The following is a 144179-nucleotide window of genomic DNA, read 5'->3' as shown; positions in this document are numbered from 1 at the left end:
CTCTACAAGTGAAGAGGGTATCAGTCTACCTGGGAATACACATTATTATGATGGGGGTTAGGAAGCTAAAATCCACACTGCTTTGTGCACATCAGATTTGCCATGAACTCCATCTCATTTAATTCTGCCTTGAGCAAGCCTTAGTTCACCCCGAGGGGCGGGGCCTTCCTCTGACACCGGAAGAAACCAAGGTTCAGAAGCAGAAGTTACTTTCTAAGGCACAGCTAAGGCCCGGCAGGCACCAGTTTGTAACCCCATGTGGTTGGACTCCAAGTCCAGGTTATGTCCCATTTCAGGTTCCCAGATGTCATTTATTGGCTTCCAGACACCAACACTCTAACCTGCAGACTCTATGCTGGGCAGACACAAGGAGTTGTGCTTGTTTGTTAGGAACAACATAGTAAAGTGCCACAGCATGGGTGGCTTAGGTGGCAACCATTTGTTTTCTCCCTGTTGTGGCCTATAAGGGGCCCAAGCTTAAGGTGTCAGTAGGAGTGGCCCCCTTGAGTCCTTACCTTGTGGGTGAGTGTCATCTCCTAAGTCATTACATGGTTTCCTTTGTGGGTCTTTTCTAGTCCTTTAAGTAGAATCTGGTCCTATTGGGTTAGCAGAATTTCCCATGATGTCATCTGACATTAGTTACTTCTGTAAAGACTCCATCTCTAATGAAAGTCCCTTCAGAGGTACCAAAGGATGTGACTTGATTATATGAGTGTGTGGGAGCCATAACTCAGTCCAGAATCATAGCTGAATAATTCCCTACTCTGTCAATCTATGCCAATAAAATCCTGTAAACGGATGGCCTGGAATAGAGACTTTGTATGATCACGTACGACATTGGCTTTATGGTGGATTTGTAGATCTGAGGCATCTTGCCATTTTAAACCTCATTTAACAATGTGGTGAGGCAGAGGGGAGCTATGTCATAAAGCTTAGGGAGAAGTGAGGCCTGACAGCTTTAAATGACTCATTGACAGACAGATTATCTTGGGTGTCATTGCTGCTGTCCTTCCAATAAGGACTAAGTCCCAGGGTTTGCATAGATTGGCAAGAAATATTGACCCATTAGCACAATGCTGCCCTAATACTGCAGGCAGGTTGAATACAAAGAGATGATATCAGTTTTACATTTTATAAAAATTAAGTCTGTGGAGTCAATTCCAGATAGAGATGCATCCCTTTGTGCTTTTTGCTTGCAGTTTTGCATAGTTCTAGTTGTTAGCTTGAGTTTTTGTATTAAGTGTGTCTGTTGTGGGGTTTTTTTTTTATATTACTTCTCATTTTGCTATAGTTTTAGATTCATGTACAATTGTAAGATACAAAGACATACCACTGTCCATGTATAAAACGGTTCTACAGTTCAACAACCAGGATATGGTCTTAATATAGTCAGGGCACGGGACATTTCCAGTCCTACAAGAGTTGGTCTGTCTGTCTGTATACACACACACACACACACACACACACCACTTGATACATTTGATTGGATTATATGTAATTTTACATTTTTTAAGGATTTATTTCTATGTCTCTCTGTGTGTTTGTGAGTGTGTGTGGTGTGTGTGAGTTTGTGCATGCATATGTGTGTGTGTTCATGTGTGTGTGTGCATGTGTGTGCGTGTGTGTGTGTGCCTGCATAAGCCTATGCCACATAACTACTGGGAGCTAAACTCAAGAACTCTGAAAGAGCAGCAAGCACTCTTGACCACTGAGCTATCTCTCCAGCCCAGCATTTCACTTTTGAGTGACTGTAAGTAGCACTGCATCTTTAAGTGCAATGTGTGTATTTCTGTTGTGTAATGGTGTGACCTACCTTTATATGTTTATGGTGTGACCTACAACCTGACCAAACTCACTAACTGCTTCTCCATTTCTCTCTTAAAACATATCCTTTGTGGTTTACCGAGTAGACAGTCATGCCATCTGATTTCTCCTCTTCCTTTCTGATCCGTGCAACTTATCTCCCTTTCTTAGCTCGATGCCTTGGCAGGAGTTTCTAGAACATTCTGAATAAGAGTGAAGAGAGTAGGCATCGTGGCTCTTCACCAGATCCCAGGTTAGTAACATTTACCATCAAGTTTAAAGCAATGCTTTCATCATGGAGGATAATGTTTGCTGTGGGGTTTTCTCTTCTGTAGATCTTTATGCAATCAGGGAAACTCCCTCATTCCTGTTTTTCTCAGTATTTCCAAAGTTGGGAGTAGGTACTGCACTTTGCCAAATGCCTTTTCTAAATGGACTTGACCTCATAGATTTTCTTTATCAGTTAATTAAGATGACTTATGACTCAGTTTAGAATAGTGAGCCAGGGTCACATGGGCCCTGGAACAAACCACAATGTCACAGTGCCTAATTTTCTTTTATATTGATAAATGCTATTTCTTCTTCTTTTCCTTCCTTCTTTTCTTTTTTTTTCTTTTTGTGGGGCAGGAGGCAGAGTTCTTTTGGGTAGTCCAGGCTAACCTTGAGCTAACTATGTAGCCTCTGCTAATCTCAAACACACGGGCTACTTGTCTTAGTCTTCCAAATGCTGGAATTATGTCATAACAAGCTCCATTTCTAATACTTTGGTAGAAACTTTTGAACCCACAATTGAGCAATATGGATACTGGTTTGTCATTTTCCTCTTTTTGTACTATCTTAATTAGAAATGACAACTTAAAACAACATAAGAAAATCAAATTTCTATTTATTGGGAGGATTTGTAGAAAATTGGTAAATTTAAAAAACATGTTTTAGACTTTTTATCTCCACAGAACACTTGGGCCTGGAGATTTCCTTGCTAGAAGGTTTTAGGCCACAGATTCATTTTTCATTAGTGGTTCTAGAACTATTCAAAGACTTGCTTCCCACGGGACCAATTGTGGTCATTTTCTATTGTCTCCTAATGATACCACCTTGTGGAATTGAAATGCCAGTGGACCCTGTGGGATGCTCAAATTAGGTAATGAAATGATTTCCAACCACAGTACTTCCCATCTTCTGACTTCCTTCTCCCTCCCAAGAGAGGGGACCCACACCCTTTCTCTCTCTATGTCCCTGTGATTTGGGGAGAAAGGTACAATCCTGTAGGACACAGACAAGTTTGGGTTCCTATCTAGGCTTCATGATTTATTATGACTCCAAGTCACTTGGTCTCTTAGAAACCCATGTGGCCCATCCATAAATGGGGACAATGACACTTGACCCTCAGGACAGTTTCTGGGGTAAATAACATTGTTAAATGCTTCCACTTATGCACATCCCAGCTTTTGCCGTAAGTAATTTGCCCATCACTTGGGAGATTTCTCTAAGGCTTTCAAAATCTATTCTTCATTCATTTCCTTATTCCCATCTCTCCTTGTCCCCCAGACATCCAGGAGAGAAGATGCTCCTACAACCCCCCTGAGAAGAGCCTGAGCATCCACAGATAAGGCTGAAGCTTCCTGCATGCTCCCAGAGGAGACAGAAGACAGCAGGCTCCACACACAATGTGACTGTCACAATGCTATATTGTGACACAAACTCTCCCCCTCTCAGAGAGAGGACAATGTCTCCCGACTCTCTAAGTGTTCCCTTCCTATTCTGAGCCCCGCCTTCCAGGTTATCAACACTTTCACAGCAGAGCAGAAATGGAGAAAAAAGTCTGATTTGCCCACTCTGGTGAGAACGAGGTGCAATGTCAAGGAATAATAGACAGTTCTTGTTTTATTTTTATTGTTACAGTGTTAGTGAGATCCATTCTTTGAATCCAAGACTGTGGGGTTTAAAGTCGTTTGACCGTGAACAGAGCTCTGTTTGAAGCAGGCTTCAGATGCACTCCCGTTCTCCAGGGTAATTCACACCCACAGATGGATCAATACCCCCTGGTGTCAGCTATGACAACGTTCACGTGGGAGACATGGCCTCTGTTCTTGGAGCCTGCTGGTCCCATGTCCTTGGCCAGTTGAGGCAGATGAGGCTATGCACCCAACAAATAATAATCTTTTAAATTTAAACATTTTATGTGTTTTTTTTTTTTTTTTTTTTTTTTTTTGATTTTCAGATGGGGTCTTATTATATAATCCTGCCTGGCCTAGAACACAATACAAAGAAGAGGCTGGCCTTCAACTCATCTGCCTCTACCTCCCAAGTGCTGGATCATCTTTTCCTAATGAAGGCAGGAGGATGGGTAAGTGTCCTGGGTGTGCTATAGCTAAATACCACTCAGCGCACGTGCGCGCGCGCACACACACACACACACACACACACACTTTTTTCTGAAAACTGTCCTGTTCTGCTCTTTACTGGCTCGTGGTGGCTGTGCCACAACCTAGGCTTTGGCGAACCACTTCTGCCCTGACTTCTCCTCTGTGTCTGTCTTCTTCTTTCCTGCCTCACATCCCCCTCCTTCTGCCTCTGTCTTACAAGGACACTTGCCCTTGGATTCAGGGCCCACCTGGATAATCCTCCTCTCACATCTTAATCACATCTGCAAAGGTCTGTTTCTAAATAAATACAGTCACAGTTCCAGAGAGAGGGTGTAAATATGTCTGGGCAGGGACACTCTGTCCTAGCAGGGGGATGCTGGCAGATTCTGGGTGGTAACTTGTGGATGTTTCTCTGTAGCCTTATAACTGGATGTTAGGTAGTTTCTGGGAAAATGCAGAAATGGCTGCAGGGCTTTGTATGTGCTTTAACTCTTGGACACTGCTGTTGGCCTAGGAGTCTGAATGATTCTAAGTATTTTCTAATGGGGATGACTTATAACATTCAAATACTCAGAGAATACTCCCCTCTCAGTTGTCACCCTATACTGTCTGTCTCAAGCTTCATTTATCTAATAGCAAGCCCCAAGCCAAATTTGTTGTTGTTGCTTTTGCTTTGCTTTTTGTTTTTTAAGGCTCACATTATTCATTGTCTTCCCAGTCCATTGGGATTCGAAGTTAGTTGAGGGTTCCCTCTACCACTCACCTTTCCCTTGTGCTGGTTTTAATTTTCAGCATTGATAAACAGTATTCTCAAACCTAGACACACATGAGAAGGAGTCTTAGTTTGGGAATTGCTTCCATCAGATTGACCCGTGGGCATACCTGTGGGACATTGTCTTTACTGCTAACTAATATAGGAAGGCCCAGAACACTGTGGGTGGTACCTTCTCTAGGCTGGTACTCTAATAACTGGGTAAGCCAGAGTGAGCAACACAGTAAGTAGCATCTTTCAGTGGTGTGTTTCAGTTCCTGCCTCTGGGTTCCTTCCTTGAGTTTCTACCTTGGCTTCTCCTGATGACAGACTATAGCCTATAAGCTGAAATAAAATGTCCTCTCCCCAAGAGGGTTTTGGTCAGTGTTTATCAAAGCAACAGAAAAGAGAAAGTAGAACACAAACTGGTACCAGAGAGCGAGAGACTGTGTGATAGGCTGACTGTGTTACTTTTGGGAAGACTTGTAGAAGGATTTTGGAACTTTGGCCTGGAAAATCTGCTGAATGCTCAGAATACAATGGGATGTTCTGTGGTATCTTAGAAAAAAGAATATGGAAAGCCATGCAGACAGTCGAGGCCTGGCTTGGAAGCTTCAGCGGGAAGCTAAGGCTCTACTGGAACAGTATAGTTTTTTTTTTTTTTTTTTTTTTCCATTAAAAAGCTGTTCTGTACTGGGACAATGGATGTCAGCTGGGGGTTGAAGAATCAGTTGTCATTAATAAGAGACCAGCATCATTGAGGCAAATCTTTGAGAAGTATTTCCTCAGGGTCAGCAGACACAGAGGGCCAAGACTGCATCTCAGGTTTACAGCTGAACTTGATGTGTGAAGATCTCCCATATGGTACTGGCTTTGAAGGCGCAAAGGGATCATGGGGAGCGGTAGATGGGAGGAGGCTTGGCATTGTTCAGAAGTGTTGGAGTCCCAGAAGACAGGCTGGGAGACACCGCTGGTGAACGAGGTACAGCTTCAGTTATTGCCCTCAGAATTGAAGGGGTCATGGAGAGAATCTGAGGTTCAGCATCATGCAGCAGGATCAGAGTCCCTAAAGAACCAGAGGAGGATGTTGGTGAAGGTGGAACTTCAGTAGCAGTGAGGACCCCTGAATATTAGAGCTGCCAAAAGATGGTTGACAGTCTTGGGCAGCAGTAGGTGTGGGCTGGGGCTGGGCTGCCGCTGACCTGAGCCTCTGAGGTAGGTGGGTGCTGCGATGGCAGAGCCGACAGAGTGGAGCTGCCTCAGCCCTTTGGAGCCTAGAAGATCATGAGTGAGTCTCAGATGCCAAACATTGAGTTATGTTTTGATTTGTACAGCTGAATGTTGCTTTTGCTATGATCTGAATAAAATGGTACCCTGGTTCTTCCCTTTTGAAATAAGAAAGCATATAACTTGTTTTTGACTTTACAAGAGCCTATAATTTGTTTTTTTAAAGAGATCTTGGACTGTTGTGTTGAAAAATTTAAAGACTTTGGGACTCTTAAAAGTTAGACAGTCCTTTATTCTGTGATCTTAGAAACAAGAAAGGGAAAGGATATAGCTTAAAGCGATGTTTTTGTGTCAAAGTTGACAAGGTGTGGAATGGCATAGTAGAATTGAAGTGTTCAACTAAACTTGAGCCTGGAGATCCCTGTTTCCCATCATGCCCTGTACCAGCCACTTAAGGTGTACTACCCTGGTTTCCATTTCTCACAGCCTTTCAGTGCCCAATACAGTTAGTGCACGAGGTTCATATTTGTGTGTTTATTGTAGTCTAGACTGTCTAGCCAACCAGTCCTAGGGACCCAGACATTTCCCCCTTCTCAGTGCTAGGATTGTGTGCTATCACTCCTAGACTCAGGTCTTTGTGTTTGCTGTACCTGACAAACACTTTACTGACTGGGTCACCTCCTTAGGTCTTGTCCAGTTTTTTTTTTTTTTTTTTTTTTTTTTCTTATAGTCTTAGGATAAAGAGTAAATCTTGGAATGAGAATTTGACTCAGGTTTTTCTAAACGTCAGAGAGAACTTTCTTCTCCAGAATCCCTTTTCAATGCCAACCAGGGGGATTTCTTCGCCTGAAAAGTAAACTCTGAAAAGGTCAGCAGGGATATTACTCAAATCTAATATTACTTTACACCTCCCTTGTCTGCCCAGCATGCTACACACACAGTGCCTCATCTTAAGCAGGTTTATTGTATTCACCAAGGCAGAGATACAGAAGGTTGTGTCAGGGTCAAATTTGTTTATATTTACTTTATTTGGTGGGGGAAGTTGTACACACATACACACACACACACAAGTTCTCTGAGAACCACTCAATTTCAACAACTTTAAAAACATCCCAGGAGGACCTGTCACTCTAGTGGCTCTTTTCTCTCCAGAAACAGATTTACCTTGCTGGGTTCCATTCTGCCTGGGTTTTGGGGTCTCTGCAGCCAGACATACATCTCTGTAGTGCTGAAGAAAGATGCTCAGACCGGCTTCCCATAAATCCTGTGGCTCCTTGGGTAAAAGGCATTCATGTTCCTTCTTCTGTTTGAACTGCTTTGGGGTGTCACTCTTATTTAGAGGTAAAAATCTCAGCTTCCTTCAGTTATTACTGTCTTCTTGGTGCTTTGGTGCTGTGGACCTCATCGAGGTCTGCTGAATGCCCATGCTGCTGCTTGAAGTGCTAGAAATCCCACATTCTATCCAAGTTGAAGCCAAAGCCAGTCAGCAGCATTGTGTGTGTGTGTGTGTGTGTGTGTGTGTGTGTGTGTGTGTGTGTGTGTGTTTTGTTTGAGATAGGCTCTCAAGTAGCCTAGGTTAACTTCAGATTCCCTAGGTAGTCAACAATGGCCTTGAATTTCGGATCCCCCCCCAAGCTCTGAAATGCTGAAATTATAGGCATGCTCCATCACGCCTGCTTTATGCAGTTCTAGGATCGAACTTTGTGTAGGCGGGGTAAGCTCTCCTCGGCCCACTGAACAATACCCTCAGCCCCCACTGCTATCATTAAAAGAGTTTATGGGTTATAAGAACATTATATTGAATATTTATGTTTTTGGCTTTTACAAATGGCAGTAAACAGGTATTATTATGTTTGCCTCCAGTGTGGCCATATAAAAATGCTGGGCGCCTTCTTTAAACTTGCATATACTTCCTACCTAGTTACAATTGTGTAAAACGTGATTTAGTTTTGGAGAATGCATTTAAAAAATTCAATAAGTACTTCACTTATGAATCAGCTTGCAGTGGGTCTATCAGGGTCTGATTTAGGCCTCCTACTTCAGAGTCTAAACCATAAATGAGTAATTCAGCCCACAGTGAAAGATGCCCATAATTTAGCTTTTGCATTATAGTAACTCGAACCCTGCCGTGTGTGTGTGTGTGTGTGTGTGTGTGTGTGTGTGTGTGTGAAACTTAAAAGTGAACCCACTCTAGCACCTAAGCGACCACATTCTGTGCTGTAATAGAGTATTCCAATGGGATAAACGCGAATTATCATGTTTAATTGGCTCTTTTTCTTAACTGTTTTAACGAAGTGGAGTGTTAGATTGTAAACAATACACCCAGACTTGTGAAATCCTTCCTAGTAGTAACAGATATAGTGACAGATGCAGGCCATAGGTCCTCAGCGAGGACAACTGTGGCCAAGTTTCCCGTGCCTGAGGTTGGATCTGGTGAGACAGACCGGCCGCTGGCCGCTAGGTGTGTGCCTTAAGACCACCGAGGTTGTGCCAGCACGGTTTCTGATCATCATAGGTCTTAGATGAGTAATTTGAAAATTCCACTTCATCAGCTTTTTAAGGCTTCAGAGTGGAATTCCTTTGGTGGCATTTACTCCAATTTAATGCCCCTCGTCTACACCCCAAGGTCTCAAACTTGCAGTTTCCTACCTCAGCCCTCTTAAGAGTTAGGATAGTACGCTTGCTCTACCATGTCCCCCCGCCCCCCACCTCCTTGCAGACACCTCTTCCTTTTCCCAGAAGGCCATGCTACATCAGTCATCACAGCACATACGCAGTGCTCTTAGCTAGAATGGCCGTGGGAAGTGTTACAGTTTGCTCTCGAAGCGTCCCTCGCTGGCTGCTGTTTAAACAGCTGATTTTGACCGACTGGCGTCGTTTTGAGAGTGTACTTCTTATTTTAATTGCTGTGTTGAAACACCCTGACAAAGGCAACATAAGGGGGAGAGGGTTTATTTATTTGGGGTCATAGTTGTGGGGGAGGTCGCGGTGGCAGGAGAAGCAGAGAGTCACATGTATCTACAGTCTCAGAGAGCTGTGAGCAGCTGGAGTCAGCTCCCCGTCTCCCTGGAACTCTAGTCTGTAGCATGACCCTACACACATTTAGGGTGAGCCTTTGCACTTCAGTTAACCTACCTGCGTTGTTCATTATATCAAACTCCAAGATTAACGGCTACAGGGAGGTTGTGGACCCTTTGGGAGGCAAGCCTGGTGGATTTAGGTCACTAGCGGTGGATGGTTTCATGTGCACCTTGCTTCCAGTCCCGTCTCTTCCTGTTCCTCCAGTCCCTGATCTTCCAAGATGTAAACAAACGGCACCTCAAACGGCTGACATGGAGCTGCCCATACTTGTGGCCCCACCATGATGAACTGTTTCCTCCAACATCCTCAACTGAAATAAACTTCTCTGTCTTGCTTCTGTTGTCCGTTTGTCACAGCTTTGACAAGAATAATACACAGAGAGGCTGTCACGGTACCTGAAAGCAGTTTTCCTCATCAGGGGAAGGATTTTCTGGGAACTGTGCTTACTCTGTCTGCCCACACTGTAGGTCGGTGAATCCAGAAATCCAGAAGCTCTGAGCACGGTCAACTGGAGCTTCCAAAAGGACATGTGCTATTCAGCTGTAAAGTGTCCATAGATGAAGTAAGGATACTTTAACTACCTTAATTAAAAGTATATATATATATACATACACATATACAGTAAAAACAAATATGATATAAATATTAAAGACACACATATATAAACTACATAAGTATAAATTTATATTTTAAATATATATTTATTAAATATAAATATGTTATAAATGTATATTTGTATAAATATAAAGTATAAAACTAAAATATAAGGCTATACATTCTGGGGCTGGAGAGATGACTGAAGGGTGTTTGCTGTCAAGCCTGGTGACCTAAGTTTGACCCTAGGAATCCATGGTGGAAGGTATGAACCAACCCCCATGAATTGTCCTCTTGACCTCTGGCCTGCACTTGCTCAACTGCACATAACATTTAGTGGCCAAAGGTACTATTTGGGGAAGCCTTACACGTGGCTAGAGTCACTGAGTGATTTCTGTAATACTGAGTCCAGCGATGTTGGTTATAAACGTTTCTGGTTAATATCCTAAGTGAGATGAACCTAACTGGGTAAGGACCAGTTCGTTCCAATCCACGTCCTATTATCATCTATTTCCATCCAAGACTTGATGTCCAGGGATTTACTACAGTGTCCTGCACTGACCATTGCAGGTTGACTTTCTATGCACATTGCTTCCCCATGGGGACAGTAGTTCATGGCTTCAGGTGAGATATCCCATAGACACCTCATGAGTCCTTTAACCCAAGTAGCTATTTTCAAATTTGATGTTTAAATACAAGTTCCCTGTGGACCCTGAACAGATGACCCCAAGATGTACTTTAATCAGAGGTAGCAGTTAAAACCTTGACATTTTGTCTTCCACTTTGATGACAACCCCTATGGTGTTGAAGTGTAGGAAGTAAATAACCATCTAGATCCTGAATTTAACACAATACCATTATGTACTAAAACAGTAGCTACAAGGCTACTGATGTTCAAAACTGCACTGACACGGGCGTTCTCGCCTTGGAACTGATACACAGAAAGACATCTGCTAAGGATATGTTCCTTTGTCAGACTCCTAGGAGGAAAAATATTCAATTACTTTGTCTTTTGTTTTTCTCTCTAATAACAATTTCTATTTTTAGCAAGTTGTCAAACAAACAGAACTTCCAGTTGAGTGACTGTAGGAGAAGTTTCTTTGTGATGGGTGTTGGCTGCGGCAGTGAGTGGGTACCCATGGCACAAAGGATCTATGTACTAAGTTTATGTTTATGTTCTAGGTCTTATAGGCAATTCTATTGGATATTCTCAGATACATTTTCAATGTGGTTCTATCCCTGTGGTGGTTTGAATGAGAATGCCGGCATAAGTTTATATGTTTAAATGTTTGGTCCCTAGTTAGTGGAACTGTTCAGGAAGGACTAGGGGTGTGACCTTGTTGGATCAGGTGTGTCACTGAGTGTGGGCTTAGACTTTTGTTTTAAAAGCCCATGTTGGGCACAGTTGTTCTTTCCTTCCCTCTCTTCCCTCCCCCTTTCTGTGCTTGCTGATTAAGATATAAAGCTCTCAGTGACTTTTCTAGCACCACATCTTCCTGTTGCCATGCTGTGATGATCACAGACTGACCCTCTGAAATTATAAGCAAACCCCCAATTAAATGATTTTAAAAAAATATGAGTTGCTTTGGTCATGGTGTCTCTTCACAGCAATAGACCTGTAACAAAAACAATCTCAGAAAGAGACTTCATACAACTGCACCTTTAAATCATTATTAGGAGTGAAATGGAACACACTCCCACAGCTCTGCCCTGGATCTTTTTTTAACAATCAAATTATAGAAAATAAGTGCTGGGGATATGAGCTGCTTCCGTGGGTGCCAGATACTGAACCTGACCCATTGCACGGGCAGCAAGTCCCTTAACTGCTGAGCCATCTGTGCAGCCCCTCTCTCCTGTCTGAGTGACATGTTTATAAAACCAGAATATAAGCAGTGGTTGGGGAGCAGTAACTTTACAGTGGACAGAGCTGGCAGGTTCAGGTTGACCTCATCCAACAATAATCATGCCAATATGGCAAATCTCTCGATGGGAGATGACCAGGAGAGCATTGTGCTCTATGGTCCTCTTGTAAAGCTCATTTTGGTTTAATGACCAATGAACATCAGCTGAACATGACTTGGGGGATGCTCTCCAGGACCGATAAATCCCTTACTGCTCTTCAGAACTCTCAAAGTCACAAAGATAAGAACAGGTTGAAAAGTTGTCCTCCACAGGAGGAAACCAGGGAGAGAGATGGTGAGTGATTTCAAGGCAAAGCCTGAGACTGTAAAGCAACATTAATGGAGAAATTAGCACAATCCACAGAGGGTCTACAGTTTAATTAACTGCATTGCACCAGTGTTGATTTCTTGCTTTTGATAAATGTGACACAGTATGCTGTGCACTGTTACCATTGGGGGAGGGAGGCAGGGCGTATCCAAGAGCTCCGCAAACTCTTTCTCTACAACCCTCTTGTAAATCCAAAAATCATTGGAGAATAAAATATTTAGTGAAAAATATAAATAGTTTTCCTAATCAACCCAACGATCACCCTGATGACTCATTTTTCACTGGTGAAGGCGCTTTAATTTCAGGGTTCTGAGTTCATCAGAAAACCATTTATTTACTTGCTCTTTTACAAAACGTATTTGTTGCCGAGCTGGGGGATCCAACCTGGAGCCTCAAAAGAGATCATCTACCCCTGATCATCAAATGTTTAACGTGGGCTTTCAAAACTATCCATAAAATGATATTAAATGCTCAAAATATCTCCATCTGTGGGCAATAGGCTTAAGAACACAGAGTTGAACAGTACAGTCAAGGGGCACATTGTCCCTACCTCCTGGACCAGAAGGTGAACAGGGTCCTGTGGCTTCACTGTTGCAGAGAGGGAGTCCCCAGCAGGACTTCAGAAATGTCTGCACTGGAGAAGTAGCCAGACCACACGTTAGTTGTTGTTGGTGGTGGTGTGTTTGTTTTGTGTTTGTTTTGAGGCAGATCATTTTTGAATGTGTCTGCAGAATGTGTCCAGTGTCTTCTATGGCTCTCCACCTTACTCCTGGAGACAAGATCTCCACTAGATCTGGGGTTATAGGCACTCACAGACACACCGGAGTGACAGTCACACTTGGGTGCTGGGATCAAGCCTCGGGTGCTCATTCCTGCTGGGCTGTCCCCCTCCCCCAAGCCCATAATGTCTTATCATCTTACCATACTACCCACACTGTGCTTGATACTCCTGGACTCCAGCCATCTTTCTTCCCAAGCCTCCTGAACAGCCACAGTGTTGAGCCACCACACTTAGTTTTACTATTATAAGTTCTACGGTTGGTAACTTAGAGTGGAGATTTGGCAAACTCGGCATGCTGGTGCGGGAACAGTAGGAGCTCAGCACACAGAGCACATCCCTTTAATTTTCACATTGCTACATTACTCATTTTCCCTGTCAAGCAGCAGCTCATCGATACTTTTGACCGTATGGTCGATGGGCTAGAGAGATGGTTCAGTGGTTAGGGGCGTGAACTAGGACCTGGATTTGGCTCCCAGACTTGTGAGATGGCTCACAACCCACTTATAACTCCTACTCCACGCTATCTATGACCCGCTTTTGCACACATACTCACAATCAGACATACATAAAAATAAATCTTAAAAAGAGTTTATACTGGCTGGTTCTGTGTCAACTTGACACAAACTGGAGTTATCACAGAGAAAGAAGCTTCCCTTGAGGAAATGCTTCCATGAGAACCAGCTATAAGGCATTTTCTCAACTAGTGATCAAGGGGGGAGGGCCCAGCCCATTGTGGGTGGTGCCATCCCTGGGCTGGTAGACCTGGGTTCTACAAGAAAGCAGACTGAGTGAGCCAGGGGAAGCAAGCCAGTAAGTAACATCCCTCCATGGCCTCTGCATCAGCTCCTGCTTCCTGACCTGCTTGAGTTCCAGCCCTGACTTCCTTTGGTGATGAACAGCAATGTGGAAATGTAAGCTGAATAAATCCTTTCCTCCCCAACTTGCTTCTTGGCCATGATGCTTGTGCAGGGATAGAAACCCTGATTAAGACAGAACTTGTCACAGATATGGTATTGTACGATTTCTGAAATTTATATTACTTTTTCGAATTAAAAATTTTAGTCCAGTATGGTGATACGTGCCTTTAATCCCAGCGCTTAGGAGGCAGATGCAGGCAAGTCTTTTAGTTGAAGGCCAGCCTGGTCTACATTTAGAGTTCCAGGCCAACATGGTCTATGTGGTAAATGCCAGGCCAGCCCAAGCTACATAGTCAGACCCTGTCTCATTTTTCTTTACATCATTTATTTATGTGTGTGCCTGTCTGTGTGTTTATGAGTGGGGAGATCTCTTCTGCTCTCTGAGAGTCTCCATGAATGTTGTACACATAAACTCACAGGGTCACACACATAAAAGAACAAGAAAGGAAGGAAGGTTAGGCCCATATTATTTTCTCTAGTGGAAATTCAATTTCAAAACGTTGTCATATTAACAGAAATGATGATAGCCACTATCAAATCATCAAGGGGGTATTATACTTTCGAGCCAGGTCTCAAAGCTTTTATATTTCCCTAAGCTTTTATATTTCCCTTAATTCCCAGAGCCACGGTGCTGGTGCTTGGTCATCTGTGAACCGGGTTCTCACGGTTGGGAACACAGTTCTCCAGCCTGCCTTCTCTGCTGCTCTCACCCCTCAAGGTTTCTGCTTTTCATTTTCTGAGAGCTGCCTGGTAAACAGCATGTGCGAGGATCCACCCTCCCACCCTCCCATTCCCCCCACTCCCCCCCCACCCCTGCCCTAGTAATTAAGACTTGCTGGTGAATGTGTGAACTCTCACCCCTTCATCTTGGTGCTTCATCTGTCTCTTTGTGTTTGTTGTCAAGCCTGGCGTTTTCTGTCTTATGCTTAATTCTCCGCAACACCTGCTGAAGGCAACAAACAGGAATCGACACTCTGGCTCCTGAAACCTGTTTCAGACTGGAGTGGGCACATGGCCTTACCTTCCCAGTTACTGCAAGCGACAGTTTTACCCAATGACTTGCCAAAGGCTTGCTTGGCTTCCAGTACCTATTTTCTCATGGCTTGCCTCTCGATGGTCAAATAGCCATCACGTACTCTTGGTTTGAAGGCGCTACTTCAGACTAGCAGTATCAGGTTGAGGATAGTGCTAGTTATGAGACAGATGAGTTCCATTCCACGGCATCATACAATCAATTAGATCTTCAGTTTTTTTTTTCCTCTGTAACAATCTAGTTCATGGTGACCAGGTACTTCCTGTTTCATGGGTCTGGGGCACAGGCACACCCCACCCCCACAAACACACACCGAGTCCTTCCCAGAGCCTTTAGCTCTCCCCATTCTGTTCATTGGATGGAGATGGAGAATATGGAAGAAATAAAAGCTCATGAAAGCCTTGATCTAAGCACGAGGAGCTGAGGTTGGATTCCCAGCACCTGTGTGAAAAAGCAGTGATGGAGGTCAGAGGGAGGAGACAAGGAGGACCCCTAAGACTTGCTGCCACTTAGAAAACAAAAGGGAATTCTGGGTTCAGAAAGAGATCCTGTGTTTAAATATGAGGTGGGGAGCAAGGGGAAAAATCAGCACCAACTGCTGGACTCCACACACACCCCAGAGGGACTCAGAAGCAAACACATCCTCCCCATCATCCCTGGCCCCACACTGGTCCGAGCCCAGTCCCCCGGCCACAGGATCACGGCCAAAATGAGATGCCAGAACGAATCAGTAAGCGGGGCTGCATGTGTTCCTACCGTAGTGTTTGTAAGAGAGAGACTGGCTTTGACTTTGCTCTTATGTGTTCCTTCCCACCAGAGATAAACAAAGGTAAACATTTTCTTTTTCTCCTTTCAGGGTGTTTGGATGAGATATAATGTATCTATTTTTAAAGTGCTGGGTGGATTTTTTTAAATCGATGCTGGTTGATCGTTTCTTCTGGAAAAGGTTCTTATTCCTCTTGACTTGTCATAGGATGCTTCTGGTTTCCTTCTAATCAGTTTGGTGGACTCCACTCTCTTTAAGGAATCAGTTTGTTTCAATAAAGCTCCTCTTTCATAGAGGGTTTCTTTTATCCCTTTACCTCCCCTCCCTCCGAAGTTACTCCAAGGTATGTCCCAGCAAAATGAAAGGGTAAACCAGGAAAAGAAACGTTCGGACAACAAATTCTAAGCCTTGGTGACAGGGTGGCAGCATTCCGAGACGGCTGTGTGGCTTGGTGAGATGGTTTAGAGGGTGAGGAGGCACTCGCTGTCTAAGGCTAACGGCCTGAGTTGGATGACTGAAATCCACACGTGGAAGGAGAGAACTCCATCCTGAAAGCTGTCCCATGGTCTCTGTGCCCGTGACATGGCATACGCTGACACCTACACTTCACACACAAATTAATGATAAAAATATTAATAATAATAATGAGAACTTTAAAAAAAATGCTGACAGTTCCTGTCACAGGGGAGAAGTAGAAGTCTTCTCCAGAAAAAAAAAAAAAAAAAAAAAAAAAAAGGATGGGCGGTGTGATGGTTTGTATTTGTTCAGCCAGGGAGTGGCTTTATTAGAAGGTGTGGCCCTGTGGAGTAGGCGTGTCACTATGGGTGTGGGCTTTAAGACCCTCTTCCTAGCTTCCTGGAAGCCAGTATCCTCCTAGCAGCCTTCAGATGAAGATGTAGGACTCTCAGCTCCTCCTGCACCATGCCTGCCTGGATGCCGCCATGTTCCCTCCTTGATAATGGACTGAACCTCTGAACCTGTAAGCCAGTCCAATGGAATGTTGTCCTTAGAAGAGTTGCCTTGGTCATGGTGTCTGTTCACAGCAGTAAAACCCTAACTAAGACAGGCTGGGAGGATGGGACTACAAAATAAGTATAAAAGACTGGAAGAATAGAAAATGGAATGACGGACAGTGAAGTAAAAAAGGAATGGGAACTAGAACGGAAAACCTGGGCAGGAAATAAATAAATTACCATAAAGTGTGAAGTATTTTTAAGGACCCGTCTGTCCTTCTAGAGATGCCCTCTGTCAAGGGCCGTGGAGTAATGAACTGGGTCCAGGGAGAAATAAATGTCACTTGAACATACGAGTGGCCCAACATGGGACACGATTTGCATGAAATAGTAATAAAATTCTTTTGTTCCCTGAGTTTCAACTTGTAGAGGGATCATATGGTTTGTAAAGGCTGAAGGACAGGGACGAGGCTTCCTAAGCCTGAGAATGTGAACAAGTAGGGGTACAGCGAGTACATAGCATGCATCTTTGTCCATATGTCCCGCCTGCCTTTAGGATAAACCCCCAGTTTAGTGGGCGGCTGTCGAACTGTGTGTGCACACTTATAATCTGTGTGTGCACACTTATAATGAATAACGTGTCATATTGCCCCTTGGGAAATGATGTGTTTAAACCCTGCCGGTCTGTTTCCCTGCTCCCATCTGTTTCCACTCCCCCAGAAGTCCTTGAGCTTCTCACCCCTTACAATGTCCTTCTCCAGTGTCTGGCTCAACTGCTGATATCTCCTCAGCATTACTGATTACAGATCATTTCAAACCCTTTTTGCTCCGGAGCGAATGGCCTTGTTACTCTCTTGAGGGACGGGAAGGGATGGCTCAGTGGTTAAGAGCACATTCTTACAGAAGACCCAAATTTAGTCTAGAGTACCCACACTGGGTACTCACAACCCTAACTATTCAAGGAATTTGACACCCTCTTCTGGCCTCTTCAAACTCCTGTACTCAGATGCACACACACACACACACACACACACACACACAATTAAAATGGATGTTTTTATTTTTAATTTTATGTATATGAGTGTTTTGCCTACATGTCTGTCTGTCTGTCTGTCTGTCTGTGCATCATGCGCATGTGTGGTGCCCAAGAAGGACCCCTTTGGAATGGAGTTATAGATGGTTGAGGGCCTCCATGTTTGTGAGGGAACTGATTCTGGGTCTTCTGCAAGAGTAGCCGATGATCTTCACTGCTGAGCCATCTCTCCAGCCCCTCCTGATAGACTTAGATTATGGCTTCCTCCTTGATTGTGAGAGTGATGCCCACTCCTTGCAGAAACAGTCTGAGGCACAGACAATGTGTAATGGCTGTCAGATTTGGGGAGGGCTGAAAACACTGGCTACCTCCTTCCAGTGTCTGGTCAGCAGAACTGGGAAAGGTGAAAGGTCAAGAGTGTGTTTCTCCTTGTTACTGTTTGGGAGACAAGGATCAGGTTTGCTGCATGATTTTTCTCAAATGGAGCCACAAGGCTTTTGCCAGGGTGAGTGTGCCTTCGCTGGCATGCTTACCATCTCATTTCCTGTACCATCTTGCCCACCCCCACTTTTGCCATTCAACAGCCCAGCAGTCACCTGGAACCCACTGTGCGCTGCTTCTTCATGCAGTGAGATCACTCAGCTGTTTAATTTGAAACTGTTAATGACCTTAGGATCTGGAAAGTATGCCATACTGATGCTGGGCCCAGTGCCACTCCGTGGCCCCCAATGTGCAGGGGCAAAGGAATGCTGCCAAGCCATCTCAAGCCAGGCTTCTAAACAACAGATGTCATGGGGGTGCTCCCCTGTACCCCTTGACAATTAGCTGAGCCTAACCCAGACTCCTGTCCATAGCCAGGGCTGCTGAGCTGCCTTCCACTATCCATCTTACTTTCCTGTCTCGTCTTGGGCGTGTGCAACCACCCATATGCAGGTGTGCAGCCAAATGCTAATACACACAAAATAGAAATAGGTAAAAATCTAAAAAATGGGGGGAAAAATGAAGCCACCCTTGTCAGCTTCCGGTATACTGCCTGGCTTTGAGCCAATTCCTTGAAATAAATCTCAGCACACCCATGTATCTATATACATACAAACACATATATTAATATACCATTGATAGTGTGTGTGCATGCAGGGTGTGTGTGTGTGTGTGTGTGTGCGTGTGTGTGCATGATTGTATGTATGTGTATCTCCAGTTGATCCTGCTTTCCTGAGGAGGAAACTAGTGCATTTTAAATTTACACTTGGATCTTGTATATTTTCTAATCACACAAATAACACATAATTTAGAAAACTAAAATTTATAATTTGCAAGGGGATGGAGAGATATCTCAGCAGTTAAGAGCATTTCCAGAGGATCCAAGTTTGGTTCCCAACATCCACATCAGGTGTTTTCATGTCCTCTTCTAGTCTTTGCAGGCACCTGAATACACACACACACACACACACACACACAGAGAGAGAGAGAGAGAGAGAGAGAGAGAGGGAGGGAGACAGAGACAGAGAGACAGAGAGGGAGAAAGACAGAGAGGGAGAGAGGGACAGAGAGAGAGAGAGAGTTCAAGAAACAGCAGTGTTTATTTTAAAAAATCACAGATGAAGCAAAAGTGAAATCTTAGAGCAATCTCATTATCATTTCAGAAAGAGACACTGTAAAATTTATAGACGTTTTATCCATGTTATGAATAGATACATCAACGGGTGTAGATACGCACAGTAACTGTTGACTATTGCTTTAAGGGATATCTCACGGCTTCTTTAATTCTTCCCATTCTTTTGAAAGAGTTCATTGTTGTGGTTTTGCTTCTACAAACAACACTGTAGAGAATATCTTCACTCACACTGCCTTGTGAGTATGCCTACTGTTTACTGAAGACACATTCTCCTGCCCTCCCCCTTATAGTCTCACAGTTAGATGAGGATGCCTTTGGGGCTGGAGTGATGTCTCAGCACTTAAGAGCACTTTGCTGCTCTTGCAGAGGGACTTGGGTCCAGTTCCCATCACCCACATTAGGCAGCTTACAACCACCTGTAAGTTCAGTTCACTGCCCTCTTCTGGATCGTTCAGGTACTGCATACACATGGTGCACACACAGACAAGCAGGCACACAGATGCACATAAAATGAATAGATCTTCTTTAAAAAAAAAAAAAGAGGGTGCTTTCTACAGAATAATTAATTATGAGGCCGTCAACCTCTTTGAATGAGGTTTGTGGCTTATAATTGGCAGAAAGACCTTTCAGACCTTGTTGAATTTTCCTCTTTATAGAAAAACCGAAACCACTGGAGGGGAGCTGGTTTATTCTAACATAGCACAGTCACTTGATAGAAGGAAAGGGCTCAGAACCCAATTTTCAGGACTGTGCTTTCGGATGCATGGAACCTACCAGCTCTGTGCTGAGTTTTTTTTTTTTTTTTTTTCCTGTAAAATTCTACGTTTTTATCCAGGCCGTATCCTTCAGTGTGGCAAAGGCCAGCATTCAGCATCATGTCAATGCCCTCTCCCCCAGATTTTTGCTTTCTGAGGCTGATGCAGCCACACAGGAGAGTTCAGTGTTTTTGTGTGTGTTTGACTTGGAGAGCTATCCGACAGGTAGCAGACATGGCTGCCACTAAAGCAATGTTTAGAGAAACCAGTCATTAACAGTGATAACATGACATTTTATTTGGAGCAAAGATTTGCTAATATATACTGTGGCTATTTCCTCCATGCTGGACCTGACCATCACCATCTTAACCTCAGGAGACTGTTAGCATCCTTTCACAGAGGGAGGGGAAGGGAGGAGGAAAGAGACGTGGGGGGGGATAAAGAAGAGGGAGAAAGGGGAGGGGAAAGAGAAGGAGTGAGGGGGAAAGGGGAAGGAGGTGTAGAGGCAAAGGATCTATGATACTCATGAAGCCTTGTGGAGAGCCCCGGATTGCCTCGGGTGGGACTTCTCTGTAGTAACTTGCCCCACAGCTCACCCAGGGGACTCTTCAGTGATGCAGTCACCCAAGAGTCACTCATGGCCCGGTAAGTAGCCCCAGTGGGCTGGATGTGGGTGGAATCTTCTCTTTGGTCTGTCCTTGCTTTTTCTCTCTAGAGTAAATAGATTCTTCTTCCTTTTGTTTTTCCTCCTTCCTTCTTTCCTTCTTCCTCTTCTTCCTCCTTCCTCCTTCTCCTCCTCTTCTTTGTGTGAGTGCATGTATGCATGTGTGTTTTAGAACAAGGTTTCTGTGTAGCCCTGTCCTGGAACTTACTCGGTAGACTAGGCTGGTCTCAAACTCAGAGATCCGCCTGCCTGTGCCTCCCAGGTACTGGGATTAAAGGCGTGCACCAGCACTATTCAGCCAGAGATCTCTACACCTCTTAGGAAAAGCCATGAGCAACACAATAGGAAAATTACAAATAGCCTTTAAAGCCAAATGTTTTAAACAGTTGTGCTGGGCACTCCGGCAGTCACTGTGAATACCCTTGGGGATTTCCTTCCAGTCGTCTTTATTTCTAGTTCCTCTATGACAAAGTCTTGACTAGGGTCTCTACACAATGATTTCCTTAACACCACATAGCCAGCATCACACGTGCTACTGCAGTTTTCATACATATCATTTCGGAATATGTAAGAAGCCCATCTTGTTAACCTGACAGCTGAGAACCATCCTATTGCTGAACAGAGTTGCCTCTGCTATCAGTCTAGCCATCTCCCCTCAGCAAACCACAGTTCCTGCAAGTGAAAATTGTAGGGAAATTCTAGATGAATGTGGCTGATGCTCACTGACACTCTTTGCTCCTCTTAGACAAAGACGGGACCAGAACGATTTCCTCGGTGGGCATATGATGTGTTTGGGGAAAATGGTGTTTCAAGGCTGGTGGATATTGTTAGGGTAAGCTTCATTTTAGTAGAATAGCCAGAAATAAAATGACCAGAATAATTCTAACCTGATAGCAATCCCAAACCCCTCCAGGACTATCTGAAGGACAGAGTCCTAACACACCTGTATCTGTTTCCTCAAAGGCGTTCAAAATGGTCACTCTTTCTGTACACCGAGTCTGCCTAATCACTCATTGGTCATAAAAGCTTTCCTGCTCCATTTTGTCAAGGCGAATCACCCAGTGAGTGTCACAATCCACACGCCCAGCTCCACATGCAGGTGCGTCTGATGCAAGGAGAGCAAGGTGACCTGACCCCAGTGGGTACATGGTCTGCATAAACGGAGCACATGGGTGGGTGTGCACTTGGCAGTTCAATTCTGTTCTCCCCTGATGCCTCAGCATCCAGTAATGAATCAATCTGACCTCTCCCCACAGAAACAGACTTCACAGGAGCCCATACGTTCTATCAAAATTACCGTGCACATGACACTAAAGAATTACTAGCCACCTCTCTGGTAGGTGCAAATTTTAATTTCTTTCCTTCTTTCCTCTTTTTTCTTTTCTTTCTTTCTTTTTCTTTTCCTTTTCGATCTTTCTTTCTTTCTTTTTTTTTTTTTAACAAAGTTTGCCCTATTGAAAGGGGGAGGTTTAAGATCTTTAATTTGCAAAATTAATGTTACTATCCCTTGCATCAGAGTCTATTCATGGAGTGATTATGCATTGACTAGATCCATCCATCTCTGGCACACAGGGTGATTATTTATCTTCATGTTGTTTCCGAATGACATAAGAATGGCAGATGGCGCATGCTCACTGCGTAGTCCAAACCCGATGGGTTCATGTCACTCAGTTATGACATTGGGGATATGAAGTTTAACTCTGTGCTTGCTGGTTATATATCAACGTGACACAAGCTTAAGTCGTCTAAGAGGAGGGAATCTCGATTAAGAAAATGCCTTCATAAGATGGGGCTGTAGGCAAGGTTGTAGGACATTTTCTTAATCAGTGATTGATAGGGGAGGGCCCATTGTGAGTGGGGCCATCCCTGGGCTGGTGGTCCTGGGTTCTATAAGAAAGCAGGGTGAGCAAGCCACGGGGAACAGGCCTATAAGCAGCACTCCTCCATAGCCTCTGCATCAGTTCTTGTATCCAGCTTCCTGCCCTGTTCCTGAATTCCTCCAATGATGAGCAGCAATGTAGAGGTGTGTGCCAAATAAATCCTTTCTTCCTCCCGTTGTTTGGTTATGGTGTTTTGTCTCAGCAATAGTAACCCTAACTGACAGGTGTAAGACCATTGGGTTGAAATTTCTCACCAAGGAAAAACTAACCAAACAAACAACAAACTCCACCAAAGAAAGACCAAGAGTCTGGCTGAAAACAGGTGAAGGACTTGTACAGGTATTTCCTCAAAGAAGCATGTAAGAGATGCTCCGTATCTTCCACATTTAGGGAGATCCGGACTGAAGCTAAAGGAAGATGTGATTTTTATATCAGGAAGGTGGCTGCAGCTCTTCTACCGAAGAAGGTGAGGAATGGGTATTGGTGAGGAAGTGGAGAACGTGAATGTGCCATTGGTGAGGATGCGCAGTGATGGAAAAACAGCTTGACGATTCTTCGGAAAGCCAACTACAGAATCTCCTCGTAAGGCAGCAATTCCACTCCTAGGTGCACACCCAGAATAACTGAATACACAGATCCAAACACATACTTGTATGTCTATGTTCATGGTAACATTGTTTATAATAGCCAAATGGTGGCAAAACCCAAATGTTCATGGACGTATCCATGAATAAACAATATATGTAATGGAATTTAACCCTATGTATTGATGCATGTTCCACTGTGGATAAACCTCAGATTAAAAAGACCACCTGTTACATATTCTACACAGATAAAATGTCTTGACTAAAGCCTAAAGAGGCAGAAATTAGATCTGTGTCTGCTTAGGACTAGAGCAAATATGGGAGGTGTGTGTCAATAACTTTCCACGTTAGTTTTTATTGTTAACTCTGACAACCTAGAGTCCACATGGGAAGAGGGAACCTCAACTGAGGATTGTTTCAATCAACTTGGTCTGTATCTGTGAGTTGTCTTGACTTGTGATTTGTCGGAGAGGGCCCAGCCCACTGTGGGTGGCACCATCCTTAGGCAGGTGGGCCTGGGCTTTATATAAAGTCAGCTGAGTATGATCCAATGAGTGAGCCGGTAAGCATCCTCCTCCATGACTTCCTTTTCCTGTTTCTCTTTCCTGACACAGTTTTCACTCCACGTTACTGCCTTCAGGTGTCTGCACTGACTTCTCTTGGCAATGGATTGTAACCCGGAAATGCGAGACGAAGTAAACCCTTTCTTCCCCGAGTTGCTGTTTATCATAGCAACATAAAGCAAAGTAGGACAAGAGCTAAAGGCTATGGTGTTTCTGAAATGGATTGTGCTGAAGGCCACGCACTTGGAAGATACTAAAAGCCATTAGACTGTGCAAGTCAGTGACAGAATTGTATGGCAGTAAAGTGACAAAAGAAAATAAAAGATTAATACAGACTTAGGTTCTATTCCAGAACGTGAGTGATTCATAGGTTCAGGTTAATTAGTCACATGGCACTTGGTCTGATTTTACACGTAGCAACAAATTCTGCAAGAGAACAGAACAATAAAAACCAGTGCATCTGTGTGCACGCAACCGTCACCCAAGAAACAGCAGCTGACACTGCGCTGCAACTCTTCGCTCATAAATATTCATGTGCTGAGAACCATGCGGGCGATGTGAGATGTTCGAATTCTGTCTTAATGTACACGCCCGGGGGGGGGGGTGTCGTTTTCTGGTCTTCTGTATCCACGTATGCCCATGAGTATGTTCCTACTTGAGACTCATACCAATGTGCACAAGAGTGTGTGACCCTGTGTGTATTTTATACACACGCATGTGTCTGCTGCCAGAAGCTCCCTCTCTCCCCTGTTCTCACCTCTCACCTTGGCTGTGTGGGCCATCTCTCAGACCGTAAGGAGACACACAGCTTCCCAGGTGATTCAAACATGTGGAGGCCTTGGCCCCAGGTGTCCAAGAGGACAAGACACATGGCCTTGGAATTCGGTCCTTGCTACCTGTTGCAGAAACCAATCAACAGAGACAGGGGGGTGAATCCTAAAACTGTACTTTGGCATCGAGCCAACAGTCTGAGACGGGTTCCTTTTCTCCAGCTCTGTCTGTTATCTCTAGCCGGCCAGTGATCTAAGGAGGGGCCACAGAGCTGTCAGTCACTGCAGTCTAGTTTTGCCCCTCTGGTCAGGTGGTTGGTCTTGTCTCTGAGATTCATGGTTGTGATACTTTTTTTTTTTTTAATCACCTGTCTCTCTGTGTATGAGGGTTTGGCATACACTATAGTTACCACCTTTGAAGTCCCTGTCTAGATTACATCTAAATCAAAGGTTAACTTAGGATAGTCAAATAGTAATATATATATATATATACCAGGTATATGTGTGTGTGTGTGTATAAAATATTGGATTTTATATACATGGTTACTTAACTGTGTAAGTGTTTTTCATGAAGAGCAGTATCAATGTGATCTCATAACCCAGAACATGGAGTGGCTCCTACCTGCTTCTTGCGCACAGTTTGTTGTGACCTCTGGCCTTTATCTTCTGCTTCCACATGATTCCTTAGTCTGGCCAATGCACTTGCTAATTCAACAAAAAATCTGGTGTTGGTTGAAAGTTTATATCCTCAGACCGATAATGGGGCTCATGAGCCTGACAGAAGAGTAGGAAGAAATATAAAGAGAGGACCAGCTTTTCAGAAACAAAGATCGTGCCCCACACTAAAGGTTTGCATCAAAAGACAGGGGTAGAACACACACACACACACACACACACACACACACACACTCATGGTACCAACAGTGAGGATGCCCTATTTGCATGGTGAACAGCTGCATTGTTCTTGTCTCCAGTGCTGTGGTCACAGGCATGCACAGCTAGCTATGGCTCACTTTTTACACAGGTTCTAGGGACTTGAACTCAGATCCCCACACTTGCTCAGGAACGCCTTGAGCATTCTTAGCACCGAATCGTCCCCCTAGTTTCCTGTAGTTGCCCGTGCCTATCAGCAGTCATTGCTGTTGTCACAGGTATGTGGTAGCATCTTGCTAAAGGAAAGTTATTAGGACAGCTGGGATCTTTGTTGGAAAGACAAACAGGGCAGGTGAGGAGGCTCAGCTGGTAAAGATGCCTGCTGCAAAACGGATGATCTGAATTGAATTCCCAGGACCCACATGGTAGAATGAGAGAAGCATACTAAATTGTTCTCTGAAAATACACACATGCATGTGTACACACACACACACACACACACACACACACACACACGTGTATGTCCCCCTCATCCACACATATCCTCCTCCTCCTTCTCATCATCATCATCATCAATAACAACAGCCAGCTCCCCTTAGTCCCCCTATTCATTCTCCCCAACCCTCATGGCTGGTCACTTTAACCGTCCCCTTTGACCTATGTCTCTGTCAGTGTCAGGAGTCGGACCCCCCCCCCCATATGCAGCCTCCCCAGGTTCATGCTGTGAGGGTCTAACACAGCTCTGTACCCTCTTCATTCCCAGCCCCGAATGAGCTTCCTGTTGTTTCCCACCCCCATCAGCCACTGCCAGTGTTTTGGATTCTGGTTTGCGCTCGCAGGTATGTGGCGGTGTCCACGGCTGCTCTGATCTGCAGTTCCCAGAGGACCACAATGCTAAGCATCCTTTCGAGGGCTTATCTCCCTTCTGTGCACCCTGTCTGGTGAGGAATCTGTTCAGGACTTTGCCTGTATTTTAATGAGGTTCTTCCTTTTCTTGTTGCTTGTAGAGTTTGGTCCTAAGTCCTTTTTATCTGGTAGCTTTCTGCAAAATGTTTCCTTCCCATCTTGAATTATCATCTGGACATTATCTTAGGCAGACCAGGAGGTTTTAATTTTAGCGAAGACCGACTTATCAGTTATTTCCTGCGTGGAGCGTGTTTGCTGACGTACTTGGAAAGGCAGTGTCGCAGTGAAGGTTATCTGTATTGTCTCCTAGGGGTCTCCTCTCATGTCCTCTCTTCTGTGGTTCAGTTAGAGCTTTTTTTTTTTTTTCTTGCAAAGGGTGGAAGGTCCGGATTTCTTTATTTGCATGTGGATTGCTTAACAATTCATATCTCCCAGGAGACTTGAGCTTCTCCTGTGTGAGCCTTTTCCAAGTCACTGGGTTCAGATGTCACTCTAAACTAGTTTTAAGACTAGTTGTCTGGCATCTTGGTTGTGGGACATGAACCAGTCTCTCTCTCTCTCTCTCTCTCTCTCTCTCTCTCTCTCTCTCTCTCTCTCCTCTCCTCTCCTCTCCCTCCCCTTCTCCCTCCCCTCCCCCTCTCCTTCCCTTCCCTCTCCCTTCCTCCTTCCCTCTCTCTCTCTCTTAATTTTATGATTTAAATTTTAGTTAATCTTTTTTTTTACACTCCACATTTTATTCCCCTCCCGGTCAAACCTATGACTGTTCCACATTCCATACTCCCCCTCCCACTCCACGAGGATGTTCTCCCCACCCCCACCCTCCCCCCAACTCCACCAGACCTTCCCACTCCTTGGGGCCTCCAGTCTCTTGAAGGTTTGGTGCATCTTCTCTGACTGAACACAGACCTGAGAGTCCTCTGCTGTGTACGTGTTGGGAGCCTCATATCAGCTGGTGTGTGCTGCCTGGTTGGTGGTCCAGTGTCTGAGAGATCTCTGGAATCCAGGTTAATTGAGATTGCTGCTCCTCCTACAGGGTCGCCCTCCTCCTCAGCTTCCTCCAGCTTTTCCCTGATTCAACCACAGGGTCAGCAGCTTCTGTCTATTGGTTGGGTGTGAATATCTGTATCTGACTCTTTCAGCTGCTTTTTGGGTCTTCCAGAGGGCAGCCATGATAGGTCCCTTTTGTGAGTGTTCCATATTCTCAGTACTAGTGTCAGGCCTTGGGGCCTCCCTTCCCTTGAGCTGGATCCCACTTTAGGCCTGTCACTGGACCTCCTTTTCCTCAGGCTCATCTCCATTTTTGTCCCTACAGTTCTTTCAGACAGGAACAATTGTGAGTCAGAGTTTTGACTGTGGGATGGGAACCCCACTCTTACTTGATGTCCTATCTTTCTGCTGGAGGGGGTTCTACAAGTTCCCGCTCCCCACTATAGAGCATTTCATCTAGGGTCCCTCCCTCTGAGTCCTGAGATTCTCTTACCTCCCAGGTCTCTGGTACATTCTGGAGGGTCCTCCTACCTCCCACCTCCCAAGGTTGGCTGCTTCCATTTTTGTCTGCTGGCCCCCAGGGCTTCAGTTGTTACCCCCTACCCAATACCTGATCCTGTTTACCTCTTCCCTGCCCCCTCCCCTTTCCCACCCAGGTCTCTTCCTGCCTCCTCCCTCCTGTGATTGCTTTCTTCTTCCTCCCAAGTGGGATAGAGGTGTCCTCACTTAGGCCCTTTGGCTTGTTAGCCTTTTTGAGTTCTGTGGACTGTATCCTGTCTTTTGGGGACTAATATCCACTTATTAGTGAGTACATACCATGCCATGCGGTCTGAGTTACCTCAGGGTGATATTTTCTAGTTCCCTCCATTTGCCTACAAAACTCAGGATGTCCTCTTTCTTAACAGCTAACTAGTATTCCATTGTGAAAATGAACCACATTTTCTGATTCCAGCTTCTAGATATCACAAACAAGGCTGCTATGAACATAGTGGAACATGTTCCCCTGTGGCATGGTGGGGCATCTTTTGGGTGTATGCCAAGAGTGGTATAGCTGGGTCTTTAGGTAGACTTATTTCCAATTTTCTGAGGAATCTCCAGATTGATATGAACCGAAGCAGAGGGCACCCAGCAGCAGGAGTGGGTCTGGGTGAGTGAGTGGTATGTGATTCCCCATGAGTCATCTGCAGAGGCAATGCTCCCTGGGAGATGGAGAGGACTCAGGACGGAACTGCAAGGTCAAAATGAGCCTACTTCTGCAGAGCTAGTGACAACTAGAGCAGCTGGGCCAGGAAAGAGCCCCTTCCTTGGGCTTAGATGACTGAGCACTTAGAACAGAACATGGGGGTTGTTCCACAGTGGGCTATCCTTGGCTAGCCAGGTAGCTTGATTTATTGAACCATATTTTTCTCTGCAGGCTCCTTTCTTCATCTTTCCCTCCTTACCTCTTACATCTTGACTGAGGTTTTACCAGTCCTTCTTAGGCCAGACAATTGAATACCTATGCCGCATCTGGGACCTTAGACTAGTGTCTGGGCCCTAGGGAGAGGGAGGGGAGAGAGAGAGATAGAGATAGAGATAGATAGATAGATAGATAGATAGAGAGAGAGAGAGAGAGAGAGAGAGGGGAATCTTTGTTTTTATTTTTATTTTTCAGGGCTGGGAGGGTTACAGATGGTACATTCATTCATTCAGCCACTTTTAATCAAGATGTTGCTTGCATATGTGACTGGGGTTTTGAGGCAGCATTTGGCTATATAGCCCAGGCTGGCCTCCGACTTCAGATCTTCCAGCCTCAGCCTCCTGAGAGCTGCAATGTCAGATGTGCACCCACTTAGCTATCAGGATGAGTCTCAGTATTTATGTGTTGAGCTGCACAATGTCAGAAAACACACAACCAGCATGTTACTATGGTTTCCCATGAAGCTCTGAGAAGATGGGGAGGTGGGGCTACACAGGGCATATAGGCAAGCACAAAGGGGGCATTCCATGATAAAGTTTTTGCATCTTTGGGGTTTTGTACCACGTATGTTGGTACTAACTACTTTTTGATTTCAGAGACAAAGTACCCAACCAAAGCAGCTTAAGCAAGGAAAGGCGTATTTTGGCTTATGGTTTGAAGAAAAGCCTATCCCACTGGGGAAGGCATGGCCACTGGGAGGCAGCTGATGGTCACACTCATCGTCAGTCAGCAAGCCCACAGTCAGGGTGTGTCTTCCTACTTCAGTGACTCTCATCTAGACTGTTCCTCATAGACATGCCCAGAGCCTGGTGTCCAAGGTGACTCTAGATCTTGCCAAGTTGACAAATGACATTCGCAATCACAATGTCTAAGTAAAAAAAAAAATCACTCAAGAAATAAAAAGGCCAAGCCCTGTGGGCCATGGACCTGCTCTGTCCTGAGCCTTCACAGAAAAGGGAGGGACAGAGACGGTTCTTGGTCACTAAGAAGAAGATAAAACATAAAAAGGAATGAACACACTACACTTTGATAGGGTGCAGTCTGCCATCCTAATGTGTCAGTGCTGTGTTAGTGAAGGAAGGAAAGAGGGAGGGAGGGGGGGAGGGGGAGGGAGGGGAGGGGAAAGAGAGGAAGGCAAGCAGCATGTGCTAAAGGTTCTACAAGGCCAAATGACCGAATTTAGAGATGACGTTTATAGAGAACAACATAGACAAAAGTTATCTTGGGCCACCACCCACTTCCCATACCTGTGTCTGACGTAACATCCTCACGACTACTCAAACTCACAATGTATTCTTAGCAGAACAATGGTTACTGCCCAGTACTGACCTACAGCCGACTTTCCCCTGCCTTGCTGTAACCCGCCTACCTGTGGCCTCCACCCATGTACTGGGAAAATACTTTGATTTATGACATTTTTATTGTTCTATAACCGATGAAAATCTCATGCAGCCACTTCTAGCGTAGGACGTGTTAGTTGGGGGGATGGTTCCTTTCAAAATTACTCTCTCTTATTCCCTTTGAGGTGAAAAGTGTGTTTCTGTGTTGACAGCCATGATGAGGTCACTGTGCTTCACAGTGGCTTCACAGGGCTCCACTGACCCCCGAGGTTCTGGGCGGCTGTTGTCACTCACATATATTCAGCTGGAGAATGTGCTTCTGGGTGCTTGCTCTAAAGGAACACCCGAAGTATACCCATCTTGTCAGCTAAGAACAAAGGGGCCTGGCAAACGCATTGACAGGAATCGAACCCACTCTTTCTAAGTCGATGGCATGGAACAAGCTGAACAAGCAGGAGTCCATCCTACCCTTCTCCATAGACTTCTCCCCGACCTTGAACTTGGCTTTATGTCCAGGGGGGCTTGGTGTTTCCGGCATGCCTGCCAAGAGGGGGTAGGAAATAGAAGGCTTATTTTTCTTTAAAGATTTATTCATAACTTATGAGTACACCGTAGCTGTTTTCAAACACACCAGGAGAGGGCATGAGACCCTATTACAGATGGCTGTGAGCCACCCTGTGGTTGCTGGGATTTGAACTCAGGACCTCTGGAAGAGCAGCCAGTGCTCTTAATCTCCTGAGCCATCTCTCCAGCCCCACAGAAGGATTATTGTTAAACTGCAAGACAAAAACCAATGAGAGACAGGAGGCTGTTGTCTGTAGCTCAAGGACCAAATAAACTATGGAACCAAGTTGAGACCTCCATGTTTGACGTAGTGGCAATCCATAGCTCCAGACGGCAGTGATGCCCAACCCCCCATTTCCTTCTCTATGAGTTTCACCTGCAGAGAAGAACAGCTGTACAGTCAGGAGAGGCAGAGGTCAAGGTGAGATCAGCTGGGGCCCCAAGTAGCCTGGGTGGGGTTGATTGAGTTGTCCTTACAGAGCAGGACAGAGGACTGGGAAGAACTGGAGGGGGTTAGTGCAGACTGAGTGTGAGCCTGCGTGTAAAGATGCTAGTGGCTGTAGAGTTGCATTCACTACTCTTTCCGGAAGATGGATCTCATAGGTCCAATTAAAGACGAGAGGAAACTGGCCTCTGGTCATCGAGAAAGAGCAGAGCTAAGGGAATAAAAAGCTAAAGCAAGAAGCCACAGGGACGCTGGAGAAGACGTGAGGGCAAAGTGGGAGCAGAGCTGAGAAGTCTTGGGACTTGGGCACTGGGTGGTAGGAGGAAGCTAGAGCCATTAGCAGCAGCAATGGGAGTCATGGAGGGCAGGGAGTTTGTGGGGGTGGAGGGAGCAGAGCTTAATTTTAGATGACTTTGAGGTGGCAGTAGAAAAGTCAAGTGTGCAATTGGAAATGGGTGACGGGCATTCATGCAGAGGGGACAGAATTGTCACTGACAGATGGACGACTCATCTCAGGGTGACGTCATCCAGGTAGCAAGGCAGGCAACCTCCTGATGATGAGAAATGGAGGGGGGTAGGGTAGAAGAAATGGAGGAACAGGAAGAGGGGGAGGAGGAGACTGGAGGAGGAAGAGAGGGGAGAGGAGGGGGGACGGGAGGAGGAAGAGGAAGCCAAGGGGCAGGAGGAGAAGGGGGAGGAGGAAAAGGAAAGGTAGAAAAGGGAAGAGAGGAGGGAGACAACGAGGGGAGGTGGCAGCAGGGTGACGTCACAGAAACCATAGGGCGGCAGCAGAAGCTGGGCTACTTGGGCTCAGATGCCCCAGGAGACAGACGGGGGCTTTTAAGCATCAGGTTGCTATCGAGTTTTAAAGCACAGAAAACGTTCTTGTTTCGACATTCAAGGTGAGGACGTTAAAGGCAAGCTAACAGTGTGGAGCAGAGCGGGAGGGGCCACGGTCCACACCACACTGCTCAGCGTCTACCTCCGTGTTCGTGTATCCTACCGCAGGACACGATGTTTCCTCCAGATCCTTCCGTTCTTGCTGTTTTCCTTCAAGCTTTCTCAGAGTGCCTGATGGAATTCAGAACCAGGGGGACAGGTGAGCCCCAGGCTGAAGCAGTTGTCACAAAAGGCCTGTGGTCCGCCTTGTGTGTGCCACTCTGTGTGGCCCGCCACGGCACACTCCTGTGCTGAGGTCTAAGCAAACAAGGCTTCAAGACATTGTCCACTGCAGGGTTTCCCTCTCTTCACCTTCCCTTTGCCCATTTGCTTCCCTGTTTTGTGTCTCTTGGAGGCCCCATTTCCTCTTGTAAAGCATCTAGCCTCATGTCTTTGGGGTGTGAGAACCACCACACCGGCCCTCCTCACAGAGGTCTTCAGGTTCCCCATCGAGGGTACCACTTCCGTTCTGCACTTTCTCTTGCTGGGGTCGGTTTTGGTAATAGGTGAGTGGTGTCTGAGCCTTCATGGAGCAGGTATGTCATATGGCTTTGTCGAGGTGACTAACCCTTGCAGGTTGCCTCCCAAAGCCTGAGTGGCATAAACATCACCGGAGCCTACAGTGCTGTGGCTCCCAGACCTCCTTAGGCTTGGCATGGGTTTAAGCCTGAGTTAAGAGGCAGACCCATTTTCAATGTAGTCAACACATTTCCTTGACTGCTTCAGAGCACACTAATGGAGTCCCTTCTGTCTATGTGCATGGTTTTGTTTTCAAGAGCTTGAGATTCGTGGCTGGGCCTTTATGATGTCAGTAAGCAAACTGTTTCTCAGTATTTTTTTTTTTTTTTAAGCCTCATAAATCAATATATCGGCATTCTAAATGGGACCCCCCCGAAAAAATCTTTCTATAACACCCAGGCATTGTTTACAGATATCAAAATCTCATAGATTTTTTTTCAATGTAAAAGTCCAATTTGCATTCACTCTGATTGCACATCTTAAATTGGAATCACAGTGGATTTGTGGGACGGTGGGGCTCAGAACTCCATACCCAAAGCACAGAGTTCTGGCAGGCTGAGGAAAATCTCTGAAGTTGGCCTTCCCTGACCAGCCCTCTCTCTACTCAGAAGACACCCGTGTCGCCCTCCAAAGGCTGACCATAGGCACCAGCACCCTTCCTTCCCCAGATCAGGCCTAAAGCCTGTCTCTCCCACCACTTTTATTTTGGAGAAACCCTGGCTATTGCCAAGGAGAATCACCACTCTGAGGCCAAGAAGACTTTCCGGACAGTCTTTCTGGGGCCTACCAGCCTCCTAGCAGAATGTCACACCGCTAGCATTATTACGTATGTCTCTATGTGGCTGCTCATCTCCCACCCGATCTAAGTGTGAAAGCCTTCCTCAGTCTGTGGGCCTGCTCTTTCTACTGAGCTGACCTCCTTAGGTGAAGGAAGCACATGCCTGCCTCCCACAAATGAATATCCAAAATACCATGAACTTTATTGGTTGGTGGCAGTTGCTTGTGAACGTAGGGGTGTATTTCTGTGTGTGCACATGTGTGAGGTACGTGTGGATGCCAGAGGACATGTAGAAGCCAGAGGGCAACCTTTAGTATCTTCAGAAGTATCTTGCTTATTCAGTCAGAGTTCCACTCTGTCCTGCAGCATGTCAGGTAGGCTAGTGTCCTGGTCACCTCATGGGTCCCCCTGTGCTCTGTTTCCCACGCTGGTACTGTAGACTCACATCACCCCCGCTCCTAGCCTTTTAATGTAGGTTCTGAGGCTTGAACTTGGGTCCTTAGGCTTGCAGGACAGGCACTTACAGAGCGAGCCATATCCCCAGCCTCTGACGGACACTTTAAGTCTCTGTGATGCTGGGAGGTTTTCTTCATTTATTGCAAACTTTCTGAGGCCTAGAACCTCACCTACTGTACGATCCTAGGTGAAGGGAGATTGGGGGTTTCAGCTCTTCCAGTTCCCAGAGAAAGAAATATCAAATCCCATCTGCGGGTGAACCTGATTACAGAACATGCGTGAGTTCATATGGGGTTACACATTGTTAAAACAACAACAAAAATTCACATGACTCCGTTGATTTTCCAGTTTAAAGTAGAATCTAGTGTTATTCACACGGATGCCGTTCGCTGGGCAGGCTGAGGGGACACACACGTCACTATTTAAATTTCAGCCTGTGCTAGGTTCTTGACTCTGCTCGGTCCCTCACACGGAGACCGTCACCATGTGTGCTCTGGGAGGGAGCCAAGGGGGCCGTGTGTTCAGTTCCCGGAAGTGTCCCTCGCTGCCTGAGACGACAGCGTCAGTCAGTTCTCTGACTAGGCCACCTCCTGCTGCATTCAGCTGCCTTTCTTGGTTGCAAGTCTTTATGGAGGAGTGTTGCAAGAAACTCGTGGCACAGAGTGTGCCAAGTGGGGCTTGGGCAGGGGGTCTGGGGGCCATCCGGTAGGCCAATGTAAAGTCCAGACCAACTCCTTTCTAACCCAACTGTTAGCTCCAAGCCTTGTTACTCTCAATTCTAAAGTCATCATGGCTCACAGGGGTGGGTGTTGCCCCTGCACCCAACTCCTCAGTGACTAGTTTTGGGGTCTCAGATAACCTGCTTCCTGTTACGGATGGCAGGTTCTCCTATGTAAGGGAGACAATTCCTGCTGAGCTGCCCAACACACTCCCTTAGGCCCCTCCCCCTCCCATTCTCTCTCTCTGGGTAGACATGGGTGGGCCAGCAGTTTGCACACCAGATTGCTCTTCCAGGAGTGGGTGAGGGGGTCCAGGTGACAAAAGCCTGCATCCTGCTTGCCCTGGTGGTGGCTGCTAGTGCTGCCATGTTTCTCTGGTTCAGTTTCCAGTTGTGCAGACAACTGGGGTGGGGTGGGGTGGGGGCTTGAGACAGGAGGATGAGCGTCTCTTCAGGGCCTCAGCTGGTGTGGACTATGCTTCCATGCAGCACTTTACCTCAGGGTGGGAGAGACAAGGTGCGGTCACCTTCGACCTCAATAACAGATGTTCATGCTCCAATGCCTCCAGCAAACCGGCCGCTTGACATTTTGTATGATGAGATTGTTCACAATAGAATGTACAGCTACTGTGGAATGAAAAAGGCCAAATTCTAGACAGGTTCCCCCCCCACACCCCAGAACCTTCATAGGGGTGGCTCAAGGGTGGGAAAGTGTGGTGGCAGAGGCACTGGGGGAAAACCATTCAGCCCCATGTTTAATGTCCAATTCTAGGTATTAATGAGAGTCCAAAGGACTTAAGATGCATAGAACCTGCTTACAGAGACCATGGCAGCTTGTCCCAGTTTCTTCTGCCACGGACCCAAGGCTGGGCAGTTCACGGGCAGCAAAGATTTATGTCAGAGATTCTCAATCCATGCGTCATGACCTCTTTGAGGGGTCAAACAACTTTTTCACAGGGGTGGCCCAAGACCATCAGAAAACAGATATTTCACATTGTGACTCATACCAGCAAAATTGTAGTTATGAAGTAGCAACAAAACAATTTTACGCAGTGGTGAGAGATCACCACAACTGCATCGAAGGTCCCAGCATTAGGAAGGTTGGGAACTGCTGCTCTAACTGTGTGCTCCTTTGGGGTGGTGGTGGGGGTCTAACCCAGGGCCACACTTCTGGCTCTAGTGCTGAGTCCTATCTCCGTGCCTAGAGGAATCTAGTGCTTCTGTAGACTGGCATGTCCAAGATTAAAAGGCTTGTTCCTGACGGACCTTATTACAGGGAGTGCCTGTGAGAAAGCACCAACTAACCTGTGTTACCAGGAACCTTTTGTACGACAACCAACCCATTCTTGCCATAGAACATTAATCTGTCACAAAGACAGACCACAGCAGAGGGTCACCCCTCATAGGACCTGCATCTCGTAACATTAATGTTCTGGGGACCCTGTTTCCAAAAAAGGCCATTTGGAATGACACACATGTACATTGCTGGTGGGCAGACCTCTTCCACAGAGTGAGGACATCCATTTTTCAAAAGTGCAGAAAAGTGGGGTGGGTCCTGTCAGGGAAAGTTCACAAGCTTAGCTCAGACTTTCCAAACAAACAAATGTCCCCTCCAACGAAACTGCTGACTGGGAATGCTAACTAGGGAACAACCAGGACGACCCTGATTGCAATGGAACAAGTATGTCTTAGTTAGGGTTTTACTGCTGTGAGCAGACACCATGACCAAGGCAACTCTTCTAAGGACAACACTGAATTGGGGCTGACTTACAGGTTCAGAGGTTCAGTCCCTTATCATCAAGGCAGGAACATGGCAGCATCCAGTCAGGCATGGTGCAGGAGGAGCTGAGAGTTCTACATCTTCATTTGAAGGCTGCTAGCAGAATATTGACTTCTAGGCACTTAAGGTGAGGGTCTTCAAGCCCATACCCACAGTGACACTCCCACTCCAGCAAGGCCACACTTCCAAATATTGCCACTCCCGGGGCCAAACCTATTCAAACCACCACAAAGTATAATACTTCTTCAAAGTGGAGACCTCGGCATCCCACTGCCCCACAGTACACACAGGACTCTGGTTACTGTCCAGCCCTCTGTTCCTGCAATGTACTCAATAAAATTTGGTTTTCTTTCTATCTTAGCTTACAAGGTAAATCCATTCACAGCCAACCATCTTTTTCCCACAGCTGGAGTGGCCAGTCTCCATCTACTACATGCATGTTCTAAGCACAAGAGTTCTGTCAGACTCCTTAAGGAACTCCTCAGTGTGACACATCAGCCAGCTCCACAGGGGACAGACACATGGCTATTTTCCCAACATCCCTCAGAGTGACCATAGCATTCTCAAATGCTTTTGCTGCTCCCCTGGCCTCCTCTAGGGGATCATGTGAAAAGGAGGATGCAGCTGGGCAGCAGAGGCAGCGGCCTATGCACATGTAGAAACTACCTTTTGACACTTCCAGCAAAACATTGGAGTCTGGTGTCACGTAAGAACCTCTCTTGCTGGGGCCATGGGCCTGATGTGTTCCTTGCTAGGCATTACTAATTTTCTCCTTGTGCCTTGTGCTCATCTGAACCTTGTAAGCGCCACAGGAGGGAGGCAGGCTATTTCCACTGTGCTTTTCTTGTCCAAGGCACATGGGGCTTCATTAGTGCAGTGACTGGCCTCATGACACCTGGCTGCTATGACACACAGGACCTCATCCTATGCCCATGCCGTTCTGTGGCAACGGCTGCTTGTTTTGTTACACAGGAAAACCAAAGGTCAAAAGGCAGAAACTCTCCTCGAGCTCTGCAAGCCATTTCCAGACCCGTCCAGCTCCTCCCAGCAGCCCAGGCTGTCAAGGACAAAAATCGGTGTTTCTTATTGGGTGGTAACCTTAAAAAAAATACCCCGACCCATTTGATTAAAATTTTGCTCAGCAGGAATGAGAAACATGAAAGGGACCCACTTTTTCTCCAAATTAAAAGAAACAATGAGCAGTCCCAGGCTGGTGATAATAAGCTCCAACTTCAGCATGCTTTTGGTACAGCTTCTGGTTTGAAACGTTTGTGAGCATGTGTGTTTCACAGTGTGTGCATCCCACGCTCGTGTGTGGTCAGAGGACAACTTGGAGGAGTTGTTTCTCACCTTCTGCTTTGTTGGGATTGGGTCTCTGGTTTCGGATGGGCTGCGTGTACCAGACTGGCTGGCCCAAGCTTCTGGGTGATTCCTGCCTATTTCCCAACACAGTGGGAGTATGGACTTACAGCTGAAGGATGCCACAGCTGACTTTGCTGGTTTTTGTTTTTTACAACTCAGAGACGCCAGGTTTGCACAAGTGTTTTTACCCTCTGAGAGATCTCTAGTCCACTGATTCGAGACCTCAAAGCTGAAGTCAGGAGAGCTGTCCGGTACAGATCAAAACCAAGTCACAGATTGGGTGGGCCAGCGCTGGGGTGGCAGTGGCAAGCCAGCTCACCTTCCTCAGGAGGCAGCCTTGGCCTGAACAACAGAGATCTCTGAAAGGCTGCACAAGTCAGAGTGGCAATGTGGCCAAGTGTTACCTAGGCCGGCAACCCCAGAGGTCACAAGAGAAGTGGGTCAGGAGCTGTGATGCCTGGGGAGGCTTAGCACCTTCTGTGGACTTGTGCAGCCTTCAGAGACTTGTGCCAAGGTGGGCTGAGGGATTGTGGGGCAGAGTGTCCAGGTTGGGCACTGAGGTCCATAAAAAGGGTTGTGTAGAGTGTCACAGGGCCTGGGCAGTCTTATTTTAAATTCTTGCTCTAAGTGGCCTTTAAACACACTGCACACCCTTGCCTTTCTTTGTGTGTTTTGACTCATTTGGGTGAGATGATTCATTCTCGGGTGAGAGATGAGCAGGAGACCCAGGAACACGCGTGTTAGACATGCCTTCTGCTAGACCAGCACGCACTGACGCTGGCAACGAGTGTGAGACCTGGGTGTGTGCGTTGTTAGATTACCACTTTTATATTTTATGGAGAAATACATAACCAAGAGACAGCGAAATTCCCTGAACTCCGTCGTTGGAGAGTCGCTGGAATGGCACAGTACACCCTCCAAGAAGCTGCTGCCACTTGCTTTCAGCAGCGTAATGAGATGGGAAATGGCACTTGGGGGAGACAGCCAGTGTCACAGGCCAGGGAGTGAAACCTGTAAATTCCTGACAAATGCCATCACATTTATAGGATGAGGGAAAAAAAACACCACACAATAACTCTTCTTTTATGCCGAAGACTTTATTCTCAGACCTTTTAGAGAACAGTTTTCACTAATCACTGCTGGAAAGGACAGATGCCCAGGCGAGGCAGGCTGTCTCTCAAAGTCTGGTCTCCTCAGTGGACAAGCTGTTGGCGAAGAAGCCTCCGTGCAGGTCAGACAAGCCTGCTTTCACACACTAGCCTAACTCCTACCTTCTTCATGCAGCACCATCAGCACCACCCACATTACAGAATTAACATGCAGAGACACGACACGTCTGAGGATGAACTAGTCCCAACCAGGGCCACGAGGCTCTAGCTATGCATACCGGACATGACTGCTCAGGACAGATGAACTGGCTGGCACAAGCTAGCCCAGCACACAGGAGGCAGTTCACATGGCCCTGCAGCTGTCAGGGGTATGGACATATAGACTTTCACACATGTGAGACAAAGGAAAGGCTTCTAGGCGGGTCAGGGCAGGCTCTTGACAGGCTGGGTTGGAGACGGCTCGTGTCAGCTTATTAACATAACCACTGCCTCAGCTCTGCTTTCCCCAAACACAGCACACTGAGACGGTATGGCCACTGAGCGTCCCAGAGCAGAGCTCATCTCAATTCCCGGGTGAATGTGCATGTAGTTAAAGGGCAGAGTCACGGCTGAAGCCTGTCCGCGATGCAGTCGGCTTTTGTCTGTGAATATAGAACTAATCTTCTTCCGAGGCTGCCCCTTGGATGACAATCACAAGTGATAACGGCCGAAGGAGTTGATTTGCTCTGGTCACAGCGTCTGAGCCCAAATAGGTCACCTGCAGCCTTCATGCAGAATTCAGAAACTGGAAAAACCATTTAAGCCTCAAAACCAGAAGTGGCTCCATGGGCACATAAAGAGGTTTGGCCTCTGTCACCAGGGTCAGTTGAGTGGCAGCCGCAGGGGAGGGCAGAGAACTGTTCAGGGGTGTGCAGGCCATTTTCCTCCTCAGCCTCTGTTGGGTATTCAGGAGACCCTATGAATGTCTGTCAGAGGGGGTGCTGCACAAGGGTAGACTGCTGTGGTCATTATTTTAGCTTCTTTACCATGTATGGGCCTTGCAATCTGTAGCCAATCTTCCGGTAGTAATTTCTTGTGCCGACCCCTGCAAGGGAAACAAAGGACCACAGCTCTAGTCAGCCCAATCTCAGCCCTCAGAAGTCAGCCTCCTGTCCTTGTCTCTTACTCAGACTGCAAACCGAGTCTCACATAGGAACTTGCCCCATTTCTACTATGCTGCTGTGTGGGAGAAATGCCCTTTCCCAACCGCCGACAAAGGACCAGGGTACGTGGCACGCATGTTCACGTAGGCACAACAGATGTGCCAATGTTGTTCAGCACTGCAGTAGGGCACACAGGACAAGAGGAGGCCCGAATTCCAAACAGCTTTCTGGAGGTAAATGAGAGGGCATATGGGAAATGGATCTCCGCAGTTTGTAAAGCAAAAGCAAACACAGATAAACATGGCTTCGGTCTGAGGTGCTGGGAGTAAACAGGGATCACAGGAAAAAGCTTTCTTTTATTAGATGTCACCAGGAAATCGGGTTTGATGGAATGGGCCCTGGCTCACAGAAACACATGGTTTGTGAAGAGGAAGGTTTGGTGGGGTCTTCCCCATGAAACAACTCTCGGGGTCTCTGTGGATGCCAGCTTAACTCAGTTCTGGCACCACCGAGAGCCACTCTATGGTGCAGGGTAAGGACTCAGCCCCACAAGGCTGCCTCAGCCTCAGACATCAGTTGTGAGGATGGCATCTTCAGCCCAAACACTCAGGGACACTGCTTCTACCCACTTCAGAATCTTGTAAGCATTAGGACAGATGGACAGACGGATGGACGAGCTCACTAGGACTGACTAACCAGGACACCCACACTGTCTCGCACATTTCTAATAGTCATGCTGTTATTACAATGTCTGTCTGCCGCGGGCAAGCACAGCACAGGAAATGATAGACACGTGAAAAACAGGTATGATGACAGCGCAGAGGGACCAATCACAGGGAGGCTCAGACCTTCAAAGGGACAGTTTCCCCCGGGGTCTAGATTGTAGACATAATCCAAGAACCAGCAGTAAAAAGAGAAATGCTATGTCCAACAAGTGACACAACATTCTAACACTCCAAGATAAGAGAGAACTCACGCATCTATCTACTATAGGTGGATATGCTCACAAAGGAATATAACACAGCAGTGAAAAAAGCAACTATGGTCTATGTATCCATGTGGAGACATTTCTCTTAGAGCTTTGCAGATGGAGACAGATCCAAAACATTCTATTTACATAAAAGTCAGTCATAGGAACAACTCCAAAATGTAGTCAGATAATGGTTATGTCTGAAAGACGCTAAGTGTTCAGGGCCTGGTGCTGAGAACACTTACTGGCCTAGGCGGGCTACACTTGTTAATGGAGCCTCCACCGAGGCACCTACTTTACTACATTTATGTCAGACCTCGTTACAGAACCTCGGGCCCACAGCCATTTAATACATACAGTAAAGTGTTTCAAGAGCTCAAACTGCCTGAAGGATTCAGGGAACTAAGGCAGAGTGGATCCGGAGAGGAAGCAGCTAAGAAGCTGGGATCAGGACAACCCAGTGTGTTCCAGTTACAGATGTGGTCACCTGTGCCCAGATCCTTCTAGAACACCGTTCACCAGAAACTGAACAGCAAATTCTATGCCTGAACTCACTCTCACTAGACAAAAGGCCTTTTTATGGGTGGCAGCACTTCTGGTGAACCCCAGAGTAGGTTAGACCTATGTAGGAAGTCGGTGTTCTTCCCCGTGACCCACACGTCTGTGTGAGGACATGAAGAGATAATCCCACCTGTCAAACCATCAGAAAGAATCTGAACTCAGAGCCTAGGATCACTAATGGCGGGTAGGTCCTAAAGACTGAATTCTTTCTTGTCTGGAATGTATTACAAGGTCTTTTACACCCCAGCACTCTGGCTTTAATGCTGCCTCTATGCTCTATTAAAGGGCAGGACCGGCCGATGAGGCTTACCACTGTCCTCCATGCTGCTACCAGCCACCCCTCTGCAGCCCCAGCTCAGGCACTGGAGATCCTGGGGTTTCTTTCTTCTAGGTGGAGGCTACTCCCAGTTATGAGGATTAGTGCCTTTCTCCGCTGGCTAGAAGGACACTTTAATCACAGTGACATTGTCTCAGCACTGAATGCTCTGTGCCGCTGTCTCTGCCTCCCCTCCTGTCAGGTCTTTAAGTCAATGGCTCTGTCACTGGGGTTATTACACTGACTAGCACATAATCAGGATGCAGTAAATGTCTGGGGACCTATTATACACTCGTTATTTTCATGTTGTGTACACACAGAACAGTGTGCTCCTGTAGGACACACTGTAGAAAATGGGAACTGGGTTGGCAGTGTGAGCCAGATGATGGGAGGACTACACGCAGAGGTGGGAGGACTACACACAGGTGAGAGGACTAAATATACAAGTGAGAGGACTACACACAGAGGTGGGGGGACTTACACACAGGTGGGAGGACTACACAGAGGTGAAAGGACTACAAACAGAGGTGGGAGGACTACACACACGAGGTGGAAGGACTACACACAGAGGTGGGAGGACTACACACAGAGGTAGGAGGACTACACAGAGGTAGGAGGACTACACAGAGGTAGGAGGACTACACACAGGTGGGAGGACTACACACACAGGTGGGAGGACTACACACACAGGTGGGAAGGGCAACTCTTTGGAACCTTACAGATCCCCACTTTGCTGGCTGAGGGGAGCCATTTCCCATGAATTTATTTATGCTGTAAGGGTCTCAAGCATCCAGAAGTGAAGGCACAGGTCTACTGACCCTGCAAGCATCATGCAGCTAGCTCCCACAGTGGCTGACTTACCCTGAGGCTTGACTCTTTACTTTCTGCTTGGGGGTGTCACAAATGACCCACTAGATCTATTTACATTCAAGCCCAGATACATAATTCTGCTTGTATGCATGCTCCCCATCAAAGCAAGACAGTGGCCTAGTTTTAAGATCTGTAGCTGGGCAGAGTGTTTTCATATAACCCAGGCCTGGATAAGCCTGGATAAGCACGTAGGAAGAGCTCTGAGTTCCCAGGTGTGGTTAAGACATGGGCTTTCTTGGAGCTCACGGAGCATTTCTCAGCAATGATTCCAGGTGAGCCTCTTGCTCCTGGCGACTCTACTCCTTCAAATATGGGTTCTTGAGACCAGGCTGGGAAAGGCACTGGCTGCGCTGGGGCCATCTTTGGTCAGCTTAGCTTTGTTCTCAGGAACACACAGCAGTCCAGACAGCTCCTGGGACTCTGATAAGCTTTGAGTCCTATGGAAAACCTAGCTTCTGTCTGTTCCAAACTCCATCTTTCCCCAGCACTTTTTATGTATCCTGACTCCTGCAGTTAAATCATGACCATTTCTCCAATCTGAAGGACAAAAACTGGCACAGTATTGTGCCTGCTCTGGCCAGCTGGAAAGAGAATGTGGTGTCACCTGGCTTGTGAAGGCCCTATCTGCCTCCCTTCTGCCTATGTGGGGCTCCATCTCAGGCAAAGTCCTCCGTCACGGTAACTTTCCTTGTGTTAGTCAGCCAGGAGAAAGCAATTACCCTTTGGAACTGACGTCAGTAGCCTCCTGGACCGTGCTGACGTGCTAGCTGTCCTGGTCCCAGATCAGCCTGACTGTTGCTGCCTCTCCCCTGCAGAAGAACACAGCTGTGCGGGTAGGAGCCGTCCACTCCATTGCTCGTGAGGGCTGCGGCCAAATCCCCAGGCTGGGAATGAGCAGGATCAAGTGCTCTTGGCTGTGGTCATTGGGGTACTCACTGTGGAGACCCCAGTCATCAGGACAGTATCAAAGGTGGGGAGGGACACAGCCTGAAGTCTAGCTTTGTCTATCTTCAGAGTTACTTGGTCCACCATCAGAACTTATTCATGTCACAGAGGCCTCATTTTTATTGTAAGCAGAGTAAAAATTTTTATGCTCACATATGCCAGCTATGACAATGCCAAAATGAGGCAAGAGGAAAAGAAACACCATAAAACTGTCTATAGCGATTCCCTCAGATGTCACTCTAGGAACCAGCCCTGTGTTATCTCCCTGGCCTCCATTTCTGCCCAAATCTTATGGGAGAAGAAAAATACATTTGCATAGACTGAACTGTGTACACTACACGCAGTTATTAAAATGACTTCTGCAGTCTTCTTTCAAGGGAATGCTGACCCAGGCAAGGTGGAAATTAAAAGGAGAGAGTGTGACTTGCTCCATATGATAAGGCGCCACTCAACATGCAGTGGGGAAGACCCTGTCCCCAGCACCTGCAACCTGGAAACCAGCAGTGACTGCATCTTAAATCCCTTCTCTTTGCTGAATGTGCTTAGTCTCCAAGCCCCTGATGTAGAGAGAAGTCCCATGCTTTCTGATCCGATCCACTCTCCCTGGCTAGGTGCCCTACCACCTAACTGACTCCTTCCTAAATGCCCCAACCACTGTGTATGGGAGGTTATAGATTGCATAATGAGGTCTAGGAAATGGTGTGTGTGTGTGTGTGTGTGTGTGTAGACACAAATGGAACAAATCCACTTGTATAAGTTTTACACTATTGAAGGATAGGAGGACAGCTCAGAGGGTGAAGCACATGCAAGGGTTACTAGTTCAGATGCTCAGCAACCATGGCTGTGGTTGTGCAAGTGTGTTAGGGATAGAGTAGGGCTAGACTGGCTGGCAGCCTTTCTCTCGTTCAGTTACAGACCCTGCCTCAAAGGGATAATGTTCTCCTCTGGAGGCTGCTCTCATGTATGGGAACATCCACTGCCCACACCCACTGGAAGACTTCTCTTTGTTCCGAAGGGGATCAATTACACAGCTGAGAACACTGAAGTAACTACACTTCAAGATAAATACTATACACACACACACACACACACACACACACACACACACACTAAATATATGTACTGTACTATACTATACTATACATACTATACTCTAAATACTATACTGCAAGATAAATCAATAGCTAGAAACTCCTGTGACTTTAATTCCACCGAGAAAAGAAGAATGTGACAGTTGGGACCTGTGATGGGGTGGGGTCACATGCAGCACCCTCACCCAGATGCTCATGTCAAGATTTCATCCCCAGAGCAACAGCATAAGAGTTGGGGCAGTCAGGAGGTCATTATGGAGAAGTCCCATGAATGGACAGAGGAAGCTTGTTCGTCCTTTTCTTTTTCATCTTTTGCCTTTAGCCATGTGAAGACACAGAGGGTGCTCTCAGATGAATGACCTGCATGAGACAGCAAGCGTGCTGCTGTGTGGACCCTTGTTCATCAACAGATCTTGGTCTTGGACTTTGCACTTTCGAAACTGCAGTGAGTAAAACCTCTGCTGCCCCCCGAGTATCGCTCACAGCCGCCCGAGAGACTAAGATACTCAGGCAAGGCCAAACAACTCACGGTCACATAAGGCTAGGCTTTCCTCTCTATCTGGTACAATGACGGTCAAGCTTTTCAAAGAGAAATTTAAAGGGGACAGTTCAACTACACGAATGTTACTTCAACTGGAAAGTCAATCAATCAACCCTTCACACACATGGAAACACACACGAACCAGGCTGGGACTTCAACTGGAGAAAGACGAGGGACAGAAGTATGGCCAACTAGAGGAAGGAATAATGCTGGGATCTCAAATGAACAGGTGCTTACACGGCACAGCCTGGTATTCTTAACAGAAAGAACGCTTGGTACATGATGCAGACATTTTCATGCTGACAGAAAAGGATTAGAAACCTGGGGGTGTATTCCTGCTCACTGACATTTCCTTTCTTGGGGTACACAGCTACCCTTTATCATTAGCAATGTTAACTGGATTGAGTGAAGGTTGAGCCCACACCATCACACTCCCACAGCCAAACTTGAAAGGAGAAAGACAAAACACGTAGTCCTTCCCTTGAAGCTGAAATCAGAGTTTTGAAAAATAGATATATAAAAGTCTGAGGTGATGATTTACATCACTTAATAAAAAAAATCAGTGAAACAGACAAAAGAAACTGTATTTTAATTACTTTTGGTTCAATTAGTCAGTTCTGTATGGAAGGCTTGCTATATGCTGGTGTTAACAAGGGAAATGGAGCCATTAGTCTCAGCCATTTACTACTGCATCTCACTGACCCACAAGGATGGCAATACTTCACTCAGAGCCACACCGACATGGAAGAGGGGGAAAGGCTTTTATGCTCAAACACAGGAAAAAGAATCAGTTAACTCAATGAGCTGAAAGCCTTCAGACAATCTTTCTCGTGGTGTGGAGGATGGGGAGGAGAGGGGGAAAGGGAGGACTGAGATCCTCAAGGTTGTTAGTTATGGCAAATCGTTAATACCCTATTCTCAACTGGAAAGTGGGTACCTGCAGCCTAACTGTCCCGTGCACATTGCAAGGGCTTTTGGAAGATTACACAGTAAAAGAACAAAGAGCCAAAGCCGGCAACCTAATTAGAGATTCGATTTGGATTCCCACATCCTATCCACGAGGGTGATGTGCGCATCCTACAGCTTTTTAAAACAAATTATTATTATTTTACTCACTTTACATCCTGCTCAGTGCCTCCCTTCCCAGTCACCCCCTCTCACCACCCCTTCCCACATTCCTCTTCTCCTCTGATCGGGTAGGGGCCTCCCTGGGTATTCCCCCCACCTACCACTCAATTGTGGGGTCACATACTAAACTGCTGAAAGAAAATGACCAGGCAAGCAGGAATTCTACATCTGACAGGACAAAGAAGGGAGGGAGACATTCCCAGATAAACAAAAGCTAAGGTGTTCTTCCCAGACTTGCCTCATGAGAAGGGCTGACGGAACCTGGAGCGACAAGAACTACAGGGTGCTGGTGAAGGGCGCACAGAGCAAACACGAAAGAACTGGCTTTAGGTAAAGTCTACCAAACAGATTTAAAAAGAATTAGTATCAATGCTTCCCAAATACTTTCAAGCAACAAGGAAGGACTCTTTTCTCTTTAGTGTCAGAACCAAGGTGCTCATGTTGACAGTCCTGTCCAGGATACCCAGGCTCTGAAGTCATTTCAGCTAATGTCTGTCACAGCAGAGCAAAGAAAACCATTTCTAAGTCCTGCTGAAGTTCTTACAAAGTATCATGAAGCAAATAATTTATTTTTATTTTAAACCATTGGTTTTGAAGCAAGGGGGAGGGCTGTGTTAGTCAAATAATTCAAACCAGAGACTTGTATATGAATCACAGGAAGAAGGAACGGCCCTCACGGTACGAATCTAGGGCCGAACGTTCCTAAGGCAGTGTGCAAACTACACAACTATTTGCTTAGGGAGGAAGATGGGGTTGGGCACGAACAAACTACCCCACAGATACCACCTTAACTCCTAAAACCCACTTCTCCTTTCAAAGAGAGAACATCTGTCAGAGTCCAGAGCTCAGGCCAGGATGCCAGAAGAGTGAAAATGTGCTCTGTGATGTGTTGGGAGCAAAATTCCCCCAACTGATAGGCTCTAAGAATTCTGGGTTTGGAGGCTGCAGCAATATTTAGCACTATCTATTCAAATTAAGGGGAAGAATCTTGCATGTAAAAAATATAAAATAATAAGGCCTTATTAAATTGAGCTCAGATAATATCAAATGTTTATAAAGAAAAAACCCAACAGTCTTCCTATGAGAGTTGGTGAGGAGTTAAGATTGCAATAAAGCATCAAAAAAAGACCAAAGTAAGACAGTCTCTTAGAAGGCTTGCTTCCCCAGCCAGAAGCCCGAGAAGTGCTCACCTTTACAGCAGAGGCAGGCAGCCAGTGATCTCATAGCTCCTAGACTTTTTTAGGACCACAGACCACATGGTACCAACCCATTCTTTATGCTAAGGTGAAAATATATAACCATCACTGCCAAAATCCACAAGCCAGGAGGCACAGCACTAGGGAGAAGCCCACAGTATAGCCATGGGAGTAAGGCTCGCTTTGACTGGTGAAGTAGACATTTCTCAAACACAAGAAGGCTAAAAGGTAAATGCCAAAGTGTGGTTCTTCCACTGCTGACCTTAGAGCCAGTGCTACTGCTTCTGCTGAGGAAATGTCCCCAAGACCCCCAAATGGTAGCCTACTGAGAAATACTGCAGTCATGAGCACTAAGGACAGTCATGCGGTGCTTACTGTGGAATGGATTACTGAAAAATGCTGCAAACTGGTATCTCACTCATCTACAATAAACTGGTACCCGACTCACCTATAAGGGACACCTGTCAACCAGGAAATAAACACTCCCGAGGTGAGCTAGGCAATCATGCCTCCAACAGCTGAGTTACGTCAGACATCAATTAGCAAACATGTAGTCAACGTGTTATCTAGCTGAATAGCATTCTATGCCATCAATGCTGGCCTGATTAATAATGATGCTGAATTTAATTGAGGACTTGTAATGGTACAAGATTTTATGCTGTTATCTATTGTTTTTAAAAGCAAGATGATAGGAATTAGATCAGTTCCATTGGCGCACACATCAAAAAGGCAGCATGTACGATCACCGTTAGAGAATGTGGAAGACACATGGAAGCCAGAACACTTGCATTTAATTAGGGGATGCTGAAGAGTAACTTACTTACAAAAAAATTGTAGGAAGGGTGAAGGAGAGAGCACAGAAGAGGAAACCCTTTCTCTTCCTTTCTGCTAAGTCCTATTTTAACACAAATGGACATGTGGCACAAACTGGTTTGCATTTGGCAGGCTTCCTGACCCATTAGCAAATAGTCTGCCATAATAAAGAGAAGCTCTTCTGGGGACTCTGGTAGGATTATGTGTCCATTATCAGACATAACTGGCTTCAAATAGACCCTGCTTTTCAACTAAATTATAATACAAAGAACAAAATAACCTTCACCCAAAATGGAGGGGGCTGTGTAGGAGCCTGGAATATAGGTGAGGTTTCTCAGGTCCAGGAAGTAAATCTCAGCTGGTCAAAGCCTAAGAAACAACTGCTATTTTCTGCCTACACAGGGCATTATTAATCAGGGGTTCTGGGGTACAAGACCATTAATTTCTGTCCTAGGAAGCCATATTGGATTATATAAGGCACAGACACATTGATTTTTGACTACTGGGACATAGTCACAGCTTTAGGGCACATGGCTTTGAGTAACAGGATTAAGAATGACCTCATCCATAGTGCCTGTTTTACTCAGCCTGCATTTTAAATTTTCTCTCCCCTCACCACTGGCGTTGTAACAGATTTAAACAATGGTTATCGGGCTCTGACTTCTGACATCACCCCTCAGACCTTCTCTCGTCTCTCACCCTCACTGTGTGACCGACCAAGCTTGTACAGCTCTTGGCCAATGGCCATATTAATTTTCTACTTGAAAGACCACAAATAGAATACTGCTTATGACGAAGGTAGTCAGGGAGCTTGGGAAATAGCTGTCTATCTTACTGAATAGCAATTAGCTTGGCAAACTGAAACAGTGACATGAGTAAATCTGATACCTAGCCAAAACTGCCAAAGTGTGGGGGGGGGGCGCGTCCCTCATTCTGTTGAAGGTGTTAAGTGGCTTTTTAAACAGTGGCTATCGATATTTGCCCTTGTCGAAATCGTATGAACATTGTGACATCAGAATCCTGGTTTCCATGGTGATTATTAGTGATGGCATTTTAAGACTGTAGTTATCTTCCACAGTAGAGATCCTTGCACCTTACACCATACATGAAGGAATGAGACAAACTGCTTCTTGATGTTAGGACAGACTGCTGATCACCATGTAGGCAAATCCCACATTTTAAAAGTAAATACAAGTTCATCTTAAGTAGCTGGGCACCCACAGCAACTGCTCAGGTAAACACTCAGATAGATGGTAAAGCCCTCAAATGCGGCTGGGGACTAACTGCTTTGTAATTCAGCAAATTAGCTAATTCTTATTTATACATTATTTTATAAACTAGTTGGTTTAGAACATTGATTTGCCCATTTTTATATTCGGAAAGAAGCAATTAATCCTGGTGGAGAAGTGGCCTGGATCTAAGGAGGGAGCTAAGACTCCCTTGGGACTCATCCACCCTTGCAGTTGGGGTCAGTGGTGGGAACCCAGTTTCTTGTGCATCTGAGCATTCATTCCCGGAAGGCAGTTCAACATCACACCTCTTCCTGAGATAAGAGTCTCACTATGTAGCCTATACTGGCCTTGAACTCACAGCAATTCTCCTGGTTCAGGCTTCCAAGTATTGAGATTATATTTTTATTTTTATTTTTCCCCCAACATACCTAGTTATTTTGATGGCAATGAAACTGAATATTTAATTTTTGCTTTTAAATAATTTTCACAATTAAAGATGACAGTTAACTTTAAAACTGTTTACTAAGCCAATTATACACTTTAAAAAGTGACCAAACAAATGCCTTAGTGAGTACTTCATCTGTGACTGCTTCAAGCAGTTTTGGCTTTTCTCCTTCAGCTACAGGAGCAGGATGGTTCACCAAGTACATGTGCACATTTTTCAATAGTACATGAAGGTAACAGATGAAAGCAACGCTTTTAAATAGGGAAAATGAGAATATGCGGAAGTTACTAATACTGTCTGGAGGTAGAGCCCCAGATCATAAATCTAAGCAGCAGGAAAACCTGCTGCCAGGATGAAAACAAGTCGGGATGAATCAGAGCAGAATTTTCCAAGTTCTACATGAATCCGTTACTCTTACAGTCAGGCCAACAGAATAAGTGGTCTTGTCTCTCCTCTCCTCACGAATCATGCCGAGACAGAAAGCCATGCCACCGCTGCCTGTGACTTAGGAAAAAAGCCACGACTCATAGAGAGGACAGAGTTATGAGCTGAGAACAACATTAGAGAAAAAAGTGTCAGCTGTGACCAAACCTATGCATCCATAATCAACTACTGCGATCAGCTGCCTATGAAAACTCTAGCATCACCAATTTCATCATCAAATACTTGGCTGAGAATGAGAATGGAAGAAACTAGAGGGTCAATTATGGAATCAGAAAAGAGGCTGGTAAAGTGTAATCAGTAACCCACCACCACCACCACCACCACCACCACCACCACCGGCAGCAGCAGATTTAGAAAATCCAAAGCCAAAGTGAACAAACAGAAGGAGAAAGCAACAACACAGCACAAAGACCAACACCCCATCCCCTACATTCTGAACAACAGATTACTAGGGAGACAGGACTAAGAAAGAAAATGCACCTGCCCCACAGCAAATGTGTTTAGTGTTTCCTTGTGAAGGCAGGTCAGGCCAAAGAGGAAGTCAGGAATCCATATGCAGTTTTCCTTAGGACAGTGGTGGGGCTACCAGAGGGGCAGGAAACAATGCTCACCAACTTTGAAAGAATTCTCCTCCCAAAGAATTCACTTCAGTTCCAAGAAGCCCTTGGGGCTGTTCCTATAGAAACCCATTCTAGCTGGAGAACCCTCTGCAGGGTGCCAGGGAGGAGACCCAGCTTTCCAGCTGAGAATAAGGATCTTCTCTTGGCTGCTTCTCTAAGTAAGTCACTTCTTGTTATTTTAGGAATTCACCATGCAGATGACATGAAATTGAGCTATCATTTAGATTATGATAAAAACCTGGCAGATAGATGCTGACTCCCACTCAGAAAGACACCCTGCTCAGAAAAAAAACAGAGGCTCTTATGTGCAATTAGATTTGACCTCAGGCAAGTCAGGGGCCTTGGGTGGGTACTTCTGAGGGAAAACTGATGTCAGGAAGGCAGTGATAGAAAATGGAAACCTGATTAGGCTCCCAAAGACACTAGCAAGTCATGTGACTCAATGCCATCTGGGGACATAGGGCTATGGGCCATAGAGTTACAACCTTAATGACTAGGAAGAAAGAACAGCATCTGGAGAATACCAAAGTCTAGCCCCCAACTAGACCTAAAGAGCCAGAATGTACTAAAATAATTTTAGCAAGCTCTGTGGGTGACTCCTAGGCACAATCATCAGCCCTGCCCAGATGTACAGGCAGAAGGCATCCTGAAGCAGGACACCCTTTCCTGGTACTTCTGGCCCACTACAGGGTGAGCTGGAAGAGGAAGCACGTTCTTATTGCTCATCAGGGCTGGCACTTTGTTGAGGACTTAACATAATGGGGAAAAATAAAAGCTAGACATGCTAAGAAATACATTATCAATCTGGATAATACCAAATACCCAAGCCAGACTAAATGATTGAACTGTGTGACTATATTTCTCTAGCTGTAATCATGAAGATCTGGCCACCAGTACTGATTTATTGACTGGCAACTTCTTGTTGAATTTTTTTAAACCTCATTTCAGCTTTAATTTTCAGAAAAAAAAAATTTCTTAGGTCACAGGTAAACTTTTGGAATGTGGTAGTCAAATAGAAAAACTAAACAAATTCAAATATATCCCAAATCTTGATTCTGTGTTCCGCCATCTTAGGTTTCCTATAGTAATTAGTGAAGAATGTCAATGAAAGTGCTATCCATCATCTCTTGCTTCCCCCAAACCTCCCTCTTATGTTTCCTCCCCTAATATTTCCTTGGTCAGTGTGAGGGAAGCTCCTAGGGGATTCAGAAAATACAAGTTGGCTTAGCAAAAGCTGGAGGAATTGAGAACACAGCAGGTCCAGGAAGGGTCCAGACCTTCCCCCCTGCACTACCCTCCAAAGACTCCTCTCTGAGAGGCTACCAGCCCATGCTTGAGGGAAGACCATCCTACTTCTGATGATGGAGAGGCACCAGGATGAAGTAACAGACCTGCTAAGTCCCCAGTTGATCACTCTGGGGACTTAGCAGGTTATCCTGACATTCAGGACAACACCAGGAGCAGCAGCCGAAGGGGTGAGCACTTCATCCCGACCCAGCAGCTCGGTCTCCACCGCTCACATTTCCTCACCCAGAGAGCCGCTGACCACAGTGACCGAGGTTAGACAAGTAGAGAATGGGCACAGGTCGCTGGCCTGCTGCTCTGAGGAACAGAGTGCTTCTAGAAACACTAACCCAACTAACTGCTCTCTGACATTTCCCAACAGCTTGAACGTAAGTCCCTCTCACTTGCCAGCCTGGACCAATTTGAACATAGTAATCATGGAGAGACAAGAGATCGAATCCCAGTATGGTGTCCATTGTGAACGGATGAGTCAGAAACCCATCTCTCCAGTCACCTGATATAACCGCGATCTTCCCAGATCCGTGCTCCTGCAGAGCAATTCTTTCTGCTTCTTCCATCAGCAGCATGCCGAACCCCTAGAGGAGCACAAAGAAGTTCATGGATTAAGAAGAGAAAGGATCCATTAAGAAAGGTCTACAAAACGCCTTTTAAAATGTGATAAAAAAATCTACTGATGAGTCAAGGAGGAAGAGTGCACGGAGCCTGCCCAGAGCACACCCCTGCCTTAGTGAAGAAGCCAGTACTTCATCGGGAACCAGCACTTCATGCTGGGAGACGCGCCTGAGGTCTGGGCAGCCCAACTGACAGGAGTCTGGGATAACAGGTCTTATTTATTCAACTCACTTCCACTTTTTAAAGAGTTTGGAAGGTGGCAAAATTGTTGTAGCATCCCATTTGGTGTTTATCCTAAACCTATCATTACTGCTTTTAAAAAAAATTCCCAAAACTTAAAAATACCAATTTTTGGCTTTAGGTGTTAGAACAGAACGGTTTTATTTATACAATACATCTTACTTTCCCGTCATTTGATTCCACAGGAAGTGAACCAGTTTCGTTTGAATCTGATAAATGGGGCTATCTGTTATCCCTTGGGACCACAAGGAAGCAAACAACTGAAAAGAACCTTTTCCTGTTCGCCGCTTTCCCATCTCCTTCCCTCTTTCCCAGCTGCTTCTAACTTTTCCTATTTCAGGCAATTTCTTAAGTATAATCCAATTAAAGTAAGACGAAGGCTACCTGATGCTGAAATTTCGTGGGGTCACGGCTGCTTACGGGGACCACACTTCCATACACATGCAGTTCTCGGACTATGGAAACGCCCCCACCCAGCTCAAAGCGGAATGTTTCCTCGGAGCATTTCCGTAGCCGTAGGAGGCCAATCAGAATGTCCTGATCGGGATCTTCGTAGGACAGGAAGGTTTCCCAGCCACCATTGGCAACATAATCTCTCCGTACCAACTCAACCTGTTGGATAAGGAGCCATGAAAAATCTCATTCAGAACTAGAGAATCAAGTTCATTTTTATAATTGCAGGAATGTGCTTAGGTTAATGTTCATCTAGGAACAGATCATGAATCATCAGTAACTGGTTTTTATCTGCCTCCTCTCAAGTAGCACAGGATTAAAAAAGTTCATGGCTTGTTCACTGACTGTTCTAAACAGAGAACAATTTTACAAATATTTGAACTTAATTAACCTTTAGATTCTTACAGATATCCAGCTTAGTGAATGCTTCTCTGTAAATTTATGATGTCCCACAAACTGTCTCTAAGATAAAACTATTGATTAAATCACACTTGTGGCTTTTAGGATCTCCCCCTCCTCCACTTTGCCTTCAAACTGTCAGAGAGTTAATGGTTTCCTTGTCTAGTTCTTACTTCTTCCACTAAAATCTCGTGTGTGTGTGTGTGTGTGTGTGTGTGTGTGTGTGTGTGTGTGTGTTCCTCCTCTCTTTTCTCAGTAAGTGAAATAGGCCTTGTGAAGGTGAAGGTCAATCGCTAGAGCACGGTTTACCATAGAGGGATGGATGGGGAAATTTGGTGGTAGAAATCTAGATTCTGACTTTTCAGCCTGCTGTACAGATAATTCTATGAAGAGTATGGAGCAAGAGGCGGACATTCAGATTTCTACATATTTAGAAAGGCTGTAACAGACACTCCTTATATATGGGTATATTATACTCAAAGCAAAATAAACCACCCCTCAGCTTGATGTTTAATATATAATTAGATTAAAAATTTGACAACATGATTAACTTTTCCCTTTTACAAGAGTTGGTGCTAAGAACAGAAGCACTGATGTAGAGCCTCTCTCACATGGACTGTCAAGAATGTGCTCGCTCCACAGGAGAGGCTGCACTGAGTTAGGTGCTACAGATGTATGAAAGTGAAGCTGCTCAGAATGCCTCAGGGCACACTGTGCTGAAGACACAGGAAAGTCAGTTAGGACAGGAACTGGCGGGTTACACAGAAGAGAGCAGCAAGGCTGTCCACAGGAAGCAGCCACTAGTCCTAAGTAGCTACTTACACTTGAATGCTTTCAAATCAAATGACTGGAACTCCTGAGTCCCTACTGTGTCCTCCAGAGTGACTGCAGACAGACTAGGGACATGTGGAGCAGCTTCCCCTCAGCGCACTTCCCACACTGCAGAACCCAGGGACACTCATGGCTCACTTTCCTGACTCTGATTCTTTCTGCCCTGAGCTATTCAGTTAGGGGTGAGCAGGTGGGGTCCAGGCTTGGGCAGATTTCAAGGAGACTGACCTGGTATGGCCGCACTCTGTGATGAATTTCTTGGATTCCAACCTCCCTGGTTCTCACATCTCGGCACTGCCAAGAAATCAAAGTTGTGACTCATTCATTGTTCATTTAAAACAAATCTTGGGCTCAAAGTCAAGTCTGAACACAACTTACCCTGAAACAGAAAAATGAAAACTTTAAACATCCATCTTTATGAAATTTGATGATGGGAATTTATGAAGGGGTACAGCTTCCCTTTCAAAATGAAATTTATAATTCAAAGAGACCATATATAATCTTGGGAAATAAACAATACTAAGTTAGAAAGTTAGGAAATAGTTTTGCCCAAGAGACTTAACTGTGAAAAGCACAACTCCAAAATATGGTTGAAAGTAACAGTCCCAAAATACAATCACAGGAAGAGTAAAAGCAAATTTTTAAGTTTTTAAAATCTGTGTCTGACATTACTATTTGTCAGATTTTATATCATTTGTCAAATGTTATATCATTTAAAAATGTCAAAGGATGCATTGTAAAGATGTTTCCTCTTCAAAGAAAGGCAGTATGGAGGAAAGAAGGGTCGACATAAAAGGAACCGAGACTCCACAGGACACAGTTGAACTCAGCTCCAGATGGCTCCTGGGCACCTCTCGCCTGTGCACAGCTGCTGGAGACAGTGTCAGTGCAACGCATGGTCAGGATCTCAACAGCACCGGCTCCAGTCCTCAGCCCAGTGTCCCCCATACAGCCTGACACTCATTCAGAGTCCCTGCACTAGCCCATCATGTCCTCCGGCACAGTCCTCCTCTACAGAATAAACCATAAATGTATTTTCAGGATTCTAACACTTTCTACCAGTGAGACAGGATTATGCTAAAAAACAAAAACAAAAAAACCCAACAGTATCATGTAAGCAATTTCACTAACAATGTATCCGTAAGAGGTCATTATTCAGTTTTGCAAAAACAGTTTTTCAGGAAACCCACCCAGCAAGATTCTCTATTAACATGGCCTGACCAGCAAACAAGGGCCATGGGTTTCTACAGCTATAGCGCAGTTCTCTATGGGAGACTCTATGTGTATGTGTGTGTGGTGGGAGGAGCTATAGGTTACCTGCTCTTGGTTAACAGGGACCTGCTGCTTCCTCTTTGTTCTTTCCAGGAACATGATTAATTTTTTGAAGGCAGAGATGATATCTACTTACTTTCTAGTAAGGACACTGCCTATGGGACTTTGCTCTTTGGATTGATTCCTGGGCCACTTAGCAGAGGCTAGCAAAGGTTAGATGGGAGCAGGGTCAAAGATGACTAATAGACAGGGAGTCTGCTGGACCCCGAGAAGCGGGTCCTTAGGAGGCCAGAGATGGAGGACAGGTTGGGGCGTGAAGAGCAGAGCAGGACACAGTCCTGTGTGTGCTGCTGACCAGCCTCATGCACTTGCCTATTTCTAAACGTTGTCTATTACACTTCATTGTTACATTGTTTCTGTTGAATATTCAAATAATTCAATAATATCCAAACATTTTATTTTGGGCAATTTTCTAAAATCTTTTTCTTCATGGTAATTTGAGGACGTGTAAAGTAAGTCATGGGTCCATACTTGAAAACACAGCTAACAGATCCTCTGCCCTCTCCTGATCAGCTGCACTGGTTTCTGAAGGCAGAGTCTAATCCCTGGTGCTCTGGCCAGACACTGCTTCCAGCCTCAGAAGTTTCTAGAATGTTTTATTTCAGACTACCTCCAGTGACTGTTAAATTAATAGCTTCCTTAGTCAATTAGGGTCAAGAGAAGCTGCTTAGTAAATATAAAGCAACAAGTTATAGAAGTCAAAAGACAAAGGGACATGGGGACAGTAGCAGTGTTTGTCACCACTTATTCAGCTTCTGCAAGCTACCCAGAACACTTCTGACATACACAAGCTTCCTGACCCAGCTGGTACCAGCAATGCCTAAGAGTGACAGCCCTGAGGGAAGTGCAAGGAGAGTCCTTTGTCCTGCACAACATACCTGGCTGGGAGCCACATTTCCTCATACCTGTATTCCAAGATCTTTCATTCTTGCAAACGCCAGCTCTCGCAGGTTGCCGTGCTCTACTCCTGAGCTGACCAAGGGCATTGGAATGTCTCTGTGGGAGAAAAACGTCACCTGTGAGAAATGCAAACTACTCTCCATAGCAGTACGGCAGGAGAATTTTAAAGATGAAAAGCAATGAGAAACCACAAAGCTATGGAGCAGAAGGCAGAGGCAGAGCATGGAAAGGATTAGAGGAGGCCAGGTTGGGAGTACCCCTGTATCCCAGATTTCCCATCTGTGAAGCTCACTTCAGCACACCTCTTGGGGGACTCGTGAAGCACATATAATGGAAATCATAGTAGAGAACAAAGCACAGAATCTGCCCAAATGCTGGGAGCCATTAGAAAAAAATCTGGGGTTCAAGAGACACTGTACTAAATGAAACAAGAATTAAAAGAAATAAACCTTAACTCAATTGAGAGAAAAACACAATTGTGAATCAGAAACCACTTTGCAAACACTTTCCCTTCTACACAGTAGCTAAAAGTCACCAACAAGGAAGGTCAAAAGCCTGGTTTAACTGCTCCCAGAGACCACCCTGTTTCCCCAAAGAAGGGACTCTGCTTTAGAGGAGCAGCTTGCCTAAGGAAGAGAAAGTGAGATTTGCCTTCAGCACTGGTATAGTGCAGTGCCAGACATCACGGAGATGCCAGTGAAAAGCTGAAGTCAGGGGTGTGCTGTACCGGCTCTCGAAGGCTCATCAGTGAGCACAAAGGATATTTCACAAATCTACCCAACAGTTTCCATGGCGATACTATAAAGAGGCTTAAAGTGAGTGTGACCTAAGAAATGTGTTTTACCTGTGACTATGTTTTAACGTGTTAGCACACATGGCTTACATAGTCTTTAGTACAATGATTCCTAACTTTCAAATTTTAGTCTTTTAAAATTGATATATGCTTCAAAGTTAATAATCAGATAAAATCACACAATGGTTATTAAAGGAAAATTATTTAGCAAGGAATATACGTTGCTTAAATCTTTCTGCTTCTGTAAGTCGAATATAAGTCTTCTAAGTACCCCTTTTAAATGTTGAAATATTTTATAGTAATCTGATAGTAGTATGATATATGACTATCCTCATGAACATACTAAATATTTTAGAACTTAAAATATATTTCCAAACACTGTTATAAAAGGTCTGAAATTAACTTGTGATGATCAGTGGAAGCCATACTTAATACTAATACTTAATACCTGATAAATACATATCGTGTCTTGTTATTCATGGACGTTAAGTCCTATAAGGTTGCTATGAACAATGAACTAGACAAAGCTAGAGTAATTGCTCCTAGGAAAAGCAGGCCTAGGCTTCAACTGGTCACATCATAACCTTGCTTTGCCTTTGTTTATGTTAAAATAACTGTATGATAATTTACCAAGAGGCTACTATGTAATTGGTGGGACCTATAACAAAGTAAGAGCATATAGCCTCTTATAAAATTATTACCAATCTCAAGATGTGACCGTAGCCAGACAGCAGCTAGGCCTGTAAACCACACAAGCTGTATGTTCTCATAGATGCAGATTACTGGAGAGGCCCTGGCTACTTACAAGGCTGCCACTAGTTCATAAGCGTCCTGATTATTTCTGTCACTATAAAAATGAAACACAGCTTTAATGGTCTTTAGTAGTGACATGCCTGGAGCACAGCAGATGGAAGCTCTCGGTCATTAAGGAACAGAAAATGTGGCATCTGCAACTGTCACAGATAGTCTCCTTCACTGTGTCTGAGGGACACATTTCTGCACTGGCTAGGCATCTACCACAGAGACCTACTGCATGATGGATGTATATAACTCCCCACTCAGGGTTATAACTCTCTGGATGGTCAGAACTTGGACCAGGCCGCTAAGTGGTTGACCTTGTTGCCTCATGGAGGCAGGAGTCAAGATTCCTTTAGGTTTCTCTAAGTCATTCAGTCTAGTCTCTTTCCTGGCATGAAGAAAGATTGTACATGCAAATATTGGCTCAATGGGTAATATAGAGGTACTAATATTTACAATTTGCTCATCAAAAACCTTTCCAAGCTGTTCAGAGCTGTTTCTGTCTGAAGTTTCTCATGCGTCAGAAGCATGCTTCGGGTGCAAATTGGTATTCCTTGTCTGACGCCTAACAGTGATTTAACATCATATCGGGGCAGACAGCTGTCAAACAGCCCAAGGGCAGCAGCGCTCCAATGTGGAGCCCATCGTGTGCCTGGACAGAATTTTACATTTAATCACTGACTACACTCCTCAGGGCTACAATATAGAACCTTCCAGCAAAATGTGCCTCATAAAAACACCCAGGAAGATGCTTCTGACTCAACTGTCAGAAGGCTAAAAAGTATACAATAGTTTAGAAGCAGGGAGAGGCAGGGTGTGGGAAATAACCAATAGAAACTCATCATCTCTGAGAAAGACAGAAAAGCAGACGGAAGACCCAAATGCAGAGCTTTCACTTGCATTATCTCCTCTTAGAGAGGGACCAAAATACGGAGTCTACGTCTTTTTCACTGTGTAACGCCAGTAAGTTCACCTTCGCTAACCAACTGTGGCTGGTGGAAGACATTAAGAGGTGGGACGAAGTAGAAACAGGCAGAGTTTCTAATGGTCCAGGACAGAACACCTGACTTCCCTTGACTATGAATTCAAACAAAAACAATCTAGGTATGGCGTGAGCCAGGAGGCTTTTCTTCATCACAGGGGCTTCCTTCTATCAGCTCTATCCACTGCCTCCACATTAGAGGTGCTTAAGCTATGCCTGGGCCAGCAGTAGTCTTCTGACCTGCAGGGCTAGCCTAAAACCTTAAGACTGAAGCTAGAAGGCACTCCCTGAGTGAAATACCACTTTTCTCGGCCACCAAGTACTATTGAACACCTAGTCTTCCCTCTGTACCTTTATACATTTGGAAAAGATTTATTTTAAATTATGTAAATGTGTGAATTTCTATGTATCTCCGAGTACAGGTACCCATGGAGGCCAGAATAGGGTGTCAGGTTCCCTGGAATTGGAGTGTTGGCTCACAGCCTAATGTGGGTGCCGGTGTCAGAACTCTGGTCCTCCACAACAGCAGTGCTTTTGCTTAGTGGCCGAGCTGTCTCTTTTGCCCATCCTCTGGACCCGTAATAAGGGTTATGTTGCTCATTTACAATTTCATTTCAAGTTTTATCATTCAGCTCTTGATACAAGTTCTTGAGGTTCAGACATAACAAATTCTACCTCAATCTGAGTATAAACTTTAAGATCTCTCAAAATGTAATTTCAGGGTTTTAAACACTCGATTCCATTTCACACCAGGAATAATGCTTCCAGAATGTTCTGGGACTCAGTGTCCCACTCTGACAGGAACTCTCTGTTCCCTAGTTTTCTGTCTTCCCAGGTAAGATTCAAAATGAGTTAACATTTACGAATTCCTTTTGGGGGTTATCTCCAAAAGAAGCATCATTTTTGCAATCTGGATCCATGATTTGTAAATTTGATACAAGTCTTGTGAGACAATGTGAGTGGTAATCAGTTACAAAGCATGAGCAATCTCCACTAATGGGAGATGCGAACCACACCCTCATACTAAGAGTCAATTACAGGCATCAGTGTTATAGAAGATGTGATAAAATTAGCAATGATTTACAGGAACTGGCATCATTTCTTTAGAAAACCTTATTATTTTATCCGTATGCACTGCAAATTCTATCACATTTATAGCTCTTTCTTCAAAAAGAACTTAAAACATTAAAATAATGATAAAAGATATAGATCCATTCATTACCATAGGTGATTCTTTCCACAGAAGATAATGGTAAAAGACCACGGGTCCATTCATTACCATAGGTAATTCTTTCCAGATTGTGCTACTATGTTAGAAGTGAAAATTTCAATATAGATTTTAGCTAGAATAGAGACCAGGATAATAAAGGGGCTGGGCATGGTGGACACCCATTTAATCATAGCCCTTGAGAAGCAGAGGCAGTGGGTGTGGGGAGGGGTGGAGATCAAGAGACCTGAGTGATGGTTAATCTCAACTGTCAACTTGAGGAGCTCTAGCCTAGAACCACCAGGAGCCGAGCCTCTGGGAATGCCTGTGTGAGATGATCTTCATTAGGTAAATTGAGGTTGGAATACTCTCCCACCACAGGTGGCACCATTCCCTGGGGGAGACCCTGGACTGTAGGGGGCACAAGGGGGGGACAGAGAGAGGACAGAGAGCTGAATAAGTGTCTATCTGGCTTATTTTATGTAAACACCGTCATATTTACTAGTTCTGCAGTAAAGATGAATTCCCACCAAACAAGGACATTTTGTAAACAGTCCTTGTTAACACACACGCTGAAGGGATTTTAAGTAAATCCTGAAACACTATTGCTTTCATGTGGACAGAGCACTGTGTGGCTAGATATGAAGGGATTATGTCTTAAAAATTAAAACATACCTTGCTGTGGCTAAAGAATAGCATTACATGGTTGCAGAGCAATGAAAGAAGTAGTGACTTTGCAGCAAAAGCCACACCGTGTGAACACAAACCAACACTCACAATCTTACACAATACCTCAGTATTATATAAGTGGAGGCTAAATTTCCAGTGATTATTGAGGGCAAATGGTAACTTACTGTCTCTAAGTTTGAGTCATTTTTAAATGCAGTACATAGCATCCCTCTGTATCTGTGAGAGGCTAGTTCCAGAATTACCAGCAGATAGCACAAAGTGCCTGCTTCCATGAAGATAATGCTATATACATTATATATGTGATGTTTTAAATCATCTCCAGATGGCCATTGGCCCTGGTGTAAGGTGAGTGCTGGGGAGTCACTGCTGTACCCTGAAGTTACAGCATCACAGCAAGGAGCCCAGTGTGCTCAGCGCAGCTTCCACCCGGGAAGTTTTTATCCGGGTTGGCTGGGGCCATGAATGAAGAACTCAGAGACATAGAAGATCTGGAAAGAAAAACGGGCACAAACCAAACAGCAGGATGGTGAGATGACGCAGTGGGTAGCGTGCCTGGTGACCTGAGCTGGATTCCTGGAAAGAGAACGGACTCCTGAAAGTTCTCTGACCGCCGCACACTCACACAGAGGATATGTGTGGTGTCTACATCTCTTGAAGAAATTCAGTATTTGCCCCATATTTACCCAAACCATGGTAAGCTACACAATCCAAAACCTCTATTAATAAGAACTTATATAATTATTATAATTACACCTTAAAGCTTTTAAAATAAAAATAATTTTAAAAGAAACAATGGAAAGCATTATAGAAAACACAGTTTTTGAGTTCAACTTATCAAAAGATTATCTTCAAAGTCAGGCAAATTATCAGCTCCAAAGCATAGAAACCTGAGCCCACAGGGCACTGAGGTGACACCAGGCATGCACTCTGCTTGGACCCTTGCTCTCTTCAAACAGCTGTCCTTGGACTCACCAAGGCATAATGACTCCACAGCTTCTCAAGACCTTGCCATCCCCTGTCTTTGGGAAGCAGAGGGCAGCCTTCACAGCCTGCACACTCCACGGTCCCTCTCCCTCAGATGGGGGTTGCTGTCACCCCTCAAGTCCTTATTGTCTTATTGGTGTAGGCAGGATAATGGCCCACAACACTACTTCCGAAGGCCCCTGACATGAAGCCTGCAAGTGTTTCTCTCTGATCCCTCTGTCTCCCTGTCCAGGGAGACATAGGCTTCTTCCTCATGAGCTTCTTTACATTAGAAGCCCATGACTCCTGTGGGTGGGCCTGGCCTCTTCTGGGATTGGGTGGTCCAAGTCAGACACACAGAGCCTCTGCTAATGTTCCTGTACTTCCTTCCTTCCTCTTGTACTAATTCACATTTTGGGAAACAATATCTAAGTCACAGAATAAAGTTCAGATAACTATGGTTCTTGACGCACTGGAGGGTAAAAAGTAAGATGTGGCAGGACTTGGGACACCCTGGAAAGACACCCAAATTGGCAGATTCTATCATGACTACAGAACCGCCACCCGACAGACACTCTGATGGTGCTCTTTGAGCCCATCTGTGTTGGACCAGTGTCTTAACAAAGTCTTTACTGTCACATTTCTCTGTCTCCGTCAAAAGGAATCCCCAACCCTACACCTGGAAAGATGAGACGCAGGTTGTTTTCTGGAATGTGCATCTACTTGGGGTTGCCTAATGTCTGCGCATGATTAAACGTAGTTACAGACGTTGGGTAGAAGGCAGAGGTATCCCTGCGGTGTCAGTCCCAGCAGATCGGCTTCTGACAACGTTCACTCAGCTCGGGGCAGGACTTCTTCTGCCCCTCATGAGTTTTTCCCACATTGTCGTACGTATACTGTGGGGAAGCTTCAACCACATCTAGTCAGCTCTAGTAGTAAACTGGAGGTAACAGAGAATATATTCTTTCAGGTCACAGCTGACAATGAAGCAGTGAGCCAGAGCCACTGCTCCTACAGAACCCTCAGGGTCAGGCTCCCATAAGCCTCTCTTGGTGACTTTTTTTTTTTTTTTTTTTTTTTGGTCAACCATCAATAAGTGCCTCTGGATTCTGTTTAAAGACACCTTATTTATTATATATATAAAAACTAATTGATTTGCCCTGAACTCACGGCCAGCAGTTCTCTCTTGGGCCTTCTCAATAAAGGCTTCCTACACATGCTACTCCCTCAGGAAGCCACTTCACGGCCTTCCAGCACTTAGGAGCAATAGACAGCACTTAAGCACCTGTGTCTGGAGGTCATTTTAAAGAGCCAATTCCTAACCAGCTCACAAAAATCTGAAATAATGCAGCATTAAGTAGAGTGCACAGAGAACCTTGTTTACAGTGTGAGGACTGGAAAGAGGCGGAAAGGCACTGTTCTGACCTCAGCTAAGAGTGTGTGCACGAGGGACCCAAACTGTTCGCCATTCCGAGAACGATTTATGGCAAATGTGCTACGAGGATAGATTGTGAGTCACAGGATTTTCTAGTAGGTAAATCTGTAAATACAGAACCTGCATGTAATGAAGATGGCTGATATTCTGCTTCTGAAGCATGTAAATTATACAAAAAGCACACTGACCTAACTGAGAGTAGCAATACGGACTGAGGAAGTCCTGCTTCATTCACTTGGTTATAATTTGTTAACATACAAAAATTCAGACATACATGAACACACACATGCACGCCTACCTGTCTGTAGTGTATGTTCATACTTGTGCATGCACGTGGAGGGAACAACCTCTAATGTGGTTCCTCTTTGTGGTATCCACCTCTTTTTGAGACAGAGACCCTTGCTGGTCTGGACCTCATCAAATAGGCCAGGTCAGCTGCTCACTGAGCCCCAGGCCTTGCCTGCTTCTCTCCTCAGTGCTGGCATGACAAGCACATGTGAGCACAGGGCTTTGGGCTCACAATCAGGCCCTCACGCTTGCACGGCAAACACTGACTGCACTGACTGACCATTCCCCAACCCCTCACTATGCTTATTCTGATGTCCAAATTGTCCGAGATTTTGCCCATGGGACCCTTTGAGTTGTTCTTTCTATCCTGGCTCACGGATAAATGGACGATGAATAAATATGATACTGGCAAAGAGGCCTGGGCACATTGCCCTTAGTGTCCATTTCCTACACATGGCATTCCTGATATTCTACTGTTCATTTAAAAACAGAGTTCAAGATGCTTGATACCCAACTAGACTGCTACCCCTTTAGAGAGTTCTCTGGGGGACTGAGCGCTAGCACATACCTCTGCACCCGGTACACACGAGTCCATGGGGGCACGAGGGCTAGGATCCGAGCCACCAACTCAACCAGGTCACTAGGAGAATAGCTCCTGTATCTTCCTGATTTCCACAGCTCATACAGACCAGTTCCACGGATCACCAGGGTAGGGTAGAGCTTCAAACCATCAGGACGAAAAGCAGGGTTCTCAAAAAATTCCTACAGACAGAGAAAATTAGCACTCCATTAGTTCTGTTCCTGCAGGGACTCCTATGCCAGCTTCTCGTCACCTGCAGCAGGCCTGGAGCTGTATGTCCCTTCTGTCACAAAGTGTCTATGGGGACAAGATGCCATTGTTCAGGAACCCCAGCCTGTTTTGTGCTATACAGCTCTCCTAGACAGCCCTGTCTGTGGCTGCCAGTCTCACACTGAGCATTATTCTTTAGAAAGGCTGCCCTCCTTCCTTCTAGACTACAGCATTTAATAACAGACATGATTATTATAACTTTAAAAAAACTGTGGGTGAAAAAATACATTTAAATAAGTCCCATCAAAACTTATAATGTACACAAAGGGACAACAAACAAATGAGCCCTTTCTAGGGAAAGCTTGCCAGTCTCAGAATGCCACCATCACCCTCAGGCCAACCGGCACAACTTCTGTTACCTGGACTCCATCACCTACTGTGGCACAAACCTCTTATATCTTATACTTCCAGGGGCTGCTGCTTTATCTGGAAGGCAGCAGAGACACCAGGCTTTGTCCTTTCTTTTCATGGTGCCGACGCTAATTTTGATTGTGTACCACTGTACTGGACAAAGGTGGGTTCACAAAGTGCCGTCCTTCCCACCCCTGCACCTCAATCAGGATCTAGCCAGTCAGCAGTGCTCTAGCTCTGGAAATTTTAAATCATGCTTTAAAATCTCTGGCTACATTATCCTCACAAATGTTCTATTGTTTAACTTGCTTTTCAAACAAATGTAACTGTAGGTTTTAGATTTCATTGACTGTCACCTTCTTGAATGCTGCATTCTTGTTGCTCTATGGGTCTTAAAAATATTCTTTTGTAATTGCATGGTTTCCTTTGTAACATTTATAGAGTTATTAGGTCTTTAATAAATATTCTAGACACCCACAAAGAGCATGTAGGCAAGCCCTTCTCTGCCTAGCCTGGATCTACACTGAGTATAGAATGTCAGAAAAGTTCTGGTTGCAGGAGACACAGGGCTGACACCTTTTATAAGGATGAAGCTAGACTGAACTGGTCATGGACCCATGATTAAACAGAAAATTAAGACATGGGTTTTTCTACTTTTCCTCTAAAATCAGGAGGCAAAAAGGGACATTTTCAAAGCAGTATAAATTTAGAACATTAACAAGAAAGGAAATGTGGGGGTGTGGGACGGCAACCATGACTGGAAAACAAAACAGATGAAGACTGGACCCAGCTTCGAAAGGGAAGAAAGCTGCAAAGTAAGAGGCGGCTGAAGGCCAAACATCACGCCAGTCTCATAAAACTCACATATCCAAAGGCCCAGGAACCAGGCAGAGAGGAACAGACACGGAGTAAAAACGGACACCAGATCCAAGACTGCACGTGGAGGAACTTGTCTCTGCTCCCTGTGCTGGCCTTTTTCTAGGGACACTGGACTATATGATTTTGGCCACAAAGGTTGAGGACAAGAAAAGCCAGCATCCCAACTGAAGGGCCCCATATCTTACCTATGCCACCTGCAACCATGCAGAAATATTATCATACTCTAAGTGCTTGTTACAATATTAAGTAAAAAAGCTACATTAAGAAAAACCTAAATCATCCACATATGAATGTGAATGTGCCTGCATTACACGAGTAAAAACAGCCTCAGTTCCTCAAAGCCTAAGTGTGGTGGTTTGAATATGCTTGGGAGTGGCACTATTAGGAGGTATGTCCTTGTTGGAGTAGGTGTGGCCTTGTTCAAGGAAGTGTGTCCCTGTGTGGGTAGGCTTTAAGATCCTTCTCCTAGCTGCCTGGAAGAGATAGTCTTTCCTGGTTTGCCTCTGGAACAAGATCTAGAACTCTCAGCTTCACCAGCACCATGACTACCTGGACACTGCTGTGCTTCTTGCCATGATGATACTGGCCTGAACATCTGAACTTGGAAGCCAGCCCCAATTAAATGTTGTCCTTATAAGAGTTGCCTTGGTCATGGTGCCTCTTCACAGCAAAGGAAACCCTAACAAAGATACTAAGCACTTCATAATTTAAAATGTATTTATTTGTTTGTATGTATATAAATGTTTGCCTACATGTATGGCTGTGCACAAGTGCCTAGTGCCCAGCAAGGCCAAAAGGTGGTGGATCCCCTGGAACTAGAGTAATGGTTGGTTAGAGCCACCATGTGGGTGCTGGTAATTGAACCCAGGTCCTTGGGAAGAGTAGCTGGTGCTCTTAAACACTGAGCAACCTCTCCAGCCCCAAGCCTAGGCATTTTAAAGCCCGTGAAGAATGAATTAAAATAAAGTTTTTTGTCTGACAGTGGGGAGGTGGGTGACTACTCTTTACTGTGTTTTGAGTATTTTGGAAAAAGGCTTCATAGCTTTAAGAGTGGAAAACACAGAGTGAACACATAGGAGCAGGGAAGTGTGGGAAGTTTGCACAGGCACTTGGGTCCACAGGTTCAAGGCTGCACTTACTATAAACTGCTCAATGTCTCTCTCTAGTCCCACGTTTGGCAGGTCAGGCATCATATGCGCCACCACTTTGAAACCAGAATCCTTGGCCAGGTGGAATGATTCACATGCTGCCTTCACAGTGTGGCCCCTGAGGGAGAAAAATGCATTATCTGTTAGACCGGTAAAATGGACAATCAAGCTAACCAAATGGGAGTAGGGGAGGAGGAAGAGACAGACTATCGATGAGACCGAGAGCTGCTTGGCTGGAAACAGTAGTCACTTTCACACAGCTCTCAGGAGGCCTGGAAGTAACAAGGAGCACTGTGTACCCAGACTACAGGGCTTAGCACCATCAGTAAACTCAGCTGATCGCTGTAGAACCCGTGTAACAAGGACAATGCAGAAGTCAGGCATGCCGATATCTACTTATAATCTGTGCACTTAGGAAGTGGAGGCAGGAAGATTAAGAATTAAAGATCATCCTTGGGTCCTTACCAGGTTTGGGGTTAAACTGGACAACAACAAACCATGAAGGAGCTCTGATTTGAGTATCACATTTTCTACAACTATGGAATACCAGTAGAGAGGGAAGAAACTACAACACAAAGCAGATGTCACTAGCATGACAAAGGGTCCATCAGAGAAAGGTTTGGCTGGAACAGGGGTCTGATTAGGCTTCATAACATATGCTGTCCTGCCACATCTGAGCAGAAAACAGGCCTTGATTACTGGAGCAACTAAACAATGAAGCCTTCTGACAATTCCTTCTACCACCAAGATGCTTCCATATAGCACCGGAGGCGTTCAGAAGCCATGGGCTGGCTCCATCATATTCCCCCTAGATGCCCCACTCATTCCCAGGGTCCCACTCCTTTTTCTAATTATGCATATGCAGCTATACAAACTAAATTAAGAAGAAATATTCAATTTCTTTAGCTGTACTGTCCCATGGACTGTGCAGTTCTAGAACATTCTCCTGGCTAGCCGTGCTCTTAAGCCATACCTTCAGTTCCACAAGTATCTAACATTTAGTGTCCACAGAGTGAAGCCTCTCTCCGCTCCACGACTCCATGTCCCATTCTCTCCCACCCTGGCTTCCCAGCAGTCAACAAACGACACTCGCTGCTTTCTTGGACTCAAGGGTTTGCTGCTTAAATGACTCCAACAGCTGTAGGCTGAGGCTGACTCCTTTTAGACCCCTTTAAACCATTTCCCATATTGGAACAAAGGAGCTCTTACTTCTTATACAAAGGCATGCTCCAATCTTAGCTCCTAGCCTGCCTCTTGATTAAAGCCCAGGATCCTGTGGTTGACTTCCTGGGCCTCTCAGAACCCAACTGTCCGCCTGTTGTGTACTCCCATCCTCAAACAGCTTCCCTACAGTGCACACAAGTAACTTGGCATCTCCTTTGAGCCTCAGCTTAGCTGTTGTTTTTTTCAGGAGGTGTCCCTGAACATCCCCACAGGGATGATCTAGCACAGCCTGTGATTACTAAGCCCTCCCCCAAGCAGCCTCCTTGTCCAAGACTTTCCTACTGGAGTTCACTTTGCTCTGAGATTCCTCTTTTGTAGGTACAATACCTATTACATTTTTCCCCAGGCTTAAACCGACAAAGTCCTGGGCTTGCCATTCCTCTAGGCTGCTTTTAAAAATGGACTAATGTGTTTCCTTAGCTCCTCTTTACAATCCTGGTCATGTGAAGTGAGTGGCTTTTGCCACTCTGGGTCAGTGGTGTCTGCTGCTAATTAAGTCCTTGTTTCTTTGCTCTTCGAGGGGCAGTTATTCACAAGTTCTCTCATGTATCTCCTTTCCTGACCCAGTGACATACTTCTAGATGGAGAGACTGTGGCATGACTACAGAAAATGAAGGTCCGGGCACACGGCTGGAGAGCATGGGTGGGGAAAGGGAGTCAAAAAGCTGAGACCACACACCTTTCTCTGAGGCTGGGCTCAAGGAAGAAAGAGCCAGTGGGGACAGAGGAGGCCACCGCCACCATCTCACCTGTTGGTATCTCTGGCCACATCTTCATAGACACTCTGCACACCAATCTCCAACCTCGTGCAGCCGTAAGTCAACATGTCACTTAGGTGTCGCTTCATGCAATAATCAGGTCTGGTCTCAATCGTAATTCCAATACACTTTGTGAAGCTTCTCTCGGAATACCTGCAGAGCAGAAGTAAAATTACACACCCGGGTCATCTCTTTCCAGCCCGCCTTCTCTTAGTCTTCCCAGGTAAGAAAATTAGCTAAGTGTGTGGGCTCTGGAGCCAGAAAGCGTAAGTTCAAATCTCAGCTCTCCCACTGCTTCCCCAGGCAGACAGTAATTCTATTAACCTCTCTGGACTTGGCCGGTAACAACAGTACCCACACTTCAAAGAGCCAGCACAACCGCACCGGCGCTGCATCTCATTCCCATTATCGTTATCATTCACACAGTTGGCTGCAGCCATAATCTTCCTGAAAACAGTGATTTCAACTGTGAAAAGCTATTTCTCAATTCCTAGCAACCAATTTCACATAAGCAAAAACCATCTGCATTATTTATTTCTTTCTGCATCACAGAGACATTTTAAATACGACAACAAGGGGCGGGGGAGGAAGGGGAGCAGTGCGGGCGGCAGAGATCATTCAGGTGAAATGTAAAAGCCTAGCTTCTAGGAATGTGCAGCCAGAGAGCATTTTCTGGTCACTCACTAAGTCAAGACTCAGAATAGAGAGGACCACCTTGGATCTACGTTCTCTGAAATGTTCGCCTTACTGCTGGCCCTAGGTCATATCTGTCAGGACGCTGGTGAGGTGGGTGGCAGGAACTCAGTGATGGAAGGCATTGTGACTGACACTGGGTCACTATCATTTCATTTACCACATGAAGACATGCTGTTTAGACTCTCAGCCCGGGATGCCTGGCTTCTGCCTGCACATCTCTATCCTAACCGTAACCACTCTTCTTTGCACCTTTCCACAATGTTCTCACGGAGGGCAGGAAGTGCAGTGTCACATGATAAACACAACTCATCTGCCTCTAACAGCAATTACTGCACTTCAGAGAACTTTCTAAAATTAAAAGAAAAAAAGAAACCACCGTGGACAAAGAAATTATATAAAGATGCATGAAGGACAGCAGGTAGAAAGCTCTGAGAGTACTTAAAAAGTACCTGAAAGCATCTTAGAATCCAGATTCTAACATATACCACAAACTGTGCTATTAACTGGTAATGCTCAGAAGCAGTGGCCTTAGACAAAGAGGGCCTGGCAGAGCGACAGCTCCATCATCGGGAAAAGCAGAATCGGCAACAGCAGCAATAGGAATCTGCCCAGAGGAAAGGGAAAGCCTACAAACGGATCTGCTTGTTACAGAGCACCATGGCCATGGAGGCACGCAGGGGAGCTGCCACAAGCATGACACCAGCACCCTAGAAATCAAAACTAAGTACAGGACACACAGGCAAACCTTACTCTCCAGATGAGTTTAAAAAGCCATTGGTGGCACTCGCCTTTAATCCCAGCACTTGGGAGGCAGAGACAGTTGGATATTTGAGTTCAAGGCCAGCCTGGTTTACAGAGTAAATTCCAGGACGACAAGGCTACACAGAGAAACAAAAGAAAAGGGTCAGTATTTTCCATTTCCTTTCAGAATTGTGTTTCCGTCTGAAAATCAATGAAGTGGAAATTCTTATCAAATCTGAACATTGACAACTGAGCAATGGCTCTCTGGTGGTTTTGTTGTTGTATCTGCAGCCTTGTTTAAGAGCTGTAAAGATGTCTACATAACTAGTCCTTTTCAATGCTAATGTACATAACTAGTCCTTTGCAATGCTAATACACGTACACAAGAGGCTACTTCATCTGAGCATGGCAGGGTCTGCCACACGTCTCCCTCTATCCTTTAGACAGCCACTTAACAAGTGTGCCCCTCTCCCAGTACCACCGCTGACACCTTGCCTTCTGGGATTTCTGCTGTTTAGATTCTAAGGCAGAGAGGAGCTGCTTCAACTTTTAATAGACAGGTAGGACTTGGGCTCAGTTTTCCAGCCAGGGCTATTTATCACAGCTAGAGGACTGCCTTCGGAAGGCTTCAGGGACACTCTGAACTACACAGTTCACGTAAGGTAACTGCCATGTAAGAAGCTCATGATCTCTAAGGAACATAACTCAAGCCTGTAACATATGGGGTCAGAACTGTTCACAATGAGATGGGCAGGGAGCAGGGTGGAGGGGAGAGTCCACCTTAGAAATAAAACCCATGCCAGCCAGTCTTCAACTCTGCTCCAAGACATCTCTCCTCCCGTGATATGTTTTCAGAGCCCTTGGTATGAGCTCCATGTGCATCCACACTACAAAGTTCACCAGTTATTTGTGGATGTCTGTTCCTCCTTTTAGACAGGGAGCTCCCAGCAGGTCCAACAACGTTTAGTGTCTAATAGCTTAGGAGTTCAGCACTAACTCCTCCAATCAAACCAAAGAAATGAACATGAAGAATGAAAAAATGGACAAAGGAGGGCCTCTCTCTCTTCCAAAGCCTCTAGTGATCTTCCCGCCTACTGTCCCTCTTGGAAATAGAAAAGGTAATTTGCATTATGTCAGTGAATCTATAAGAACTAAAAATCTGGTTTTTATCTCAGAGCTGCTTCAGTCAGACTATAGAACAAGTAAAGGAGGGCACAGAAATGAGATATTAACTTCCACTAGTCACAATGTACACATGTCCCATCTCCACAGGCCCAAATGAGTCAACAGAGCCTCAGAACCACCACTGCAAAACAAATGTCCTTTTATAAACCATCACCATACCTGGATAATACTTCAATAAAATGAGATATATCTCACACTGACATTAGCGAAGCTGCACACTTCAGCCAGAGGCTTAGACGACGCACCTACCTCCTTTTCAGATTGTAATTCAGTTTACTTCTAGAGACTGGTTATGTTAATAGGATCTAAAAGCCAACAGTCTCTGCCCAATATAATTGAAAAAGCCAAAAAGAAGTTTGATTTTTAAGTACAACTAGGAGAGACTGAGCTGGTGGCACTGGAGCTTAGAGAAGAGTCAGGTGCCCCAACACATCAGTCAGAGTGTCCCCTAGGTATTCTCATTTTTCTTTATCCACAGCTGATAAAAACTCTTAACATTTGTAGTCATGATCAGACAGCTGAGGAACCAAGGGCCCCATGGTAGTAACAGAACACAGGCACTTACAGGCCCAGTGCACAGGCCTAGCACAGAAAGCTGCCCCTGGCAGAAGGAGGCGCATAAGTGAGAACAGTGTTAATACTCTTTAGATAAACGTTACTCCAATCAAAGCCTCCAGGTCACAGATGTCAGCCAGAACCAGCTGGGGGCAGTTTAGTTCCATTGCTTCATTTTATGACAGCAGGGAGACAGAAGCACAGAACAGATGCCCACCAGCCAGAGACAAGTGCACCTTCCTCCAAGTTACTGAGGAGGCCCAGGTTGGAGCTGGCCAGGAGCCAGCCCGGTATGGAAACATAATGAAGGCCATTCCTTCCCACTGCCCCCACCTTCACGCCCTTAGATGTATACTACTTCCCATCAGACACTTACTACTTCCTCTACTCTATCAAGGGACCTAGAGAAAACCAACTACACAGTACTATAAAGGAATAAAGTTCAGTGAAATTATTTTTGGTTAGTGAAAACTAATGTAGGGGGTGACTAAACTAGTAGACATAAATCCAACCAATATAAACTAATTATCACTAATTATACCAAATGTTAACAGCACTAAATACTGCAATTAAAAGACATACATTATCAAGATGGGCAACTGCATCTACTCCCTCGCCCACAAGTATTGTAGGTTTGCTCCATAAAGGCATACAAGGCTGGAAAGTAAGTGACTGGAAAGGCGTACAGGGTTGGTAGGAAGCACTGTGGCAGAACTAACATCAAACAGAGGCTAGTGGGTGCTGTTAGGTCACCAAGGGCTGCCTGTGAAGGGCTGTGTGGCCTATCTCTCTCTTTTTCTTCTGAGTCTACCATGAGGTGGCTTGTCTGCTCTGCCATATTCTTCCTATTGCATTCTAAAAGCACAGCCTGTGAGGAAGGACAGCTCACTACTGTCGCGTCTGAGGATGCTAACACAGCTAAGCTGTAGGAACATCAGACACAGCAGACTGTACTTCCTTCCCAATACACACACCGTACTCACCAAGAGGGAGCACACACCTTGATAAAACAAGTCTTTACGAATCGAACAGAGACAACAAAACCCAAACTGAGGTTGAATGGAATGGTGATCTGAACAAAATGAAATCAAATCAAAAATCACTAAGATATCAAACAAAAACTCACTGTTCTGAAATGCAGAAATTAAAAAATTTTTGTACAACCCCTGGAATTGAAAAAAAAAAATAGAAAAGGTAATAGGAAAAACTTTACACTGAGCAATTAAAATATAATATAGTAATTTAAACTATAAAACATGAAAATGTACAACATTTGCATAACAAAAAGTCTAGGAACTGGGCAAGTGGATCTCTGAGTTTGAGACCAGGCTGGCCTAAATAGTGAGACTCTATCTCAAAATAGAAAAAGAAAACAGGAGCCTAAAAAGATACTTACCACTTTGAATATTTATATTAGACAAGAAAAATGGTGGCCAAGGTTTTACAACTTAAGTTATCATAAAAGAACAACCCAGGGTCTAGAAATGTGTCAACAGTTAGTTAAAAAGTACATACTACTCTTGAAGAGGAACTGAGCTCAGTTAGCAACATCCCTCAATCCAGTTTCAGAAGACCTGACATACTGTCCTGGCTTCAGTAGGCACCTGCACACACATAAATGCAGACACACAGACATACAAATAAAATAAAAATAAAAGAATAAATCATAAAAAGTAAATAATGAATTCCTTTGCTGGAGAGGAAAGGCAGTCAAAGTAAACGATGACCGCAGTCAGCTCTCTCCCCAGAGTCTGTGTCCCACCCATCATTAATATATCCCAACTCTTTATACTTTGTAAGATAAGCTGGCCAGCAGCAACTAAGTCTCAATTTTACAAAGATGTGCAAAGGGCTCAGCCTACATGCAGCCATCTTGCAAATCTATTACAAAGTTGGAGGATGTGTATTCTTTGTCTTCAAGACACACTAAAAAGCTGCAGTGCTAAAACAAGGTGATGCTTACTGGTCTACAAACCACAGCAGACAACAGCATTGCACTGTGTGGCCCATGTACATGGCCCTTTAAATTTAACAAAGGATTGATAAAGTCCAAATGGGAAAGATGAGTTTTTAAAGAAATCATCTTAAAACAATTCAGTCTCCATAATGAAAAAAATAAGTCTTGACTCCCACCTCACAGTATACATAAAAATCCAAAGGGGATCAGAAAGCTAAATGTAAAAACTGAAATTTTAATTACAAGACAACACAGGAGACTAACCTTGTGTCCTGGGTCTATATGATGGTTTATTAGTTACAATACCGAAAGCAATGGTTAGAAAAAGATTGGTCATCTTAATTCTGCCCTAAGAGACCATCAATAGAATAAACAGCCAAGGTACAGACTGGGTTCTCCAATCAAGGACACGTAACAGCCCAACCAAAAAAAAAAAAAAAAAAAAAAAGGAAAAGATTAAACATTTCACAAAGGAAATACAATCAGACAGCACCAGCATACACTCAAGTGCTCAATGACATTAGTCATCAGGAAAATGCAAATTACAACCACAATAGATGCCATTACACACCCACCAGAATGGCTAAAATTAACAGGACTGACAGCGGTGTGCTCTGGTAGGGATGCAGAACCAGTGCTCGCCCATGAGTGCTAATGGTGCAGACAGCACACTCATCCCAGAAAAATGGCTGGCCGCTTCTCAAGAAACACTAAGAAGCCTGGCAGTTCTCCTTACTACCCAGGAGCAATACACACATTCAACCACAAAAAGACTTGTACAAAAATGGTCAGAGTTGTATTAATAACAAGCTGCAAGCAGCTCATGTCCGTAGACGGAAGAATGGACACACAAACTGTGGTCCATATACAACTGTGGCCCGTGCACCCAGCAGAACGCTGCTGAGCATTAACAACGGACCACCATAGACTCACCTAACAACACTGGTGAACCTCAAGCAACAGTCAGTGAAAGAACCTCTCCACAGACCAGATGACCAACAGCCCCATTATATGAAGTTCTACACTGGGTTCAATTCATGTATGGTGGGTGAAAAAACACAAAAACTGCCAGAAGAAATGCCAATGCTAGGAAGCGAAGGTGAGGACTTTCTGGAGGAAAGGAAGTAACTCTGGTGACAGAAATCCTCCCTTTATCTGCTTTCACAGGATCTTGCTAAGAAGCCCAGATTGGCTACAAATTTGAGATCCTTCTGCTTCTGCCTCCTAGTTGTTGGAAGTACACTATAGCTGTCCATGTTCTGAATCTTGACTGTTTTTGTTACACAGGTCTGTCAAAACGAATCAAGGGTATGTTACGTCTGTGTTTTCTGATACACATATGGCACCTCAAGGGGAAAAAACCAAGCTAAATGCTAGTTTATACAATGCATGGCAACGCATGTGGGAAAGACCGTGGAAGTGGCCAGTTCCCTTCCAGAACTCTGGAGGCTGCTTTTTGCTTCCTTCACAGCCCAGGCAAGAACATGGAATTAACTTTGGGGTTTGGTACTCAGATTACCTAGCATCCTAGCTTTACCAAGATGTGTAAGGACACGGAGGATTCAAAGCCACCGATGTGGGTATGGGGGGGGGGGGGAGGAACGGAAATGAGTTTAAAATTCCACAGGGAAAAGTGTGACTCATGCCTCCTTGATGGGTAACTACCCTTTTAAATTGTATCTTGTGAAAACAGCCAAGGAGCACTGAATATAAAACTGCTTCTGGGCAGAGCTGATTAAAAAGGAATAAAACTCCATTAAGAGCTTGCTCTGAGTTATCTGGCAACAGTGGAACTCTGGTAAATGGGTGACTCAGATCCCACTGTGGTCTTTCTCCAAAGTGATAGTTTTAATGGGATGACAGTCATCAGTACTTGGTACTCTCTGGAAACCCAAAGAGGCTCAGTCTAGGTGACGGGCTGAGTGACCAGCACTGGCTTTGAAGTGGCAGGGAATTTGTTGTCCTTGAGCAGGCTTGTGTTCCTTTACTTTCTGCCTACAATGGTTTCACGGACTTGTGCTATCAACAGGCCACAAATAATAATCAGGCTCACACTGGTTTAAAGTCTAGTCCTAAATCTTTAAGTAAAAAGAACAAAACTTTAACCACATGGGTTAGACACAGGAAGACTGAGGAGGGACAGTTAAGCTAATTAAAGTGTAGCCCTAAGGATGCTTAACCTTCAACACTGGTGGCTTGCCTGCTACCTCAAGGAGCTGTTAGTCTAGTTTAAAATGGCCCTTGAAAAACACCCAACTGTCCTGAGCCATGAGTGTCAGTGCCACAGCTGTGTGGGAGGGGCCACCTGCCAGGCCTCTGCAGTGAAACCCTTCCAAACATCTCCTCACAAAATAACAGACAGAAGGCTGCCTACACGTTTCCAAAAGAACACATCAGACCAAAACAAGTTTTCCTGGGCTGCTCTTTAATTCACAGTGATGCTAACATTTGAAAATAATTTTGTTTCTAGTTTAGTTCAGAAACTACTACTTTAAATGACACAAAATTCCACCTGTCATATGAAGAATTTGCCTCAACAAAGCTAATAAGAGCTCACAAATTGGCATTTTTCATATTGCTTCACAAAGTACAAAGACCAGGAGAGAACAACAGCAACCAAGCAGGCTGCAGAATGGAGCACCATGTTCCGGTGGCTCGAACGTTTATACTTCTAAGAGCCACTCAGGAAATCTGCTGCAATGAAGGCTCAAGTCAGAGAAACAGTTCTTAAACTAAAAGCAGAGAGTGCCCTCTTGAGGTGAAGAACAGAAACAAGTCCACACTGGCCCAGGCCAGACATCTGCAGAAGAGGCTTTCTACTCTTGGGGACTTTCTGGACAAACACATCATGATCCAAATCAAGTAAGTTCTAACAAAAATGACGACGTATGGTCAAATACCATGGCACCCAGGACTGCAGCAAGACTGTCGACGTTTGGACCGATGGAAATGTGAAAGCTGCACCACAGAAACTGTGTCTGCTCAGCTGGCCTGCTCACAGATGCCCAGGGCTCAAAGCCCACTTAGAAAAGCTCAGAGCAACCTTACAGGTGAGGTATGCTGAAGACAGCTATAGCTTAACTCCACTTATGTAAACACACACACACAGGAAACTATACATAAGCTTGGGAAGACTTATTTAAGTTTGCTATTGGTATGAACATGTATATACCATGGCACTGTGTCCTTTCAGTCCTCTTCTCACCGTGCTGAGGCAATGGCCCCTCTAATCTGTGCTGTGAGCCGCACACTCTAGGCTAGCTGGCCCTGGAGCTTCCACATGACATCTCCTGGCCCACAGCAGAAGAGCTGGGATTACAGGTACATGGTATGGATAAACCAGCCATGTTTACAATGTTTGTGTGGGTGCACGCACACACATGTGTGTATGTGTGTGTGTGCAGGTGAGCGTGCACTTATGTGAGAAAGCCAGAGGACAACCTCGAGCTCATTCACAAGTGGAATTCAATGGTATTGAAGATAATACTGCTAGGGTTTTAGAGGTGAAGGAGGTCATCTGGGAACCCTGAGTTGCTGCTGCCATTACATCTTGGAGCTGAAATGAAGGCGACTTCCTCCGATTCATACTTATCTAAGGTATAATCTGACTCATGAGTATGAAGAGGAGTGAGTTGGGTCACATCATTTCTCCTCTCGAGTTTGGAAACTTCAGGCTTTACTAAGCATGACTCATACTCATGAATGAGCGGGGTTTTGAATGAGCAGTAAAAATAGATGCCATATCCTCTGGTTACTGAGGTCCCTGTGGGAACAAGTCACACACCCTAAGTCTAGATTCAGGAATAGAAAATTTACCTGTCATTTATCAGTCAAACAAAAGTGCTTGTTCACCACACGTGTTCCAGAGGATAAATCCTTTATGCAGCTCCTCAAGCTACTCTTGACATTTATTTAAATTTAGGGAATACTTTAGTTTCACAAACCCAAAGGAAAGCATCAGGGGGAAAGGCATATAGAGGAGGTATACCAGGAGGTATCCCTACCTGGTCGCTCACCACTCAAAGTCCATTCCAGTGTTTACTCAGGCTTTAGCTACAGGTGACGAAGCTGCCCTCAGGCTCATTCCAGACCTGCCTCCTTATCAGCACACACACACCTAAGACCACAGTTCACCCACCTTGTAATCAGATGCACGGTCTCCTTCAGAAAAGAGAAGACAAAGTCTGACAGTGCTAAGGTGTTAGAAAGAGACTAGACACCTTTCAACACACACACACACACACACACACACACACACACACACACACACACACACACACACACACACAGACTTTTACACCTCGCAATTTCTAGCATTACAGCCAAGCTCAGGCTCTGACCACTGCCTGGGGTTTCGATTCCCACTCTGCCATCAACTACCTGTGTTAGGCCGGACAAGCTGCTTTACCTCTCTGGGCCTTGGACTCCTCATATGTAAAACAGGCAATATGCCCAGTACAATCAGAGGCTTACTGTATGTGGTGAGTCATAACACACACTGTACACACAGCAAGCGTGGGCCTCCTCTTCCTCAGTGCTAACCTTGGCCTGTGATGACCACAGCACACAGACAGACATGGATGGACACAAAATGGAACCTATGGTATAATTCTGAACATTGCTTTTTGTCTTAGCATACCTTAGAGATGCAAAATTCTCCCACTAGATAACATCATCCATCCATGGGGCTGTAAGTATCACCCATGACTGAAAATCGCCACTGTGTGCCTGCAGCCAGGACCCTACCAGTCATCTCTACATGCTTCATGGACACTTGAAACCTAACAAACCCAAGTTTCCTCCCTCAAACCTTAACTTCCCTATGGCTTTTCTGTCTTAGCATGTGACATTCCCACCCAGATCCTCAGGTATCATGCTTGGCCTTCCTTCCCCTAACTAGCCTGTTCTTCATCACCTCTGCTGGCACCCTTGTCTGACCCACAGTGATGAGGATGCTCACAGGTCTCTCATGTTCCCTCCTGTAAGACTCTAACCTGTTAGTCCGAAGGCAGGCAAATGATCTCACCTGTTAATAAGGATACATCACCACCCTCTTGGCTTGAAACAATCTACTTCTGCATGTCACACGAATTCAGCTCCTTGAATGAGTACACCATCTGGCCCACATTCAATCTTTCAATGTCACCTGAGGACATACCCTTGGTCACTGGAGTATAACCCAGTGACCTGTGGAAAGCCATGAGCTGTTTCCCTTCTTGCACTCTCACTCTGTGCTCTCAGAAGTCTCAGACTCTTCCTACAGCAGGTCTCTGTCAGAGCAGTCTCTCCAAATCATAGCTTTTACTGTGTAAGACAGTACCACAAAGACACAGACAGGTCTCCCTGTTCTACATGTTGCGCCCAGGCCCTGTAACTGCACAGATGGCGTGGTGGTATGAAAGAATAGCTCCCATGGGCTTATCTATCTGAATGCTTGGTCAACAGCTGGGGGGGGGGGGGGCAACATCTTTGAAGGATTATCAGAATTTAAGAAGTGTGGCCTTACTGGAGGAAGGGTGTCACTTGGGGTGGACTCTGAGGTTTCAAAAGCCCATGCCAGGGCCAGTCTCTCTCTGCTACTTCTCCAGTAGTGCCCCTACATACTGCTGTGCTCTCTGCCATGTTAGTAACGTGCAAAGCCTGGGAAACTGTAAGCAAGTCCCTGATTAAATGCTTTCTTTTGTAAGGATTGCCTTGCTCATGGTGTTTCTTCACAGCTACAGATCATGACTAAGACAGGATCTAGCGGGACTATAAGTAATAATTAAAGATGTGCATAAGTAGCTGCCTAGGTATCCCCAAATCTCTGAAAACAAGCATATTTTAAGACTTTCCAGAACCACTGACTTTTCCATGAAGCCTTAGCGCTCTTCTGCTAAACGTATGACACAGTAAGTAACAGGGCTCAGTCATCTCATTAATCAGAAGTAAGAATGCATACACCATCAGGGTATGGTGTGGCTGTCTGCTCCTTCAAGCTCCATGTTAAAAGTGACAATGTACCAGTGCCAAGTAGTAACTGTGAGAGGTGGGCAGACAGAGGTCTCCGCCCTCAGGAGAGGAACAACGTTCTCATCAAAGTAAGATCATACTTCACTCTCGTCATGCCCCATGGATCGATGACAGAAGGCTCTTGCCTAATGCTGGACCCATGATGCTATACTTCCCAACCTCCAGAAACACAGTTGTTCATTCCAAATACCCAGGTTTGGGATTCTGTTCTTGCAGTGCAAACAGACTAAGACAGGGCCCATTCTTGAACAGCAAGTACTTGACAGCTAAGAATTGATTACTAATAAATTAGTGTTTAAGCAATAGTCATTTGTCCCAATGTTTCTTATAGCAGTGAGATGCTTCTAACAAAGAACACCCAGTCCTGCGGCTGGGTCCAGTCCCTGCCACCCACAGTGGAAGGGGACAACTGCCTCTGCTCTCCACGGTGCATATGCATGTGCTGTCCTCTCTCCCCCTCCATCTCTCTCCTACACTAATACATTTTTAAAAATGAATGACCTGTCCTCTGTGGGTGAACGGAAACTCAAACAGGCCTATTTAAACTAGTTTGAGTTTGGACAGTGTCTGAAAAGATCTATGAACAAGTCAGTCTATGAACATGACTATGCCAATGGAACATATTTGTTTCTTTTTAAAGGATTTCTTTCTCACCAAAAAAAAAAAAAAAAAAGAGCACGAGAAATTCAGAATATATACATGGAACAGATCAAACCGCCTACCGTACAAACAGGCAATGACTTCACAGAGTGAGGAACAGGGCTTCTTACTTGATTGCCTCGTAAATATTGTTTGAAGTATGGCCTGATAAAGCATCGTGTAAATTTCGGATAAAATAATCTCTGTATTCTTCTGGAAGGGCCATGAATGTTCCACCCATCACGATGAACTCCACCTTATCCACACTGTGGCCAAGCTGCTTCAGCTGGAAGAAGCACACATCCATCAGAGCCTGGTCCACTGCGGCACAGCTTCCAACCTCATCTCCTAGTCTCTGGAGCACAGCTCAGGAATGAGAAACAGTAACACACTTTGCTAATTCTGTGCATTTAAAGAACAAATGTCTGAAAGAAAAACAAGTCCTGCTCAAATAAGATGGGAGATTAGGAATTAAAACTCAACCAGAAGCTAGACTTTAATGCCGACAGTTAAGTGGCAATTTAACATCAGGAAGAATTTAAGACATATATAACAGGTAACACAGAATGTAATAAATAGAAAGTCAACATAATATAGCATTAAATACTGCAAATATTTATCACACATATATTTTATGTCAGACTTCATGGTAAAAAGACACAATTGTGACTGAAACCCAACCTGGACTTCACGTACAGGGAGAAAGATAAATACTAGATTAGACTGAGCCCTCAAGATGCAATTTAAAGCTTGACTGTGGGCACAGACCCTCAAACTCCTTCTAGAAAACCAAAGTATAACTATCTCAAAATGAAATACCCCATCTCTTCTACCACAGGGCAGGAGGGCACTGTGCCAACCACAATAAGCCAGGATCCAAGTTTTAAGATTCCTTGCTGCATTGCAAACATGAGGAAGCTAGATCAAATATGAACTAGAATACACTACATAATGAAAATCCATAGAGACCTTAAAACTGCTGTTTCTACAAGTAGCACACAGCAGGTGCTGTTGCTGTCTGTGTGTGTCTGAGGGAACGTGTGTATGGCTAACCAATCATCAGCATGAGAGGGTTCCGTCTCTGTCCATGGCTGCAGACAAGGGGGACATCAGAATCATTCTGGGGGCATCTGTACAAACTGCTAGGACTCCAAGGCAAACTCCACCCCCACCTGCAGAGGTGGAGACCCCTGTGTCACTACGTCACTAAGTTCCCCAGATGACTCTACTGCACTTACTTACAAAAGAACTGTAATTATATGTGACTATCCTAATATCTAAACCGAGGAAGGATCTTTAAATAGTTTTAGTAAATAAAATATTTCACACTCTATTAAAACAGTTTTTCATCTTGTGATGACTGTTCTTGGTTGTCAACTTGATGACAACTGAAATTAAAATCCAAACGGCGGGGCAGACCTGTGAGAGATTTTTTTTTTTTTATTAAATCTGAAGTAGAAGATCCACTTCTAATCTGGATCTTTACTCTGGGCCATGACTTCTACTGGAGCCTATATTAAGGACAGACAAGGAAGCAGTCTCTCTCCATCTGCCTGCCCCTCCCCCTTCACTGGTAAGTCCATTCCTTCACTGACATTAGAGCTACTTCTTTGGGATCCCAGCTTTACAGAAGAGCAGCCGAGACATCCAGCCACATCGACCGAACAACTACTGGATCCTTGGACCTTCCACTCATGGGCAGTGATTGTTCAACTAATTGGACCACAACCTATAAGCCACTTTATAAACTCCCTTTCTCTCTCCCTCTCACCCCTGTATATACATATATTTTTCCATTCATTTTATAAATTCTGTTTCTCTAGAAAACCCTGACTAATACACATCTTAAATGAGTAGAGTGCCATGCCTGAAAAACAGAATCAAAGTTAAATCAGTTCAGAGCTTGTGATGGTTTGTGTATGCTTGGTACCAGGGACTGGAATACTGCTGTGAGCAGACACCATGACCAAGGCAACTCTTATAAGGAGAACATTTAACTGGGGCTGTCTTACAGGTTCAGAGGTTCAGTCCATTATCATCTAGGCAGAACATGGCAGTGTCCAGGCAGGCATGGTGCAGGAGGAGCTGAGAGTTCTACATCTTCATCTGAAGGCTGCTAGCAGAATACTGGCTTCCAGACAGCTAGGATGAGGGTATTAAAGCCCACACACACAGTGACACACCTACTCCAACAAGGCCACACCTCCTAATAGTGCTACTCCCTGGCCCAAGCAGATACAAACCATCACAGAATGTGTTTTCCCAAGGGCTGTGGGCTCCCTGTGTGGGGTCCTGACTGCTGATCCTCCCACCTGTGCCTGCAGCATTAGAGCTGGGTGGTGTTCAATAGTGAGCTGCCACACAGACCCAGGAGCAACTTATGTACTGCACTTTTGTACTGTACTCCTTTCCATTTCGGATCCTCTATTTGTCTCAGCATGTTGATTTCTGCAACAACTTCCGACACTTACACTTTAGCACTGGCAAGGTTATGTTTAGACTCCTCGAGAAGTTCAAGGTCACCTGTACAGCTCTAGTTTTCAACCAGCTATGTTGATGTATAATTTTTGTGCCATAAAATGCACCCTCTTTAAGGCACAACTGGAGTTTTGATGGAGTTATGCACCACTACAGTCATGACACACAAGTCCACCATCGCCAGTTGGCTACTGAAACCGCTGTAACTCCCTGCTCTCGCCGAGACTGTCACCACACATCCTGATCTCGTTCTGGATGCTCAAGCCCTTGCCTACTCTTAGGAACTTTTACACACTTTCATAAGTGACTTCCGTCAAAGTGAAAGGACACAACAGTCTCTAAGCAGCCAAGTGTGACCACACACAGCTCACTGCTCTAAGTCTCTCATCGGATGAGCAGAACCTCGCTCTTTTCAAAGTACTCCACACTGACGCCAAATCAAGCACATGTGCCATCTTTGAAGTGCAAAAAAAAAAAAAAAAAAAAAAAAAAACAATTAACAAAGCCTCTTTACCTGCTCTATCCGGTGTCTTGTCTGCAGATAAGGGTCGTATCTAGCACGAATAGCTCGCATGGAAGTTGGCTAAGTAAACAAGGAGAAAAATTATGTAACAATTATATAAAATTAAAGGAGTGCAAAGTAGTGAAAGGCTGTGTCAAAACAAAATATTCTAGGGTTTTGAAGACTAAGACCACATCTCATGTCCCACTTTCTAGTCTGTCTCAGCTAGGTGCAGAGTATCCGGCCACTCTCCGCGCACTCTGCTGAGATTACATCAATAGCAGGGTACTACATTCACCTTCTATGGCAATGTGATGGCACCCAAAGTGTAGTGTACACACACGGATGGGCACACATGCAAGAGAGTCATACAGCAGGATGCTCCTGGCACAAGGCCCTTAACTATACGTGCTTTTTAATGGCTCAGTGACTGCTCATGATGCCACTGTCACACATCAGAACACTCTACAGTGATGATGGTGTAGTTCCCTGGCATAGAGGTTCTCTGACTTTTTAGGGTGACCCGGAGCTGCTCAGAATGCAGAGGTTAAGTGACAGTGACAACTGGCACAGCTATAGCACAGCTCAGGGTGGGGGCAGAGGACAGGACATCTCAACAAAAGACTGCATAAACAAGATTGGCCAAATGCCAACACCGGCTGACATGCCAACACGGATGGGGATTTCCTGAGGCCCCGAACCTAGATCATGAGCTACAGGCAGTCAACGGTGCTGAGACAGGGAGAGTGTTTTCTCCAGGGACTAGCTATCTGACTGACTCTCCAATTCCCAGTGGTCAGACCTAAACACCTATATCCCTGTGCGTTCCAGGTGAGACAGGACGGTTATCAAAAAGTTTGAGTTACAATGAGACACATCTGGGAAAACACACACACACACACACACACACACACACACACACACACACGCCTTGTGTGAGGCAAGAGCAAAATGGTATTTTACCACATTATTTAATATGTAAAAACGAAAAACAAGAGTAAAAAATTGGAACCATGGAATTCAGGGATTTATCTGTCAGCTGCGTAAGGTTCTATGCCTCAAATTCCTCAACATAGAACAGAGAGTCATAATATTTACATTCCAAATACTGCTGAAAGGCTTGGAGGGGCAAAGCATTTGGGACAGTGGCTGGAAGTAATGGTTAAGAAATGCTCGCGTCAGCATTTCTCCCATGACTTGGCCCATATGCTGCACTCGAAGACACAGTGCAAATATTTGGCAAAAGGCTTTTCTAGTCATGAAGAAACCCAAACTTAAACCGATAAGAATATAGGTACTTGTCACATCACACTCCGGACCATAGCACTTTGTCAGGACCAAGTCAAGGCTTTACCTCATAGCCCGTGTAAGACTGGGTTGAGTACTCAAAGTCCGAGTCAGGTCCTCCAGGGCAGTATCTGGACATGAAGAAGAACAGATAGATGAAGGCTCAGTTCAGCAGGAAATCCTGCCGTCAAAGCAGCTTTGCCATCAATTCAAACCCCAGTCGACTCAGTGAGGTGGGTGACAATACTGTCTAGCCGTCTTGAACCCTGCAGTCACAACTCTTATAGGCCTGACACAGGAGCCCAGCCCAGTCTGGGTGACGAGGTGCGTCCCTGGGAAGTTTCCAGCACACTCAATCCCCTGGCTCTGTCACACATTTGCATCCATGAACTTCCCAATTCCCCAGTCAGAAACACCTAACAGCTATTTAAAGGAATAACTTTAAAATGCTGGATATCTTTCTTTTCCAAATTAATTTTGAATTTAATGATGGATTCAAGGAGCTCACTTTCCCACATTTAATTTACTGAGGTATCAGGTGTCAACTGTCCCAAATTCATAACTTATGAGTATTTCAGAACCACAGCGCTATCTGTTCAGTTTCAGCAAGCCGAAATACTTTACCAAAGCTGGTAATTTAGAGGCTGAACTTTGGATCTGTACTGACCAAGGCATTAGGGAATTCACTTACTCGTTTAACTGAAACACATACACCGACATATCAAAACCATACTTACACACATATATTCCCTGTAAAGCTGATGTGTGGACATCTGTGGGGTTTGCACATCACAGCCACAACTGCAATCTACAGAAGGAAGATAAAAAAGCTATCACTGAAAAATTAACAAAAATTTACATAGTGGTTACCCCAAGAGTAAAGGAGAGAAATGCAATTGGAGTGGGACATAAAGGTCCTCAAGGTACTGAAAGGGCAGGCGCATCAATCTGAGAAGAAATCTGAGTGTCTCCCTCAAGACACAGATGATGCTGTATCATGAAGCTGTGTTCTTTTTTCCTGCCAATATAGTGTTTCTGTGAACTGTGTATGAGTTTGATACTCAGTTCTACCACAAGTATGAAATAAGGAACTATCAGTACTAATCTGTGAGTCTAGACCTTGCACCCAGGAACTTGAGCACTCTACCTCTGAGCTATAAGCCCAGCCCTGGGAATTAACTTTTAGGGTCGTCATAATTCTTATTCTCTAAATAGTTTGCTAAAATAGCCTACAAAGATCACTTCATATGATATTATAAATAAGCTAATCATTATTATTCAAATTCTACAGACACCCTGGATTTCAACATCTATATCAGGAAGTAGGAAGTTAGGGAACACACTGATTCAGAGTTTATGTGCAGAATCTCACAAACTGACAGAGTTCAGGCAGGGTGGGAAAAGTGCCTGCTTGAGGAAGGGGCGGGTAGCAGAGATCTCAAGCTATAAGATACTGACATGGGAGGCAGGTGCCCAGACAGATACACAAAGCCTAACATAAGCTGGCCCCTTAGGACAGAGAGGAAGCTGCAGACAGAACACGTAGACAGAGAAAAGCAGCTGAAGCCAGGGATGAAAAAATGAGCTACTGTTTTCCAAATAGTTGCAAACAAATAGATGGAGAAACCTCAAAACAGATGGAAATGTGTTTATGTAAGCACACACATGTGCAGAGTACCAAAGGGACACAAATACAGAGGCATTTGTTAAACCAAACTGAAAACAATGGACACTTTTCAGTGTGAAGATAAATCAAGGAAAGCCAGGACAGGTGTGGTCTGAGGCGCCGTGGCAACCAGGTGAGCAGTGGCTCTGAACTGAGACATTATTGCAATAGCAGGTGGTGACCAGATGACACCAGGTGCACATTAGATTCCTATTTTTGTTTTTTTAAGTTTTTATGTGGTGTAAGTATCTGCTAGTAATATATGTATATCAGACTCAGCGCACATAGTGTGTATAAGTCGTGAGGTTCAACTGTCTACAAGTATCAGAATCCAGGGGGTCAGGCCACTGACACAGCCAACCAAGCCCTATAAAAATCACATCCTGATCCAGACAGCAGAGAAAACATACGGGGCCACATCAGGAACACAGACTTCAACTCTTGGAACCCCTTTTCCAATGGAACCTGATCCCACCCATTTCCCCTGGCCTCACACTCAGTCTTTGGTTCTCAGAGCCTCAACCCCAATTCAGCCCTCTAATGCTTCAGAGTTCAGAACGAGAGTGTACAACATGGCCTCCATGTTTCTGAACTACTGAGCATGCAGTATCTAGAATAACCTTCATACCACTCTGCAGGCACCTGAAATAGTTTTCTGCTATTTGGTTTCTCTGCCAATTGCACATGGTTGTTTATAAGCTAATCCCTAGTCCTCAAATGAACTCAGCAGGAAGCTGAGACAGTGTGAGTTCATGGCCAGTGTGGCCTATACAATGTCTGTCTCAAAAGAATCATTAGCCAAATGAGCTGTGGCCAGTCTGTTGCACTTTCTGTCTGCACAGGCTGTGCCCTTTGTGCCCACCCCCCACTTCTGCGCCCTCTTTCCTATTCCTTTCTTGCTCTCAGCACCCTCTGAGCCTGATCCTTCCTCATTGTATGAGCCTACTCACAGGTCAGGAAAGTGCCAAGTTTTCTGATGGCACTTTACTATTTCCTTTCGCTGAGGGGCTCCAGTCTCTGGACAGCCACAGTGCTCCCTATGGGAGATTTGCTTCACCATCATCACATATAAAATTACTCTGCATCATTGCATGGCATTTGTCATACTGTAAGTCACCAAGCCCTGATCTTTAAAGATTCTACAAAGCCATGTACTCCTGCAAGCATCCTAGCTGGTGGACCTCCCAGCTTTGTGCACACATCTTCATTCAAGCACACAGCATGACGACTTTCAGGAGTCCAAGTCCTGTGTCAGATTCTCAGCTGCCTCACCACCTGTGTCAGTATCTCGGCTGCCTCACCACCTGTGTCAGATTCTCAGCTGCCTCACCACCTGTGTCAGTATCTCAGCTGCCTCACCACCTGTGTCAGATTCTCAGCTGCCTCACCACCTGTGTCAGATTCTCAGCTGCCTCACCACCTGTGTCAGTATCTCAGCTGCCTCACCACCTGTAGCAATATCTCACCAGTTCAGTAACTTACCCCACTGGCTGTCCTGACGGGCTTTGCCTTTAGCTTGGGAACCAACATCTTTCGATAGTGAGGAGGGACCGCAGCAATGATATCCACCAGGCGGGGCTGGGACGAAAGGCCATACTTGGCAGCAGTCTTGGTTTTCAGCCTGAAAGCAAAACATTTAGCACTGTCATCAGTATCTCCCATCCCTCTACCCTTCACCAGGTGGCAAGAATGGCCTAACAATCTGTGAATACTAGGAAATAAAGAAATAAATCTGCTAACAAGCATCTTGCTGTTCTTAACCTTAAACACCAGGAAGTAAACCAGGACTGTGGGGCCCAGGACGATGGCACAGTGAAAATCTCATTCCAAACTGCACCGAGCTTCCATCCTAAAGAACTACTCTGCCCCTACCCCTTCTCAGCCTCATTGCTGACATGTGGAACTGTTCGGAAGGCTGACTAGACACTGCCACCTGTCTCCTAGGAAGGAATAGCTCTGATTGAGGATGACTTTCCTAAGAGAAAATTCTACACAAAAGCAACAGCAACAAATCAAAAACCAGAACACAAATCGAAGAATCTATCGTAACAAAACTTCATAGTGCCTCCCGACTTTAGCACTATCTGTAGCCCCAAGAGTGTCCTTCACTTGAATAATGACTTTAATTCCTAAATCCCACTCCCATTTCTGTCTCGCTGTACACAGATTACAGTTGGACTCAAAATCCTCCTATGTCCACTCCTGAATGCTGAGTTTACAGTGTGCTCCACCATGCCCCCATTATTCCTTTAATTTTCTCTATGATTTGAACAGCTTTCTTTCTCTGTGCCTACTGATCACGCTGTCTAATAATTAACCCGCCCAGAAGTATCTGTGAGTTGCTCACATTGTTCTCAACAAATGCTAACTGAATAGCCAGCGTGTACAGGCTACTACCCACTTGTGTGGTATGTCAGGTGTGAGCAGTCCTTTCATGTGATGTGCCATGGCTGTACTGTCCCCCTCCCCCCAAACACAAACCACATGTAAGGGTTGTATCCAGAATGCAGAAAAGATTTCTGTGAACACATGCTGGGGAAACAGTGAAGACAGACGCAGAAGAGCGCTTAGGTCTCAAACTGTGGGAGTTGGTTTTCTCCGTCCACTAAAGACACTTGTACCTACTAGACCATCTTGTCAGCCCCTTGTGCTGACTAGTTTTATGTCAATTTGACACAAACTAGAGTCCTCTGGGAGGAGGGAATCCCAGCTGAGAGACTGCCTCCATACTCTGGGGCTGTAGGCAAGCCTGTGGGGCATTTTCTCAATTATTTATTGAAGTGGAAGGGCCCAGCTCATTGTGAACTGGGCCAGGCCTAGGCTGATGGTCCTGGGTTAAAGAAAGCAGGCTGAGCAAGCCATGGGGAACAAGCTAGTAAGCCACACCCTCCAAGGCATCAGATCCTGCCTCCAGATTCCCGATTTATGCTTCTGCCCTGACATCCTTCAGAGATGGAGTGTAATCTGAGAGTTGTAAGGGAAGAGTAAACCCTTTCCTCCATAAGTTGCTTTTGGTCATGGTGTTTCACCACAGCTACAGAAACCTAAACTAAGAGAAGTTGGAACCAGGATAGTGGAGTACTGCTGTGACAGATCTGTCCATGTTGTTTTGGGGGGATTGTGGGAGGGCTTTGAACTTCGGCCAGGAAAAGCCACTGAGCCAATGGGATGTTCTGTGGAGATTAAAAGGTAAGAGTGTCGAAGGCAGTGCAGATGGAGGAGGCCTGGCTTGTGAAACAGAGGGAAGCAAAGACCCTACCAGGACTGTCTGTGTGACAAATCTGGTGTCTGGTCAGCTGGAGAAACAGCTGTGATAGGAAGAGGCCAACATTACTGAGGTGAAATCTGTGGATAATTTCCTCAGAGTTAGCACATGCAAGCTGTCTTTTGAGGTGGACAAGGCTGTACCTTGTGCTGGTAGCCAAACCTAGTCCTCTGTCTCAAAAGTAGAACTGGTTTTGAAGCCATGGAGGCGTCATGGAGAGCAACTGAGGCCTGGCACTGTGAGAGGTCAAGAGAGGCCACTGAAGAAGGTGCAGCCAGAGCAGCAACAGAAATCCCATGACTGAAGGAAGGGCCATGCAGAGAAGCTGAAGCTTGCATGAAGAGAGCCCAGGAGAGGCTACCGTTCAAAGTCCGGCCTGCCCCCAACATTTTGGAGGGGATGACCACAAAAGACACCAGTAGCTGTGGAGTGGGGGCAGTAAAAACCCAGAAGACCTGTGTGTACTGGAGAGAGCAGAGCTGGAAAAGAGGCCCAAGCACCTTGGAGGAGCCCAGATGATTGTGAGTGAATCCCAGACTTGGACACTGAGTTTGGTTTTGCTTTGTTCAGATTGTGACTGTGCCCTGGTTCTTCCCTCTTGAAGTAAGAAAGTATTTAACTCAATTTTGATTTTTCCAGGAGCCCACAGATGAAACTTTGAACCTTTAAAGGGGATTTTGGAGTTTTAAGGGACTGGATATTTTAAAGAGACTGTACTCTTAATTATCTGTTTGAATTGTAAAGAATACAGGACTTTAAAGTTATTTATGGTTTATATTGTAATGTTAATATTAATGTGCCATCTTGGGGGATAAATGAGAAAAAGAAAGAATCTAACTGAAAAGTGTTGCATTTGTGTGTCAAGTTGACAAGGGGTCAGTTTTGCAGGCTGGATTTATGTCAATTTGACACAAGCTGTAAGCACCGAATCAGAGAAGCCTCAATAGCAAAAATGCCTCCATAAGATCAGGCTGTAGACAAGCCTGTAGGGCATTTTCTTAATCAGTGACTGATGGGTGAGGGCCCAGCCCATTGTGGGTGGTGCTAACCCTGGGCCAGTGATCCTGGGTTCAGAAAGCAGATTGAGCAAGCTATAAGGAGCAAGCAACATTCTTCCACGGCCTCTGCACCAGCTCCTGCCTCTAGGTTCCTTCCTGTTTGAGTTCCTGCCTGGCTTTCCTCTATGGTGAAATGTTATCTGAAGTATAAACTGAAATAAACCCTCTCCTCCCCAAGCTGTTTTAGTGTTTCATCAAAGTAAAACCCTAACTAGGAACATCTTCCATTCAGTTTCTGAAAGGAGTAGCTCCTCTGTTTCCTGCAGTACACTCGTGACAGAGCCTGGGACACTGAAAGTGCCAATTAAGGCTGGGGGCAATTAAAGTCAGAGGCTCCAGCACAATTGTATCATCATGAAGTACGTGACAGGACAAGGCAGGAAACTGCAATTCTTAAGCACTACACAGAAAACAGGTAGCTCTAGGTCAGCTCAACTGCCAGGCACAGGGGGAATGCTAGGAATTCCAGTACGTGGGAGGCTTAGGCGAGAGGACTGTCTTGAGTTCTGAGGCCAACTTGAGATACAAAATGAGACCACGTGTGAGACAGACAGACCCTTACTTGAGAACACAACTGCAAGACTGACCTTTTATAGATGCACTTACTTATTTAGATCGACGTCTTTCCCCTGCTCATGAGCCTCAACCAGCTGCTTGATCACGTCTCCTATTGTCAGCATCATCAGCTCAGCCGTGCTAAAATCCCCTGCAGAGATACATTTCCACAACAGAGACTCATTCATCTTTTTTTAAACACTTGTTTATATATGTATGTGTGCTTACATACACATAAGTGTGGCGGTCAGAAGCCTCTGGAGTGTTGACATTACAGTATGTACTATCTGCCCTGGCCTATCTAAGGATCTAGCTGCATTTCTAGCACACTGTCTGTTGACCTTCGAGAACCCTTCTTGGCAGCCTCCCTCGCCCCCCAACCCCCCCACCCCGTTTATCCACAGATGCAAGAGATGCTGACTTGATAGCTACATCACCCTGCCAGTCACAAACGACTCAACCGCGCACGAGCCTCCACCCAAGCCAGAAAAATCTTCTCACCAAGGGTCGGGGGAACCCATGTTTTACCAGCTGACAACACTGTTAGCTTGTGTGATGGTAACACACATGCCTCCTGCCTGCTGGTGTGAAAACATAAGAAGTCATCTGAGAAGTGTGGATAAGAAAGCCAGGGAACTTGCAGGGACCTTTCATTTAGTCCCATTTGACACTCACGGTGACACTGTAAAGCTGGTACTGCTGTCCCATTTTAAACATGTGAAACTGGATCACGTTCAGACATCAGTGTAAACGACAAGGTTACACCTCAGGTCCAGGTCTTTTCACTGTATTGTGCGCTCCACTGACTTCATGAGGCAAAGCCAATACACACCACACAGTGAGAGAGAAGTCCACGGAGAGAGAGACTATCCCAGAATTCTCAGTTCTACAAAGGTGCCTCAGAGGCCGTGTAACTGAGGTGGACTCGGGGGATGGGGTGAGCACAGAAGATGAGGCAGCACCCTGAAAGCTGCAGATCTGCACATCTCCATCTCTCTGCGTGTTACTCTGCGTTTATCTTTCTACATAAAAGATTTTCTGCCTAAGACTTACTCTTACATAAGAGTAAGAGGCTGGGTGGCCAGAACCAAAGATTTGAACTACTACTTGGGTTATCTGGAAGCGAGCTAGTAAGAAGAGCTTCGTGGGGGAAACAGAATAAGCATCACTAAGGAAAGGGCAGGGCGGGAACCAGGAACAACAGGGTGGACAAGGGTAGGCTTGAGGGTTACTTATTCTGGTGAAAGGACATCTGTCAAACTTAACCACAGGCTGCCTGAACAGGGTTCAGTAAGTAGATAGTGCACTGGCCAGTAGGCAAAGTTATTAACAGTAACAGTAGAGAATTATACACATTCTCAACCCTGTAACTTAAAAAGACGAAAGTAGGTTTGGTTTTTAAAAGAAAGTGAAGAAAGTGTGATTATCACTATAACAAATATGTCAGAAAGTTAAAAGAAAGGCACAATCAGTTTAGATGCGAAACAAAAGCCAGAGCTACACAAAGACTTCAGTTCCAACCCCTGCCCCCACCTTCAAAGCTAGACATAGCCACATCCATGCCTGTGAAGTGGGGGCCGTGGGGGACACGGCATGATGGGATTGCTGGGGCTTGCTGACTTGCCATCCTCAAAAGGAACACGTACAGTAAGGGAAGATCGAATCAATCTAGTGCATATTTTGCCCGATGTGACAAGAATATAGAACCCGTCTACAAAGGCAACACCACAGTGAATTCTCATTTAATACTTCAGGCATCACAGGCCCCATGACCAGTCAGCTCCACACACAAAGTATAAACTTAGGCTGGAAAAAGTTAACCAAACCTCAGTGTTTTCAAGCATGAAATGACAACAAAATGACTTCAAGATGACAGGTAAAGGCTCAATACCCAGCTATTATTCTGACAACCAACAGTATTATTATTACACCAACTGCTCAAGGACAGTACAGAATTAAGAATCTATTGTAAATACTTTTTTTTTTTAATTCCTTCATTCTGTTGGGGGGAAAAAACCTGCACAGTATTGCTTCAGGATACTCCGGAGGTAAAATAAATGGGAGTCAGTTCACATAAAGCTGTTGCAGAAACTGCACGGATAATTCCTACCTTAAAGAAGCACCAACGCCTTCCCTACTTTTAAGATTAAAAGCAACTTAAATAAACACGTCCAATAAGTCACCACAAATGAAACTGCAACTCACCACCTTATCTCCCCAGAGAATTATCCTGAAATAACGGTATCGTTTACCCATCTACACAAAAGACAGCAAGTAGTCACTTCCAAAGTGGGAGAGAGAAGGGGGATGTTTTACAAAGGACATAGATAAAGGAGGCCTGCCGATTCCAGGTCGCGCGGGCCCGGTCCAGGCAGCAGATTCCCGTATAAAAGTGAGCTTCAACCCGTGATCTCAGAACATCCACCGCCTCCCTTGCACCCTTGTCCCACGCTTTTTGCACCTTTCCTCTTTTGCTTCATATCTGCGCTGGCGTAGCAGGATGCCACCACGTTACAGTAGCTCAGACGACGGAGAAACTAGGCAGCCGTAAAGTAACCCGGGACTGTCGTGAAAACACAGCGACTGTACCATAAAGCTCTTCCCAGAAGGCGGAGCGCGGAGCCCCGCCCTGTCTAGGTGGCCGCTCCCAGCTCTCCCAGACTGGTAGGGGGTGTGCCCTGTGTTTTTTTTTTTTTTTTTTTTTGTAGGAAGATGGACAGTTCTTGGGGACCAGAAAGCTGGATCTGGCTAGTAGCGACAGGACAGTTTATCCAAAGAAGCTGCTCCGAGAAGCTGGGACGAGAGCGGGATGTGACAGAGTTCCTTAAACAAAAAGCCTGGGCTTTGATAACTGCAAGAGAGACTGTGACTCTTGTCACCAGTATAGCCAACCATGTTGAGATAAAGGGTACCAGATAACTCCTCCCCCTGACACCCGGGGTGTTGGACATAAACGTTGTTGTTGTTGTTGTTGTTTTAGAGTTATAGAAGAATTGAAGGCAGGAGACAAGAGTTATGTTTAAACAGTCAAGGTTAAGGTGTGGTCCGGTTGATCATTGTCTCAGTTCTGGTTCTCTAGGTAATCAAAGTCTTTATCCCTTCCATCCCTTCAGGAGATCCATCTGGCTCCTACAAAGTGATGGATCATTCAGTGCTCCAAGGTGAAGCCCTGACTAATAATAGTCCTTATATTGGCAGGAGCTTGGCCTTTGAGACTCTTTGTTTTCTCTGGACTCAAGGTGACTGCAGGTTTAGGACGATTTATCTTTATAATTAAGCCAAAATAAAGGAGACAACTAGACACAAAATGAAGACAGATACCAGACCTTTATCTTGCATTTGGTTACTTGTCTAAGTGCCTATTTCAAGAATTTTAGAATTGAGTAGTCCTTGTGTGAGGACTTGGGAGCTCAGGTACCACCACACACTGGGGGGACTGGACAGAAATCCCGTACACCACACACTGGGGGGACTGGACAGAAATCCCGTACACCACACACTGGGGAGACTGGATAGAAATCCCATACACCTAAACATTAAGCCTTCAGAGTGATAAAGCTAAGCTCTGATTTGCCTAAAAGACAATAATCGAGAAGCAAGTATCAGCTGGGTCTTTCAGGCTTTGCAGCCTAGAGGTTCCCTGGGTCTCTGATTTTTCTTGATGATGATCATGAAAGCAGAAGGTGAGACACTACGCACACAGTTTTGCAGCATCTGCATATAGGACTTGGAATAACTCTTTCTTGAAACCCTTCCATGGACCAAAGATTAGGAATTCTTGGCATTAATAAAGGATAGAAAATGTGATGTCTCAAGTTTCTTACAACCCAGTAGTTGAGGTAGCTCTGACTTGGGTATCACCACTACATTGAAATGGTCCTGGTCAAGACTGAGATTTGTTGGCGTACCAAATTATCTTAACACCACCCTCCTGACGACAAAAAATAAGTTAACTTCCTTGACTATTTTTGGATAAGGGTCCCTACTCCAGAATTTTCTTCTTATTATTATTTCGGTTTCTTTAATAGATATCTCTGGCTCACTTCAAGATGTTGGTCTTCTTGATCCTGTCTCTTTCTAGTGATTCCTGAGTTCCATGGCCTTTAAGTATCATTTTTCTGCTCTCAGGTTTATAGTTCAACACCAACCTCTTCCCTATTGGACGTCTTGGTAGATTTTGAAGTCTAGTATGTATCTCAAACTCACACATAAAACAGAAATCCTCTATGATTCTGTGAAGACTAATCTTCTGCCAACTTGACACTCGGACTAGAATTATCTGGAAGGAGGGAACCTCAATTGAGAAAATGGCTTCATACAGTCTGAGTGTAAGGCATTTTCCTATGTAGTGATTGATGCCGGAGGGCCCAGCCCATTGTGGGAGGTGGCTTCTGGGTTCTATAAGAAAGCAGGCTGAACAAGCCAGGAGCTTCTACATCAGTTCTTGCCTACGTGTCCCCTCTCTATTTGACTTCCTGTTCTGGCTTCCTTCAGTGATGAACTATGGTATGGAAGTGTAAGCCAAATAAACCCTTACCTCTCCAAGTTTTCTTTTGGTCATGGTGTTTTGTCTCAGCGACAAAAAAAAAAAAAAAAAAAAAAAAAAAAAAATACAGAAAAAGCAGACTGCAATTGCATCAAAGTCTGGAAACCACTGAGAGATTATTTCATCTCAAATCAGGCTAGAAAACCATAGAAATGATAAAAGACATGTTCAGATTCCAAAAATGTTTTTGATGATTTCAACACACCTTCCACTCACAATGGCAAAAACAAAAGAGACACCACACCCAGTATAAGATCTCAGCTTTCGGATCAAGGAAGGGGGAATAATGTAGTTGTCTGATATGAAGTGATTCAGAGGGGCTGGCTTTGGATCTGATGGATTTGAGATGCCTGGTGAGTTGCAAACCATGAGAGGTATACTTGAGATCCCAGTCGAGAGCTTTAGGTGTATAGTGGGGTTTAAATTTGTGAGACAGGGTAAAAGAAGTGATAGAAATCTAAGCCTCAGGATATTCCATTGATCTGTTGATCAGAGACAAGACTAGTAACAAGCAAGAAGACTGGCCAGACATCTGAGGAAGTGAGAGGAAACCCAAGAGAGAGTAGGAGACCTAGAAGCCAAGGGAACAATATTAAGAAGCAGAGAGTTATCAACTGGATCCTATATTGCTGATTAATTAAGGAAGATGAAAATTGAATTGATCAGGAGCTTTGGGAGAACCTTGGTGAGAATAGGGGAAGAAGAAGGGTCCCAGCTCCATCAGAGTAGGTTTATGTAATAGCCAATCTTGGTTATCAACTTGACACAGTTGGAAGAGGCAACTTCAACTGAAGAATTGTCTCTATCATGTTAGCCTGTGGGCATTTTCTGGATTGCTAATTGATGGAGGGGGGCCAAGTCATATGCATGGTACCATCCCTGAGCAGATGGACCTGGGATGTCTAAGAAAGTTAGCTGAAAATGAACCTGGGAGCAAGCCAGAACACAGTCTCCCTCCATACTTTCTGCTTTACTTCTTGCTCGAACTCCTGCCCTGACTTTTCTCAAGTCTGGACTGTGATCTAGAAGTGTAAGCCAAAACAAACCCCTTCCTCCTGAATTTGCTTTTTGGTTAGGATATTTATTACAGTGGCCAAACACAAACGAGGGCAGTTTATAAGAGATATGTAGAAGAGGGCTGGATGATTTCAGATAAGTTTGAGATTTGCCATAAGGAAGTACAGATATGGGGCTGATGTGTTCTGGAGAGGAAATGTTCTGCTTAGTTATATGGTTGGAGAGACTCATGGGGTCTGATGCAGAAGAGAAGACATGTTATCTTTTGATGGACACTTGGATGGTTTATCTATGACCGTGCTAGACTGCAGAGCTGTTGCGGGGTAGGGCGTGATGGTGCTCTATGCAAGTTCTCTTGCTGGCTTTGATGCTTTCATTGAGTTCAATGGGAATCCAGTATGGCAGAGTGATCAGACTTTCTAACCAACCTGACATGAGTGTCCATGTACAGTTTCAGGTGCTAAGGACCACCGTAAAGAGCCCAGGTATCTTCTTTATCATTTTTATTGGATGTTCTTTGTATTTACATTTCAAATATTGTCCCCTTCCCCCCACTGCCATCCCCCTCACCCTCCCCTTGCTTCCATGAAGGTGCTCCCTTTCCCAACTACCCACTCCCACCTCAGTGCCTTGGCGTTCCTCTACACTGGGAAGACAAGCCTTCGCTGGACCAAAGGCCTCTCCTCCCATTGATGCCAGACAATGCTGTCCTCTGCTGCATATGCAGCTGGAGCCATGGGTCTCTCCATGTGAACTCATGGGTCTCTTTGTGTGTACTCTTTAACAGCTCCCCAGCCTATTTTAAAGTGGTTTAATGGCACTTCTGAATATACTTAGCCATTGAGGCTTAAACATCGCCAGGAGAGGGCAGGCTAAGCTTGTGTTGTATGACTGCAAGGCGATCTTGTGATATTCATGTTGATTTTCTCTGTTTTGAAACTTATATTGGCAAAAGCATAAGAGGAAAATGCAAAACACGTAAGGGGGAAAAGTCTCTGAAATTCATACTGATGTTTCAGGATCTCCATTGTGTAGGGAGGACCGGTTCTGTTAAAAGTTCAAAGCAGCTTTTGAGATACTGTAAATAGTTATCCTTAATTCAGCCCACATTTAGATTTTGTTACTTTGTAACCCACTTTCTGACTACACACACACACACCTGGAGTCCCAGAGCATTGTGCTGGTAATGATCAAATTGATGTCTAGAGGTAACAGTGCACAGCTGGATGTTGAAAGAATCCAGTTTCCCCTGTGCTCAGTCTGATCAACTGGGTAGCCAGCCTTTGCAAGGACGAAAGCTTTATTTTCTGCTCTTCGATACTGAGTGGCACTCTAAAAAACTTTTGTTTGGTTTTGATGTTGTTGTTGTTTTAAATAAGGATTTTGTAAGTTCAACACCAGGCTGGGCTGCATACTGAAACCTTATCTTAAAGAAAACAAAATACATTTTAAAAAATAAATAAATAAGTCAGGCCAGAGAGATGGCTCAGTGGTTAGGAGCACCACCTGTTCTTCCAGAGTTCAATTCTCAGAAACCACATGGTGGTTCACAACCATCTGTAATGAGTTTGGATGCCCTTTTCTGTCGTGCAGCTATACAAGTACACATGCAGACAGAGCACACACATATATAAAATAAGTAAATAAATCACTTAAAAGTTTGATTTTAAGATATGAAGTTTAATTTCTCAAAAGAGTTATTTGAACCTGGCTTTCTACTTTTTTTCCCCTGTATCAAAATCCAAATACAAATGGGATGTATTTGGGGGCGACGTTGAGTTTACATTGTATTGGTTTATATTGGCTGTTCTAAGTCCCCCACCTCCCTCATGCACATGTGGGTTTCTGGGAACCAGCCCTTGGTTTCTCCTTCCCCGAACCCATCTGGATAGCACTGATCCTCAGAGGAAATGCATCGCTGTGGCAGGATGCCGAAGACTGTTTGAGAAGTGGAAAAGGTCCAGTTCTGCCCAACTGTGGGAAGACAGGAGGGAGGGGCGCACAATCCCCGTTCAGGTGGGACTGAAGTTGAAATGAAAATGAAACGTAGAGTATCTGCATACTGGGGGAGGAGGCTGGGGTAAATAACCTACTGTGGTCAGTTTCGCTTCCGCCGTGTTTGTAAGTGTGGTTTTGTGATTGTGACCACCAAGGGCCCTAGCTGGCTGGTTCTTCATGTCTGCACCAGCTGTGTAGCTCTGGCTCTACTCAACCCTGGAACTAAAGCAAACGCTGTTTGGGAATTTTTTTGGAAGGGGGGCTTTTGCTTTTTAGGTTCTGTTCAGCAACATTTGGTAAGTTGTTTCTCTTATGTATCTTGTGCTATGGTTTGTGGATTTTTTTTTTTTAATAATAGAGGCTTAAAAATGAATCGTTTTAGATGTATAGAAAACAAGAAAATAGTTTCTGTAGCCTGTGCTCAGTTACCTTGGTTACACTGGAGTGGTATGTTAGCTGTGGATGAGTTGATATTTGGTGTGTCAGTGATATCTATGTCTGAGTGAATGGTGGCCCAGTGTATGATCTACTGTAGGACTATCCAAGATACCACACTCCACTTGGATGTTCTGTCTCTATAGGGCTGTCACCTGAGACCTTTCTTAGTTTTGATGGCATTGACAATTTGGACGGGTGTTGGTCTGGCACTTTGTAGGATTATCAGCTATTGGCATTTTCTGGTATTCTTCTTGTTCTTTGATTAGAATTAGGGGTGTGGGGGGAGAACCACAGAGTTGGAGTCATTCTCAACACCTCGGGGAGAATAAACAGCATCTCCCTGAGCTGGTACTGTTGGTGTGACCTGGATCTCCTGGCTGGGGGCACTGGGCAAATGACTCCTTCCCCTCTGGCTTCCATAGTGCATTCCTCAGGAGGAGGCTGGTACATGAAAAGTGCCCAAGGAGTGGGAAACTGTGCTTCTGCCCATGAGGATGGGACAGCCACATAAATGCTGGGATTCTGTGTGGGAGACTCCTTTCTTCTCTCTGCACTGACTTTGGAAGAGTGAGTTACAGGTTTCTTGTTTTCCACCTTCTTGAGGCAGGGTGTGGTTTTCTTGTTTTATTTTGTTTTGTTTGTTTGGAGTTTTTTGTTTTTATTTGTTTGTTTGCTTGGTTTTGTTTTTGTTTTTTTGCTGTTTTGCTCAACACGCTTCCAGCAGCCTCGGAGCTTCCACCAGCTGGTTCTCCTGTCTCTGCCTCCTGCTTTTCTGCAGGAGAGCCAGAACGAGACAGCCTCCTGCTCACTTTTCACGTGTGTCCCGAGGGTGAAACTGCTGACTGGCTTCTGCAGCAAATGCAGTTTTACCTGCTGAACCTGTAGCCCAAGATGAGTTACTACTTAGGAGAAAATTGATTTCCCCTTTCTGTTTGTGTGAGTGAATTTTAAAGGCATGTAAGTACCAATATACTAGAAATTGCAGGAACTGTTGGGTTCTGATGGATTCATGAAAGGAAAAATGTTACGTCTCATTGCTGTGACAAGCTTGGGAGAGGAAAGGAAAAGGTTAAATTTTGTTTCATTATAACTGAATAATATCTGCTTACATATTTATTCACCTAGGTGGAAAGTTAGCAGAAAACACATTACTGCATGCCCTTTCTGCCTCTGGCAGGCACCTCACATTGGGCACACTGGCCAATTGGTTAAATGGCCACCACCTCTCCTTCAGGAATTTCAAGACTTGGCTTGAGAGCTTATATAGAATATTTGCTCTTGACCCTGCTGCCAAGTGACGATTACCTTACTGTGTGACTTCAGAAAAGTTCCTTGCCCTCTCTGTGCTTCAGAGTCCATATCCGTAAAATAAGGGCCATGGCATTCCTTCTTTAACTCAACTCTCCACAGCTGTTCTCTGGGAGGGAGGATGAGTTGGGATCTCCTTCTTCATTGTCCGTTTATAAGGTCATAAGCAAAGACCGGCAAAAGAGAGGGAGGCTGAAAGAGGCAAAAATAACTGTCAGAAGTCAGTTACTTAACAGGAAATCAGTACTGGGCACCCATCCCATGTCTAGCATAACCGGCAGAGCATCATGGGAAGATGCTATTCTTGTGCTCAATGCATGCACATGTAAATAAGTCCTAAAACCAGAGGGCTGGCCACGCAGCTGAAACACAAACGAAATAACCTGAGCGTGAAGAAGCGGTCTGCGCAGTGCACATTTGGGCTGCTTTGGGTTGGTTCTTTTTCCCATCATACTCCAGCCCCAGCACCTCATTTTGCAGGGAAGCAGAGTCTGGCATGGGCTGAGGAATCATGTCTCCTTTTTAAGACCATGAACTTGGCCCCAGGGGCTGTCTCAGCCATGGTGCTCCACTCCTTGGGAGCCTGGTCACTGGTAAGCTGCTGATGGCCTTTGAAAATGAGATGCTTTTCAGCATCTGTTACAGCAGGGAACACACCTTCAGATTACAGATGGGAAGTCCAAGAACCAGAGTGGCAAGGTGACTTGTGGGAAGTCCCACAGTTCCACAACTCCATAGTTAGGAGAATGGGAAGCAAGATGGCCTTTGTCAGTACAGCGCTCAGTCCCATACTGACCATCTTGACCCTTGGAGCTTTCTGTTGGCTCTCTCTTTTCTTCTTTTTTTAAGATTTATTTATTTATTGATGTATGTGAGTACACTGTTGCCATCTTCAGACACACCAGAAGAGAGCACTGAATTTCACTACAGGTGGTTGTGAGACACAATGTGGTTGCTGGGAATTGAACTCAGGACCTCTGGAAGAACAGTCAGTGTTCTTAACCACTGAGCCATCTTTCCATGGAGGAGTCCTGTCCATTGTATAGTGTCTTAGTTTGCCAACCAAATTGTCCCTTCCACACAGTCTTTGAACTTGGCATAAAGAATCTGAAATCTGAATTCCTATAACTTCGTTTCAAGGAATTTCCTTGTGTCAGTTAGAGGTCACAAGTTCCTTGTGTGCTGGTCCTGTGGCTGATGTTCTGAGAGGCTCACTGTGTCTGCACTGATGCAGCTAAACTCAGTCTAACCCTGCATAGGTATGTGCCAACAGATTTTCCTGGACATTGTGTGCTGTTGATGTAGTAAATGAAGTCAGTTGAACTTGCCCCTGACCCTGAAAGAAGCCCAAACCACTGCTCGTGTTCTGGACTCCAGTGAGCACCCTTGCTTCTTCCCTAAACTGTGTGGAGTTTTTTAAATGGGCTTTTATCCCCATCCCTCTGAAGCCAAAGGACCTTAGCCTCAAGATGCATCTCCAAATCCAAGAGTCTGAGAAATGTTCCTGTAGCCCGATGTCAGTAAGGCAGTGAGGCTTTTGCTCAATGGTCAGTTGTTCTTTGTGTTTTCTTTGGACTCTTTATTCCTCTCCCCTGGAATTTGAATTCTAGGATACAGATTGTCCTGGAAAACTACAGATTTTTGTCTAACAGTGGGGAACATACATTTCCTTTGGTCTCCAGGATCCACAGCGGGGACTTGATGCTAACATTCTGTGTGATGACGGCTCACCAAGCCACTATTCTAAAGAATGTAGCAATACTCTCTGTGACTTTCTCACTTTATACCAGAAGTCACTGACAGGCCTTACTGTAGAGTGGCCATATATGGTTTAGTGCTTGGAATGGTGATTTTTAAAAAACTATTTATTTATTTATTTATTTATTGGTGTTTTGCTTGCACATATTCCTGTGCAGTGTGTGTGTGTGTGTGTGTGTGTGTGTGTGTGTGTGTGTGTGTGTGTGACTGTTATGCACAAAGACCAGAAGAGAGCATCGACTCCCATGGGACCAGAGTTATGGATGGCTGTGAGCCACTATATGGGTGCTGAGAATTGAACCTGGATCCTCTGCAAGAATACCCGGCGCTCTTAACTGCTGAGCCATCTCTCAAGCCCCAAGTATTTCAAGTTAGAAATCACCGTGCTTCTCCTGAAATGTGACTTTGAGCACTTCCCCTTCCAGCATTTTTGCTAAGCACTTCAAATAAGAACCTAGCATCTTGGCTTGTGCAGATGCCTTATGGTTTATCTAGTCCATTTCCAGCTGGTCATACACATAGATATCATTTCCCAGATTTCATAGTGTCAGAAAGCCTTGAAAAACTCATAGTTCAACAAGGAGAAGGAAACACATAAACCGTGGTTAATGAGCTGGACATAGTGCTACATACATACCTATAATCCCAAAGCCATCATTACTGGGCCATTTACAGAACAGTAGGTACCCGAGAAAAGTATCAGGAACCTTACTGAAGAAAAAAGTCTAAAAACCAAATCTTAAATAAAGGGTTGGAGTTTACAGGGAAGAAAAGGGGCGGGGCTTCCCAATGTGCCAGGTTTGTGGAAACTTAGCAAAACCCCCTTCCCTGGAGAGCCATGGAGGATGTGGTGGCCTGTGGTGGTCTGAGAGTGGAGTGCAGGAGACAACGGACTGGAGAGCCAAAGTGGTTCTGACCTTGCACACAGCCAGCATCCCGCCACGTTCAAACAGTGTGTGCCCAGCACAAAGGCCATTTCGTCAGGTCAGATCTACTAGTTGAACTAAGAACAGATCATTTCAACCGATGAGCTGTGGTTTTAATCTGGGGGTCAGGTGTACATAAGGCACAGCCTGCCTCATTCAGTGAATCTGTCTCACCAAGGCCTATGAGACTAGCGCCGGTTGACAGACCAGGAAGGGTTTGCATATTTCAGAAGGGCTGGCGGCTCTGTTTTTGAAGTGCACAGCTGAGTGCTTCCCCCACAGAAATAGTGGCTATGGACAGTACCCAGGATTCTGGGTAAGCCTCTTGTCTTCCCCATATTACTCTCTAAGTGAGTAGAGAAAGAGGTTCCAGGGCAGTGTATGAACCTCTGCCCTGTGTAGTGTCTTCTAGTCCGAGCGCCTCCATGGTACCCTGGATCTTCTTCATATGCATGTCCTGCCTTGCCTACCAGTGACCTGGACACAGGCCAGATTTCACGCTGCCTTTGGACGCTTTCACACTACTGTCCCCCTTTGCAGATGCCCCATGCCTCAGGGCTGCAGATAACCAAGCTACAGGAAGGTGCCTTCCCATTGACGTGTGGTGAGGAAGGCCCATTGACTAAATTACTGCATGGTAATCCTTCCATGCTCAGGATCCAGCAACAAAACCGCAGCCCTGAGAGATGACATGCAGACATCCCAGCTTCCAGCTGACACTTGCTGGAAATAAATGTCGTCGGCACAGGTTCAAGTTCCCCTGACCGGGACACTGACCTTGCCCACAACGACCAATGCGTAGACCTTGACCTCCCCAGCTCTGGTCACCAGAGACTTAGTCTCATTTCAGAATGAGTTAAAGATCTCAGGCAGCATCAGAGCAAACCTTCCTAGACACGTGTGTGGAGACCCGATGGTCACATAATGGCTTTTGTCACACGTAACATAGTGTGTGAGGTACTGTGCAGGTTTCATTGAGAACAAGACTGATCCCTGGCCTTTGGAACATTGCAATCTAGTGGCAGGCACAAAACACACGCATATTCATGTATTCTTGCTTTAGGAGGTTTCTGGGTTTGTTTTTGAATGAGACACCGGGTCCTGCTGTGTAGCTCAGGCTGACCTTGAACTTGGGATTCTCTTGCTTCAGTCTTTTAAGTAGTAGGATTGATACTCCTCCTGGCTGCTTTCTGTACTTTAAATGTATACATGTTTCCTCTTTGTTCTTTGTTTTTTTGTTTTTTTGTTTTTTTCAGGCTGATTTTTCTAAGCTGGAAGAGGAGCAACTGGGGTAGCCAGAAATGGAAGAAACAGAGGCTTTCGTGGGTGTGATACCACACTCAGGTAACACCCCTGAAATGACCTTAAGTGGAACCTGGCTACCGTTGTCTGATCAAAGGCTGAGACTCTTTCCCCAGCTGTCAGTCCTGCCTCTTTCAGTTGGATGTTGTTCTCTAAGAACAAGTGTGTAAGAAATGGACGCCAACCTTTAAAAACAACAAAATGATCTATTCATAATGAAGCAACCTGTTCAACTATCGGTTATGTATGGGAGGGTTCCTACATTAGAAATAAAGTTCCTAGAACATGGGCTTGGATGCTATGAAATCCAAGTAGGTGAGGGGAGTCCCTCCGAATAGTAGCAGGTAGCTTTTCTTAGAATAGGAGAGACAGGCCTGAGAAGTGTCTGCTTGAAGGCTGAGTCTCACTGGAGTTAGTACAGGCAAGGTTCCTCCCTCAGTGGCCTGGTGGAAGGTCTCTTGGGCCACAACTAGTACCTCTTAAAGGAAGCCTCAAGAAGCTAGTTCCCAGGTACAGGAATAGGAGTGTATCACATCATTCTTTTTTTTTTTCAGAACTGAGGAGGAAAGTGTTTATATCACCATGGAAACAACTCCCTTAGGGGAAGTGAAATTAACCCTTCTGGGAATATGTGGGTAGCACCTATTAATCACCGGAAGCCTGCCTGCATAAACAAAAAGCAGCTACAACTTCCAGGGCCCTTGGGCTGAGCTCAGAACTAAGGAGGGGACCCTTTGCTTTAGCAGTGGCCCAAATTGACCATAGAGCTGCATCTGTTGAGGATCAGTTTTCAAAAGTGACGCCTCCTGTCTCTATCCATCCCTCTCGAGAAGTTCAGGCCAGCTCATTCCAGCTACAGTTTAGTACGACCCATCCGTGGTATACATCCAGGACGGAATATTTTATCCTTTCCAGACGGTTTTCCGTGTGAGGAACCGAGAAAAGAATTGCAAACCTGTTATCTTATCTAGATTCTTGCCTCGCATCAGATTAATTGCTGAATAATACAAAGTTGAAGTAAGAGCTCTGGATAGATGGGCTTGTTCCTTGTTTTATGTGTATGGCCCAGAGACTGTGCGGACAGACATTGTTCACACAAGAGTCCCTGAGTTACAAAAGGCACCCATTCATACTATTCCACAGATAACTGTGCATGCATCCTGGCATTTTGAGCTGCTTCCTGGAACAGGGTCTTCAGTGTTTGCCATACAGCTGACCCAGGTCTTCCAGTAGCTTACTTGTTTTTTCTCTGCCTCTTCCTCTCTGGCTGAAGCCACGGAGCCGGCAAACACTTTGTATTTAGTTCCAGTTCAGTCCTGAAGTTGAGCCAGGGTGGATTCCTCCAACTGAGATCAACCATTTCCTGGGACGGAAAGATCGAGTGGACAAGGTCTTTCATTTGTGACAACAGAAGTGGGAGGTGGCAGCTGGTCGAGCTGTGGCACAGCCGTGGCTCTGAAACCTGGGGCACACGAGCAGGGTTCCAGGAGGAAGCAGAGGCTAGGCTAAAAGAAGCAAGATTAAAGAGGTGGCAGGAGTGGTGTGTGTGTGTGTGTGTGTGTGTGTCTGTCTGTGAGAGAGGGAGAGACAGAAAGACAGAGAGAGAGGAAGAGACAGAGAGAGAGAGAGAGAGAGAGAGAGAGAGAGAGAGAGAGAGAGAGAGACCCATATCTGGAGCCCAGTATTGTAGTCTATGGCTTCTGTTACCTTGGGTCCCCACTGAAATACCTCATTAATCCAGGAAAGAATGTGACCTTCTTAGACCACACTAAGCTTTGGGGCCTTATACCCTCTTTACATGAGCTCGAGATAGCACCTCTTGGGGCCAGCTATTCCAGTTCATTCCAAGGCTTTTCCCCGGTAAACAGCAAGCAAGCACTGGGTTAGGGTGATTTCCAGCACTTTTGCCCCAGAAAGCAGCCCATTTCTTCCTGCAAGCCAGGCAGCACCGATAAGGTGATGTTGTAAATATAAAGCACAGCTTTCCTTAAATTTATGGCTCCTACCAGCCTTTTATCGAGTAAGCAAGTCATTGTGTAAGCAAGTGACTGCTGTAGATTTCAAAGATCTACTGCTCTGTTTGATTTTTTTAAAGGAAGTAACTGCTAATGTCTGTTGGTGAAGAAGTATGGGGCAGGGGTGGGCTCCCCAATGTAATCTCCAAAATGCATCCTTCCTGTCTGTCTGTCTGTCTATCTATCTATCTATCTATCTATCTATCTATCTATCTATCTATCTATCTATCTATCCATCCATCTATTCATTCATTTATCCATCCACCTAACCACCCACCCACCCATCTATCCATCCATCCATCCATCCATCCATCCATCCATCCATCCATCTTTCTGCATCCCAAATACAGGCAGTTTCCCCTCCCTCCTCTTCTTCCAGTCCCTCCCCCATCTCCCCAACCCCCGCCCCATTTACTCCTTCCCTGTTCCTCTACAGAAAAGGGCAGGCTTCCCATGGATATCATCCAGCCATGGCATATCAACTTGCAGTAAGATTAGGCGTCTCCTCTCCTGTTAATGGTAGACAAGGCAATCCAGTAGGAGGAGAGGCAAGCAACAGAGTCAGAGACAGCCCCTGCTCTGCTGTTAGGAGTCCCACAAGAAGATCAAGCCACACAGCTGATAACTTATGTGCAGAGGGCCCAGGTCAGTCCCATGCAGGTTCCCTGGTTATTGGTTCAGTCTCTGTGATTCCTATGACTCACAAGGTTAGTTTTCTTGTGGTATCCTTGACCCTTCTGGCTCCTGCAATCTTTGCTAATTTTTGTTCTTTCTTTCTTTCTTTCTTTCTTTCTTTCTTTCTTTCTTTCTTTCTTTCTTCCTTCCTTCCTTCCTTCCTTCCTTCCTTTCTCTCTCTCTTTCTTTCTTTCTTTCTTTTTTTTTTGTGGTACTAGGGATTGAGCCCAGGACCCCATGTGTGCTAGTCAAGTACTCTACCACTGGGCTATCCCCCTATTCCTTTATTTTCACCTTGTGTATGCATACGTGATGCATGCATTTGCATGTGTTCGTGTGTATGTGTGTCTTTGTGTGTGTGCACACATGGAAGGTAGAGCTGAATGTAGGCTGTTTTCCTCTGATGCTGTCCACCTTATTTTTATTTTTAAGTTTTATAAAATCTTTATTGATAAGTATTCCCTATAGTGTACAATTTACCTGCTTGCACACTTTGACAGACATTAGTCTAGCATCCTCACAGGCCTGTAACAGCATCACCTCTTTCTGTTTTAGAACATTGTTTAGGTCAACAGGTGCCTGTAATGTTCTGTGATTACTGTCCACCTTAGTTTTTTGAGACCGAGTCTCTCCTTAACATGGAGTTTGCCAATTATGCCAGGCTGACTAGCCGGGGGCTCCAGAGATCTCCCGATCTCTGCCTCCACAGTGATGGGACTAAAGATAGCCCCACCATAACTTTGGTGTCAAGATCAAGTGCTGGTGATTGAACTCTGGTCCTTATCCTGTGTCACAAGCATTTCACTGACTGAGCCATCTCCCCAATCTCTATTTTAACCTTTTATTTTGAGATAAGATCTTACTGAGTATCGAAGACTGGTTTAGAAATCACAGTCTCCCTGCCTCCACCTCTTGAGTAGCTAGGAGTGGTAGTCATACACACCCAGGCCTGGCTGCAAGGAGAGGGGACCCCAAACTCCTTCAATGCTTCCATGTAGCACGCTTTCCTGGTAAATGGGGTAGGACTCTGAGGTTCAGCATTTGCCTTGCTTACATGCTTGTTTTCACTTTTGTTCTGTTTCTGATGGAGGTCTTTCCTCACCTGCAAGGCCTGTCTGTTTCCCCACAGACCCTGCTTTGAGATTTTCCCTCTTTGGTTAGTAGATCGCCTAAAACATACATTTGATGAACAATATCCAGCTACGTTGTTTTCTGAGGACATGCAAATAGAAGTTTGCACCTGGAGAGTAATGTTGGAACCAGATGCGTAGTGGTTAAAATTCTCAACTTGACAAGACCCAGAATCACCTAGGAGACCAGCCTACGAGCACGTCTGTGAGGGGGTGTTCCTACACTGGGCTAATCGGGGTGTGAAGTCCCACCCTGTGTGTAGGCAGCACCATTCCCTAGGCTGGGGTCCTAGACTGACTAAAATAACAAAAGTGAGCTGTGCCCCGGCATACATCACTCCTTGCTTCCCAGCCACAGCTATGATGTGACCGTATGCTCGGCACAGATAATGCAAAGTCAGCGATATAAAGTGGAACCAGTACCCGGACCTGAGAATTAGGCCCCAAATTGTGACAACCCCTCAGGGCTGCAAATGGGCAGGAGGAAGACGGCTGGGGTGCTCTGAGGCATTTTCATTGTGTGCGTTGCAGAACTGAGACAAGGATTCTTGGCTCACACCCAACCTGTAATTCTGTATGTTGTCCATCTATCCCCAGCTGACTGTGATCTGTTTAAAGAACCGGAGAAGAAAAGACGCAGGTCTCATCGAGACCGGCAATTCCAAGCGTTTCCCTCTGCAGAGCAAAGTGCTCTTAAGGAATGTGAGTGTTGTCAAGTGCTTAGTGTGGCCCATGGGGCGGCAGGACTCTGCCTGTCACAAACATGTGCAGATGCTCAGAGGGAAAGCTGTGTAATTCTGAAGGCAAGGGGCTAGCTCTGCACGGACTTGCTTCGTCTCTACAGAGTTCTGGAATTTGGCTGTTTATCTCCAGGCTGCTCTGAGGGGGAGGGGTGTTAGCAAAATAGCCTTTTCCTAATGAGAAGACAGTCTACAGACCATTAGCCAGGTGTCTTGGAGGGTGTTTGTACAGCATCTGCAGAAGAGAACAATCTAGAAGGGCTGAAATCCAAGGCAACACTTCAGTAAGCTCTGTGGGACAGAGGCAGGGAGCACGCTGGTCTGCAGGGGACGTCAGCACCTATCTCCAGCGGCAGACAGCTTGCCCTCTGGTTTAATCGGCTTCTCATTTCACTGAGCATCCCTCCTTCCACGCAGAACTCAGCAGCCTCCTTTGGAGACTTGGTGCTTTTACTCTGCCGGGTACGTCCTAGACAACCCATTTCTGTTGATTCCAGATGAAAAACTGGAATGTCGCACCAGGAGGGTTCTGAGCAACACTTATCAGAAGTTGATCCAATCTGTCTTCCTGGATGACAGCATCCCTAGTGGGCTCAAGTATCTCATGTGAGTCTGGAACCTGTACCCTCCAATCTGATGACACCCTCCTTCCCCAAGAAAAAAACAGGAAGTGTTGTTAAAAGATGACATCCCGGTTTCCACACCAGTGTTAGAAAAAGGATGGGAGGGGTGGCCCATGGAGGTGTGGGAGGCCTGGGGGCAAGGGAGATGGGGGGGGGCATGTTGGGAACCCCTTATTTCTGAGGGACCAGCCACACGAAGGTACAGTACAGAATAGAGTTTATTCAGCGGGAGTTAAGAGGGTGGTAGAGGCAGAGAGAGGAGAGGGATAGAGAAGTAGAGGAGTAGAGGCCGGCCATGAGCATGCAGGGAGAGAGAGGGGGGAAAGGAAGAGGGGGAGGAGGGACAAGTGGGAGAGAGCAAGAGAAAGGGGGGAGCAAGCAGCCCCTTTAATAGTGTCAGGTAACTGAGGTGGAGCACACCTGTCTGTTGCCAGGTAACTGAGGGGTTGGGTTTACAGAATCCCAACAGGAGGTGCTTTTAATTAGAAGTGTCGCAGAACAGCAGAGGGGAAATCCCTACGACTGCAGGCTTTCTCTTTAAAACACTGGGAGTAGCCATTTGTTGTGTGGTCCCCGTTGACAGCTTCTCTGTTGTGCACTTTACAAACCCACGGGCCCATTTCATCCTCCTACTGCCCTATAAAGTAGGAGCTAATGTGATTGTCCCATTTATACTGAAACTGATGCTCAAGGAGGCCAAGTCATGGAGCCAAGTCACACTGTGGGTAAGCGGAAAGGCTCCAAACCCAGCCAAACTATGTATTACCGAGTTCATGAACTGTTCATGCAGAACTGGCCGGGAAGCTCCTGGGAAAGTCAAGGACGTTGTTGACCTTGCTCACAGGACTCTGGGGTGCTCCTTAGACTTCTGCATGAGTTTGATTAGAGACAAGAATATGCAGCTTCCATGGAACACAAACATGTCCATGCGGACAATACAATGTTTATGGAGAACTATCTTTTTTCTTTTCTATTGGATACTCTCTGTATTTACATTTCGGATGTTATCCCTTCCCCCCAATCCCATCCCCCCTCTCTGTCCCATTGCCTCCATGAAGGTGCTCCCTCTCCCAACCACCCTCTCCCACCTCAGCACCTTGGCGTTTCCCTACACTGGGAAAACGAGCCTTTGCTGGACCAAAGGCCTCTCCTCCCATTGATGCCAGACAATGCCATCCTCTGCTGCATATGTACCTGGGGCCATGGGTCTCTCCATGTGAACTCATTGCTTGGTTAATTGATCATTTTGTTCTTCCCATGGGGTTGCAGACCCTTCCAGCTCCTTCAGTCCTAGCTCCGTTTTTGGGGTCCTCATGTTCAGTCTGATGGTTAGCTGCGAGCATCCTCCTCTATATCAGTATGGCTCTGGCAGAGCCTGAGGAGGCATCCGTATCAGGTTCCTGCCAGTGAGCACTACTTGGCATCAGCAATAATGCTTGGGTTTAGTGGCTGCACATGGGGTGGATCCCCAGATGAGGTAGTCTCTGGATGATCTTTTCTCTAATCCCTGGTCCTCCATTTGTCCCTTTATTTCCTATGGAGAACTATCTTTACCCAACATTTTAAATCTATATCCATTTGCTCCCCAGCCCAAGTCTGTGTAGTAAGTGGGGAGTAACATCCCCCATGTCCAGCTCAGTACTGGAGCTCGGCTTCTTTGCATTCTGTTCTGATGCGCTCTGTTTCATACTCACTGTGTATTTTGGAATGGACACAGAAACAGGCTTCTTGCCTTGATTGAAAAACCCCCAATGGAGCCGGTCTATGTGGGGTTCTTGGGAATCACTGGAGCTGGCAAGAGCTCTCTGATCAATGCCCTCATCCAGCAAGCGATGCTTCTGCCAGTGTCTGGAGAAAGTGTTTGCACATCATGCATTGTCCAAGTGAGCTCTGGCTGCTGTGAGCAGTATGAAGCCAAAATCCACCTTCTGTCTGATCAGGTATGCTGGTCTCCCCTCCTGCTCCTCCTTCTTATCTTTTCTGTCTTTTCCATTCTTTCTCCCCTGATTTTTTCCTCTTTGGGCCACTGTAGATTACTATTACACACATTGTAAGGGCAGCAAGGGGTTGGGAGATGGCTCTGTTGGTAAAGTGCTGGCTGTGTGAGCATGAGGCTTAAGTTCAGACCTCCAGCATTCGCTGAGAGTAAACAAGCCATGTGGATCTGTAATCCCAGCACAGGGAAGACAGAGATACGCCCTGGCAGGCCAGTCTAGCTCAGTCGGTGAGTTCCAGCGAGAGACCCTGTCTCAGTCAATCAACCAATAAATGTGGACTTGTGATTGAGGAAAATATCTGGTATCAACCCCCTGCCTTAGCACACATGTGGGCACACATGCACACATATGCACAGATAACTCTAGCATGCGTATCTAAGGAAACACAATGAAATTCTGCAGAACGAGATGGGGCCTCTGGCTCGGGTCCTGAGGCAGGTCCTACTGAGATGCTTGAGCCAGTCATTCCTCTCCTTAAGCCTCTGCTTCCCCATTACTCTAGTCTCCTTTCTGTGGCTGTGACTTTCACAGCAAAGGCTAAGTGAGGAGCAGAAAGGGGTTATATTATATCCTTGTACTTCAGGTCGCAGTCTGTCATTGAGGGAAGTCAGGACAGAAACTCAAAGGCAGAAACCATGGGAACTGCTGCCTGTTGGCTTGCTCCCTGGGTGGCTCACAGACTCATCCTCAACTTGAGTTTTATGTAGCTTGGGACCACTTGCCCCGAAATGGCATCACATACAGTAGGCTTAACCCTTCCCAATCAGCTCAGAAAATCAAGATAGTCCCTTATACATGACACAGATCGACAGTTCCTCAGATGAAGCTCCTTGTCTAGGGTGACTTCAGGATGTTGACAAAGCCAACCAGGACAAGGGATTTGGGGTAGCTGGTTTAGATCTCTGCTTGCAACCTTGATACCCCCCCATTGGGGTCTTGTGATCTATGTGCTCTTGTTACCTCCCCCCTGCCCCACCCTGGTCTATCACAAGCAGTGTGGCCCTGCTCTGCCTTGGCAGGAATGGAAAGCAGAGCTGAAGGACTTGACCAAACTACTGCACAGAGCAGAGCACTCCGGGGAAGAAGAGGCAGATGTGTGGGGCAGGGATGACGCAGAAGAAGAAGCTGCCCGGAAGCTGCAGATGCTCTATGGCCATGGGGCAGAAAGGAGGCACTATGAGGATTTGCTAAGGATGAAGCCCAGAGGGAGGATCCCCACCTCGAGAACCATCTCTCTAAAGGCAGAGGAGGTAGCGGCAAAATTTGTTTTTCTTTTTATACAAATTAAGTATAACGCTTGAACCCATCCAGGGGAATTGTCTAAGGTACAGCGAGTGATCTTTTTTATTGGAAATAAACTGGTACCCAAATCCACCATTGTCCACCATTCAAGGAATCTTTCATTTTTTTTAAGAAGCTACAGATGGTAACTTTTGATTTCTAAATGGAGATTTTATGCTTAGAAAAGACTACAGTCAGTTGAGAATTAATTTGGGATGACGTTGACTGATAATGAATATATGTATACTTTTTATATTATACATACCCATCATATATTATTTATTATGTTATATACTATATTACATATATAAAGGCTTAAGCATGTGAAATTTACTCATCTTTTTCTCATAAAAGACATTTGGAGGCAATAGGGTCATAGATTGATTTTGTGACTCAGCCATGTGAAATTCAATGTCTCTGTGGTGTCCTTGGTCTTCCATGGTGCTTGTTACCTCTTAGTCACATGATTGCTGCTGAAGTGCCAGACATTGCAGCTACTCTCATGGAGAGAATTAGATGAATGTTGCCACCAAACATATCTCCTGTTTCAGGAAGAGAAAAGAGTCCCAGAAACACCCTTGATAAATCTGTGTGGATGTCATTGTTCAGAACTGGGCTGAGTGGCTCTTCTCAGGTGCTCTAGACAAGGCAGGAACCCGACTTGTCCTGAGTGACTTACATCATCCTCACTCCCTTAGGTCCCCAAACAGATGGACATCTAGGCTGCTATGAATGACGACGGGGATGCTCATCCTACTTTTAGAATTGGCATAGATTTTATTATGCTGAAATTCAGAATCTATGTTAAGACAAAATATCTGTGAAACCAACACTCAATTTAAAAACACTGTACATTAAAAACCTAGGTTTCCCTCCTGCCCTAGGACCAGCCAAGTGGCTCAGGGGGTAAGGTACTTTCGAACAACCCCACAAAGTGGAAGAAGGGAACTGACTCCTGCAGGTTGTCCTCTGACTTCTATATGTGCCCTGTGGCATGCATATGTGAACTTACATGCATGTATGCATGCGCATATGTATGTGTGCATACATGTGCACACACACACACACACACACACACACACACACACACACAATTTTAAGCAATCTTAAAACAAAAAACACCTCCATTCTTCCTTGCTTTCTTTCTGGGGCATTCTGTAGACATCGATGGACAGTGACCCCCATACATTCCAGCTTCTCTGCTCTCTGAAGTGTCTCAGTCGAGAATTACTGTCCCTACTGCCGGCATGAATGTGTCATTGTTCCCAGTGTGTTTAAGCAGGAACAGGAGGATGGAAACTACCCCTTTTTCCACTTACTGTTGTTGACATGTTCTTCAAAAGCCTACATATCAAATTACATATATATGTATATATGTATGCTTGGAAGTTAAAAAAAATTTAAAAGATCAATTTTCTGATCAAATTTTAATTTGGAAAGTATGATTATTATGCCATGATTGACTTTTTATAACTAACCATGAGATTTCCAGTAATTAAATTCTTCACAGTTGCCGTTTCCATGTGAAAAAAAATGCTCTAGGCAAAATTTATAAAATTGCATTAATTTTAGAAGCAAATGGAATTTAGGAGATAGATTTAGTACCCTATAACCTTTCTGAAGTCCTCTTCCAAGCTGAGTTGGGCTGCACCAGCTGAAAGCTAGGGAGCTTTCTAATATTCCAAACTGTCCTGAACTCACGGTGTAGCAAAAGCTAGTCCTGAATTCCGATTCCTCTGTCTCCATCTCCTGAGTGGTATGTAGGACCACAAACAGGTCCCAGTTTATGAAGTACTGCACCCGAGCTCAGAGCTTTATGCTAAGTAAACACTCTATCAGTTAAGATATTCCTAGCCCCATTGAGTTTTAAATGCGTATTAATCTCTCTCTCTCTCTCTCTCTCTCTCTCTCTCCCTCTCTCTCTGTGTGTGTGTGTGTATAATACTTACTTTTTGTGTTAGTGTGCATATGTGTGAGTATACGCAACCATGGAGTCTGGGGAGGGATTCCTTTGAGCAGGAGTTACAGGCGTCTGTGAGCTGCCCAGAGTGAGTGCTGGATTTGAACTCTAGGCCTCATGATTGAGCAGCAAGTGCTCGACTAAGCTAAGGAGCTTGAACTTGCTGGTCTCCAGAGCCTCTCTAGGCTCCCAATGTCTAGGTCCTTGCAAAGACCACTCCAGGCTTCCTGATGTCTCTTGTCTAAGGACTTCCCACCATCCCTCAGCATTCCTTCTAGGACTCTGCATCACAGCCAGCCCGAGATAAAGAGCCATCGGCACGGTTGGTATGTACAGACTGTCCTTCCTCTGCAGGCGGGAGAGCTGTCTGTCAAGCTGGACCCCTACATCAGGACTCAGAGGAGAGGCTGGGATGGAGAATCAGCAGAGATGCAAATCTGGCCCTTGATCAAATATGTGGAAGTGATTCTTCCCAGATCTTCACTGATCCCAGAAGGCGTTGTCCTGGTAGACATCCCAGGCACAGGCGACTTCAACAGCAAGAGAGATGAGATGTGGAAAAAGGTGATTCTTTGACACAGGGCTCCTCCCTCCTCCCTCGACTCCTCCACCCCTTCAAAGAAGCGAGTTGGGATTTTGTGAGCTAGATGACATTTAAACTCATGTGCTGTGTTCTGGTGTTGAACAGGGCAGGGGCTGTGCACTGATGCCCATGGAAACTGGGGAAGGGGGATTGGCAGAGGGAGGTTGTGTAACTGTGTGTATAATGTGTGAGAAGAGTAGGCACAGAGAGGCCAAAGGGAAACAGGAAAAGGATTCAGTGTCGTGAGCACCAAGGTGGGATGGATTAGTGCATTTTCTGTTGCTGGAATAGAATGCTGACCAAAAGCAATTTAGAGGAGAAAGGATTTGTTTTGGTTTACAGTTCCACCATGATGGAGAAAACATGGTATTGTGTGAGCGTGATCACATTCTATCCTCACACAGGAAAGAGAGACAGAGACAAACAGATATATGTACATGTTTACATGAGAGACAGACACACACAGACACGGGGGGGGGGATGGGAATACTAATGATACCAGAAAGTAAGGTTAGAATGTTAAAAAAGGTTCCGTAGCTTCCCCAACAACACCAGCAGGGCTGGGAACCAAAGCCTGAGCCTGAGCGGAGCATTTCCCATTCAAACCAGAACAGAGGCTAAGGGTGCAAGGCACAGACGTCAGTCACTGAAGGCCAGGACTCTGCTTCAGTGGCAAGCTGAGGAAGGATGATGCTCCTTGGGGGCCACAGGGAAGGTCATGGGACATGTGCAGGGGGAAGAGCAGAAGGGAAGCCTGGAGCTGTCTGTCTCCATCCTGCTGTCTTCTGAGAAACAGGAAGGAAAAGAAGGGCTAGGCTCTTCTCTGAAGAAAGAGCAGGTGTGGTGGGAACCCAGGACCCCATTGGATGGGGACGGGGTTGGTTGGCCAGTGTCACCATTGATTGCTAAAAGCATAGCAGCTATTATAAAGAACTCTTGCAACTCTTGTCCAAGGCTTGCAAGCGACAGAGATTCACTGACAATCAGGCTCTTAACTGATCCGCAGGGCTCTATCTGCCCCGGCCCTCCCCCAACCTTCTCCTCCTCTAAGAAGCTTGTCCATATTCTTTGCCCTGGTCAGTGGCCATGGGAACTTCAGTTTCTTTCAGGTCTTCACCCCAAGCTTGGCTAGGTTCAAGCCAAGCAGAGCTGACCGCTGGAAGCAGGCTGCTTCTCCCTCTGGGTGGAACCGACTGCAGCTAGTTTTGACGTACTGGGCAGCTTATCAAAGCTCGCAGATCTGGCTTGGATCATGCTTGCTTCGAGGAGGTTGGCTACTCAGACAAGCTGGTTCCCAGAGTGCTTTGCCTGGCCTCACTTCCCTGCATTCTTGAGGCTTTTTTTTTTTTTTTTTTTTTTTTTTGACAGCCTCTCAGAGGAAGTAGCCAAAGGCACCCTCTTCTGAGGAAGAACAGTCTGCAGGGACAAGGCTCCTTGCCACCAACTCTGCTGTCTCTAAAAAGACGACAACAAATTCAGAAGTCCTGGCTTTGCCACCTAGGTGTTGTTGTGAGACTTTGGGCATTGTTACCTAAGCCTTGGATGCTCATTGTCATCTTTGGGAGGGATGAGGGTGCAATTGGCAGACTGCCACCTTATCTCTCCTCTGAGGTCTGGTTGACTCTCTTTTATTTTTATTTTTATTTTTCTGTGACTTCTACAACGGGAGCTACAACAAGACCCTGGTAGTCAGGGCCTCAGTATGGGGTCTGACATTTAAGCATAGCAACTTTTTAGGACTCATATTATTTCCCCTCTTACCGCATGTTTGTTGAGCGCCTGTAGTTTGCTTGGACATAGAGAGACAAGGGTGAAAGAGGCTCCCAGACCGATGGTCTACAGTTTTCCATACCAAAGAATGTCCATTATCCACCACGGACACTGAAAAGTCCCAAGTTTCTCTAAGTTGACTCTAATTTGGGGGGGGGGGGGAGTGGGGGAAAGCAGCAAGCACTTTTATAGTGTTGTCCAAATGTTGGTCCATTCCAAACAGACAAGGGTCAGTGTCCAGGCATGTGTGGCTCTGGGTGTCTCCTTTACTTCTCAGGACCTGGCTTCTTCACTTTAGAGGGTTTTGTCTAACTCATGGGACATATTCTTCAAACCACAATCTACAGAACAAAAGCCTTGGAGTCAGAGAGAGCTGGGGAGGCACAAATGATGTCGTCAGATCTTCCTTGTGCAGCCGGGGCACTTCTGTGTTTAAAACTAGACACGCTGGACCCCTTCAAAGGCATTTGCCATGAGCTAGCGTCTGAGTAAAGGGAAGATCTCGCTCTACCTTTCCACAGAGGCAGCTGGTAGAGGAATGCCTTGGAGCAGTGAGGGGCAGTGCACACGGGCCTCAGCAGGCAAGTTAGGGAATTGGCCTAATCACAGGTTCTGCCACTCACCAGCTATTTAGCCTTGGGGAAAACAAATTCGGAACTCACTGCCTTTAACTCAAGGTCCCTCAACTCTAACATTTGAAGCCAGACCACTCTTGAAGGTCTTCTGGGCATTGTAGGCTGTTTAGCCTCTGGCTGTCAGTATCCCAAGTTGTAACAATTAAAAAATATCTTCAGAGAGGCTGGAGAGATGACTCAGCAGCTAAGCGCACTTGCAGCTGCTCTTCCAGAGGACCTGAGTTCAACTGTCAGCATCCTGGGTTCACAACTGTCTGTAAGTCCAGCTCCAAAGCAATGGACACTTCTTGTCTCTGTAGGCACCCATATATACACCACACACACACACACACACACACACACACACACACACACACACACACACATTCATACATGTACTCACACACATACACACATGTGTGCACAACTAACAACATTTTTTTAAAAAACTTCAGATATTTCCAAGTATCCTCTTGGGTATAGGCTCTTCACTAGTGAACATAATTGTTCTGAATCAGAAATGAGAGTATTTTCAAGTGACAAATCAGCCATTCCTTTATCTGTAACGTACCGTGTTGAAAAGCTGAACATCAACTTGTTTTCTGAGTCAGACCAGCATTTCACAAATTCAGAGATAAGACAGACAATACATGGAGAAGCATGTCACAGGGCCATGCATGATTGTCACACTGAAGATGATGAGCATTTAATCAAGCATTGGTGATGCTATTAACGTCACACTCAGTGGCCTTTGAAACATGAAGTATAGGTTATCGAGCTTCTTGCTAGGTAACCAAAGGTAGTTTTGAGGAACCCTTCCCTAGAGGGTAACTGAGGTGCCCACATGACTGATGGGTCTGGGCCTGGAGGGCTGGGTTGTATGTAGAACTCTGTCAACCAATCATTCTGCAGGAAGCCAGGAGTCCTGCTGTGTCAGGAGGTTGAGATTCTGTGGACTCTAGGGTGCAAGGCCCAGAGAACCTTCCCTCTAGGTAACAGAGAACTGCCCTGAGCAGTCTGGGTGGAGCTATAGCAGGGAGGTGATCTGTGTAGGCTGTCCAGGAGAGGAGGGCTGCTCAACTGTGGTAAGCCAGTAAAGAGCCATGGAAGACAAATGGAGACAAAGCTAAGTGTGTGGCTGGTGCACACACAAGGGCCCATGAGCCACTTACTTTGCAGTGCAGAGAGTGGAATGGGAACTCTGAGTGAGAGGCAGGAGTGAGGAAGGAAACATGTAAGAACGGCTGTCTCTGTCACTGAGACGCCACCCACATTCTGACCCTTGCTGTGGGCCTGTCCCGCAGACCATTGATAAGTGTTCCGTGATCTGGGTGGTCAGCGACATAGAGCGAGTTTCTGGAGGAAAGGCCCATGAAGACCTTCTGAGTGAGAGCATCAAAGCCTGCCAGCGTGGCTTCTGCAGGGACATCGCCCTGGTGGTCACCAAAACCGACAGGCTCCACTTGTGGGAATATCTCAGGTACCGTGGTGAGCTTGTGGGACGCTGTACTCTTAGGTACAGCCATAGCTTTCAAGGCTTTGGGGGCCATCCAGCCTGGAAACTTTCTTTCCTGGTGTCTGGCTATGAAAATGACTCAGGCTTTGCCAAGTGACTGCTGGAAATGAAAGAGACTTGTTAAGATGTCAAGATGCCTGGGTGGGTTGGCTCAAGAGTCGGCAGCATGTGACACTCCGAGGAGAGCCCTCTGCTAAGACACTGTCTTCTATGCAACTCCCAGGCACCACACAAACGCACACTGTAGAAACAATGCTTCCTGTCCCCAGAGACATTGAAATGTAGCTTTCCTGCCACCCAGAGGAACATACCATAAAACTAACGAGCCATACCTTGTATCTATACTGTAAATGCCTGGTGTGGCTTTTAAAAGTGCTAACTTTTTACTTCAGTATTGTTTAAAGAATTTCTAACCCCAAACTTGAGAAGTTTGGCCGAAAGGTTTTACAGTGCCAGTTTGATGTCTAAGGAGGAGAGGGGTGTGTTCGAGAGCTTCGTGGGAATTATTAGGTGTCTTTGTTTCTATGTAGCTCTGCCCCTCCCCCAATAACTAGGGAGGGGTAGAACTTGTCTGTCACACTGGGATCCCTCTGAGAGTGAAAAATAAAAGAAACCAGCAGAATGAATGGCAGGCAGTGCTGAGCACATTACATGAGGTCACATGATGAGGTCACATGATGAGGTCACATGATGAGGTCAACGGCACTGGGTCATTGATGACTCTCCGCCATCATCCCAGGAGATTTTTTCACCTGTCCCCTGCACATTCCTCTCAGGCTCACCAAAACCCAAGCCTGGCTGCTTTCTCTAGGGCTTCTTTTTCTCTCGTGGTCTAGGTCAGAATTCTAGCTTCATTGCTCACTCCCTACAATCTGTCCTGCCCGACTCCCTACCACAGAATATCTGAAGCTTGTCTTTTTCCAATACCGACACTAAAACCAGACATCATGAAATCTGCTGGGCACTGTGGATCACCTCATTTCTGAGAGCGCCGTGTAAATTTAGGGCTAAAGGCCAGAGAGAGGCAAGCCCAGTGCCACATGAACCCAGACTGAGAGGGCCACCCTCTGCCTGGGGCAGGGAGTGACATAATGGGGCATTTCTGAGTGCAAAATATGGGTTACCATTGAGAAATAAAGGCTCCCTATCCAAGATATTAGAAGAGTATCAGGAGGGGTAAGGAAGGGAGGGAGGGAGGGAGGGAGGGAGGGAGGGAGGGAGGGAGGAAGAGCTGAGACAGAAGACTAAACAAAGGCTAAGGGGCATGTGTGTTCATGCTGCTTTTAGGCAAAGTTGTAAATTTGCTAGAATATGAAATAAAAGTTTAGTCATTGTGACATTTTCTTATTTCATTTCAGGGAAAGAAAGATAGGAAATGTAAGTATGGATCAATCATTTTTAAACATATTTAAACATATTTATTTTTACTAGTGTGTGTGTGTGTGTGTATGTTGCCTGTGTAATGCATGTGTGATGCGTGTGTGTGTGCACGTGTGTGTGCTTGCTATATAAGTGTGGATGCCTGTGGAGGCCAGGAGAAGGCACTGGGTCCCTGGAGCTGGGATTACAGGTAGCTGTGGTCCACAGAAGAGGATGCTGGGAACCAAATCCAAGCCATCTGAAATAGCAACACCATTGAGCCATCCCTCCAGCATCTGGACCAGTAATTTTTAAATGATGCCTTTTGTGTCTGGTGGTACATAATCCTATAAGCAGACACTTGAGTTTCTGGGTGTACTTATCTTTGCACCACTGCTCACAACCCTGGCCTTTGGCTGCTTTGTTTTCTCTCTTGATCTAGCAAGCTATTCAAAGTCAGAGAGAGGCTGTTTTACAAAGAAATGAAATAATCAAACTACAAAGGAATAGAATTCTCAAGGAGAAATTGAAGGTGAGCGTTCAGTTTTGCTGTGTGTTCTTTTGCTTCTCAGGCCCCAGATACAGAGAAACGGATGTGTGTTTGGTCCTTTGTGATATTAAGGTTAAGAGCTTTGGAGGAGACAATTTACTCTTAAGTTAGTCCTACTGCTTGATGGCCTCTGTGACCTTAGGCATGCTAGTGTACCTCTTTGTACCTCTGCTTTCTTGTCTGTAAAATGGGGGACTAGTACCATCTCTCTCCTGATTAATGGGTTGAGTGAATGAGGGTACTGTTTCCTGGGAAAGTCAGAGTTGACACCGTCTCTCCCTCCCCCACTCTTTCTCTGTGCATATATGTGTAGATGTGTGTTCGCTCATGCCTCAAAAGTCTTTAGGGCAGGGGTTCGTGGAGCACACACAATAATACGATAGTAACAGGTGGCCATGTCTGAGAAATTACAAAGTGAGGCTGGAGGTTCATTAGCGTTTTCTTCCACTATTTTTACTACGGTATCAATAAAATAGCCCAAACATAAACTTACCCCAACAGTCTCATGTGACTGTAAGACAGACACCTATTCAGAGATGAAATCTAACCGTGAAGGCATAAATGACGAGTTAGAGGACCTGTATTCCCTCCCACACATGTCAGTCATGGGTTTGCCCAAGTCAGTTCCAGTCTCCATGGCAACATTTGGCTTCTGTCCAGTTTAGCCAATATCTTGACTTCCATTCCATGGAAGCCGAAAATGCATGGCGTACCACGCAGAACCAGAGATGCCAAAGCTTTTGCTGCCGGCTCTGGGTGACCAGGCCTCCTGTGTGAGCGAAAGTCTTCTGCTGAGCATCTGGATGCCAGCTTCCACCAGGCGACAACTCAGTAAAACTGTTGTTAATCTCTCAAACTGTTCTTGCTGGCAGAGAGAAACACGCATTTTATGAGGTTCTAATCAGATTATCTTGGGAACCGGGAAGGCATAGTACTTCAGTGTTCAATTCGCTATGTTTATTGCTAATAAATGTGGCCAATTGATTTTTGTGAGTTGGGATCTGGGTAACAGTGTGCCAGTGTGCAGTTTTGCTGCAGTTCTTGGAATGCAAGAGCTTTTGATTCTGCAAACCATGCAGATCCCCACTGAGGGCTACGTGTTGGAGCAGCTCACTAGCCACTTTGAACCTTCATTTGTAAAATCATCATGTGCACTGCGTATCTTTGGAACACATTTCATTTTAGCCTTTCGAGCACATGAGGCTGAAGTTGAATAAGGAAGTCATTGTTACAGCTATAGGTCAATAGATCTTGTTATCGCAACGAGGATTAGAAAAAGGTCAGGCCAAAGTCAGTAGAGAAAATGGGACGAAGGACTGAGGAATGAGTGTATCAGAAGCTGGACCGTGGGAGAGGGTCGGAAGGAGAGAGCTGGGGAGGGAGAGCCCTTTCAATACAGCACAGAAGAAGGTTTTAAGGGGAGGGGGGGAGGGAGGGAGGGCAGGAAGGGAGGGGAGAGGAGAGGAAAGGAAAGAAAAGGGAGGGAAGGGGATGGGGGGAAGGGAAGGAAGGAGGGAGGATGCTTGGGGGCAGGTTAGAGGGTCCCTATGAGCTTTCTTCAGTAGAAAGACAGTGTGAGAAGCAGAACTGTGGTGCATCATACCAGTTTTTTGTTCAAGCTGGGCAGTCAAGGGAAGAGCTAAAGAGGATCTCTCCTCTCCCTCCCTCCCTCCCTCCCTCCCTCCCTCCCTCCCTCTCTCCCTCTCTCTCTCTCTCTCTCTCTCTCTCTCACACACACACACACACACACACACACACACTATTGTGATTGTCTACAATTTCCCTTCTGTTTTGCTGTCTGTTATTGTTTTGAGACAGGGTTCCTAGACCAGACTGACCTAGGACACATGCAGATCTGCCTGCCTCTGCCTCCCATGCGCTGGGATTCAAAAATCTTCATCCTCACTTTGATGCACTAGTAGAGAGAAAGAGGAGACTGGGCACTTTGTAAGATGGTCAGTTCTTTTCTTCCTCACTCTAACCCTTCTGAAACTTACATCTTGGTCTAACTGGGATGCTGTGGTTAAAGCACCATTAGAAACAACTGACATATATCTCACAGGTCTGGAAGCTGGGAGGCCAGGGTCAAAGAGACGGATACTCAGTGTCTGGGGAATGTTCACTTCCTGCTTCATAGTGTGATGGCCATTTTATCCCTGTGTCCACAGGTGATAAAAAGGGGTGGACTGTCTGGAATATGTTTTGTAAGTGTATTAATCCTATTCATAGGGGCTTCACACTCAGGGTTTAATCCTGTCACAATAATCCTACTTCCTAAAACCTTCACTTCAGGGAGTCTGATTTCAACTTATGGATTTTTTTCACTAATACTAAATTTATACTTCAGTTTTAAGTCTCCAGACTCTTTGTAAACAAAAAGTCTTTTTTAGTGCTAAATGAGGACATAATCTTCTTACAGACGTTCAAAATGACTTTAATTAGAGCTATACCAGTAAGATTCTTACAAACCACCTTCAAGTAAACATATATAAAAAAAAAAATCCACCACCAAGACCAAGTCGATTCATCCCTGAGACACAGAGATGGTTTCATGTATGTAAATCAATATTAAATTACCAAGTAAGAGACTCAAGGACATAAATCACATGATCATCTCACCAAATGCAGAAAAAGTTCTTTAAAATAATCCAACATCTTTTCATGATAAAAACCCTAGAGAATCTAGAGTGAGAAGGACGTAGCTAGACATTAAAAATAAATCACTCCATAGTAAAATGAGTATGATTATTTAGTAAGAAATTTTTGTGGATCTGGGAGGAGTTAGGAGTTGTGGGTAAATGTGATCATAACAGGCTGAGTGAAATTCTCAAAGAATTTTTAAAAAAAAAATCAAAGAAACAAAAACCTTTTAAAAAGAAATTTTTATAGGACATGAGGAAAGTTTTGTTTCTTTGACTGGCCTTGTGCTGGGAACTGTTTTTATTCCAGCTGTTTAAAATGAAACAAAACAGTAGCACCTCATCCTTTCTATTTGCATTATGTGCTCTATGGGGGGTGCTCTAGACACCCCCCACTGCCAGTGTATGCCTCTCAGGCAGGGGGAGAAGCCACATGACAGCCAGCGCTCAGGAGCCTGAATACGGTGGTGCCAGTTAGCACAGCCAACAATGCATATTTTTGTGCTTTCAGCATTTGGTTCTGGGACTCTGCCCAGGGCCTCACACATGCTAACCCACACTCCACTGCTGGGCCCCACCCCCAGTTCCATATTACTTATGAACATTCATTTTCCTAGGCAGGATCCTCTTCTGCGTGCTTACACTTTAGTTTTCACTGTGCGTTTCCTGCTGTAATTGAAAATTGATTTCATGGTTAAGAGAATATTGTCCAGATATCCGTTTCCTTGTGGCCCCGCTGATAGTGGACAACTGGCAATACTTAACAACAGAAATACTTTTGGCTGTGCTGGTGTCTTACTTGGTAAAGTTCTTACTATGCAAATAGGAGGTCCTGGCTTCAGATCCTCAGCACCTACATAAAAAACTGAGTGTGGAGCCCTTATGGATAGGATTAATACACTTACAAAACATATTCCAGACAGCCCACCCCCTTCCATCACGTGTGGACACAGGGACAAAATGGCCATCACACTGTGAAGCAGGAAGTGAACATTCCCCAGACACTGAGTATCTGTCTCTTTGACCCTGGCCTCCCAGCTTCCAGACCTGTGAGATATATGTCAGTTGTTTCTAATGGTGCTTTAACCACAGCATCCCAGTTAGAAAGTCCTTAAGGAAAATACTAAACATTGACTCACCATGACCTTAATATGCATGTGTACACATGTACATGCACACTTCATGTCTGTTCCCAGAGGCACTCGGTGAGTTTGCTGAGACTTCCCTTGGGGCTTTTGTGGTGCTCCTTTGGACACACTTGACCTAGTCTGCTCTCCCCGTGTCTCCCTTGCTGCAGAGAAAACTACCAGCTGACTCCAAGGTTTTGGAAGCCTCGGATCTGGTGTACACGGTCAGTGCCCACGAGTACTGGCAGCAGACCCTCCTCACTGAGCAAGAAAGCGGTAATTTCTATTTCTTAAACTCAACCACTAACATTTGAATGAATAGTCTTGATACTCTCAGGCATCCTGCTCTAGAATTTTTCTCACCATAGCAAAGTTTTATTCCCACTTAACTGTGGTTTCTATACCTATCAGCATGTATTATGTGCTGTGTGTACACGTGTTTATAAACACTTTTTACCTCCTTGCATCATTGTGTGTCTGAGATCACGATTTTTCTCTCCTCCTCATTTTACCAGAGTTCATAAGAGTCAAGGCATTGGGTTTTCAGTTTCTTGGTGTACGGCTTGCGATTCTTCAATTATCCAGATGTAGGCATCGGTTACAGTTAACAAGTGTATATTGCATGTTTGTCTGTGTGGCAGAGAGATTAGAAGGCCATGGCTCCTTTCTCTGCACAATTTTGAGTCTCAATGAGGATCGAATGATTCCCCCATTTGCAAAGACAGAAGGGAAAGCCAGACTTAGAGTGTGTTAGCCCTGAGCACAAAGGAAAGCTGAGAATCTTGAGGCCCATGTGTACCCAAAGGCTCTTGGTAACTAGATGAGGGTTCAGGTTGGGTTTTACCTCAAGCCTAACAGGGATTATGCTACACAGGTCTTAGCAGATGTGCACATGGGTGAATGAAGGATGCTAAGGAGCAGAAGCTTGACAAGTTGTCCAAACCAGGGGAACTGTTTCATTAACTACGTTTAAGAATTCTACTGTCACAAATGTTTCAACATTATTTGTGCTGGTTTCCAATTCTAGAGATACCCAAGTTAAGAGAATATATTAGGAAAAGGCTCTTGGACAAGAAGAGGAGGCTGGTGACAAAGTATGTCACTGAAGCCTTTGGCCTGTTGCTTCTCACGGACACTTTCAACTTGGAGGAAAACCTGCTGGTAAGGAAGGCCCCTGGGTTGTCTACACTGCCTGCGCAGGTGTAGGTTAGGAAGACCCCTAAGTTGCCTTGTATTCTTCCTGGGAAGGTGTTATAGTTAGCTGTTTTGACATACCTGGGATGTCGAAACCTCAGCTGTGAAAGTGCCCTCATCAGATCGTCCGGTTGGCATGTCTGGTGGGAGACATTTTCTTGATGTAGGGAAGTATCAGCCTACTATGGGCATTTCTGTCTCTGGGCAGGTGAGCCTAGGCTGTGTAAGAAAGGTAGCAATGTAAGCCAGATGGAGCAAGCCACACCGCAACATTCCTCCAAGGTCTCTGCTGCAGTTCCTGCCTTGAATTCCTATCTTGGCTTCTCTTCGTGACGGACTGTAACCTTTAACATAAATAAACCATTTTCTTTCCCAATTGGTCATGATGCTTATTACAGGAGACGATGACAAACCTGGATAGTAGGGCATCCCCCTTTGCCACACCAGAAAATTAACTTAGGATACTTTTTTCTCCCGTCAAAGGAAGGTGTGAAGCCTTTTGAGTCTAGGAGGAGAAAATGACAACAAAAAGATGAAAAACATAACATTTCAGTAAAAAAGAAAGGAAGACTGTGATACACCTGGACAGATGCGTTGAAAGGAAAATGTGACAATACTTGGGTATTTGCCATTTCTCCTGAGACTTGAACAAGATGGGATGTGTTAAATGATGACTGGGTGACTTGGCTTATAGACAATCTAGTGGGCTACAGATAAACCTTTATTGCCCCAGAGATGATCCTCATGGTCTAAACGATGCCTTCATCTGTCCATGGATTTCCTTTGTGTCCTGGTACACTGTGAAGTCCATGCTCCAGTACAAGGAAAGAAAGGGGGCTCCGGAGGTTAGAGAGATTGTGAGGACACCAAGGCACATAACTACTGATTCACTCCAAATGAAGGCTGCTAGTCAGGTACCCTGGCACACACAGGCACATAAGGGTCACAAAAAGGTGGGCACAGGCACATGTGTAGACTGGCTCACAGACCGACTGACAAACACAGACTGGCAAAGGCAAAGATTTGGGCTTCTGACCTCAAGGTCATTATCGTATATGATCACACAGAATAGAAATTCTACCCCAAATAATTATATAACAGATAATATATGTTTTAGGGGTTCCAGACGTCCAGGTATCAGCCATTTTGTGCTGAATCTTTGCCCCCTGAATGTCTGTGCTTCAACTAATTCATACAGGATATCCGTGTTAGCGCCATGTTGTGTAAACCTTAACTGGCCCTTAGCAGCTTCTTTCCAAAGTTGCTCTCAGAATCTCCATCTGTATTAATAACTTTCCTTGTTGCTGTTATAAAATACCCAGCAGGGAATAAAAACAAACAAACAAACAAACAAACTTAAGGCAGGAAAATTTATTCTGGCTCACAGTTTAGGGCAGTCTGCCATGGTGGTGGGCTACTTGCAGCTCAGCTTGATCCATTTTGGGCACCAAATAGGGAACAGGAAGCTCTGAGTAGATGGGAGGCTGCCCAGATCCAAAGCTCTTAAGGTGCGTTTCTGATGACCTAGGATCCTGTGTGTGTGACCTAGGCTCCATGTCCAAAGGGTTCCACAGGAAGTGTAGTAATATCATGAAAGGAAGGGGACTGGAGAGGAGGCGTTTTGGTAAATTTTAAACACTTGTCCTCCCAGTCTAGAGTGCGGACCTTTGAAATGTCTATTTAAAATTATGTTTTGTCACAGAAATGGACAGGTCTCTCTTAAATAAGATGACTCCCTTCACCCCAACAGTGGAGAACTAACTGCCAAATTAGAGACTTGGGGACATAGGGAGAAAAACAAGTTCCTACACCCAGTTGCTACTGCACTGTTTCTTTCTAAGGGACTGAGTACTCACGCATCAGCAAGACTGTATATGAAAACAGAACCCAGATTCACACCCTACTGTAACTGTAAGGTGTCAGCAAAGTAGCCCCAACACCACACCTATCCCAGGAAGTTTCCAAGTCTGAAGATTCACGAAGGAGGTCAGACTGCCATCTCTAATAACAATCCAGAAAGTTGGACAGTAACTTCTGTGGCAGTTCCAAGTGACCAGGGCTGGATGACTAACTTCCCTAACCTTTAACCAGCCAGGCAAAGCCAATTATGAATCTTTAACTAAGCACACAGGGAGAGGGGTTCAATCAACACTAGTTCTGAGTAGACAGCATTTGCCCTTCTCACTCAGTTGACCTTTGTCTATTTCCACACTTGGGTTTGTCCATCAGATCTACAGGGTCAAGTTGTCTGGCTTCTTCCCACTTGTACTGGGAAAAGGAGGGGCTAAGTGGCCTCCTGGAAAAGGTTCTGGAGCTGGTCCGGCCTGGGGAAGGTAAGACAGATCGAGCCTCACAGGTGACAAGATGGCAGAGACAGGAAATCCAACCTCAACGTGAAAATAAAGATGGCAGCAAGTTGGCCGGTGACAGATTTGAGACCTTGTAAATGTGGATCGAACATTTGTTTCTTTGTCACAATTCTTAGACTTTGTTTTGGTTCAGCTACATGAGGCAAAAACGCAGCAATACTCCTGGTATCAGACTCTTTTCTTTTTCTCTTCTGATTTGACTCATGTCCTCTGAAACGGCTGGGGAAGGGTTTGACCTTCCAATTTCCCTGAAGCCGTTCCACGGGGTGAAATCTGCCTTTTTGCCCAACACATGATTGCTTTTGGAAGTGCCTATGGAAAATGAATCAAACGTGATGCTGTGGGTGGGTGGTTCGTTTTACAAACACAAGGACAAGGTATTTTGGGAGACGTTCCATCCCTGTTTGCCGTTCTCTGCCCACTCCAAGGTGCAGCCCCTTGGCTCATCCTTACCTTCAAACCCAAGCCATACAAGAACCAGGAGCAGAAGCTGGAGACTGTCCCTGAGGGAGGTCTGAAAGAATCACAGCTTTCCTCAAAACTCCTTGGCCTCTGATATTGGTCTGAGTTTTTTGATGTAAAATTGGAAGACAAGAATTCTCTCTATGCCTTTGGATTCCTGAACAAGAAAGAAACCAACCTTCATTGTTTTCTTTTCAAGATTGTGTTTCTAACCCAAAGTTTGGATTGGGTGGGGGTTGACTGGTGATTTTAAATGAAGTAATTAATTTTAGGATCAGTAGGAAGTTGGCCATGACATTTCAATGTCAAATGAGCCCTGGACTCCCTTCCATATGAAGTCCCAACTTCCTTTTTAACCATTTTTTACAGCTAACACGTTACAGCAGGGATTTGTTCTCAGAAAATGCATCCTTACCCACCTTGTTGTTCTGTGAGCCTTTCAGTGTGTCTCTTCGTGAACACACAAGGACAACTCTCCCCCCACACCTAGGCCCTGCCATTATCATCTTGTTAGGAGGTCCGCAACACCTATGCAGCCCACTGCTGTATAAAACATGGCCATGCAGTGCATGTCTGGGCATGTTCTTCCTCCTCTCTCTGCAGCACTCTTCTGAGAAAATGAGACCATGGCCTTACTGATGTGATCTTACAGCTCCGCTGTTCAAAGTTTGGTTGAAGGTTCAGAGGATCAGTTCAACTGGAGGCTAAGTAGGAAGGCAGAATCCTAGCCCTTCAGATTTTTAAGACTGAAAAGCACATTGAAGTCTGAGAAACACCACCCTCAAAAACTGCTTTGTGTAACATCAAAGACCATTCAATGTTTGTCAGTTCAGGTGGTGTTGAGAAAAACGTGTTTTCTTTTAAAACACTGTTACATTTATATTCGTGTGTATTAACTATAGATGCTGTCTCATGAATTTTCACGTATGGTGGTCATGTTCATCCCCATGCCCTGTCTTGTCTCTATCCTACTCCCGTGCCCTGGAAACTTTGTTCTCATAATAACTGAATTATTATTTGGTAAAAGATAAAAGCTTTCTGCGGCACGAAGAGAAACCAGAGTATGGACAATTGTTCAGACTTACTTTCCCAAATAGCCTGCTGGATCTTATACCCCAAATAACTTGCAATTGGCATTTTGTTGTTGTTCTTGTTGTTCTGTTTCCCATACTAAGAAATCCAATGAGGTCTGTGCACTGAGGGTGCCTTCTGGGGTCAATGAGGATAAATCTACTCTGGATGAATTGCAGGCTGAAGCTTGTGCTGGTGAAGGGTTTCCATGGGAGCAGAATTTGGGGAACCTGATGCTCCTGTGACCTTGTCCCCAGACTGAACAGCTGAATATGGGTGGCCTGCGGCAGTTTGTGGACGAGAAGATGGGACTGTTGGAGAAGGCCATTGAGCAATGCTTTGCTCGAATGGAACAGCCCCTGCAGACAGGGGTCCAGGTGGCCAGGACATCCTACCGCCGCATCCTCGGGGCGTGCCTGGTGGTGAGTACCCTTTTCCAGGGAACACCTGTGCTCTGCACCTTGACTTCCAAATGCCTCTCACGCTATCTCCTTACTTTCTAGAAAGGGCTTGAAGAAAGTTATGTTAAATCTATAACCTTATCACTCTGGGGGATGGCTATGAGTTTCAGGCTAGCCTGGGCTATGTAGTAAGCTCCCAAGTAATCTGGGGGATTAGAAAATGAACCTTTGTCTCCTAAATCCCAAATCAAAATCAATCAGGTAATCAATCAAGCAAGCAAGCAAACAAACAAAAGATAGTAGAGAATTCCATGTAGTTCTATGTAGTTCTACATAGGAAATCTTCTGTATGAGGAGGGTCTGCCTGTCGGTTTTGGGGCAAGTAAAGTGTGCAGTTCAGCAGAGGCAGGGCTGGGCTTCAGGGTTTTCGTCTCTTAGCTTGAGAGTCAGTTCAAGTGCATACCCGGCTCAGGCACAAACCATTCAAGCCTGTTTAGAGATTTCTTGATAGTCTCTTCTGTAGAATTGGGGATGCTACCTGTCTGGCCTAAACATCTCCTGGCATTGATGCTGTTATCAATTATGTTAGAAAGAGGGAGCAGCACCTTGCAGGCCCCTTGCTCGGCACAAATGGTTATATATATATCAACCAGTTGTATGGAGTTTTCCAACGCAGGGGCTATAAGCACAGGTGAAACCCTGTAAGACTGAGGGTTCTGTCTGTCACTCAGGCAGCCATGACAGGGTGTCACAGGCCCAAGGGATAACCTGAGCAACAGGCACAGCTCAGGGAGCTGGAGGAAGTTCAGCGTCAGGTGTTGGCAGTGTTTGGTGAAGCCTCTTTCCTTGACCTAGAGACAGTGGCTTGCTCACAGTGCCCTTACATATATATTCTCTCCCTCCCCTCCCCCGTTCCCTCCTCTTCCCCCCCCTTCCCCATCCTGTCACCCCCTCCCCCTTTTCTCTGTGTATGTAATGTACTCCTAGTATCTTTCTCATAAAGGCACCCATCCTACTGAATTTGGGCTTCACTTTTGTGACCTCACTTAGCCTTAATGGTTTCCTTAAATAGCTCACCTCTAACTACAGTAACATTGGATATTAGGACTGTAACGTCTAGGCTTCGGAAGGGTGGCGATATAACTAATGATTCAGCCCATTGGCCTAAGGAGTGGTGGTGACCTATCCACAGCTGTGGCGAAAAGCCAGCAAACCGTGCTAGCTAGGACCTTTGGAAACCTATCCTGCCTCATTCGGAGACCTCTAACACCCATCAAACCTGACTAGCCCAGGAGAAGTGCTGGGCCCGAAGCAGTATCCAAGTCATCCCCAAAGGAGAGATGATAGGCGTTTACTCTTGTTCTAAGTCCTCTGTCTCCCTACATTCAAGCACCAGATCTGTTTCCTAGTGAGGGTTTCTAGTTCTTTGTGGAATAAGTCAGATCAAAACGGTAAGTGGCGGGGGCGGGGGGCAGTGCTAGCAGCTAAAGTCATGCAGGAGAGGCACCTCTTTCTTACAGATTGCTTGTGAAAGAGAAGGTTGCCATCTGCAGACCTCAGTAACAGTCCACCTCACCACAGGACCCCTCCATCAGCCCTCCAGTGACTTAATTCTCTGTGAGGTGCACCTAGCTGATAAACAATGTTCCTTTGTGATCAGAAATTAGGGCAGTCACACACCATCCCCATCTCTTAACCTAAAGGTCTAAAACCTAGAGCTGGTAAAGTGAGTTATTCTGAATCTGTACGTATTACTTCCCAAATTATTTTCCCATGGGCTGTGAAGCAGGTTGATGGAGAAGAGGCTTGTCTTGGCTCACAGTTTAGAGCACACAGTCCGTCATGGGAAGGATGGTGTGGGGCTAGCACATCCCTTTTGATGATGATGGTGGAAATTTGCAGCATGGCTTTTTCACACCCTGATGGATCAGGAACCAGAGGCAGATATCACTTTGGAGTGATTCACTTTTGTTAGCTTGGCTACATGTCTGAGAGGTTGTACAACCTCCTTACACAACACTGCCTGCTGGAGGCCAAGCGTTCAAAACATGAGCCTGTCAGGGCTGTTGCACATGCAAAGAATGCGCAACCCGTAGTGACTAAAACACTTTAGAATGTATTTCATATTATACTATATAATATCTATTATATCATATTGTGTAGCTAGTCTCCTAAAATAAATCACTGTTTAAAGCTTGTGTTGTCTTCTACTGAACTTTCAACAAATATACTGTTATTGATTGCTATCTAGATAAGATAATATTAGTTAATTAATAAGATAATTAGTTAATATTTCTTATAGCACTAACCATATACTAAATATTTCTCCCTCTGATGTCTGGACTTTTATTAACCTGGGTAAAATACCAAAGATATACAGATTCAATTGTATTTCATTAAATATTCAAAAAATCAAAAATTTGTACTCTTCTGTAGGGATTTCGAGACATATACTTGCTGTTAGTCAGTAGTTTGTTTTCTTGTTTTTTGTTTTTTTTAACTTATGCCACGATTGCTCATTTAACAAATAACTGTCAGTAACTGTTTGAATCACTATAAGATGCAGACATAAAGATGGGTGAGATCTGGGACTGAGCTCAACAAGCAGATTAGGGGCTCACATTAGAGCCTGACATTAGATACTGGCATATTCGAGACTGCTAAGGGAAGAGATTGCAAACTGAAGTTTCCAAAGTTGAATTAGTGTATTGGTGACAAAATACCTGGTAATAAAAACAAATTAGGAAGGAAGGGCTGCGTTTGGCTCACAGTTTGAGGGTGAGCCCCTTGTGGAGTGTGAGGCAGCTGGTCACACTGAGTCTGCAGCCAAGCAGAGAGAGACAGATGCTGGTACCTCGCTTGCCTTCTCCTTGTGGTGCGTTCTGTGACCACAACTGATAGAAGGTGTCATCCACAGTGAGTGCTGATCTTCCCACCTTAGTTAACTTCATCTAGAGTTTGATTAAGCATGCCTAGAGTTTTCTAGCTTCTATCAAATTGACCATCCATCAGTATTAATCACCACAGAGTTTGTGATTGACATGAACCTAAGACCCTTTGGAAGCCCAGGCAGGAGCTTCCAGTCAATCTAGAGACGTGATCATGATTAGTCAATGTTTAAACACCAAATTGTGTCTATTTCCACTCCATAGATCTTAGTAATGGCCTTTGAACAATGACAAGAATTCAACCCAATGACTTTCTAGTTAATTCCCACTGACTTGCTAATTTATTGCTTACTTGTCTAGAGGAGCAGAGGAAACCAAGGTTTTCACCAGACCCTGAAAGCCGTTTGCCTGAAAAATGGTGTCTATGCCTCCAGGACTCTGGCCAGAATCGACCTGAATGAAGCCCTGTCTCAGCCTATCTATGACCAGATCGACCCTGTATTCGGAGGCATTTTTAGGTAAAGAATCTTTCATCTTGCTCTCTCGTTAATACACATCTGCAGAACATCAAGCCAGAGTCTCAGATTTAGGAATTTATTCCTTTTGGCTCTGGAAGTGTAAAGAGTAGCTGGTTATTTGAGACAGAAAGCTTAGCTTCTGGCAAAACACAAAAGCCATCTTGGTTTGGTTTACTTAAAAGTTTCCCATGCTGACCTGGAGCACAGATGGAGATGTTTCTTCCAGACTAATATTATGACTGTCATTATTTTTCAAATATCTCCTCTGTGCAGCAGGGATTCGTTTTTTTAGGGATCTGAGCCCCTAGACAGGCTATTTTGGTTGGAGAGTGTGGAATAAAACAAGCACCAGGCTTTCAGAACTTTCCCTGTGTGCGTACTCATGAAGGAGTTGTGGGCAGGGTCCCTTCCCTATGCCCACTTATCCACTGACCTCTGACTCCTCCCTCCATCAACAGAAAGATGTCCTCCAGATTTGCAGTACAGCAGCCTGTCCCTTGCTCTATCCTGTCTCTGTCCCTAACAACCCTTAAAGGTTCTACTATGCTATAGCATCTCCTACCCCACGCCTCAGAGACTTAGAACAGCATTCAGTACAACCTACCTCTGCTGTGCTAATTGGCATGTGTTTGCATTGTCAAATGCTTCTTGAACTCTACAGCTGTGGTCCTTTACACACAAACAAGCAGACCATTGAAGAACTGTGAGTGACTTTTCTGGGGTCACCAGAATCATGGTAAACCTCAAAGATTCAAAACTCAGGCTCTCTTCTCTGCAACCTGCTGCTTCTCCCTCCTCAGATATTCTGAAGGGGGTAACCTTTCCTTTTCACTCCCTTACATCTCTCCATCCTGAAGGCTCAAGTCCCACCCTCCCTGACGCACACACGGGCAACTGACAGACTGAGTTTGAGGTGAGCCTGGCCTTTGCCTCTTACAAGTTGTGTGATCTCTTGCATTTTAACAGTCCCCTCTTCACCCCATTTTTTCATCTATGACATGGACACCATCACACTGACTACATAGGTTCTGAGGCCAAGGGCCTTGAACAGCCCAGTGCCTGGCACACCATGGGCATCCGACGATGTCTACCTTGCACTGGCTTTTCTCTTTAAAGCACTAGAGGAAAACCAGCTTGCTTTGGGCCCGCCTCATCTACACAGTCACCACCACAGTCACTTAACCTGCTATCCTGCTCTTTTCCACAGGGAGGGAAAGCCCGCTGCCCCTGCTCTGATGCAGCACATAGATGCTTTCAAGCATTCCCTGGAGGAGAGAATGGTAGAAATCGGCATCAGAAATGGCTGGAAACGTGATGGATACAAGACAAGCTTCCTGATCCAGGAGGTACGCTCCTCAGCGAGGATGGAGAAGATGAGCCATGGCGGGACAGGGGTGGGACAAGAGGTCTTAAAGCCACCATGGAGGCAGAGGACACTGAGGCAAGCTTTGTTCCACGGAGAAGCAATGAATAGGAGCACCCAAGACAGTGACGTGGGCTCAGACCCCAGAATAGTCAGAGTGCTTAAATGTATATGAAAATGCATAGCCCGTAATAAGATGGCCATTCGCCTCTCCATCATTTCTTCCTACTTTATGAAGGAGCCAAAGAAGCAAAGCTCGAAGAAGTCAGCCATTATTATTACTGGTGTTGGCGTCATTGTTGCTATTTCCATTATCACCATTACTAATTCAAGCGGCTTGCTAGTGTTGACAACTCCTGGCTCTTGTCTGTGACTCACTTTTCTCCAGGCCTAGCTGAAACCACATGGCTATGCTAAGAATTACGCTGCTCTCTCAATGGGGTTTCCTAGGTCTACACTCTAGTTAGCATGCACTTAGTGGGTGGGTAGTTTTGTAGGGACTTTGGGACTCCTTTAGTGAATAATGATCCCCTGGATAGAGTCCTTGCCCATGGGGACCTGTCAGCTGGACTGTATGAGTTAGTCTTCCCCATCAAATCCTGACAAAGGCAAATTAAGAAAGGAAGGGTTTATCTTGGCTCACAGTTTGAGGGTACAGTCCGTCACTGAGGGGAAGTCATGGGGAAGTCACTCACATTATACTCAGTGGAGTGACACTACCTAATCTGATATATGATTTATATAGATCAGCCAATCTGATCGATGTGATCCCTCTTTCTCAGATAAGTGCCATCCTGGGAGGCCTGGAGAGCCACATCCTCCGAAGGAAGAGGAAGATCTACGAGTCTGTCGCCAGCTCCATCCAAAGCGACCTGAAACCCTGCTATGAAGGTGCCCCCAGGGGAGCATTTGATCTTCCTGGGTTTCTGGAACCCTCTTGTTTTCTATTAGCTCCCTGCTCTGCTGTCTTCTTTATAAGAACCTACCTCTCCAACCAACTTCTGGTGACACTACATGTTGAAACAATTTCAGGGCACAGGAATCGGGGGATCTCGTTATCTACATGTTGCCTGAGCCCCTGGGCTGTAGCCTAGAATGAATTTTTTAACCTGCGCCTTCTTTAACTGCTCAGAGACCAACCCTCAGGCCCCTTCTTGAGTTAGGGAGTGATTTTTGTAACCTGCTTGATTCAGTCAGTCCTTAGGTTTTCTGAATGATGGTTAGTCTGAGTCTTGGGTGTCATTATTTTACATGCTATGTGTATGTGTGTGTACATGTGTTTTTTCTGTTTGCTTGCATGCCTAGTTTTTCTTCTAATACCACAGATTTCTCACCAAGTCCTGGCTGTCACGCGACTGTACCTACCTTTTTTTCTTTCTTTTTTTTTTTTTTTTGTCAGAGGCGGCTCAGATCACTGGCAAGAAAGCATGCGAGAGGACGAAGGATGTCATCAGGAGAGGGGTAGAGCGGCAAGTGGCCGAAGGCATGTTTGAGAGGGCTCAAGAGAGGATGTGGCACCAGTTTCGACAACTGAAGGTATTTTACGCCTGCAGAGGGAGGTCCAGCCCTGGGAAGGAGAAGTGGGAGCTGGGACAGGAGAAACGGTAGACAGCTGGGCCAAGCAGAGCTGGATGCCTCTGCTCTGGGCCTAGCATGTGGCCACAATGCTCAACCTCCCTTCTTCCCTGACACCAAGCACTGGTGCTGGTATGTCACGGGACTGTGACTTTAGGAACACAGCTCTTTCTGCTCTTTCCTATGCCATCCCTCTCTGTGCAGCCAACCATAGAGCAGGGGCCGTGAGAGTTAGGTGAGTGCTCCCGTCTCTGCGAGCATTTACTCATGGATTCCTGGCAAGTCTGTGAGGTAGGCGCCATTGTTGTACCCTTTCTATAAACAAACCCAGGCAGAGGGGGAGAGTCAAGAGGTCACACAGCTACTGAGAGGCAGAGACAGATAGCGTTATGGTGACAGCGACTCCAACAGCAGCATAATCTGAAGATATCTTGGTTTTTTTTGTTTGTTTGTTTTTTGTTTTTTGTTTTTTTTTAAATAAGGAAGATGGCTCAGTTTTGTACAATGTTGACAAGCAAATGTCAGAAAATGACCATTTTTCATTGGTCAGTAGGAAGTAGGACCTGGCACAGATGTGAGTTTGAGCCCACTTGTTTCTGCAATGGTTCCTAAAAGTCTTTTTGGACCTAAGTGTATGTGGGCAACTTCGTCTTGGTTTTAGGTCTCGTAGCTTGCTACCTTCTCCCTCCCAAGTGACAGAAAAACCGTCATCTTAGTCTAGTTAGCCCCTTCCTGGCCATATGAGGCCTCCCAAGGCTTCTGTCACTGTTAAGGATTGTCTGATCTCTGTCCCACCCACCAGAGGAAGCTAGCTAGTGGCAGCATTGGGCTAACTCTTCCCTGACCTCCCTAAGTGAGACGTTGGATCCTGTTTCTTCCTGACTCCACCCACTCTGGGTTTTGAAAACCCAGTGTCTGTTGAATAAAGTATAGAGCTTCCTTCCCTTGGACTAGGTGAGAGCGATCTTGCTTATTAGCAGCTGTTTGAGTCCAGTCAGTTAACAATGGTATCACAGTCCAGAGATCCATGTGGGAAACTTACCAAGCGTGGCAGAACCAATCTCCACTGAGTATGTAGGAATGAGATTATAAGGTGCTCAATGAAACAGTGCCACCAAAAGGGGACTAGTGCACCAGCCTTGTGTACATGTGAATGAAAAAATAAATAGAAAGGAAAGGGGATGGCTGCTCCTAAGTTTGGTTTAGGAGAAAGTATATTACAGGCGTGTGGGAGAGCATGGCCAGAGGCAGGGACATCTGGGAGAGTCCAGAGTGGACTCGACCCTGAGCCATGTGAGGAGAGGGGGGATAGCAGGGGGAGGGGAAAGAGGGGAACCAGGTACAGCAACAAGGAGGCCCAAGGGAGAGTAGACAGAAGATCAGGTAACCAAAATAATTGGATTATATAAGGAAGGGCAGCTTGAGAAAGGGCAACCTAGCCCCTGGGCTGAAGAATTGAATCTTGGTGTTTGCCACGGAGACAAGAAACAGAAGAGGGAAGAAACTTGTGCTAGGTGCTAGTCTCGGGCCGTAGGGAAGAAGAATTAGTCCTGTCAAACATGGTATGCTGCTTGGAGCACTGGTGATAGACACCACCTCAGGACTCACACCATAGAGGACTGTGGGTAATGATGCTGCATCTCTTCTTTAGCTGCAGATTCAGTCGGCCAGCCTTCAGAAGGAGCCTGCCATGCATCCTCATAGGCAGGGGAAGAGCTGCAGAGGCAGGTGGGGGCCAGTGGGAATGCTGTCCTGCTGTCCTGCTGTCCTGCAGATAAAACCTCTGGGGTCGTCAGCACACTCCCAAAGTGAACCCGACTTTATTCTTCCACAACCAGATTCTGGGTCATCTCCAGCCGAGGGACCAAGTGAGGTTCATCCTATAGAACTCGCTCTCCCTCGGGTTCTTCGTCCTAACCGCTCTGATGTTCTTGTTATGCAGCATGGAATCACCGAGAAGGTCAAGGGCAGCATCACTACCATGTTGACCCTTGCTGCACCCCAGGGAGAGGGGCTCTACAAAGAGCTTGCAGGTAACTAGTAAAACTGTCAATGGCGGGCAACTGTGGACTAACCCCTGGTTGAACTTGAAAATAGCAAAGTGGGGCAGGAGAGGTAGTCTGGCTGTTAAGAACACTAGCTGCTTTCCCAGAGGACCTGGATACAACTCCCAGCACCCACATAGTGGCTCACATCCAGTGGTATCTCTAGTCGAGGGAGATCTGATGTCCTCTCTTTGACCCCCATAGTACTGCCCATGCATGCTACACACACATATGTAGGCCAAACACACATATACATAAAAATACATAATTAAAAACTTAAAAACAGAGACACCAAGGTGAGAATTTTTAGGACAAGTTACTGTTAATGTTGCACTCCATCCAAAGAAGACAAGCACTTCAACTTGGTGAGCACCATCTTGTGTAATTCTCCCAAGTCCTCCAAGATACTAGCTGGCCCGCCATCTTCCAGATGCAGAAAAAAGAGACTCAGCCTAGGTTATGCTCACTCCCAGGTTTCCATAGCTGGTAAGTGGTAACCCACGTCTGTCTCCACAACCCTTTCTTCCTGGTTACTTCCTCTTTAGAAAGGGTTCCATCCATCCCTTGGTGTTAGAGGAGGAAGAGTCTCCTGATATACCAGGACCCTGAGGATGTGGCTTTACTTGCATCCTCTACCCATAGCTGCGTTGAGCTACCTTGTGTAAACTGGAGATGGTGACAGGGGTGGGGAGGAGTGGATAATGGAGACATTTCTAGCAAAAATTCACCTGTTTCTTAGGCTCAGCATTCTGGGGATCTAGAAATTTGCCCCTTCAGTGTTTCATGTGTGCACAAGGTCAGGAGAACAGCATCCTTCTTAGTGTCACAGAGCAAGACCTCACACACCTCTGTGAGCACAGCACAGGTTGTGAGGGGCATGTGGTCAGGAGGCGATGGAGTACCCCAGCCCAGGACACAGGAGTGGGAAGCAGTCTCCAGTTTGCGCTGGAAAGAGGAAGAATGCCAGCGTGGGAGGGCATGTGCGGCATTCGGCCATTTGTGAAAGTCTCCCAGGGGACTTGATTTATATGCTCACTATATCTGTGGCCTTTAAGGAAATCATACCTGCTGAAGGTCTTCTAACCCTCTGGGCCTTGCAGACAGGGCATTGCCCCAAGTCTGATCTAAGTTCTACCTGCCTGGATAAAGTCTCTTTCTGTTCTTTCCCCTACCAACCCCAAGTGCACATCATAAAGGAAGACTGTGCCAGATGCTGAGGTTATGGAGGGACCAAGTGGCAAGCTGTGTGTTGAGGTATTACTGGTCTGTCAGAGTGGGACCTCCCAGACTAGAAAGCATGAATTGTTTTTTTTTAACTTAGTATTATGGTTTATATAGGCTCAGCTCAGAGAGTGGCACTATTAGAAATGTGGCCTTGTTGGAGTACGTGTGTCACTGTGGGTGTAGGCTTTAAGACCCTCTGCCTAGCTGTCTGGAAGTCAGTCTACTGCTAGCAGCCTTCAGATGAAGACACAGAACTCTTAGCTCCTTCTGCACCATGCCTGTCTGGATGCTGTCATGTTCCTGCATTGATGATAATGGACTGAACCTGTGAGCCAGCCCCAATTATGCTATCCTTATAAGAGTTGCCATGGTCATGGTGTCTGTTCACAGCAGTAAAACCCTAACTAAGATTCTTAGCAATAGATTAGAATCACCTTTAAGGGGCTCCCGGGTAATTAATAGCAAGTCAGCAAGTAGAATCTGTGGTGGGGGAGGGGCCTAAGGAAAATCTCATCAGGAATGACACTTAGGTGACACCTGAGGGAGAGAGGGTCTGCTCTAGTGGCAGGTGCTGATTGTTGGCAGCTGAGAAGCAGAGTTCAGGGCTGGGCACTGGGGAGGCTGTCTGCTGAGTTCTAGAGGGCAGCTTAGAATGGGCTGAGGAGCAAAGAGGAGGAAGGCCTTCCAAACACCATCAAGGCAGAGTTATAACTTACCTCTGGGCCATGGCTTCCATAGGCAGCCAAGTTCAGGCAGGTTCATTTAGGCAACCATCTGGGATGTGGTGAGTTAACGGTGGCTGGAGCCAGACCCAGTAATCTGAAGTGTCTACCCTGAGAACTATGTTGGTCAGCTTTCTCCAGAAAGACAGAACACAAGGCTATATGTGGATATGGGATGCTCTGTGTTTGAAGAATTTGGTTTACTCAGTTGTGGAAGTTGTGTGTATTGAGCACTTAATGGGCAAGGATGGAAGGCTAGCAACTCCGGGGAGAGCTTCAGTTGGCATCCAGAGGTGATCTCTGCAGAACCGTGAACTGACAGTGTGTGTGTGAAGGCCAAGAGAGGGTCTAGTCTTACTTGGAGGGAGGACAGCTTTCAACGGATGGAATGCCACATAAGGGAAGGTAGTGGCTTTACCCAAGGCTCACAGATGCAGTCAGACTAAGTCTGACAATTGTCTATACAAGGCCTGGACTAACTGCCATAAAATTACATAGCTGAGTGTGATGGTACATTCTGGCAATCCCTGCCCTGGGGAAGCTGAGGCTGGAGGATTGCCTGGACTATCTCAAAACAAAAACTAACCAAACAAATCAAAGCTAAACCAAACCTAAACTTTAAAACAAGCATTGTGCTAACCACCATGAGGATTTAATCAGAATACAGTTGGAAAATGAAAATCTGAGATACCAAAAGAGAGCAAAGCAAGTTTGTGAGGCATGGGGGTTGGCCTAGGACAGGGTGTCTGAGGGATGGAGAGCTGCCTGGGGTGATGTGAGCAGATCTTCCTGTTTCTTCTGCATTGTCTCTCCTTTCACTAGGCTCTGAGGAGGCCTAAGTGAAGACTCCAAAGGTTCCCAGGGTTTTTACTTTAAAGATTTATTTTTAGTGTGTGTGTGTGTGTGTGTGTGTGCATAAGTGCAGGTGTCCTGGGAGACCAGAGGGATGGGATTCCCCTGGAGGTTCTGTGCAATGTAGATGCTAGAACCAGAACTTGGATCCTCTTTAAGTGCAGTAAACCCTTTAACCACTGAGCTCTCCAGCCTCCTAAGGCATTTAAAGGGGTAGGGTCCTTTTAAGAGTGACCTCCCCAGAGCCATGCTAAGTCCTCAGGTAACAGAGATACCCCCTGGTTTGACTGAGTTATTTGTAAAACAAGGGGATAGGACCATCTGGTTATTGTAGATCTTACATCTTGTAAGCCTCAGGGTTGCTGAGGGTTTTATCATGAGGGATTCTTGAGAAGGCACTGTCTGCACATGTATGTCTGCTTCTCTGTAGATGTCCGGAATGAGCAGAAGGAGATGGAAAAACTCCACAGAAGCCTGAGGGAGGTTGCTGAAAATGCGCAGCTGCGGAGGGGCATGCAAGATTTCCTCCTGCGAATGTCTCCCAGCAAAGCAGGCCCTTATGGAGCAAGACTTTAACTTGGGGAGGAGGGGCTTAGATGTAAAGAGATGAAAATAGGCCTGGAGCCAAATAATCAGAATTATTGCTATTTTTTTTCTGAAGAAGAATAAAAAACTATTTCTCATCATTTGGACTTTCTATCTAGCACAAAACTGTTACATCATTATTTCTGGTATCATTTTCTTTTACAGACAAAAGCAAAAACGAACAAACAAAAAACAAAACAAAAAAAGAAACAAAAATAAAAATCTGTTATCCTGAGTGGACTCTTACGCTCTAAGGATCTTCTACATCACTGAAGATAGATATGCACATGTTCAAAAGCTCACACGTCAAGTAGAAAGTTACAAAGTTTAGCCTCAGGTACCAGGCTTTATTTCCCACTTCTCTACTGATGAGACTTTTGAGAAAGAGACAATGTTGTTTCCCGCCAATAAACCCCGAGACCAAGGTATTAGTTACTTACTCTGGCTGTGATACATACACTGGAACAGGCACTGATGGGGGAGGGGTTCATGTTGGTTCAGAGTTCAAGCATCCAGTCCATCAGGGCAGGAAAGACAAGGCCAGAGGAGCAATAGCCCCTGATCATATCACCTGTAGGCAAAGAGCAGAGAGATGACACTTGTGCTCAGTTCCCCCCTAAACAGAAGCCAGTTGGACCCCTGTGTGTGCTTTCTAATTGGTATTTTAAAGCAAATTCCACTTCACATAGCTACACTACTGGAATACAGGTGTTTTTATCAACCATTTTAACTTGTCAGTGGTCAGTCCTTCAGTTCTACAGTCTTGAAGAATGGTAGTTCATCTGAAAAAAAGTGTGTTTTTTTTAATGTATATGAGTACATGCCTGTATGAATATATGTGCACAATGTGTGTGCTAGGTGCCCATGGAGGATAGAAGAAGACATTGCATCACCTAGAATCAGAATCACAGATGATTGTGAACCATCCTTTGGGAGTGGGAGTCAAACCCAGGTCCTGTCCAAGAGCAGCCTCTTAACAATATCCACAGCATCCAAAAATGGAACTTTCTTAAAGGTTGGTTGCTGTGCAGGAGCTGAAACCAAACCATTGCACCTTGTTTTCAAATTTTGTTACAATAAGTTGCCAGGA

General features: G+C 45.4%; 2 protein-coding genes across 2 annotated transcripts; one reads left to right on the top strand and one right to left on the bottom strand.

Moving 5' to 3' along the window:
• Positions 1 to 38569: 38569 nt before the first annotated feature.
• ELP3 (elongator acetyltransferase complex subunit 3) lies at positions 38570 to 94496 on the bottom strand. Its single transcript, XM_080926883.1, has 15 exons — positions 94410 to 94496; positions 92000 to 92099; positions 88553 to 88691; positions 86142 to 86212; positions 85472 to 85535; positions 84130 to 84198; positions 81269 to 81423; positions 69344 to 69505; positions 67362 to 67488; positions 64711 to 64904; positions 56992 to 57082; positions 54983 to 55048; positions 53456 to 53683; positions 52713 to 52794; positions 38570 to 39684 (listed from the first exon to the last, which is right to left on the bottom strand). The coding sequence occupies exons 1-15, from the start codon at positions 94426 to 94428 to the stop codon at positions 39608 to 39610; spliced, it is 1644 nt and encodes a 547-aa protein (XP_080783009.1). The 5' UTR covers positions 94429 to 94496; the 3' UTR covers positions 38570 to 39607.
• Positions 94497 to 109660: 15164 nt separating this feature from the next.
• NUGGC (nuclear GTPase, germinal center associated) lies at positions 109661 to 143080 on the top strand (the record flags this gene model as incomplete). The annotated part of the gene is made up of 17 exons (XM_080926816.1): positions 109661 to 109763; positions 110299 to 110407; positions 112142 to 112364; positions 113441 to 113671; positions 116017 to 116226; positions 119934 to 120109; positions 121504 to 121522; positions 121947 to 122036; positions 125991 to 126096; positions 126848 to 126981; positions 131174 to 131338; positions 134566 to 134723; positions 135931 to 136069; positions 136869 to 136977; positions 137486 to 137622; positions 139604 to 139694; positions 142935 to 143080. The coding sequence occupies exons 3-17, from the start codon at positions 112176 to 112178 to the stop codon at positions 143078 to 143080; spliced, it is 2100 nt and encodes a 699-aa protein (XP_080782942.1). The 5' UTR covers positions 109661 to 109763; positions 110299 to 110407; positions 112142 to 112175.
• Between the last annotated feature and the right edge of the window lie 1099 nt (positions 143081 to 144179).

Source organism: Micromys minutus (genome assembly GCF_963924665.1).
Source record: "Micromys minutus genome assembly, chromosome: 12".
In the NCBI taxonomy this organism is placed as follows: Eukaryota; Metazoa; Chordata; class Mammalia; order Rodentia; family Muridae; genus Micromys; species Micromys minutus.
The sequence above is the reverse complement of the archived record's forward strand: the minus strand, read 5'-3'. Positions and strand labels throughout refer to the sequence as shown.

Excerpts from the sequence above, each read along its gene's own strand:
- ELP3 (XM_080926883.1), bottom strand. Across the intron at positions 86,213-88,552 it reads CCGTCAGGACAGCCAGTGGG|ATTGCAGTTGTGGCTGTGAT; the intron begins GTAAGTTACTGA and ends TTCCTTCTGTAG. Across the intron at positions 85,536-86,141 it reads TTTACAGGGAATATATGTGT|ATACTGCCCTGGAGGACCTG; the intron begins GTAAGTATGGTT and ends CTTCATGTCCAG.